The sequence below is a fragment of the Somniosus microcephalus genome, chromosome 27, assembly GCF_052327205.1.
Source record: "Somniosus microcephalus isolate GS21.2 chromosome 27, FLI_Smic_1.0, whole genome shotgun sequence".
In the NCBI taxonomy this organism is placed as follows: Eukaryota; Metazoa; Chordata; class Chondrichthyes; order Squaliformes; family Somniosidae; genus Somniosus; species Somniosus microcephalus.
The window spans coordinates 35,828,343-35,972,521 of NC_141013.1; the positions used below are offsets into that span (position 1 = coordinate 35,828,343).

General features: G+C 45.9%; 1 protein-coding gene across 1 annotated transcript; it reads right to left on the bottom strand.

Annotated features, from left to right (window-relative positions):
- Window positions 1-13,354: 13,354 nt before the first annotated feature.
- bnc1 (basonuclin zinc finger protein 1) lies at window positions 13,355-115,336 on the bottom strand. Its single transcript, XM_085968848.1, has 5 exons — window positions 114,880-115,336; window positions 58,466-58,568; window positions 55,704-55,939; window positions 23,017-24,953; window positions 13,355-15,030 (listed from the first exon to the last, which is right to left on the bottom strand). Exons 1-5 carry the CDS (start codon window positions 114,886-114,888, stop codon window positions 14,364-14,366), a joined length of 2,952 nt encoding a protein of 983 aa, XP_085824974.1. The 5' UTR covers window positions 114,889-115,336; the 3' UTR covers window positions 13,355-14,363.
- Window positions 115,337-144,179: the final 28,843 nt, after the last annotated feature.

Consider the following 144,179-nt stretch of genomic DNA (forward strand, 5'->3'; position numbering starts at 1 on the left):
GCCTCCCAGAAGCTGATATCGAGGAAATTCGTTTGGCACAGCATGCACAAGGATGTCCGCGACTGGACCAACACCTGCGTGGTCTGCCAAAAGGCCAAAGTACAGCGTCATATCAAAGCTCCGTTGGCCACCTTCACAGTGCTGGAGCGACGGTTTGACCATGTCAATGTGGACCTGGTGGGTCCACTCCCACCCTCCCATGGTTTTTCACACATCCTGACCATGGTTGACCGCACCACCAGATGGCCGGAGGCAGTTCCCCTATCATCCACTACGTCGGCGGACGTGGTCAGGGCGTTCATTTCCACCTGGGTCGCCCGTTTCGGAGTGCCCGCTGATATTTCTTCAGACAGGGGACCACAGTTTTCCTCTGAACTCTGGAATGTGGTGGCTCAAGGGCTCGGTGTCAAATTACACCGCACCACAGTCTACCACCCACAGGCGAATGGTCTCTGTGAACGTTTCCACCGGTCACTAAAAGCCTCCGAGGGCCAGCCTCCAGGACGCTGGATGGGCAGACAAGCTACCGTGGGTCCTGTTGGGCCTTCGCACGGCCCCCAAAGATGACCTCCACTCTTCATCCGCGGAACTGGTGTAAACGCGATGACGTCATGTCGCAAACCACGTGACCGCCCAGGCAGTCCTCGTGGAAGCTCCATCTTGTACAGACCCGTTTTCGTGGTTCTCCTGTCTCGATCTTAACAAACTGTTTAAACTCGTTTAGTTTTACATTAAAAGCCTGTTTGTTTGATCGCCTGAGTCGACCTCAGTTCTTAGTTAGGAATTCGTCAATTCCTACACTGTACTGTTTGAACTTAGCGAGCTGGATTTTGATACTGGGGCGGGCTGGGGTTGTGTAATCCGCATTTCGTGTTAGCCACCTGATTCTAAATCGATGTGGGAAAATGATGCCATTTTAACTTAATTGGCCAATTGAGTTCCAACGTGTGGGAACCCATGGCCAATGAGTTTTTCCAGTCTGAAAGTCGCCTCCGATGACGTCATCATTGCTGCTGCATTTAAGGTCCGCAACAAGCCTTGCTTCTTCTGCAGACTGCCAACCTTTTGGCCTTTGCAGTGAGAGGCACCTGGAGGCAGAATGACCAGCCAGAGACCTAGGTCTGCACCCCATTTCGATGATGTTGCCCTGCAGGCTTTAGTAGAGGGAGCAAGAGCACATAAAGAGGTGCTCTTCCCTTCTTCAGGGAGGAAGAAGCCTTCCCAGCAAACCAAGGCTGTGTGGATCCAGGTGGCCCAGGAGGTGAACTCGTTGTAAGTAACCCGCAGAACTTGGCTTCAGTGCAGGAAGAGGTTTCATGACCTTCTGCGCACTGGAAAAGTGAGTATGAATTTCCCATCACCCTCAATCTGATCCCCATTGCCTCTCCTCACTAGCACTCAGCTTTAGCAATCTCTTCCTCCACATCCCACTTGACACTGACATCCATGCACCCTTACCCATTCCCTCTCACTCTATGGTCACATTCACCTAACTATTCAACTATGCAGCCCTCACACTCCCTATCACTGTGATGCTATGAAAATAACTGACAACACACAGGGAGGGCCCTTGGTCTTGCCACCTCACTCCATCTTTGTCTCCTTCTAAGCATCTATGCTATGGGTCTCTACACTCACTCCTTCCTTCTCACTCAACCTCCACTTGTCTCCCTCATTGCAGGAAAAGAGAGCTCACAATAAGAGAGAAAGAGCGAGGACAGGAGGAGGGTCACCCTCAGTAGCCCACCTCATCCACTGGGAGGATGCGATCCAGGAGATCGTGGGAGTGGAGGACGATGCGCAAGTGGGGGATGGACAGACGGGTGCATCACAGCAAGCTGGTGACAGAATCGATTTCCAACTCTCTCATTGACATTGCATGAATTGCTGATAGTGATTCTGAAGCTCTAACAGATGGACTAATGATCATCTGCAATATTCAATGTGCATGTAACCTTGGCATCACATCTCTGACTCTTTCCTTTACTCCCCTACAGGACCATCGCAAGCACCCATCCCCATTAGCCAGGAGGAAGAGCCTGAGCATCCAGACTCCTCAGAGGAAGCTGCAACCTCTGAGGGCGCAGCGCCAGCAGAATTAAGTGCACCCTGCACCAGCGCAGACACTCACACCTCGGTGGGACCTTCGGAACATATAGTAGAGTTGTCACCTGGTGTATCACAGCTCACAAGTGAGCATCAGCAGATTGCGGAGACAGGGACAGCAGTGGAGAGTCCTAGTCGGAGGGCGCAGGACTCTCCCACTTCAGCTCAGCTGCATGTCGACCCTCTGCCTCTGGGTCCATCCACAAGATCAGCGGTGCTGGAACTCCAGCAACAGATGCAGGAGTCTCTGGCAGGTTTTGTCTCCAGGGTCGCTGCGAGTGTGGAGCGAATGGAGGAGTCCATTGCGAACATGAGCAGAGCCTTTGTGCAGTCATTGGCGCATGAACGCATCACCATGGAAAGGATGGCAACCTCCATGGAGGTGATAAGTCGCCAGAGTGCAGAAAACATGGTGAGTGGTCTGAATAGAATGACATCTCTGGAGGAGCGATGGTCATCTATTGAACAGAGAAACCAGACCTTCATGGAAGTCCTTCTGAGTAGGACTGCCAGTGCAGATGCGGGTCTCCATGGCCCCCCTGATGTGCAGCAAGGTGCTCTCAAGCCACTTGCAAGCGCTGAGGGGGACCTGACCCATGAGAGGGAAGTTGGTGGCAGACATCAAGGAAGTGGGGGCTCCTCTCCAAGCGCTCACACTTCCATGCCACTGCAGAGCCCTCGGTCAGAGCCCCACCAGAGTCCACACCCAACTGAGATCGGCGTCTCAATCCCTGCACAGCCGCAGGAGCAGCAGACTGTTGGCGAGCCCACACAGGTTCGCAACCCAAGAGGACGCCCGCCAAAGGTGTCGAGACAGGAGCAGCAAGAAACTGAGCAAGGGGCCTCCACATCTGCTGAAGCCACAGGGGAAGCACCACGTAGGAGCACATATAAGAGAAAGATACTGCACAAATAGTCACAAGGGTAGTCACTTGGGTGAAATTTGATGTTTTATGTTAAAAGGCCATCAGATGATTACTGTAAATACAAAATCTGATGGCTACTGCTGTAGTTGTGGCGTGTGTCATTTCGTGAATGGGACTTCCACGTTGAGGGCTTAGGATTACTTGCAATTGTCAGTATGGTGGTCAAATTGCTAGGAATTTGCTGGTTCTTGGCCATTGTCGATGCTCAGGTAAGAAGCTGTGAGGCAAAAGTGCTTGATTGGCTAGGTTAAGCACATCTGGCCAAGATGAGTGCGTTCCTTGCATCCCGGGCAGCAATGTTCTCGCGTACTGCTGCCGCTGGTTGATGGGCCTCTGCAAGATGTTCGTTTTTGCTCTCCTCCTCCTCCTCCTCATCTGAGGAGGATATGTGACGAGCCACTTGGCCCTCAGGAATCTGCAAGCCACGACGCTGTGCCATGTTGTGAAGTGCACAGCAAACCACGACGATTCTGGAGACCCTGGCTGCTGAGTACTGCAGGGCTCCACCTGATCTATCCAGGCATCTGAAGCGCATTTTCAGCAAACTGATGGTTTGCTCGATTATGGCTCTGGTGGACATGTGGCTGGAGTTATAGCTCTCCTCAGCTTCGTTGGATGTGCTCCTCAATGGCGTCATTAGCCATGTTTTCAGGGGATAGCCTTTGTCTCCATTTAGCCATCCGTTAAGTTGGTCTGGTGGACTGAATAGCGGAGGCACACTAGACTGGCGCAGTATGAAGGAGTCATGGCAACTGCCAGGGTACTTGGCGCAAACATGCAAAATTTCCTTCTTGTGGTCACACACCAGCTGAACGTTAAGTGAGTGGAAGCCCTTGCGGTTGACAAAAATATCTGGATTGCGATGGGGTGCCTTAAGGGCCACATGTGTGCAGTCAACTAAGCGCTGCACCCTTGGAAAGCCTGCCAGATTAGCTAATCCAACCGCACGCACCGTGACACTTGCTTGATCCTTGGTGAAATGGATGTGATTGTGCGCGATGGCAAAGAGGGCATCGGTTACCTGCGTGATGCAAGTGTGTGCGGCCGACTCGGAGATGCCGCTGATGTCTGCTGCTGATCCCTGGAATGAGCCTGAGGCAAAAAAGTTGAGTGCGGTGGTGACTTTGATGGCCACTGGTAAGGGTTGTCCACCTGGTCCTCTGGGCTGCAGGTATTGTTGCAGCATTGCGCAGATGTCACCCACTACCTCTCGCGAAAGTCGGAGTCGCCTTTGGCACTGCTGCTCAGACATGTTGAGGTAGCTGACCCTGTGTCTGTAGACCCTGTTTGGGGGGTATCTCCTGCGCCGACGGGCTTCCATGCGCTGGCCCCTTCTGGCCTGTGCAGCTTCAGGTGGGTGAGCAGCAGCTTGGCGCTCCTGTTGGTGCTGCTGCTGTTGGTGCTGCTGTTGTTCCTGGTTCTGCTGGTGCCGCGGCTGGTCTTCATCCTCATCTAATGTCCAGAAGGGAAGGAAATAAATGGCTCCCATGCTTCTGGTATATGCCTCAGTTGAGGAAGCGCTCAGTCAAGGTGGTGAGAGGGGTTTCCCAGGAGGTCACACTGGAGATGGGTGTCAGGCTCCAAACTTCCACAGCTGTGGTTATGCCTTCTAAAAGTTCCCCCAGACCTGAGACAACAAAGTCCTGCCACCTGCAAATGATGGCTGATCAAATATCCTATTTAATGGTTGAGTTGCAGCTGATAGTCAGCAATCCAACTGTGCTCCCGCCAGGTTTCACCGTCGTGGTTCAGAACAGGCGTGTTTCACGTGGGAAAAGGGTTAAAATCACCAAGGCCTATCAAAATGGCATTATAGAGGCAATTTAGTGCTTGTTAATAGCCTTAACGGCCTATCCCACCTCTTGGAGGCGGGACGGAGACGGGACCAGTAGACATGACTTAATGAAAATTGCTTAGAGGTGGGATGGAGGCGGGGTTGGGCCCGCCCACCAGTTTTTGCAATTTTAACCCCCCACACGCCTCCAATCCTGCCTCAACGGCCCGATGAAATTTGAGCCCAGCGAGTCTGATCTTAACTGATGCTTTACATGCTCACCTGCTGTGAAGTAACTCAACTTAATCATTTGTATCTGACCTCGCCTTACCAAGTGTTTTCTTGAATTGAGTTTGAAGGAGCGCACATGGGAAAGACACAAATATTCATTTCAGATCTCAAGGCAATACTATGGCTGCTCCCCGGGTTACATAATCATACCATTAAATGCTGGGAATTACGTGCACACCCCTCACCGCAAGCTGCTCAGACCACTTACAGGAGTAACTAGTACTGCTGTACGTGAGAGATTATTCAAGGCAAGACCCTAAACTTGTAATAGGCAGCAATACCAGAGCTTCTGAGTCAACGATGGGCTTCCCCCTCCCCCCCTATTTTGTCCAGAGATGTATCCAAGCAGAAGGTCGAATTTCCTCATTCTCATGGACAGTGTGGTTAAGTAATTGATCAGGCTTTACCTGCTTCCAATCCCAGGAACATGGTAATGTCTGCACCAGATTCCTGCTGATGGATGGCTATACACCTAGCAGCAGGGTAGAAACATAGAAACATAGAAGATAGGAACAGGAGTAGGCCATTCGGCCCCTCGAGCCTGCTCCGCCATTCAATGAAATCATGGCTGATCATCCAAACTCAGTACCCTGTCCCTGCTTTCTCCCCATATCCCTTGATCCCTTTAGCCTTAAGAAATATATCTAACTCCTTCTTGAATATATTTAATGAATTGGGTAATGTGAGGGATGTGCAACTTTGTTTCCTTGCCGTATAGGAAGACCTGTGTACCAGTTGGTTGAATTGGTATAACTCTTTATATTTATCCATACTTCAATTTTAGATTTCAAAACTGTGCCTTCCTCATCATACAATGATACAGGGGATGCATTTTTACCATGATGCTACTGAATGAACCATTCAGGTGACTTCTTTTTAAATCGTAAGGGCGTGTCCCCACCTTGGGCCTGTGTACAGTGCTGGGGCTCTGAGCCATACAGACCTGGAAATGTCCCAGGTTCAAGGCCTGGTCTGTGTTAAATGAGCTGATCTGAGCCAGGTCAGCAGTAAGGGGAAGATGTCATTCCAACTGGCCAATGCGTCTTCACCAAAAATTGAAGGACTAGATATGCCAACCACGGACGGCACTTCTGATTACTTTCGTCTGACCCTCCTACTGAACATGTACACACTGGATGCAGAGGGACGTGGGATCAGCTATGATTGGATCTACTGTTGAATTAGGCCTCCAGTATCCAGTTTCCAAGATCACTCTTGGAAAAAATGGACAGATGGGTAAGATATCAAAGTGCCCAAGGATCCATACCCCTGCACTAGGGTGGCCAACTCTGGTTGGATGTATTTCCAGAGGTTTCATCACATGACCTCCTGCCTCCAACAGTCCCGCTATTGGTCACCCAACAAGCCCAGCCTCGCAGCGCACCGCGTTCCCATGCTAATCGGGAAATGAACAGACACTTTGTTACGCGATTGCCTGAGAGTCACAAATCATCCAAACAGCCTTTTAATTAAAAAACATAATGGGCCGGATATTCCGATCCCTATGGGTGTGTACGCGCTGTGTACACACTTGTAGGGACATCGGAAATTTAGGCATTTGAAGCGCATGCACTGAAAACCGGCATTTCCGATCTGTCAAGAATGGTCTTATCCTTGCCTGACATCCATACGTATGCACTTTCATGTAATGATCATTAGATACTGTTCAGGACCAGGGACTTAGACTAATTCTTCTCCTTCCGACAAGGACACTGAAGCCAACGGTCGTACTCTGACTGCTCCCTTGGCTATGACCATTCAAACCTGGGACCTTCTGGCCTTTTATTAAACCATGGGGCACAATTGAGAAAACAGCCAGTGCACAGTTTTAATTTCCATGCAACAATGTAATGCCAACATTCAAAAATGCGACCGACCAATGACATAAATCCTATCGTAGACAGTAACGCAAGGCTGCAATGGCTGAATTGAAATGTCATTTTACACAATTCTTAGACTGGGAGAATTAAAGAATCTGCATGTTACAAGTGAAAGGTTTTTAAAAGAGCAATGACTTTGCAAACCAGTATCGCTGTTGCATGTGATCTTACTTGAATATTTTTGCCTGGAGTGTTTTTCATGCACAGTCCAAATCACGATGTTAATATTTTCGTGCAGATTACATATCTGACCTGAATTGGGGGGAGAAGGGAAACAAAGAAATCTTTGTTACTGGACAAATTATATCCTAATATATCCATCTATCTTCTGCAATCACAAGTTCTGTTAACAATATATATCTGGATGACACGCTTTGTTGAAAAAAAAGTTAATAGCTACTGTAGGTAGACAGTTCACACGAACACAGGCCACAGAAAGAGTCTCTCAACTTCCTCAGTATGGAATTCTTGCTGGGCAGGTGGTTGTAATTATAATCAGTTCTTGAAGCCACTTTAAAGGTTCATTTGGTTATTTTCATGCGTTTCATTTGCACATTTATGTGCAGTTTCTTGGCTTCAATGTAAACTGTGGAATGTTAGTTATATTTAACATGCCAGGGCATTGGTTTTTGATGTCTTCAGAGGATTTTGCAAAATTCCCCCTCTTACGATGTTTAGATGTTATAGTTTGAGGGCCCCAATGCGCGCAGAATTGAGACAAACCGCGCTGGGAGAGGAACTACATCGCAAAAATGTCAAAACTGAATGGGCATCTCATCACTCACAGGTAACGTAGCTGCAGTAAGACTGTTGCACAACTAACAGAGAGAGAAGTGAGTGTTTCTCCATTCCTCATGCAATTAACTCCAGTGGTGTATCTTGCAGCACTCTCTACTCAAGCTAATGGCTTACTGCAAAATAATAAGCAAGCTATAACTAACTCTCACCACGGCCTCTGCTAACTGGTCACCACGTTGTTAAATTAGTAAAAAAAAAATTCCTTGATGAAAGCAGATGTAGAACATTTAAGAGTAGTTTTATAGTGTACATTTAATAGCTTAGTATAACAAATAAAATACATGCGAGACAAATTCAAAATACGGCAACACTGTGCATTTATAGAGCACATTTAATGTAGTAAAACGTCCCAAGGGTCTTCACATGATCATAATCAGACAACAATTGACACCGAGCCAAAAAAGGAGACATTAGGAAAGGTAACCAAAACCTTGGTCAAAGAGGTAGGCTTAAAGGAGCATCTTAAAGGAGGAAAGAGAGGTAGAGCGGTTTGGGGAGGGAATGCCATAGAGTCGTACAGAAAGAGTGTCCGAGCCAGCCATCAAGCCCTGTCTATTCTAATCCCATTTTCCAGCACTTGGTCCGTAGCCTTGTATGCTATGGCGTCTCAAGTGCTCAACTAAATGTTTCTTGAATGTTGTGAGGGTTCCTGCCTCTACCACCCTTTCAGGCAGTGAGTTCCAGATTCCAACCACCCTCTGGGTGAAAAAGTTTTTCCTCAAATCCCCTCTAAACCTCCTGCCCCTTACCTTGAAACTATGCCCCCTGGTTGCTGACCCCTCTACCAAGGGAAAAAGTTCCTATCTACCATATCTATGCCCCTCATAATTTTGTACACCTTAATCAGGTACCCCCCCTCAGTCTTCTCTACTCTAAGGAAAACAACCCCAGCCTGTCCAGTCTCTCTTGATAGATGAAACGCTCCAGCCCAGGTAACATCCTGGTGAATCTCCTCTGCACCCTCTCCAATGCAATCACATCCTTCCTATAGTGTGGCGACCAGAACTGCACACAGTATTCCAGCTGTGGCCTATTTAGCATTTTGTACAGCTCCATCATAACCTCCCTGCTCTTATATTCTATGCCTCAGCTAATGAAGGCAAGTATCCCATATGCCTTCTTAACCACCTTATCTACCCGTCCTGCTGCCTTCAGGGATCTATGTACATGCACACCAAGGTCCCTCTGATCCTCTGTCCTTCCTAGGGTCCTACCATTCATTGTTTATTCCCTTGCCTTGTTAGTCCTCCCAAAATGCATCACCTCACACTTTTCAGGGTTAAATTGCATTTGCCACTGTTCTGCCCATCTGACCAACCCGTCCATATCGTCCTGTAGCCTGAGGCTTCCCTCCTCGCTATTTACCACTCCACCAATTTTCATTTCATCTGCGAACTTACTGATCGTACCTCCTACATTCATATCTAAATCATTAATGTACACTACAAACAGCAAGGGACCCAGCACCGATCCCTGCAGTACACCACTGGACACAGGCTTCCAGTCACAAAAACAACCTTCGACCATCACCCTCTGCCTCCTGCCACTAATCCAATTTTGGATCCAATGTGCCAAATTGCCCTGGATCCCATGATTTCTTACCTTCGTGACCAGTCTCCCATGCGGGACTTTGTCAAAAGCCTTACTGAAGTCCATGTAGACTACATCAACTGCACTACCCTCATCCACACACCTAGTCACCCCCTTGAAAAATTCAATCAAATTGGTTAGACATGATCTCCCCCTGACAAAGCTATGCTGACTATCCTTGATTAATCCTTGCCTCTCCAAGTGGAGACCAATTCCGTCCCTCAGAATTTTTTCCAATAATTTCCCTACCACTGATGTTTGGCTCATTGGCCTGTAATTCCCTGGTTTATCCCTACTACCCTTCTTGAATAATGGTACTACATTAGCTGTCCTCCAGTCCTCTGGTACCTCCCCTGTGGCCAGAGAGGTTCTGAAAATTTGTGTCAGAGCCCCTGCAATCTCCTCCCTTGCCTCACACAGCAGCCTGGGATACATCTCATCTGGGCCTGGGGATTTATCCACTTTTAAGCCTGCTAAAACCACTAGTACCTCCTCCCTCTCGATGCTAATTTGTTCAAGTATATCACAATCCCCCTGCCTGATTTCTATGCCTACATCGTCCTTCTCCATAGTGAACACAGGTGCAAAATATTCATTTAAAACCTCACCTACATCTTCTGGCTCTACACACAGATTGCCACTTTGGTCCCTAATGGGCCCCATTCTTTCTTTGGTTATCCTCTTGCCCTTAATATACTTATAAAACACCTTGGGATTTTCCTTTATTTTGCCCCCTTTGCTCTCCCAATTTCTTTTTTAATACCCCCCTGCACTTTCCATACTCCTCTAGGGCTTCCACTGTTTTTAGTCCTTTGTATCTGCCAAAAGCCTCCCTTTTTTCCTAATCCATTCTTGTATATCCCTTGACATCCAGGGTTCCTTGCTCAGGGTTTAGATGGCTGAAGGAACGTCTGCCAATAGTGGTGTGAAGGAAGTGGGGGGATGCACAAGAGGCCAGAGTTGGAATAACGTAGAGATCTCGGAGGGTTGTAGGGCTGGAGGAGGTTACAGAGATAGGGAGGGGTGAGGCCATGGAGGGATTTTTTTTATTTGTTTATGGGATGTGGGCGTCGCTGGCAAGGCCAGCATTTATTGCCCATCCCTAATTGCCCTTGAGAAGGTGAATACAAGGATGAGAATTTTAACATCAAGGTCACTGGTGGACTGGAGCCAATGTAGGTCAATGAGCACAGGGGTGATGGGTGAACGGGGTTTGGTACGAGTTAGGATATGGGCAGCAGAGTTTTGGATGAACTCAGGTTTATGGAGGCTGGTAGATGGGAGGCCGGACAGGAGAACATCGGAACAGTCAGGTCTTGAGGTAGCAAAAGCGTGGATGAGGGTTTCAGTAGCAGACGGGCTGAGGCAGGGGCAGAGACAGGTGATGTTAGAGAGGTGGGTGCAGCAGGTCTTGGTGATGGAAAGGTTATGGGGTCGGAAGCTCAGCTCAGGGTCAAATAGGAGGCGAGGTTACGAACAGTCTGGTTCAGCCTGAGACAATGACCAGGGAGGGGTATGGAGGCGGTTAAACAGAAACAGAAACCCCACAGTGCAGATAGAGGCCATTTCAGCCCATCGAGCCTGCACCGACACATATCCCACCCGATCCCCGCAACCCCCACATATCCCCGTAACCCCACGTATTTAAGGGTCAATTTATCATAGCCAATCAACCTAACCCGCACATCTTTGGACTGTGGGAGGAAACCGGAGCACCCGGAGGAAACCCACGCAAACATGGGGAGAATGTGCGAACTCCACACAGTCGCCTGAGGCTGGATTCGAACCCGGGTCCCTGGCGCTGTGAGGCAACAGTGCTAACCACTATGCCACCGTGCTGCGGATGGAGTTTGTACTGGGGTCTGAAGACATTGGCTTTGGTCTTCCCAATGTTTAATTTAAATAGTTTCCCGCTGTCGAATGTGGTCCCATTTGGGCCTCCTGAATTTTTTATTTAAATCAGCCCGATGACATCAATGTAAAGTAAGCCCTCACCTGCCTGGAGTTGACGGCCTGTTTTGAGGCAAGTTAAGATGGCAGGGCATGGGAACGTGACACAACCCCTCACCCACACTGGGGGGTTAAAAACAACCCCAATGTGCAGAAACATTCTATTATATCAATGATAAAAAAAAATACTGGATAAGTTTACATTAATTACAACTGACCAGAGAAAATGATGGGATATTTACCTGTCAGATCCGCGTATAAAAATCGGAAGTTATTAAATCTCTGGTAATGTAATATTGAACCTTATACCACCTTCAGCTTCTGATCTATTTCTGAGAAGAGTCAGGTTCTAATATATTTCAGCAAAATCTGAAACAAGTGATATTTCTTAGGTGTAATTCCAATTATGATCCTCTTAGGAAAAGCATATTTGGCGTTCATGAAGTAAGATTTACGCAAAACGCTTTGGTGTGAAAACTAATTTTAATGGATGTTCAGGTGTCCGTGTTTTAAGTAAAAGCTTAATTTGATTAATAATTAAGAAAATATAGAAACTTTTCACATGAAAAAAGTGTTTCTTGCCAATGTAATCAAATTAATGTAATCAACGTCATCTCAAGTTATGAGCATAATAATGATATAATGTGACTTTGAACAATCACAAACAGCTGGTTAGATTATTTCTTAAATTAAAAACAGCTAATTTCTGAAGAAATGCTTGTTTTTTTTTGTGTTTGAAATATCTCTTTCTCCTCTCCTTCTGCCAAGTTACATGATTGCAATCCTGAGAGGAAAAAAAACTGGGACATACTTTCAAATTAGATGTGAAACTTTAGAATCAGAACAGTGCAGTGTATACAAAGTACTGAGACACAAACGCTAGCAAGAATGGAGACTAGGCTCTCGCGCCACTGTGAAAGGAGTTTTCCACTTAAAAAAAATCTTTTATTATTGCTAGTAACAAAAAAGAGGCAGTGAGTTCTAACAGGGATGCAGGCTTAATTATAACTGGAGGTGTGATTGAGAGGTCACTTGTCAGTCTGTGGTGGCACTGTGCTGAGGGATTTCTCTTGACATGCTTATTTAGAAGGACTTGCATTTATATAGCACCTTTCACGACCACCAGACGTCTCAAAGTGCTTTACAGCCAATGAAGTACTTTTGAAGTGGAGTCAATGTTGAAATGTGGGAAACGTGGCAGCCAATTTGCGCACAGCAAGCTCCCACAAACAGCAATGTGATAATGACCAGATGATCTATTTTTGTTATGTTGATTGAGGGATAAATATTGGCCCCAGAACACCGGGGATAACTCCCCTGCTATTCTTCGAAATAGTGCCGCGGGATCTTTTACGTCCACCTGAGAGAGCAGACGGCACCTCTGACACCATTTAGCTAGAACTAAAACACTTGTTTTCTATATTGGAGGGGCCAAGCAACTTTAGAGGATGATACTTAATACAGCCAATCTCTGATGATGATTAAATTGTCACATTTGATGGAGTCCTTTTTTTAAGTGTAAAAAGAAAAAAGACTTGCAAGCTCCCACAAACAGCAATGACCAGGTAATGTATTTTTAGTGTCGTTGGTTGAGGGTTAAATATTGACCAGGACACCGGGGAAAACTCCCCTGCTTTATTTCGAATAGTACCGTGCCATCTTTCACTGCCACCCGGGGCCTCGGTTGAACCTCTCATCTGAAAGACGGCACCTCCGACAGTGCAGCACACCCTCAGTACTGCACTGGAGCGTCAGCCTAGGATTTTGTGCTCAAGTCTCTGGAGGAGGACTCGAACCTTCGACCTTCTGTCTCAGAATACTCTCGTAGATTGTGGCATTTGTATAATTTTTAGCACTGGCAATATTATAGAGCCAGAAACAAACTGTCGAGAGAAAGTGCCCTTTCAAATCAGCAGCTATAATTAAGTTTAGGGTTTCCTTTTTAAATAATCGGATGCAGCACATTTACACACGTTAAATAGAAACACAGCACATTTTTAAATCATACATCGTTTAATCCTACGAAGTAATATTTGGAATTAACAAAAAAAAGTATTTTTTATTTCAAGCAGAATTTGTTGCCAAGACTATTACTTGTCAATGTATTTATTTACAGATTATCACATTGGATACATCTTTGGCAAGCTGTGATTTTTAGGTTCCTTGTGAGCAGTAGGATGCCCCAATACCAAATATCTTTGCATATCACAAAAGCAAAAGGTTGAACATTCACAATGTTATGGAATAACTTAAAAGCACTAAGAAAACAACCAACAAATCACATTACATTCTTAATTTCAATGTACCCCACAAAGCCTTACCACAACCTGAAAAAAAATGTTCCAATTCAGTTCTCTCTGAAGCTTCATTTTGCCTAAACACAGTCTAGTCAAACTGAGGAACCATCAGCCAACAAATGGAGCTTAATTAAATGATTGGTGTGTATTGGGAGTTACATTCACAGTAACGGGATTTCAGGAAAACATCTCGACAATAGCACTATGGAACTGATTTGGAATCAGAATTGCTGCAGACTCGGGTTATTAGAAAAGTAAAATATTTGGGTTGCATCTGGCCATGTTTTTGTGCCTCGTTTGCCAATCCATACGTCATGATATTTTTTAGTCAGGAAGCTGGAATGTGAAAAAGGTGGCATAAGTGCACATGAAAAGGCATCTTTAGTCAAACAGAGCGAGAGCCAAAAGTATCAAAAGTGCCTTTTGATCCAGATAATCAAAGAATTGCAGCAAAGAGCCTTTCATGCTATATAAAAAAGTCTAATTCATAAAATGAGGTTTAGGGGACTATGAGGTCCACTTGATTCCTATCTTCATCACCTATAAAACAGGAATGTTGGAAACATTTGGCCGCATTCCATTAATCTGGAGGACCGCAGAAGGTAGCAAAACGTGTCCATATCACCACACAATACAAAACGTCTTGGCAGTTTCTTCAGTCTGAAATTCTCCCATCGATTGCTGCAACGAATGCTGGATAGACATCAATGGGAAATTTGAAATCCATTATCTTAAGAGGTGTGGGAGAAGTTCAGTGACTCTCACTGGAGCTGCAGAACATGTCTTTGTGCAAATTAGGGTTCTGACTATGCCGGTTTCGACTCCGAACAGATGAGAACATGGTGTTGCAACCAGGCACCTTGCACTTGTGCAGCTGACGAAGGTGCACCGTTTTGTAGTGAGCCCTGAAGGTCCCTTTATTACTGTACATCTTCTGGCAAATGTTGCACATGATTGGTGAGTTAGCAGAAGGGGATTGTATCAAACAGTCAATAGGCTCCTCGACCGCAGCAGCTAGCTGGTATAACTTATCTTTCACCATTAAATCAGAGCGCTCAAAACCTCCCTCACCATTCACAGGGACCCCTTCTTCACTCCCAGCGTCCGAATCCCATGAATGGATACTGCTTCCGGACTTGACACTGGATGTAGTGCTCAGATCCAGCACAGTCCCATCATAAAAGCCATCTCCTCCTTGGGCATCGCTAGACTGCTCCTCAGCGTTGTTGAGAGAAAACACAAAATGTTCGTTTTTGCTCTTTCCTTTCAATATTACTGGAGTCTGTCCCATGTGAGTTCTTACCAGAACACCTTCGCAAAGTTCCTTTGTTATAGGGGTGGTGTTGAAGAAGTTGTTTTGGGTCTCATATGAGCCTTTGGTCAGAAGTTTGTGATGAAGATTGATGTTCGCACTATGTCTAAAGATGAAGAAAAAGAGACATCAAATAAATGGGCCTATTTTTTTTTTAGTACTGGACTAAAATGCAACTGTTTCTGTTCTGTGATACACCAAAAGGTGCAAATCTACCTTTTCCGACTTTGTGCTAAACTGTCTTATTGGAGCTATACAGGCAGTATCTTTTGCATATGCATTTCACTTTCTTTTTATTACAAGGTATTATTTTAACTAGTGCATCTCCTGTGGTACTTCTCACAAGTCGGAGGGTGTGCCGTTTATAAATACATTATACCATGCAACACTGTGTGCAGCTTAGCCTGTTTCTCAAAGGGCACAAGGCGTATTCACTGTGCAATCTTCAGGACAACTGGAGGCTTAGTGGATCTTCAGGTCAATAGAGGTCAGATGGGCTTCTGTTTTTTTTAAAAAAATGTGACACAGAAATGTGACAATGCAACACATGAAGTGTAATGGAAAAAGATGAATGGCAGGTGTTTTTATACAGCAGCAGATCTCCCCTGCCACTGCTCATAGTAACTTGGATGATATGTGTTTTATAAGGACAAGGTGTTATAATGCACAATGCATTATTCCGTTAAGATGACAATGTGTCTTTAGTCTAAAGTATTGCTATGTAAACAGAGACTTAGGTCTCTGAGTTTAACCGTTGTTTTGTCAGGGAACTTTGCAGAATGGAATGTGATCATCAGTTTCAGGCTGTAGCTCAGGAGCCAAAGTCAAATATTTTTATTACCTGGTAAACGGAGATTTTTAATTGGTGTAATGGGAACCGAATTCTGTGACGGTCCATTTTCCATGGATACTGTAAATGGCCTTGATTATTGTATGTTCCTTTAGCTTTGAATTTAACTTTTATCTCTTCCTTTTTTAAAGTCCAGGATGATAGACAATGTAGCAAAGATTTATGGTAGGCAAGTGCATTTAGGAGCAGTGAAGAAAGGAAAGAAAATAACTTGTATTTATATAGCACCTTATTACATCCTCAGAATGTCCCAAAGCACTTTACAACCAAAGGATTTTACAACCAAAGGGTTACCTTTAAAGTGCAGTTACTGTTGTAAATATGCCAGCCGATGAGCAGTCAAATAGAGGTTGTGGGGTTTATTGCAATTGTGGGAGAAGGATTACTGGGTATTGCTAACAGAGGGGAATGTATCTAGGGAACGACAGTACTCCAGAAGAGGAATCTGGGGTTTGGTAGCACTAGGAGGATGGCATGTGAGATTTAATTTACTGGGTGACCCCTGGGATCTGCTGGTAGTAAGGGAGATGCCACAGTTTGGCAAGGGTGAGAGGGGAAAGGGATTCCTGGGGTATGGAAATACTATGGAGAGGGTATCTCAGCGTCTGGGAGCATTGGGGGGAGGTGCTGGGGTCTGTCAGCACTGGATGGTGTGTGGAGAGAACTACAATGTGGCAGCTGTTAGGATGGCACTAGTTCCATGAGCACCGAGAGGATCTTAGATTATCCAGGACCTAAGAGGGGGAATCCTGGGGTTTAGTGGTCCCGGGGAGGAGAGTTGTGAGACACGGTAACATTGGGCAGAGAAGACATCAGTCTGCACTGGGTGGAGGGTGGGGCGGTCTTGTATTCTGGCATCAGTGGAGTGGGTAATGGGATATGGAGCACTGGTGTCAGAAGTGAAGGGGGGGCAGTCATAGAGTCACAACGGCACAGGAGGCCATTCGGCCCATCAAGTCCATACTGGCTCTCTGTAGAGCAATCCAGTCAGTCCCATTCCCCCGCTCCATCTCCGTAGCCCTGCAAGTTTATTTCCCTCAAGTGCCTATCCAGTCTCCCCTTGAAAAAATTGAGTGTGTCCACTTCCACCACTTCCGTCGGCAGCGAGTTCCAGGTCCTCACCACTCGCTGCGTAAAAAAGTTTTCCCTCACATCCCCCCCGGTATCTCTTGCCCAAAACTTTAAATCTGTATCCCCTAGTCCTTGTACCATCAACTAGTGGGAACAGCCTTTCCCCGTCTAGCCTATCCCAACTCGTTATAATCTTGTACACTTCTATCAAATCACCCTTCAACCTCCTTTGCTCTAATGAAAACAAATCCAGCTTCTCCAACCTGTCCTTGTAGCTAAGATCCCCCATCCCCGGAACCAAGTCCTGTGATTATCTTTTGGTGGGGTTTGGTAGCATGCGGGAGGTCCCTAAGTTCAGTGAGCATTCGGGTGCGGGGTTCAGGGTGAAGAGAGGTAGCCTGACCGATCTGGCTTGTTTCCAACCACTGGTCTGGATCCCAACCTGTATCCAACTATAAGGCTCTACTGTGCCAGCGCTCTATTTGCCAACTGTGTACACAAAGAGGGTGTTCAACTGCAAATCATTCTAAAAAACCCGGCTTCCGGCCACGACCTGGGCTAATGGTCCATGACCTCATGGGCAGGAACCAGGCTGTTGGCAGATGGGAGAGGTGGGATGGGCTTGACAGGTAAATGTGAGCAGGAAACAAGTTGCAGTCGGTTAGGACGGGCCCCAGCAGAGGTCAGGCCTCAAGGGGTTGAGCTAAGACACAGCAGTTACACAGCGCTGTGCATAAAGTCTAATTGCTTTTGCAAATTTATTATGTTTTTATACATTATAAATTGTCTTTTTTTCCTGAGCGTAGTCAGCTAGCTGAGGTTTAAATAAAATGCTTTGAGTGATTTAATCCGCTTGCTTGCCTTTTATGAAGAAATTTATATGCGATTGAATTAGATGTAATTAATTTGAATTAAAATAAATAAATCTGTAGATCATCCAATCAGACGGAAGAAATTTGAACTGAGATGGAATGAATTGTAAGTGCATGAGCAGGTATAATGCCAGAGTACGACACAAGAAGTATGACGGACACAAAGTGCATGACATATACAGAATAGAAGATCCAATATTAAGTCTCTCGAGATTGCTGAGTTAACCAATCTTCAGCCTTGTTTGCTAAGGAGTGGCAGCGGGGGCACTACAACTGACCTCAGCCTCCGCCTCAGCTAAGAAAATTGGGATGGAGAGAGAAATAAATCATCCAGTTGTCCTGCTGTACTGACCCCCGACAGGATATGTGTACGTGTATGTCTTGTGTATATGAAAGAGAGAGAGAAAAAGAGACAGACGGACAGAGAGAGAGACAGACAGACTGAGACATTAGGAGGAGTAAGGCCAACTGCCCCTTCCTCCTCTTCTGCCAACGTTGCAGCCCAGAGTGCCTACTGATGACAATTCTCATCCACCTCCTTTCCATCCCGCTCACTCTGCCTTCCACTGCCTCCTCGGACTCTGCCTGATGATCAATCACAACACTTCTCTGCATTTCCCTCCAGAATGCCCATTCACTTGTGAACAAGGCCCTTCCCACCATGAGGGTTTTTCTGGATGATTGCATTGTCATCATGACTTTGACTGATGGCTCACAGGTAATGACACCTTGACCCTTACTGAAGTGTTCCTGTCTGGCTAGACTTTCCATCACCTGCCCTGCTCAAACCGTGTGGTAGCAGTGTGGCCCTTATTACCAAATCACACCCTGGTCTCTCTCCCTACTGCTCTAGAAGCTTCTCCTCCTTTGACCACCTCACATCATTCTCAGGATATGGGCTGCACTGGCAAGGCCAGGGTTTATTCTCCATCCCTAGTCACACTTGAGAAGTTGGTGGCGGTGGGCCTTCTTACTGAACCACTGATAGTGGTCTTATACAACTGAATGGCTTGCTATACCACTGTAGAAGGCAGTTAAGAGTCAACCGGATCTGGAATGCCCTGCCTGCAAGGGTGGCGGAGGCAGAGTCAATCACGGCTTTCAAAAGGGAGTTGGATAAGTATCTGAAGGAAAGAAATTTGCAGGGCTACGGGGAAAGGGCGAGAGAGTGGGACTAGCTGAAGTGCTCTTGCAGAGAGCCGGCATGGGCTCGACGGGCCGAATGGCCTCCCTCCGTGCTGTAACTATTCTATGATTCTAACCAAATTGGCGTAGGACTGGAGTCACATATAGGCCAGGTCGGGTAAGGACGGTAGGTTTCCTTCCTTAAAGGACATTAGTGAACCAATTGGGTTTTTACGACAGTCTGACAGCTTCATGGTCGCTTTTACTGATAGCAGCTTTTTATTTTCAATTAATTTTTAAACTGAATTCAAATTCAAATTCAAATTTTCAAACTACCATGGTGAGATTTCAACTCACGTTCTCTGGATTACTATTCCAGTAATGCAACCACTATGCTATCGTACCCTTATTCCACCCCTCTCGTCTCTCCTTCAAAATCTTCATTTTCAATTGACCCCCAAGCCCAATCCCAAGCTCCTCGCCGGGACATACTTCCTCTATCAGCCTCTGCACTGAGCAACTCCAGCAGCAACAATTTAAATCTCCATCATAACTCACCTTGCCCTCTCTCCTTTGAATTCACTGTCCTCCCTAAACCTTTCCCTCCATATAAACTCTCCTATCAATATTCATGGCCATCCCATTGACCTCACCCATTGCCTGTGGCCTCTGTATTCCCATGGTCCCGATCAGTGGCAAGGCTATTTCTAACCACTTCCTTGAATCTCTCGCCATCCACATTCCCTCGTGCTTTGCTCTCCTCTGTCAAAGCAGTTCACTACTCTAGTTGCTCTCCTGTTTTAAATACCTCTCAAAGTCTCTTCACTTCTCTTTTGTTCTCTCATCCCCATTTCCCAGCCCCCAAACTGGCCTTTTAATCTGCTTCATTTCCTGTGCTTTTTCAGTCCTGACGAAGGGTTTCGACCTGAAACGTTGACTCTGTTTCTCTCTCCACGGATGTTGCCTGGCTTGCTGAGTTTTTCCAGAATTTTCTGTTGTTATTTCACTACTCTGTGATCATCTTGGAATGCAGAGATAACCCCCTGGAAAAGATAACCTTCACTAACATCTCATTATCCCCTCTCCCTGCCCCTTTTATCATCAACTCCAGCAACAAACTCATGGACTTATTTGTCTAGAGGATTGAGATAATCCATTCAGCTACCTCTGCCCACCAGCTCAAACCTCCCTCCCAGGGTCCCATGCATCCTTCTCTAGTTTACCTTCCATCTATTCTTATGCCCTGTCCAAGCTTATCCTGACCACAAGATTCACCTCCTGCTCCCTTGACCCCATTCCCACTAAACTGCTGACTGTCCAACATCCCTTCCTGGCCCTCATGCTAGTTGACATTGTAATGGTTCCCTTTACCTCTCCCTTTCAAAACAGCTGTCATCAACCCCCCTCCTCAAAAACCCACCCTCGCTCTCTTTGTCTTTGCAAACTACTATCCCATTTCTAATCCCCCTTTCCACTCCAAAGGCCTTAAACATGTTGTCATCTCCCAAATCTTTGCCCATCTTTCCCACAACTGCATGTTTGAATCTCTCCAATCAGGTTTCTGCCCCTGTCACAGCACTGAAGCAACCCTAATCAAAGTCATAAATGACATTCTTTGTGATTGTGACCGTGGACCACTCTCCCTCCTCGCCCTCTCTACAACCTTCGACACGGTCGGCCACACCACTTTCTCCAACTCCTCGCCTCTGTTGTCCAGCTCAGTGGGATTGCCCTCGCTTGGTTCCAATCTTACCCATCAAATCATAGCCAGAGCAACTCCAGCAATGGTTTCTCTTCCTGCACTTGCTCAGTTTCCTCTGGAGGCCCCCAAGAATCTATCCTTGGCCCCTTCCTCCTCATCATCTGCATGCTGCCTCCCGCCAACATAATCCGAAGACATGGAGTCACATATTGCTGATGACATCCAGCCTTACCTCTACGCCATTTGTCTTAACCTCTCCACTGCCTCGATGCTGTCTGACTGCTTGTCTAACACCCATTCTTGGATAAGCCACAACTTCCTCCAGTTAAACGTTGGGGAGCTATTGTCTTCGGCCCCTGCCACAAACTCCATACCCTTGCCACTAATTCCATCCCTCTGCCCGGCCATTGTCCGAGGTTGGACCAGACTGCTAGCAGCCTCGGTGTCCTATTCGACCCCAAGTTGAACTACCGATCTCATATTGTGTCCATTGCAAAGGCCGCCAACTCCCTCCTCTGTAATATGTCTGCCTCCGCCCTTGCTGCTGAAACTCTCATCCATAACTTTCCCACCTCCGGACGCAACTATTCCAATGCTCTCCTGCCCGGCTCCCATCCTCCATGTTCTGGAAAGTTCACTTCAACCAGGATTTGGCTACACGTATTCTATCCTGCGCCAAGCCCCGCACACCCACCACTACTGTTCTTACTGACCTACACTGGCTCCCCCATCCTCCACTCATTCCAATTTAAAATTCTCATCCTCACGTTTAAATCTCTTCATGGCCTCACACTCTCTATCTCTGTAAACTCCTCTAAACAGATAACCACCCAACCCATCCCACCGACCCCCCCCCCCGCCACCCCCACCACCTCCCCGTTCCTCCGACTCTGGCCTCTTGTGCATTCCTCCTCCGTTTCGCCACTCCACGACTAGCCGTTCCTTCATCCAATGAAACATGTTCTGCATTTGGCTCCCTAAAACCCTCTGGCTCTCCACCTCCCTCTTTTCATTTAAGGCTCTTCTTAAAACCTCTATGACCTCTCCCAATATCTCCTTCTTTGGCTCGCCACACATTTTTGCCTGATTATGCCCCCATGAAGCACCTTGGGACATTTTTCTACGTTAAAGAATACGTACAAATGCAAGTTGATGTTGTTGAGTGAGTGAGTGCGTGAGTGAGAGACACGTAAAATAGATGAGGACTATATCAGGCTTGGCTGTAATGTCTTCTCACATTTGAATAGCCCACCATTAATTGCTCAGGCCTGTATATGCAGAAAGGCCACTAGGGGATATCTGACTGTGTCCACCTACAGGACAGAAAGGATATTTGGCGGGTGGGGAAGTTAAAGGGGGGGGGCATATGTTAATGTATGCCAGTGTTAATACTGCATCCAAAACAGGTATATAAAAAAAAATCATTGCGACAAAACTGACAGCAAGACACAGCCAGCCTAACCTCCTCCTTCTCGAGTGCTTAAGCAAAGTCAACACTTTCCATACAGGGAGACTGCCAAAAATGTTTAAATAACATTTCAATAGCAATTTCCACACTTGGTTCACATCCTGTGGACTGTGTAAATGAGTGACAGACACAGAGAGCATTCTAGAAACCAGTGGCCGCCACGCCGAGAATTGCCAGCTGCCCCTCCCCAGAATTCCTACACTGAAGGCACGGATTCTTGCTGGGACACAGGCACCAGGAGGCCCTCCAGTACCGCACCCAAGTGGCTATTCTTCATCCTATGAGTCAATGCGTTGAGTTTCCGTAGGCTAATCGAGCAGAAAGGGCATCAGACAACCTGTCCGCGATTGATGCACTTCCCACCAGGAGCTGTGTTTCTCCCTCCTTAGACCAGGGGCACCTATAGTGTCTTTACCACCACATGGCTAGAATTAGCCAACTCAGGGGATGGGACTGGACATCCTCCTGGTCTGCCCGGCTCAACTGCTCACTGAATAAACTCACTAGAACAGCAGGGACGCAGGTTTAAAAAAGAAATTCATTGAAAGCTGTAATTCTGTCCCAAAGCCATTATATATCTATTTTTAAAGCAGATTTTATTTTACATCTGAAAACAATTCGGTTATTTTTGTTTTTAATATAACAATTAGAAGGCAAAATTTCAGGTAAGCCACTTGAAGGGCCGCTCTCTCCACCCTCCCCCTCCTTTATTTTATTTGCTCCCCACTCCTCCGCACCGCACAGCTGCAGTTCTGGCTCCCTAGGGCCAATGCAGGTGGGCCAGCCAAAAATTCCAACAGCACCGTCTCAGACACAACTCTGTTTTCTGTACCTGCGCCAGGCGCAAGTGGTGCTTGCCAAGGAGAATCCAGGCAAAAGGTTTTCAAAACATGCAAATGCGAGGGAGGACCGTTTTGAGAACGCGAGGCGAAGTGAATCAGAACATTATTGAACCAACTGCCATCAGTTTTTATACACAAGACAAGAAGCAACTTTTCACTGACCTGTCCCTACTGCGCCTTGAAGGGAAAGCTGCGTTACAACCTCCAACTGTGCACATGTGCATCTCCTTTAGATGCACATTTTTGTAATGCAATTTAACACTGTATGAACTTTTAAACACCTTCTTGCAGACATAGCAATAGTTAGGATTAGAAGTACCCTGATTTTCCCCCTTATCTGCAACTGGATGCGGACATGAGCAGCCATTCAGCACTGGGCTGTCGAAGCATGGTGAACCGGCCCTCTGATGCAGTAATGCACTGCTGAAGCCTCCATTGATTAGCCTGTGCTGCACTTCTTTATAATTGTTCGTCAGCTGCTCCTCCTGTAACCAACCTTCTGATTTAGATACCAAGTTCTCGCCATTGTCTGGTTCAGTTTCCCTTTGCTCGTCCACAAGGGACGAAATGATTACACTTTTTGCCTTCACATAAGCATCTCCATTCTCCAAGTGCTGTGGGCCATTGTCTGATTTTCCTTCGGTATCTGTTCGGGTATCAGCAGTCATCAAGTCTTGTTGCTGCACTTTGAGGCTCTGTTCCTCTGTATCAGACAAATAACTTGTACCACTTTCAGTTCTTTCCAAATCATATTTGATATTCTTAAACTCATCGTCACTTCTAAGTTGTGCAGCCACGTCACAGTCAGAAACTCCACCTTCAGGGTCCTCTAATTCTTCCATGGTTTCTTTCTCGATTTTGACAGGCATGCTAGATTTACGAGATTTCTTTTTTGGTACAGGATCTGTTGATGGCTCTCTTACTGTAAGCTGCTCTGGGATCAATGGCGCTACAACAGGTAAAGGAGGGAGGGCATCTTGAGGGATGGCAATTTCGGCTGGTGTTACAAGACTGCGATAGAAAGGGAGAACTGGCTGCACCGTCTTCAGGTTTTGAAACACGGCACTATGCCCGGCATTAGAAATGCTAATCTGAGCATTATTCTGAAGGTTGGACTCTGCATGGGGATTATCAAATCCCGTGAGAGACCGGGTGTCTGTGCCAGGATAGTTACTGATATCAAGTCTTTTGTCATTGACCTGGATAACTGTTGTTAAAGAGCAGCTTCTTAGATCCTTGTCACGATTGTTTTTCATGGTTGGCATGTGAAGCCTGGGATTGGGGTTGGAACTGTGGCGATTGCGGCTGCGCAGAGAACTGAAGACCATATTACAACCTTCGACGGTGCATCTATGTTTAATTTTCAGATGAACAGCGTTGTAATGAATCTTTAATGTGCCTTTATCATAAAAGGTCTTCTCACATGCAGTGCAGTAAACACGCCCCTTAATCACTGGGCAACCAGGTTTCTCCATGGATTTGACTCTGGTATGAGAGGGCATGTGTGCTTGTTCAAGCTCATGGTTTGGCGTTACGCTCAGTGAAGGGGGTGCCACAGCACTGGACTCATTGCTGGAGTCATTCTTCAGATCTAGGTTAATGTCATCTTGGGAATTCTGGCTGTTTTCTTCAGCACTCTGAAATGAATCAGGACCAGTACTTAAAAGAAAACTCTTACTGACTGGATTGGGAATTTCCTGCTTGGTTTCTCGTGGTCTATCTTGAGATTGGTCAAGGAGGAAACCATTGGGAGATGCCCCCAACAGAGGCATTGGGATAGGATTAAAAAACTGGAATGGTAACATAAAAGCCAGGTTGTTGACGATGTTCTCAAAGTGATGAATACTGTTTGGGTTTACTTTTTCCAAGTGAGTGGGGAGACCAGGGTTTCGAGCTTGATTGTTGCTTTCTATAAAGGCTCTGATGTCGGAGTTACTTTTGGTAGGCGGGACCACAACAGCATGACCCTCCTTCTCCTGAATCGCCATGAGTTCTACGATGGATTTGGTCTCTCCAAAACGAAGGAATTGGTGCAGAGAGACCATTTCTTCCTCATAAGTCATTATGCTCCACCGATCAAATACTTTTCCTGAGGCATCCTGTAACATAAGAATTAGTATGGATTAAAACTCTAAATTATTGCTCAGTATGATTTGCTTCATTACTGTATTAAAGTCTCTAAATGTGGTTTCATGTTTTCCCATGTGTTAATTTTCCAAGCATATACTGGTGGTGGGGAACCTTGTCCATCGAAGAGCAAAAGAAGCCCAGGATTTTCTAATATGTGCTCGCAGTGAGGGTTGGGGAGGGTCCTGTCTTCAGCACGGACTCAGAAAATCGCGCTCATTATATCAACTGCAGCAAATGATGGACCGGTTTTTAAGCAAACACTTCCTACAGTTCTCAAGCGATTTATCAATTTGACTATTAATCCCAAGGTCTCAAATCCCCAAACAGCTGGTCAAACATTTGTGCTTTAATTGGGCGAGTTGGATCAGTTTTCACTCAAGTTGTTACATGTAGAAACAAGGTGGAGCAAGACAAAAGCAAAACCAAGTCATACTTTTATCCCACTGGAGTTGCACCTTCTTATTTCATCGTTCTATGGCACTGGGGTAAGACATGGAGACAGTTTTTATCTAGTCTCCCGCTCCCTCTCTGCTGAAGCAAGATGAATAGTTTGCGACAGCAAAAAGGGAAAAAAAGGGACAAACACACACATTTTGGATAACTTACCCTTTCAAGAGTAAAGAGGATGCTCCACCACTAGACTGAAAAGGATATTAACTCACAAGTAAGTACTCACAAGTAAATGAACATTTATAAAATGACCGGACATGAGGTAAAATGACTTAATAGAGTAACTCCACCCATATTACAATGGTTACAATTTTTCCTCTCACATACTCAAATAAACTACAAACCCAATTAGTATCTATAGCCTGTACACAGGTTTTGAGGAGATTTTTGAAGCTAGAGAGATGTAACAAGTTGGAAGGGTTTTGGAAGAGAATTTGAGAGTGCAGGGATATGACTGCTTAAGGCTGTGTCACTGATGATGGAGCTGAAGATGATGCTTGGGGACGGTGGGGGGCGGTGCCCACAGAAGACCTGCAGATATCTCCTGGGATGTCTTGGAAGGGTCAGGTAGCATAAAAATTTGTGGTAAATGTGACTTCTATGGGAAAAGCTACTCCGGATCCAGAGGTTCTCTCCAGCTCATTGTGCGGCAGATGTCACACCTCTGCGTTAGCCTGTATTGTGAAGCAAAGGCAGTGAGGATAGATCTCCTCTGATATGTCCTCCATGTGGAAGGGTCTGTAAACACAGGTCCTGAAGGAGAGATGGATGTGACTATAATGGCTCCAGAGTTGTTGCACCTGCATTTGATGGGCCCTCAAACTTCTCAATCCCAATTATGAGCTTGTTCGGAATCCCCAAAGGAACATTCATCCTCCCCTTATTGCATTGTGCGATAACAAATTGAGCAGCAATCAAGAATAAAGTATTGGTGGGGGCAGGAAATACAAAAATGGAGGACTATGAGAGGTTTTGAGTGGTGCAAAGAATCAGTGTTAATGCTGGGAATTTTCTCTTCATTGTACAGTGTCAGACTGCCTTTGTTACCTCTAGACTTGACTATTTCAACGCACTCCTGGCTGGCCTCCAACATTCCACCCTACGTAAACTTGACGTCATCCAAAGCTCGGCTGTCCGTGTCCTAACTCGCACCAAGTCCCATTCGCCCATCACCCCTGTGCTTGCTGACCTACATTGGCTCTCGGTTAAGCAGCGCCTCGATTTCAAAATTCTCATCCTTGTTTTCAAATCCCTCCATGGCCTCGCCCCTTCCTATCTCTGTAATCTGCTTCAGCCCCACAACCCCCCAAGCTATCTGCACTCCTCTAATTCTGCCCTCTTGAAGATCCCTGATTATAATCGCTCAAACTTTGGTGGCCGTGCCTCCTGTTGCCTTGGCCGTAATCTCTGGAATTCCCTGCCTAAACCTGTCCGCCTCGGTACCTCTCTTTCCTCCTTTAAGACGCTCTTTAAAACCTACCTCTTTGACCAAGCTTTTGGTCACCTGCCCTAATTTATCCTTATGTGGATCAGTGTCAAATTTTTTGTCTTAAAATACTCCTGTGCAGCGCCTTGGAACGTTTTACTATGTTAGAGACTAGGGCATCAAAGGTGAATGGAGAGTTGGGAGTGAGTTTTTTCTGGGGGCGGACACAGAGTGAAGTAGGGTTGAGGGGTGGGTGGGGGGCGGTGCGGGTGGAAGGGGGATGGAGGTGGAGAGCGATACGAGGAAGTGGTCAGAGATGGCCTTATCTGCCATTGGCATGATGAATTGAGATGGAGGTTGAAATCACCGAGGATGAGAAGTCGTTCGGTGCAGAGGCTGAGGGAGGAAAGCAGTGAAGATATCAGTAACATTTTTATAGTACAGGAAACTTTGTGCTATCCGGCACTCACGGGACCGAGCTGCTGCCGTTGCCTCAAAACTGCCGTACTCTCCAGAGTTAATGTTGAGAGATACGGAGATTCTTATCTCCGTATTTGACAACAAACACTGTTGCTTAGCAACAGCTTCTAAACACTCGGGTGTGGCCTGCAAGCTCTGTATATGAAGCTGTTGCTATAGCTACAGACCTTGCACAGCTTGACTGTTCAAACAAAGCAAAAAAAATAAACAAAAAGAATAAAAAACAGCTGCTGATTTTTGCCGGTGGCTCCAGATTGCCGGATAGCTCACCTCCAGATAGCACAAAGTTTCCTGTACTTGGGTGGGCAGGGCGATAGAGAATGAGAATTTTAAATGAGCGGTGAAAAGGGTGGAATAAGCTGAGATGCTCAAAGGAGGAGAAAGTGCTGGAGGAGTAGGGGGACAGACCAAGGTGTGATTTGGTGATGAGAGCCACACCGCCACCACGGCGGTCTGAGCGGGGCAAGTGGTGGAAAGTATAGCCAGGTGGGGAGGCCTCATTTAAGGGTAAGGTGTCATCACCCCTCAACCAAGTTTCCGTCAGGGTCATGATGTTGATGCAATCATCCACGACAAGCTCAAGGATGGCAAGTGCCTTGTTAGCAAGGGAACGGACTTCTGGAGGGAGATGCAGAGAGGGTCGGTGATGGCTGACCCACTGCCAGCGTCCACAGGGTCAGCGCTGGGGAGGGGGTGGGGCGGGCGAGTTGGATGGGGAGGAGATTCGCAAGATTAGCCCCCAGTGGGCGCGCTGGGTGGGAAGGTCGGCGAGAGAGTAGGATGGGACAGTTGGGGTTGCTGCTCGCAAGGAGGCAGCGACGAGTACCTCAATGGGCCCTTCGTAGGATGCCAAGAAAGGCACAGAGGGATGCTGTGGGCTTATCTAAGAGGGAGTCAAGCCTGGCACGGCGGCAGGAGAGTAAGAAGGTCGAAGAGTAATGAAGGGTTGGGGTAGGGATTTGGGAGGGCAGTGCATCAGAGATGTTGTGTCTGTACCTTTCTACCTAGACACAATTTAGAACTCAGAACTCAGAGATTCAAACATGAAGTGCTTTATTCAAAAAGGTGGTTCTGGGGAGAACCGAACAAAGAGAGCTAAAACTTAACCAAGAGAACAACCCCAACCATTTATCTGCTGTGACAGTGCCACCGCAGGTGGGAGGAGAACACACAATACATAACATATTCCTCCCCTCTTAAATGAAAGGTCCACATTATTCCTCAACAGGTAAGTTACTTTCAATGCACTCAACTAACCAAGGGTAGAGGTAGACTGCCTCAAACCCTAACTTTACCCTGGGGTTATTCTGCCCCAGTCTTGTGGGTAAGTCACTAAGCCTACAGATCCAAGCATCTTGGAGGCCGCCGCTCTCTGACAGGATACCGGCGGTCATCGCTGGCTTCCACAGCAGTAGGCATTGACACAGGTCTAGATAGAGAAGGTGCCTGTGTCAGTCGAAAGTCAGGAGTTTGCACAGGTGGAACAGTCTCTTTGACTTCCTGTGTTGGAGAAGAGCACTGTGGCAAAGGATGCTGGTTTGCGGTATCATCCGGAAACAGTTCAGGCCAACCAGCCGTTGGAGCCTCTGTGGCTGTCTCTGCTCCTAGCAACAGTTCATCTGTGTGTCTTCTCCAGACGACGTCCTCAGCAGTCTCAACCGTGTAAGACACAGGGCCCGTCTGCGCGATCACTGCAGCAGGAACCCATTTCGGTCCAGTGTTGTAGTTTCAAGCTAGGACATGCTCTCCAGGATGAAACCGTCTCTCCTTGGCTCTTTTCTCTCTCTTTTCAACTTGAGCTTGTTGTTGACGATGGACAACCTGCTCTGACCTTGGAGGTTTGAGCAAGTCAAAACTTGTCCGCAACTGCCTCTTCATCATGAGCGAAGCGGGGGAAGTTTTGGTTGTGGCATGCGGCTCGTTCCTGTAGGACAACAGGAAGCTGTTCAGACGTTGGTGGATTGAGCCCTGACCTTGCGATGCCTTCAAGGCGTGCTTCAAAGTTTGCACGAACCTTTCTGCCAGGCCGTTAGTAGAGGGATGATAGGGCGCAGACCTGATGTGTTGGACACCATTCACATGCAGGAAGGTTGCAAACTCCTGTGATACAAATTGTGGACCGTTGTCACTTACGAGTTGTTCCGGTGAGCCATAACGGCTGAACATCTCGCCAAGTTTCGCAATTGTTTTCTCTGCCGTGGTAGACCTCATCACAGCGACCTCCGGCCACTTGCTACGAGCGTCCACAACCACGATAAACATCATCTCTTCGAAAGGACAGGCGAAGTCCACATGTACTCGCTGCCACACTTCTTCAGGCCAATCCCAGGGGTGTAGGGTTGCCAGCTGTGGAACATTCCGGACCCTTTGACATGGGGAACATGTTTTGGCTTTCTCCTCAATATTTCCATCGAGACCTGGCCACCAGAAGTAGCTTCTTGCCATTTCCTTCATCCGAACCATCCCACTGTGGCCTGTATGAAGTTGTTGCAGTGTAGGTTCCCTCAGAGGTGGCGGAATGATGACACGGCGTCCCCAAAGACAACCTGCCTGGACGGAGAGCTCATTTCTTTTTGAAACGTAAGGTTTCAAACTAGGAGAATCTCCTATAGCTCTCCCTCGAATGACATCGTCCATTACCTCAGACAGGACTGGATCGTTGCGGGTGTACCTTCGCACCTGAACTGCACTGACAGGTGCTCCCTCCACTTGTCGAAAGTAGAAGATGTCTATCTGACGAGGCTCTGGGGGAGTAACAGGCAAGGGCAGCCTCGAGAGACCGTCTGCGTTGCCGTGCAAGTCTGATTTGCGATATTTGATGTTGTATGTGTGTCCTGACAACAGTAAAGCCCACCTTTGCATCCTGCTTGCAGCAAGAGATGGAATTCCGGTGTGGGGCCCGAAGATTGAAGTCAATGGACGGTGGTCCGTCAGGGGTGTGAACCTTCTCCCAAACAGGTACTGATGAAATTTTCGAATTCCAAAAACGATTCCCAAGGCTTCGCGCTCAATCTGCGCATAGTTACTCTCGGCCTTGTTCAAGGTGCGTGATGCGAAGGCGATAGGTTTCTCTTCCCCAGAAGGCATGATGTGGGATATGACTGCTCCTACACCATATGGTGATGCATCACATGCTAGCTGCACGGGTAGCTTTGGGTCGAAGTGTGTCAGGACCTCCGACTTCAGCAATGCTTTCTTTGCTTGGGCGAAAGCTTCATTGCACAGTTCAGTCCATTTCCATGTTTTGCCTTGACATAGCAACATTGCTGAAGCCGTTACATCAGTTGCTAAGTCTGAAATAAACTTCCCATAGTAGTTAAGTAGCCCCAGAAATGAACTAACTGGCTCACATTCTGGGGTGCTGGGGCCTCCACGATCGCCTTGACCTTTGATGGCGCCTTATGCAGGCCAGTAGCGTCAATCACATGCCCCAGGTACTCAACTGAAGACTGAAAGAATTCACATTTGTCCTTACGAACTCTGAGTCCGTACTCTTTCAGCCGCTGTAGTGTCGCATCCAAGTTCAGAAGATGATCCTCCTCATTTGTCCCAGTGACAAGGATGTCGTCCAGGTAGCACTGGACTCCTGGCAGTCCACTCAAAATCTGATCCATTGCCCTTTGGAATAGAACAGGGGCCGACGTAATTCCAAACGGAAGGCGGCAGTACCTGTATAGCCCCTTGTGTGACACAATTGTCAGCAGCTCCTTTGATTTGTAATCGACATGCATTTGTAGATAAGCCTGGCATAAGTCTATTTTGCTGAACTTTTGCCCTCCGGCCAGGCCCGTAAAAAGATCATCAATGAGGGGAAGAGGGTACTGTTCCGCAGACAGCACCGGGTTAATAGTCACTTTAAAAATCCCACAGATTCGAACAGATCCATCCTTTTTCAGGACAGGAACAATGGGTGTGGCCCATTTGCTCACGCTCACTGGCTCCAGGACTCCATTCTCGACTAAGGCCTCCAAGTTAGCCTCAACTTTTGGCCTAATTGCATAGGGTACAGGTCAGACTTTGTGAAACTTCGGCTTGCTGTCAGGTTTAATGTCCAGTCTCACGCTGATCTTTTTCATGCTCCCAAGTTCACCATTGAAGAGTTCTGCATGTTTGTTTAAAACTGCAGTCAGACCTGACTCCCCTTTTGACATCATGCGGACTGCAGGCCAGTCCAGCGTGATTTTCTCTAGCCACGCATGTCCCAGTAGAGATGGGTAATTTCCCTTTACCACATATAGTGGCAGTTTCGCAGTCTGTCCGTTCAATTTAACTGTCACCTCAATGGCGCCTCTCATGGCCACAGGTTCGCCGGTATACGTCTTTAGCACAATGTTTGTTGGCTGAAGGGTAAGATGCTTTAGCATTTTGTTGTAGACAGTGTCTGAAACAAGGGACACAGCCGCGCCTGTGTCCATCTCCATCCGCACTGATTGTCCCTCCGCCAGTGGTGACACCCAGTAGCCATTTGGACCACCTGCAACCGTCAGTATGTGCACCTCTTCCTCCTCAGAGGTGTCGCTCCCCTCTGTTTTGCTTGTTCCATCATACTGCACTGAATGAACACTCTTTTTCTTCTCTTGTCCAAATACAGACATTTTGCTTTCATGCTTCCCAGCTCTGTCTGTTCTTTTTTAACCTCTATAGGCCCGTTCAATGTGACCTTTTTTTCCACAATTTCAGCATTCCAGCTCCGTGCACCAGCAGTCATTAGCGTGATGGCCCGTTTTCCCACAACGGTAACATGTGCCGTTCCGCGCACCTTTAGGCTCAGACGACACCCTGTGAACTCTCCCTGTTGAACTCAACTGGTGAGCCTCCTTTTCCACCATCTCCATGGAGACACTAACTTCTAGAGTAAGGTTGTCCTCAGTAAGAAGGCGCTTCTGTGTGGCTGCACTTTGCAGACCACACACAAGTCTGTCTCTAATGGTGTCATTCAGCACCTCCTTGAACTCGCAGTGTTCTGACAACCTTTTTAAAGCAGCAATAAACATCGTCACTGATTCCCCGTCCTCTTGATTCAGTTTGTGAAATCTAAATCTCTCAGCAATAACCAGAGGTTTTGGTGAAAAATGTGCTCCAAGAATTTCCACTAGTTGTTTATATGTTTTAGTTCCTGGCTTATCTGGCTGTACAAGGCTGCGAAGTAAGTTGAATGTCTTTGCTCCTAGTATACTCAAAAAGGTAGGCACGACCTTATCGTTTGCCACCGCATTCGCCAAAACAATATAGTCAAAACGTTCTGTATAAACGCTCCATTGCTCAACATTTTCATCAAAATCACCGATGTTTCCGAATATAGTAGCCATCTCACATTTCAAATTTTAATTTCTGTTACTCACTGCACCTGTAACGTTAATGTGATGCTGCAATCTCTGTTCCGAGTGTTTTGTAGTCGAAAACAAGAAAGTTCCCACAACGCAGATTCATCCGATCCTCGTCGCCACTTTGTTGTGTCTGTACCTTTCTAACTAGACACAATTTGGAACTCAGAATTCAGAGATTCAAACATGAAGTGCTTTATTCAAAAAGAAGGTTCTGGGGAGAACCGAACAAAGAGAGCTAAAACTTAACCAAGAGAACAACCCCAACCATTTATCTGCTGTGACAGCGCCACCGCAGGTGGGAGGAGAACACACAATACATAACGAGAGAGAGCAGAGATGAACTCCTCCAATTCTGCCCTCTTGAGGATCCCTGATTATAATCGCTCGACCTTTGGTGGCCGTGCCTTCTGTTGCCTGGGCCCTAAGCTCTGGAATTCCCTGCTTAAACCTGTCCTCCTCGATACCTCTCTTTCCTCCTTTAAGACGCTCTTTAAAACCTACCTCTTTGACCAAGCTTTTGGTCACCTGCCCTAATTTATCCTTATCAGTGTCAAATTTTTTGTCTTAAAATACTCCTGTGCTGCGCCTTGGGATGTTTTACTACATTAGAGACTAGGGCATCAAAGGTGAATGGAGAGTTGGGAGAGAATTTTTTCCAGGGGTGGACACAGAGTGAAGTAGGGTTGAGGGGTGGGTGGGTTGGTGGGGGGCAGTGTGGGTGGAAGAGAGCGGTCAGGGAGGGATAGAGAGAAAAGAAAAAAAGAGGGTGGAAAAGTATTGAATGGCTCGGGTCCGGAGTGGCAGCCAAAGTGCGCATGCGAATGACCACACGGGGAAAAGCTCAGGTTACATAGGCCTGGTTAAATGTTGTCATTAATGGGATACATATTTTCTGGTAACAGGATTAGCATCTTCCCCAAGTGCTCAGTTGCCATTTCTTGCTGTTTTATGAACATGAAAGTGGAGCCAATTAGGTGCAAGTGTAGCATTAAACTTGCATACGAAGTGACGTAAGAAAACTGCTAGGCACTTGGCCTAAGCGTTAAACAAAGCTTTAATCAACTGTCTTACAACATGGAGGTCTAGTTGTGTCCTTCACTAGTTCCTGTTAAGAATGTCCTGCGCAAGCTGGGCCCGTGCCCGAGTATTTATACTCTCCCTGGACAGCACCACCTGCAGGCCGCTCAGTATTATTTCATAAGTCTTTCTTTCATGAATGACTGATTCATGTCACGAAGTGTAACACCAGAAGTGTGGTACAAAAAAATGTGCGCGCACACACCCACCCACATTCTCACTAGCAGATCTCCTGTATTATTGCTTATGGTGAAGCAAATAACATGTTATTTTCTAAGAACATGAGTGTCATACCACGTAATGCACAGTATTATTCTGATGCTAAGTGGTACCTCCACTTGGAAAATCACAAAGTATAATTCGTAAGCAAAGAGATCAATCAGAGCTTAATCATTTGTGGAGAGAACTATGCTGGGTGATGCTACTCAGAGTTTAATTGCATGGAAGCTTTAAATCAGAATTCAGGATTAAATGTCTGGCTTTTCTTTGTTCTAGTTTAAAAAAAAAGTGTGGTTGCTTTTTTCTTTAAGTCATATTTTCTGAATCCTGTATCAGTGAGATATTTTCTGTTGGTGGGAAGGTTTCTCTGTATCCAAGTGACTAGATTTATTTCTCTTTTGTTGCAGGTTTTGGAATAAATTTGCCCTGCGTTTGCTGATAATTAAGTAAGTGACACGATGGGCGGAAAGTTCACAAACACAGACATGCGATTTGTAAAGTCAAATTGCTGTTACAGGCTTAGGTCAAAGTTTAATTGTTGCCTGGTCAGGAACCTTTGCAAATTGGAATATTCTGGTCAGTTTCAGGCCACAGGTCAGAAGCAACCAGCAGTTTATGATTGTTTTGCATCTGTGTGACATCTGGAGTGTAGCATCAGTGAGCATTAGATGCATCAACAGCAACAACTTGCATTTATATAGTGCCTTTAACGTAGTAAAACCTCCCAAGACGCGTCACAGGAGTGTAATAAAACAAAAAATTTGACATCGAGCCACATGAGGAGTAATTAGGGCAGATGACCAAAACTTTGGTCAGAGAGGTAGGTTTTAAGGAGCGTCTTAAAGGAGGAAAGAGGTAGAGAGGCGGAGAGATTTAGGGAGGGAATTCCAGAGCTTAGGGACTAAGCACCTGAAAGCACGGCCACCAATGGTGGAGCGATTAAAATCGGGGATGCTTAAGAGGCCAGAATTAGAGGAGCACAGATAGATATCTTGCAGGTTGTGGGGCTGGAGGAGATTACAGAGATAGGGAGGGGCTAGGCCATGGAGGGATTTGAAAACCAGGATGAGAATTTTGAAATTGAGGCATTGCTTAACTGGGAGCCAATGTAGGTCAGCGTGCACATTGGTGATGGGTGAACATGACTTGGTGCCTGTTAGGAAACGGGCAGCCAAGTTTTGGATGACCTCAAGTTAACGTAGGGTAGAACATGGGAGGTCAGCCAGGAATGTGTTGGAATAGTCAAGTCTAGAGGTAACAAAGGCATCATTTATAATAAAAACAGAAAATGCTGGCAATACTCAGCAGGTCAGGCAGCATATGTGGAGAGAGAAACAGAGTTAAGGGGGGGTGATTTTGCCAATGGGGGCGCGTTGGAGGCAGGACTCCCACTTGTCGGGTTTTAGTCCGGCTTCCATTGACTTGTGGCCAACCCACGCTATTTTCCCTTGATTGACCTGCCCAGCAGGTTTAGCAGGCCAATTAAGGGAAAGCCGGTTACAGGTGACGTCAGCGAGTGACGTTTCATCTGTCAAGAGCTTTTGACAGATGAAATGTCAGCGTTTGATGGCTCTGTGAAGTTGTCAAACACTGACAATCTGTCCTCTAAGTTGAGTCCTTCCACACAGGCTCAGTTAGAGATCTCTCCTGAGCAGAAAGCAGAAGGCTGCAGCTTTTGACAGTTCAGCGGCCATTCTGCTTTCTGTGTTGGTGAAATCAGGGACTCCTGAGACCTGAAGGGATGAAGCCTGCTGGAAGAAGTAAAGATAAGTAAAACTTATTAAAACACTTTACACTCACCTCACACACTTACCTCTGCACACTTGCACCCATCACTCACCTGCACACCGGATATCTCGACCCCTCCGACCCATGCAGACTGATGGCCCGCCTTGCTGACCCTGGCGAGGTTCAGAGCTGTCGGGAAGCCCACACTTCAAGGCTGAAAATAGGGATTCTCCAAAAAACTGCCTGTTAACTTCCTGTTAAGAAGCAGTTAATTGGCACTAAACCCCTTCCCGCCTCGGGGAGACGGCTCCCAGCGTGGGTTGGGTACCCGCCTCCTGGGAAGATGGCACGGAGGTGGGTTGGGGGTGGGATGAGTACCCGCCCCCAGATTCTGCCATTTTCCTGGCAGTCCCGCCTCCAAACCCGCCTCCCCAGTGCCGGCAAAATCGCTCCCATTGTTTAAGGCCTATGGGCCTAGAAATTCGGCGGAGCCCCAAACGGGGCGCCAAGCTCGCCTGGGCGTCGGAATTACCGCTGCGAGCAGAGCCGTTGCGCCCGCCGGAAATTCAGTTTGAGCGCCCCAAGAGGGACGCGGGGCGCTGCTCGAGGCGCCCCGCGTCCCTCTTAGGGCGTTGAAACTGAATATCGCAGTGCAACGTGCCGCAGCGCCACACGCTGCGGCACGGCGCGCTGCGGCGCTGCAGGCCTTCCTCCCCTTAAGGGGGAGGGGCCTGCACCAGCGCAATGACCGATCGCGAGTGCCGGCAAAAGAGCCCGGCACCGAGGAGAAGTGCCGGGCTCTTGGGGCACAGCTGGCACTGCCCGGGGGGATCAGGAGGCCGGGGACGGAAGTGCTGGCAGGCGGCCACCGAAAAAAATGGGCGCCCCGCACCTCCACCTTAATTTGCGCTACTACCGCCACAGGTAGGCCCCGTGAACCGGGCGCGATTTGCAACCGGCGTTAGAGGTGGGTGCGACCAAATATCGTGATCGAGGCAGCAGCGGGGCGCTGCGCACACCGATGACGTCATCGGTGGCGGCGCAGCGCTACAGGCTAATGCCGCCATTAGCGCCCCGCTAAATATCGCGGGAGGCGTGGCCAGTGGCGCTAAAGCCACTGAGTGCCCTCTTTAGGCGCTAACTGGTGGCGCAGCCCACCGAATTTCTAGGCCATGATCTTTCGTCAGAATTGACAAAAGGTCATCGAGCTGAAACATTAACTCTGTTTCTCTCTTCACAGATGCTGCCTGACCTGCTGAATATTTCCAGCATTTTCTGTTTTTATTTCAGATTTCCAGCATCTGCAGTATTTTGCTTTTGTATCATTTATAATAGGTTAGCAGATCTCCTGTGGCACTGCTCATGGTGATTCAAATGATTTGATAATTACAGGAAGACAATGTATTATTCTGCTGCTACACTATAGCTGTGTTTCCCTCTTTACTGTTACCATGCACTGTGTTGATGGCTTCACTGATCTATCTGCAAGCAACACCACCCCAAGTCCCTCTCCAAGGTTGTGCCCTGCAGAATAATACCATTTAGCTTACACTGCCTCTGGTTATTATCTTTTCCCAATCTCACGGCTTTGTACCATTGAGTGACATTTACCACTCTCAGCCCAGCTCCTCAATCTATCCAGGTCCTTCTGCATTTGCTCAGCCCATTTCCTTGTAGTTTACAGTCCCTCCCATTTTGGTATCTCATACTACACAAAATCCCTTCCCAAAAACCAGTTGCCTATTGATGCAGGCAATCTGCAGTATTAACTACAGTTACACAACTAAGGGAAAGGTTGTCAAATAGTAATGTCCAAACACTTCAAATTAAAGATAGAATAATTAGAAGGAGGGGAATTATATTAATCATAAACTATAATGTGAAAAATACCAAAGTTAGGTCATTTTTTTCTCACGGCCATTATTATTGTTACCAGGTAATAACATCTGCCATGCCCCTTATAGTAAAATGGGAAAATTCTAATTTGAAACTAAACCTTGCCTTAAAGAGAGATGTGGAGAACTCGAGTTTCTTGCTTAAAATATCGTTCAGCCAATAGTAAGAATATGAAAGTTACTCAAAAGATCATCTTACTAATGGGCTTTATGTCTCTTTGGGATGTTAGCATATAAACAATAGCCAAAGTGGGATAAACTTGCACTTTACCTTATTAAACTGCCAGTTCATTACAAAAATATTAATTCCACCAATCATCTATCTATAATGTATTAGAAGTCTTGCATATAACGTGTAGTTCTTTTATATAACGTGTAGTTCTTTTATATAACGTGTAGTTCTTTTATATAATGTGTAGTTCTTTTAAGTGTCACACATGATTCCTATAACATTTCCCCCATTACATTTTTCTTGTCACACTCTTCAGGCTCATTGCGAGCAATGGGGTATGCAAGATCTGCTGGTATTGAAATATATTACTTGGTGATGAGATTATCTGAAGATCATAACCAAATAAAGTATCAACTATCTGAAAGTACACAAACTTGTAGACACAAGTTTACGCAGTGAAATCTGCATCTGATCTCCAAGGAATGTAGAGGATGCAATTGTCTCTAAATTATATCAACTAGAGCTAGTTTTGAGCCTTTGATGGAATAACCATCCCATAAAAGGATGTTTGCTGGAATGCCACAATTTACAACCATATATGGTTTAGGTTGGTACCATTCTGTTCCACTTATTATGTTGCCTTTCAAGTAGGCGATATTTTTGGATGCCATGAGTGTATTCACCACTGAAAGTAGGACATCTCCATCAAATGTTTTTTTTTCTCCAGGAGATGAATCATTCTAACTTTGGATGGTCATGGGAGCAGCTGTACCAAACTTAACTGCGAGTCTAAGATGGTGATGCCAGCTTGTGAGGAATATTTGGAGGTCCAGATGTCCAGCTTCAACAAATCAGGGAAACAAGCTTTCACTAGTGAAGGCAATATTGTCTCACTTAATTGGTGATTGTCAAGAATATTCAGGATCATTCTCTTCCTGAGAAAGACAAGATCAAAGAGCTCTTTGAAAGCTTGCCATTTTGGTTGATACAGAGGGCGAGTGAGAATCCTGAAATAGACACATTTTTTATTTAAAGATGTATCTGGGTGAGCACCTGTGTCTAATAGAACAGCACATACTGAAGCACTTTTGCAGTCTGTAAAATGCTATCCAGCAGTGGAACAATGTTAGCATTTGCAGGAATTTGGACTGTCCTGGCAACGGGTTCAGTCAGTCGTCATTTGCTGGTGGAGGAACATTACCAAGTTCATTTGATATGTACCAATCCTTATTGGTAAATGATCTTGGAAGTATGCCCTCCTGTCCCAGACATTCAAATTCTTGGGCTCCTTCTTGGAGAGGTACAGGGCTCTTCTTGGAGAGGTACAGGGCTCTTCTCGGAGAGGTACAGGGCTCTTCTTGGAGAGGTACAGGGCTCTTCTCTGTACCTCATCTGTACTTCAATTACCACCGACGAAACCAAGGTAGTGCAAATGAAGCGAACTTCCCTCTGGGATTCTGTAAAATTTGTGTTTCTGGCCACAGCTTAAAAACTTACTGAAACCATTTAAAATCAAATCTATGGTGCACTTATGGAGGAATGAAAACAGAAAATAGAAGCTTCAAGCCCAAGAATTAGTTGGGATCTTGAATGTGAGGGATAGCAGTAATGCTAGCCAAAACTTATACTATGACGATGCTAAAACCATCAAATAATTCTGCCTTGAAGACAGAAGTTGGGTGTCAAAAGACACCCTCCTCCCCAAAGGGTTATGCCAGCAACTAGAATGTGGGAAGAGTAGATGGGACTCAGCACAAAAAGTGTATGAGGGCATCTTGCTGTAGACATTCCTAATGATTCTTCTGAAATGGAGGCTGAATCCAAGGTTTTATACGTTGCTTCCTGACAGCTATCTGGAATGTTAAGTTCTTAACCAATGCCAACCCAAATCCTTGCACGATAAAGAATTTTGTGGGGAAAAGGAGAATCCTCACCAGGAGAATTTCCCAGATCTATTCGTTTTCCCTTTGCTGATTATTTGTGCTCAGAAATGGATCAGTTCATATTTTCCCTTTTCAGTTACTGGGGGCTTCGAAATTCCATCGGGACTCTGGCATAACTGCTGGGGGAGAACCACAAAATGGGGGGCAATCCAGGTTCACTAGGATCCTACCCAATGGAGAAGAGGCTGTAAAATTATGGCGGGGAGTTGGGCCTTGGGTTCTGCCTGGTCCCCACAGAACCCCATAGATTCCCAGAGGCGACTGATGATCTTACGGAGGTGGGTGGATAGCTCCTGTGGGGGGGGTTAGGACTTCTCCAACTCTTCTTCTATGGGGTCCTTTCCAGGTCCTTGCTGCTACCTTGGAGCAGTACAAAACCAGTCAAGGCAGGCGCTACTGATGTACCTGCCCAGAATGTGCTAATGACCTTGTTTCTGCGACGGGGGTAGCACTCATATCTGAAGTTGGTGGAGCAGGGACTTGGAATTTTAAGCCCCGAGTATCTGCATCAAACACTCGATGTAGAACACAATTGATGCAGCATTAAATTCCTTCTACTCTGCTCCAGTAATGTGCCTTAGTCCCCAATATCAGAAGTGAACACTAGAAGAGTGCCCCTTAATGAACCAGTGTGACACTTTGGGGGAAAAATTGAGCCGTGCCCCTTTTGGGGCGTTAACTTTGCCGGGGCGCTAAAAATTAGCAACCCCGCAGCAGAAATTCATTGGTAGCGCCCCAAGAGGGATGCGGGGCACTTCCCTCTTGGGGCGCTGCGAGGGAATATCGCGGCGCTACGTGCCGCGGTACTGCAGGCCTTCCTCCCCTTCTTAAAGGGGAGGGGCCTTGCGCAGCGTGATCCGGGGCCCAGCTGGGCCACCAGGGATCAGAGTGCCGGCAAAAGAGCCCGGCACTCAGGAGAAGTGCCGGGCTCACGGAGCGCAGCCGGCACTCCGCGGGGGGGGCTTCTCAGAAGGTCGGGGACAGCAATGGGGGCAGGCGCTGGCAGGCGGCCAGCAACAAAAATGGCCGCCCGGCACCTCGCCTTTAATTAGCGCCGCCCTGGCTGCAGGTAGGCCCCCCTGACACAGTCAGACATAGCGTCTGGCGCTACCGAAGATCGCGGCCGGGGCGTGAGCGGGGTGCTGCACACGGTGATGACGTCATCGCCGGCGGCACAACGCCGCAGGGCGCTAACGGTTACCACCGCCGCTAACCTCCCACTGAATTTCGTGGGAGGCGCTGACGGCGCTGCGCCCTACTTGCTTTGCGCCCCGTTAGCACCCTCTTAGGAAAAATTTGGTTGCCTTGCGCCTCCCTCTTAGGCGTTAACGGGAGGCGCAAGGCAACCAAATTTTCCCCCCTTTCTATTTCCCCACACTAACAATCTTGTGGCCACGCTGAGTGAGACTGCCAGTTCGTGCTGAATTATGGATAGTGTTGTGCTGTGGCTGCCAGGAACTGAGTTGAGACTGGCCAAACTCATTTCACAATTGGCCCTTACAGCTACATACAGAGGAGACTTTCATAGGAACAGTCTGATTGCATTGAACCCAAGTGCCAGAGCTTTGATCCAAATTAGTGTCCTGGAGTCAAAGGATTTAAGACCATACGGATAATCTCCAAAGATGCTTCTATTAATGACACTGATATCTGTTATCCCAGTTCATTGGCCTACCTGGAAGCACAATTACAGCCTCATGGTCAAAGGTCCTTGTGTTCCTAACACCTTCCTGACCAAAATGCTACTTGGAACTACTTTGGAGATACTTACGGCTTTGCCCCAACCAACTTTGAGGCAGATCATAGAATCATAGAATAGTACAGCACAGAAGGAGGCCATTCGGCCCATCGTGTCTGCACTGGTTCTTTTGAAGAGTAATCCAGTTAGTCCAACTCCCCTGCTCTTTCCCCATAGCCCTGCATTTTTTTCTACTTCAAGTTATCCAATTCCCTTCTGAAAGCTACTATTGAATCTGTATCCACCACCCTATCAGGCAGCGCATTCCAAATCCTAACCACTCGTTGCATAAAAAAGTTTTTCCTCCTGTCGCCTCTGGTTCTTTTGCCAATCACCTTAAATCTGGGCCCTCTGGTTATCGACCCTTCAGCCATTGTTAACAGTTTCTCTTTATTTACTCTATCTAAACCCTTCATGATTCTGAACACCTCTATCAAATCTCCTCTTAGTCTACTCTGCTCCAAGGAGAACAGTCCCAGCTTCACCAGTATATGCATGTAACTGTAATCCCTCATCCCTGCATAGTTCAGTAAGATCACAAGATAATTATGGATAAGGAAGGCCATTCAGCCCATCTTAATTTATCCATCCTAAAAGACCCTAAAGTTTCCTCATTGTAGCATCCAACAATTTCTTAAATGTTTACAGGATTTTTCCACCACTAATCTAACTAGAAGCCCATTCCATGTACTGATCACTCTGTGTGAAGAGCAACTTCCTGATATCAGTCTTAAATTTACATTTTACTAGTTTGAACCAGTGTCGCCTTGTCCTACTCTCGCAATTTAATTTGATGTCATATTCTGGATTTACATTTTTTCAGTCCCTTAACTATGTTGCATACCTCTATAAAAATCACCTCGTGAATACCTCCTTTCCAGGCTGAAAAACCCAATTTCGTCTACTCTTTCCCCATAACACAGATCCCCGACACTTGCGGCTCTCCTCTCTACTGCTTCCAGTTTTTCAATGTTTCCCTTGCTTCACGGTAACCAGAAGTGGACAAAGTATTCAGGGTGTAGTCTGAGGAGATCATGCGCAGTTTGATCATGACTTTCTCTGACCTATGTCCTACAGTTGTGTGATGAAACAACTCTGTGTTCTGGCATTTGTATTGTCTGTTGTTGTTGTACTTGCTAATGTCTGGAATGTTCTACAGATGTAACCACTAATGCTCCTCCCTAGCCTCGCCCCTCTGGATCCTCCGGATTGGTGTGAGTCTTACTCATAAGGGCTGGGTCGGTGATGAATGATGGCTGCCTTGTGTTAACTCGATGCCATGTTCTTACTTAATAAAAGCCTTTCGTTTTAAGCTTTAACCTCTTGGATTCAGGCAGTTATTTGGCACATCAATTTTATTAAGTAACAACTTTTGGAAGATGGATCGATTTTTGAAACCAGAGCGTCTGGATATCGATCCCAATTCGGCAGATGCGTCGAAGAAATTTACGCATTGGCTTCGATGTTTTGAACACTTCATCGCATCGATCGATCCGACGGTTAACAAGTTGGGTCTTCTAACCAACTTGGTAAGTCATCAAACTTACTCTATAATTGAAGATATTACTACATATGAAGAGGTCCTCGCAGCTCTTAAGGCCCAGTACCTTAAGTCGGTTAACGAAGTATACGCCAGGTATCTTTTGTCTACTCGCAGGCAATTACCCGAGGAATCCCTGGACGATTTCCTGCAGGACCTTAAGGCTTTGGCTAAGGATTGCAACTACAAGGCTGTCTCTGCCATAGTGTATCAGGAAGGAGCCATCCGCGATTCTTTCATATCTGGCCTCCGATCTAATTATATTAGACAGAGACTCCTCGAGAACGACTCGTTAGTTTTAAAAACAGTCGTCGCTACTGCTCGATCGTTAGATGTAGCCCAGAAGAATTTAGAAGTGTATGCATCAGCCTATGTGTCTCTCTCAGCCTCGTGTGTTCCGAGTATGGAGGCATCCATAACACCAATGGAGCCTCCACTTAATCCTATTGTTGCGGCTGTACCCCATGGGTCTAAGTGTTATTTTTGTGGCCAATCTAAACACCCCAGGCAAAGATGCCCAGCCAGAGAGGCTACCTGTTTTAAATGTAAGAAACAGGGACATTTTAGTAAAGTGTGTAAGGGTAATCCTGTACCCGATGTCTTCTCTGCTGCCGCCTATCGTGTTACTCTAGCCTCGGCTACGGTTGACCAGACCATACCGTGTTCCTTGTCGAAATCTATGATGGACATCAAGATTAATGGTCGTCCTACTGGGTGTTTGATAGACTGTGGCAGTACTGAAAGTTTTATACACCCCAACCTTGTTAACTCCTGTTCATTGAAGGTGTATCCTACTCGAAGTGAAATTGTAATGGCGTCCAAGTCCCTTACTTCGGAGGTAACTGGATATTGTAAAGTCACATTGACCGTTAAGGATACGGAGTATAAGGACTCTAAACTCCTCATATTACCTCAGCTGTGTGTGAACTTAATTTTAGGCTTGGGCTTCCAGTGTCAGCATGAGAGCGTTACCCTTAAGTATGGTGGATCTCAGCCTCCACTCACAGTCTGCGGCCTTTCTACTTTAAAAGTAAGTCCGCCTTCTTTGTTCGTGAACCTTGCTCCTAATTGTAGACCTATAGCGACTAAGAGTCGACGGTATAGTTCAGAAGATAAAACATTTATAAAAGAGGAAGTAGAAAGGCTTCAACGGGAGGGAATCATCGAACACAGTGGTAGCCCGTGGCGTGCCCAGGTGGTGGTGGTTAAAACTAATGAGAAGAAAAGACTTGTGGTCGATTATAGCCAGACTATAAACTTGTATACCCAATTAGACGCCTATCCTTTGCCTCATATTTCTGAGATGGTGAACCAGATAGCTCAGTACCGCGTGTTCTCCACCATTGATTTAAAGTCTGCCTACCATCAACTCCCCATCAAAATAAAAGACCGACCTTATACGGCCTTCGAAGCTAATGGGCGCCTGTACCAATTCCTTAGGGTGCCCTTTGGAGTGACGAATGGGGTATCCGTCTTCCAACGGGAGATGGATTGTATGGTGGATGAATATGCGTTGGAAGCAACATTCCCGTACCTGGACAATGTTACTATCTGTGGGCGCGACCAACGGGAGCATGATCAAAATCTCGTGAAATTCCTAGAGACTGCAAAGAGGTTAAACCTGACCTACAACAAAAACAAGTGTACCTTCAATACTACACGTTTGTGTATTCTTGGTTGCGTTGTGGAGAATGGGGTAATCGGGCCAGATCCTGAAAGATTACGCCCACTTAAGGAATTACCTTTACCTCACACTGTAAAAGCTTTAAGAAGGTGTCTGGGATTCTTCTCGTACTATGCCCAGTGGGTGGCTAACTACTCAGATAATGTCCGACCTCTTATTAAGTCGACGTCTTTTCCGCTCTCGGCGGAAGCTCAGGAGGCTTTCTTTAATATCAAACGGGACATTGAGAAGGCAGTGGTATGTGCCGTGGATGAGAAGATCCCTTTTCAAGTGGAAAGTGATGCATCTGATTTTGCGTTGGCAGCAACTCTTAACCAAGCTGGTAGACCAGTAGCTTTCTTCTCTTGTACATTGCAAGGACCAGAAGTTCGACATTCTTCAGTGGAAAAGGAGGCACAGGTGATTTTCGAAGCAGTCAGGTATTGGAGACATTATCTCGCTGGCCAACGTTTTACGCTTATTACGGACGAGCGATCTGTGGCCTTTATGTTCAATACTAAGCAGAGAGGCAAGATCAAAAATGATAAGATTTTAAGATGGCGAATAGAACTGTCAACATATGACTATGATATTCAGTACAGGCCTGGAGTATTCAATGAGCCATCGGATGATTTGTCACGAGGAGTATGTGCTAGTCTAGGTATAGATGAGCTTCAAAATCTCCACGACGCACTCTGCCACCCTGGGGTTACCAGAATGAACCACTTCATTAAGTCCTACAATCTACCCTACTCTATTGAGGAGGTCCGGACAATGACCAGAACCTGTCGTGTTTGTGCTGAATGCAAACCCCGCTTCTGTAAGTCGTCCGAGCTGGCTCATCTTATTAAAGCAACTCGACCATTTGAGCGTTTGAGTCTCGATTTTAAAGGTCCCCTTCCATCGAGCGACCGTAATGTCTATTTTCTTAATATTATAGATGATGCGCCATCAATTACTCAAAAGACTGAGGTTAAGCGAGTAACAACCAGGCTTTTATTAACTAAAGAATGAAGGTCTAGTCTGAAGTGGTCGACCCGTCCAGAATACTAAGGGACTGGGAGGTAGTCACTTATATACCTGGAATAGTGGGAGGAGTCAGCCGAGGCATGTCCAGACCTGTACCTAGTGGAATACACATACACATACAGACAGGTATAACAGTGGTTTACCACATTCACCCCTTGTTTAAAAATGAGTCCGGCGGGGTGAAGTGTATTTAAAAGTTCGTGTATTGGAGTCTCTCCGGAGGTCTTGTCTGCCGCTGTGATCGACGTGGCGACGGCAGGGGTGGTGGAGCTTCCGGCGTCGCGTCCCGTGTAGGCTGGGGCACTGGAGTGTAGTCCTCGTGGGTGACGGTCCAAGGCGAGCCGGCTGCTGGGGTTGGATATCGGGTCGTGGGGGGGGGGGGTGGTAATGGGTAGTGGGTTACAGCGGTCCCCGAGGGTGCGAGGTCTCGTATGGAGACTGTGTCCTCCCGCCCGTCCGGGTACGCAATGTAAGCGTACTGGGGGTTGGCGTGGAGGAGGTCGACCCTCTCGACCAGGGGGTCCGTTTTATTGGTCCTCACGTGTCTTCTCAGTAGTACCGGCCCTGGGGACGTCAGCCATGGCGGTAACGCTGTCCCCGATGTGGACTTCCTTGGGAAGACAAACATTTTCTCGTGAGGGGTGGCATTGGTGGCAGTGCAGAGCAGTGACCGAATCGAGTGGAGCGCATCGGGGAGCACCTCCTGCCAGCGGGAGGTCGGAAGGCCCCTAGACTTTAAGGCTAGTAGGGCGGCCTTCCAAACTGTTGCATTCTCTCTTTCCACCTGTCCGTTCCCCCGGGGGTTGTAACTGGTGGGCCTGCTTGTGGCTATACCCCTAGCGAGCAGGTACTGGCGGAGTTCGTCGCTCATAAACGATGAGCCCCGGTCGCTATGGATATAGCTGGGGAAACCGAACAGGGTGAAGAGGCTGTTCAGACATTTAATGACCGTGGCACTGGTCATGTCCGGGCAGGGGATAGCGAACGGGAAACGGGAGTACTCATCAATGATGTTGAGGAAGTACACATTGCGGTCGGAGGAGGGGAGAGGCCCTTTAAAATCGACGCTCAGGCGTTCGAAAGGGCGAGTGGCTTTTATCAGGTGGGCTCTGTCTGGTCTATAAAAGTGCGGTTTGCACTCAGCGCAGACTTGGCAGTTCTTGGTCATGGTCCTGACCTCCTCAATGGAGTAAGGCAGGTTGCGGGCCTTGATGAAGTGGAAGAACCTGGTGACCCCCGGGTGGCAGAGGTCATTGTGGAGGGCCCTCAGCCTATCGATCTGCGCGCTGGCGCAGGTGCCACGCGATAGGGCATCTGGGGGGTCATTGAGCTTCCCAGGCCGGTACAAGATCTCGTAATTGTAGGTGGAAAGTTCGATTCTCCACCTCAAGATCTTGTCATTTTTGATTTTGCCCCTCTGCTTGTTGTTGAACATAAAAGCAACTGAACGCTGGTCAGTGAGCAGGGTAAATCGTTTTCCGGCCAGGTAGTGCCTCCAATGACGCACAGCCTCCACAATAGCCTGGGCCTCCTTCTTGACCGCGGAGTGTCTGGTCTCCGGGCCCTGGAGGGTTCGTGAGAAGAATGCCACAGGTCTCCCTGCCTGATTAAGGGTGGCGGCCAGAGCGAAGTCGGACGCATCGCTTTCCACCTGGAAGGGGATGGATTCGTCCACTGCGTGCATGGTGGCTTTGGCAATGTCCTCCTTGATACGGTGGAAGGCCGAGCGGGCCTCTGCCATCAGGGGAAAAGAGGTGGATTTGATCAGCGGACGGGCTTTGTCTGCATAGTAGGGGACCCACTGGGCGTAGTAGGAAAAAAACCCTAGGCACCTCTTCAGAGCTTTTAGGCAGTGGGGGAGTGGGAGTTCCATAAGGGGACGCATCCGGTCCGGGTCGGGACCGATGACCCCGTGTTCCACAACACAGCCAAGGATGGCGAGGCGGTCTGTGCGGAATATGCACTTCTCCTTGTTATATGTCAGGTTCAGGAGTTGGGCGGTGCGGAGGAATTTCTCGAAGTTTGCGTCGTGGTCCTGCAAGTCATGGCCGCAGATGGTCACATTGTCTAGGTAAGGGAAAGAGGCCTGCAGCGCGTTTTGATCGACCATCCGGTCCATCTCCCTTTGGAAGATGGAGACCCCGTTGGTAACGCCAAAGGGAACCCTAAGGAAGTGATAGAGGCAGCCGTTTGCCTCAAAAGCAGTATACTGGCGGTCTTCGGGGCGGATGGGGAGCTGGTGGTACGCTGATTTCAGGTCAATGGTCGAAAAGACGCGGTACTGCGCGATCTGGTTGACCATGTCAGCTATGCGGGGGAGTGGGTAGGCGTCCAGCAGGGTGTAGCGGTTTATTGTTTGGCTGTAGTCGATGACCAGGCGTTGTTTCTCGCCGGTCTTAACGACCACAACCTGGGCTCACCAGGGGCTGGAGCTGCCCTCAATAATCCCCTCCTTCAGGAGCCGCTCCACTTCGGTTTTGATGAAAACCCTGTCCCCGGCACTGTATCGCCTGCTCTTTGTGGCGATGGGCTTACAGTCGGGGGTGAGGTTAGCAAACAGTGGGGGGGGTGGGACTCAGTGTGGAGAGGTTGCATCTGGTGCGCGGCGGGCAATTTGGAGGCTGCTGGCTGCGGACTGAGTGGGGGGAGGGGGCCACCGTACGCCATCGTAACGCTTTTGAGGTGGCACTGGAAATCCAACCCCAGTAGAATGGCAGCGCAAAGTTGGGGCAGGACCAGGAGTTTAAAATTATTGAACACAGTCCCGTCTACTACTAGTGTCACCACGCAGTAGCCGCCAATGTCCGCTGACTGGGACTCGGCGGCCATAGAAATCCGCTGGTGTGCAGGCAGGACTGGGAGAGAGCAACGCCGCACCGTGTCGGGGTGGATGAAGCTCTCTGTGCTCCCGGAGTCAAAAAGGCAGTTTATTGCATGGCCGTTTACCTTAACGTCCATTTTGGACCGAGCTAGTTGGTGCGGTCTCGTTTGGTCCAGCGTAACAGAGGCCAGCGTAGGGGTCGGTGTGTCGCTGCGGGTATCAGATGGGGGTGGGTTGGCGGCCTGCTGCGTCCCGGCTGGTGTCCAAGATGGCGGCGTCCATGATTCCCATGTGGCTGGAGTCGTCCAAGATGGCTGCTGCTGCGGTGGTTCGCACATGGCTGGGGAGGCCCAAGATGGCGGCCCGCACGGCCCACACGCGGCGCTGTTGGGGGCCCAAGATGGCGGCTCGCACGGCCCACATGCGGCGCTGCTGGCGTTCGGGGTGGCTTTGGCCTTGCAGACGCTAGCGTAGTGTCCCTTTTTCCCGCAGCCCGAGCAGGTCGCATTCTTTGCCGGGCAGCGCGCTCTGGGGTGTTTGGCCTGGCCACAGAAGTAGCATTTCTGGCCTTGGGATACTGCTGTCTGGCTTTGGGACACTGCTGCGGTGGTTGGGCCGTTGTTGGGCTGTGGCTGGGGTGGCACGGTGCTATGGGGCTGTCCTACCGTGTCCCAGGTTGTTGTTCCCCGCGGCGTCCACGGTGCAGAGGAGTAGGCATCCATGCCCCGGTAGGCTGCGTCCAGCGTTAGTGCGATTTTGGAGGCTTTGTCGAGGGTGAGGTCACTCTGCTCCAGCAGTCGCTGTCGGGTGTAGTTGGACCTGTGGCCCGCTATGAAGGCATCCCGGATCAGTTCCTCCGTGTACTTAGTGGGCGTTACCGCCTTACACCCACAGGCCCGGCCAAGCACGGACAGTGCTTGGAGGTATTCCTCAGTCGATTCCCCAGGTTGTTGCTTGCGACTCCCCAGGAGGTGCCTGGCGTAAACTTCGTTCACAGGACGCGTGTACTGGGTCTTGAGGAGCTGGAGGGCGGCTGTGTACGAGGTCGCGTCCCGGATGACTGAGTACACTCGGTGGTTCACCTTGGAGATCAGGACAGACAGTTTGTTCGCATCCGTTACGACCGCAGTGGAGGCAGTCAGGAATGCCTCGAAGCACATGAGCCAGTGAGCAAACTTGGTGGAAGCGTCCGCTTCCCGACTGTCCAGGTCCAGGCATGCTGGTGTGAGGATCTTCTCCATTATAAAAAATTTAGTTAATAAAATTGATGCGCCATCAATTACTCAAAAGCCTGAGGTTAAGCGAGTAACAACCAGGCTTTTATTAACTGAAGAATGAAGGTCTAGTCTCGAGTGGTCGACCCGTCCAGAATACTAAGGGACTGTGAGGTAGTCACTTATACACCTGGAATAGTGGGAGGAGTCAGCCGAGGCATGTCCAGACCTGTACCTAGTGGAATACACATACACATACAGGCAGGTATAACAGTGGTTTACCACAATAGACGAGTACTCTCGGTTCCCTTTTGTTATCCCCTGTCCGGATGTGACCAGTGCTGTTGTAATTAAATGCCTCTGCCAACTGTTTTCCTTGTTTGGCATGCCTAACTATATACATAGTGATAGGGGTTCTTCCTTTATGAGCGAAGAATTGCGACAGTTTTTGCTATCGAAAGGGATTGCAACGAGTAGAACTACCAGCTATAACCCTCGTGGTAATGGGCAGGTCGAGAAAGAAAATGCGACAGTGTGGAAGGCTATCGTACTGTCTCTGAAGTCACGAGGCCTGACGACCTCTCGCTGGCAGGATGTCCTGCCAGACGTGCTGCATTCCATAAGGTCTCTTGTGTACAGCGACGAATGCCACCCCTCATGAAAGGATGTTTAGCTTTCCAAGAAAAGCTACTAATAGAGTATCGTTACCCACATGGTTGACGACCACGGGCCCTGTGCTGCTGCGCAGACATGTGAGAGGCCACAAGACTGATCCACTGGTGGAGGAAGTACAACTCCTCCATGCTAATCCCCAGTATGCGTACATTCAATATCCCAATGGGCGAAAGGATACGGTCTCTATTAAAGATCTTGCACCTGCTGGAGCTCGAAAAGAGTTCGACTCTGAGAGTAGAGTTTTCAATCGTGGTATTGGACCTTCAGAGACACAAACCCTCAGTGTGGAAAATACTGATGAAATCCTCAGTGTGGAAAACACTGATTCTGGGAATTCGAATGAACCGGAGTTAGTACTCCGGGAGGAGCCTCAGCAAGAGTTACGTCGTTCCCAGAGGACTATCGGACCTCCTGACAGACTGAATCTATAGCAGGGGGTGAATGTGATGAAATAACTCTGTGTTCTGGCGTTTGTATTGTTTGTTGTTGTTGTACTTGCTAATGTCTGGAATGTTCTACAGGTATAACCACTAATGCTCCTCCCTAGCCCCGGCCCTCTGGATCCTCCGGATTGGTGTGAGTCTTACTCATAAGGGCTGGGTCAGTGATGAATGATGGCTGCCTTGTGTTAACTCGATGCCATGTTCTTACTTAATAAAAGCCTTTAGTTTTAAGCTTTAACCTCTTGGATTCAGGCAATTATTTGGCACATCAAGTTCTGGCTATTTAATGCAACACTACTGAGATCTGTTGCGGGAGGCGCCTCATTTCTCCACTCGGCATCTCAGGAGGCCGTCGAATGGAGAGCCAAACTAGACATCCCAATATAAGCTTTTCCCCTCATACGAAAGTAGTAGTAATCCAACACTCTATTGGTCTTGTTGATTGCGTTGGTTGGCCGTGCTTTGCCACCTGCCCACAGGCGTGCTTCATACCTCCACATTGGGTTTTCTGTCCTTTTGTTCTTGGCCATCATTTTTGTACAGACTTTGCAAAGGCTGAAAGCTTGTTTGAAGCATTTTTAAGGCTTTGTATCACCATATGCGCCCACTTACTTTTATGTGGCAGCATCACATTAATTTGGAGCAGTAGCCCGGTCTGCTTGTGATATTCTGTGAGGCCCCATTCATTTTGCTTCCTGCACAGGCAGCTAATTGAAATGGTATTCATGAGCTAACCTTGCACCTCGGGCTTTGCACATGGTCTTGGCGACTTTTCAAGAACTTTTCCAACCGAACAAATAACTGGTACGACATCACTGCTGCTGACAGAAGACAAAAGAACTGGGAAGCATTTTGTCGCCAGGGCTTTTATGCAGTATGAGTCTATGGGAAAATATATTCTCCGATATCATGGGAGACCCCAAAACTCGTGACAGGGGAACTAACCTGGTTATTTTTCTCACGTGCCTGACATGTCACCTAATGGTATGTGGAGGATAAACAAATGAAGAATATTGAGTTTAGAAGAATTTTGATATTGAGTGCCAAGTATTTAGGAAAAGTTTTTCTGTTTGGGAAGAGGGAAAGGAAAAATTAGACCATGTGTCATTTTCACTGCAGTGAGCATTTCAATATAGCTTATGGCATTAACTTTTATATTTTGGAAACATAAGCAGGAAAAGGTCTGCCACACTGCCTTTCTTGATAGTACTCCTTTAAGAATCATCCCTTGCATACAAAAATGCACACGTTTAGATTGGTTTACTTAAAATTGGTTACTCTTCCCCCACAAAGCTGTTGAGGCTGGGGGTCAATTGAAAATTTCAAAATCGAAATCAATTGATTTTCTTTTAGGCAAGGGTATAAAGGGATAATGGAACCAAGGCGGGTAAATGAAGTTAAGATACAGATCAGCCATGATCTCATTGAATGGCAGAACAGGCTCGAGGAGCTGAATGGCCTCCTCCTGTTCCCATGGTCCTAAAATATTCGGTTTACTTAAGTTTACAATGAAACACAAATCATGGAACTAGAATATCTGGCTGGTTCCTGTCCCAGCAAAGTGTCAGCGAGTTTATCGACCGAGAATCTCCCAGTTTTTAAAAATTATTATTCATTCTTGGGATGTGGCATCGCTGGCATTCCTTGCTCATCCTTAGATATTCCGAGAAGGTGGTGGTGGGCCTTCTTCATGAAGAGCAGCAGTCCTACAGGACATTAGTGAACCAGTTGGGTTTTATGACTATCTGACAGTTCCACAGTCACTTTCACTGATACCAGTTTTTTTTACTTCCAGATTTTTTAAACAGCTATGGTGGGATTTGAACTCATATTCTCGGGGTTATTAGTCCAGGCCTTTGGATTACTAGTACAGTAACAGAACCACCACACTACCGTGCCCTGTTACAGTTGAACAGTTACTCATCGTTAATTGTAACTGATTTGTGAATTGTTGTACAACATCCCAGCACCATCTTGTGTCACGGACCGTTCCACGATAGACCAATCATAGAATGGTTACAGCACGGAAGAAGGCCATTCGGCCCGTCGAGCCCGTGCCGGCTCTCTGCAAGAGCACCTCAGCTAGTCCCGCTCCCCCGCCCTTTCCCTGTAGCCCTACAAGTTTCTTTCCTTCAGGTATTTATCCGACTCCCTTTTGAAAGCTGCGATTGAATCTGCCGCCACCACCCTGTCAGGCAGTGCATTCCAGATCCTAACCACTTGCTGCATAAAAAAGTTGTTTCTTACGTCACCTTTGATTCTTTTGCCAATCACCTTAAATCTGTGTTCTCTGGTTCTCGACCCTTCTGCCAATGGGAACAGTTTCCCTCTATCTACTCTGTCCAGACCCCTCATGATTTTGAACACCTCCATCAAATCTCCTCTCAACCTTCGCTGCTCCAAGGAGAACAACCCCAGCTTCTCCAGTCTATCAATGTAACTGAAGTCCCTCATTCCTGGAATAATTCTCGGAAATCTTTTCTGCACCCTCTCTAAGGCCTTCACAACCTTCCTAAAGTGCGGTGCCCAGAATTGGACACAATACTCCAGTTGGGGCCAAAACAGTGTTTTATACAGGTTCATCATAATTTCCACACTTTTGTACTCTACACCTTTATTTAATGAAGCCCAGAATCCCGTAAGCCTTTTTAACTGCTTTCTCAACCTGCCCTGCCACTTTCAATGATTTGTGCACATATACCCCCAGGTCTCTCTGTTCGTGCACTCCCTTCAGGATTGTACCCTTTAGTTTATATTGCCTCTCCTCGTTCTTACTACCAAAATATATCACTTCACACTTTTCTGCGTTAAATTTCATCTACCACGTGTCCACCCATTCTACCAGCCTGTCTATGTCTTCCTGAAATCTATCACTCTTTTCCTCACTGTTCACTATACTTCCAAGTTTTGTGTCATCTGCAAATTTTGAAATTGTGCCCTGTACACCCACGTCCAAGTCATTAATATATATCAAGAAAAGTAGTGGTCCTAGAACCGACCCCTGGGGAACACCACTTCTCCAGTCCACCTTCCTCCAGTCCAAAAAACAACCGTTCCCCACTACTCCCTGTTTCCTGTCACTTAGCCAATTCCGTATCCATGCTGCCACTGTCCCTTTTATTCCAGGGGCTTCAACTTTGCTGGCAAGCCTATTATATGGCACTTTGTTGAAAGCCTTTTGGAAATCCATGTACACTACGTCAACTGCATTATCCTCATCAACCCTCTCTGTTACCTCATTAAAAAACTCAATCAAGTTAGGTAAACACGTTTTGCCTTTAACAAATCCATGCTGGCTTGCAGTTTTTTGTGTGAAATATGTAACGTTCCCTTTCCTCCCTCATGCACCATCCCTGCCACTGTCCACAAATGCAGTACTGTACTTTGCCTTAATTCAATCTGGCAGCCCAGCTGAACTTGTTTGCATGCGATCTCAAGTGTCAGGCACTCTCAGAACTTAACTCAAGCAGATGTTCCAAAGTAGACCAACTTTCACCCAGTGGATTAAATATTGATTTGAATTAGACACCACTAACTACCAACCCAATTAACGAATGCAATCGTTAATTTCCAAAAAAATAAAGAAAGTGTGCAATAACTGAACTCAAAGCTAAGAATCTCCACTTTTACCCCGAGATTGTTTTTGAACATAGACTTGTAGCAAATATTGGCCACTAGGTTGCGCTGTTTTTGTCGGCGCAATTCCCCCGATATCGGTGTAACCGGCGCAAAAGATTGCGGAATTTCAAGCGCAAATTACGTCCAGTGTAGTAAATCGAGTTTCCGCGATCTTTTGCGCTTGTTTAAAAAAACATCGCGCTAGAAGCTGGCCCCTCCCACAAAACTGGCCACGCCCCCAGATCGAATTAATCACCACGGTGAGTTTCCGCTAATTGCGCCCGTTTGCGGGCCTCCGAGGAGGCTCTTAAACTTAAGCTGGTTCTTTTGGGCGCAAGGACACTAATAGGCACGTTTTAAAAACTTTTGAATATTTAAAAAAAAATGTTTTCTAAGAAACTGACTACTGTACAGCAACATAACTAGAAAGTGGCTCTGTATAGTTTTTCAGTCATTTTCAGTTATTTAAAATCGGGTTACTCACAGGTGGCGGACCAGATACTCTGATTAAAAATGTTTATTTTTTGCGATAAGCCCATTTTCAGCTGTATTAATCAAACTGCACCAGATTACCACTCTTAAATATATCAAGGAATCTTGTTTAATGCAAAACCATTAAAAAACATTACTTTGTAAAACGCTGCCCGATTGCACTGGTTCGTGGCAGATTTTATGTTCAGCGATATGCAAACGAGTTTGAGCAGAAACTTGGGGGGAAAAAACACTTCTGAAAACCTGTGTCATTTGGGGTGCAATTTGCGCCCGGATCACCGATTGTGTTCAAAGCAGAAACTCTTACCACATTATTCTTATATATATATAAACAAGAATAAAAGTGTCATAATAAAGAAGGCAGTGGTTATTTGTTCTATTAATCAATCCTTCACAAATACCATAGCTTCTGAATTAAAGAACTTACTGCTGCCGCATTGAGGGTTAACGAAATCATATTAGAAGCTATTTTACGTAATAATCAAAGTCAGTGTGCAGTACAAGTGTCAAAATAATGGGTGGCGGGGTGAGGAATTTGCCTTTCAATTTGACATCTACCCTTTGTTATATTACAATGATGAAACAATAACGCATTATATTTATAATAAAAAATATTTACTGAATGCAGATTATGTAAGTGTGAAAATGTGGAAAGCAGTTGTTTCAAATTCCCAGTGTTAAACACGTGATGATTTTACTATGCCAAAGAAATATCTGAAATGGGTCCAACTCTCTGAAATATTAAGGCCAGGTGCGAGTGCTGTGTTACCTGCAGTATGTAACCACGGATGTAGTCCTGAAGCGTCCATCCCAGAGAATGCAAGATCTGGAGTACTTGTTCTTGCTTGAGTACGCTAAACAGACGATCCAGGAGGATTTTGAGGCGGATCGGAATAGCCTGGGTACCATAGAGCATTAGGCTACTAATGTCAAACACAACGTTAGACTGGACTATCTCCACCTGACTCTGCCGATATAGGTGATTCACTCGTAGTTTGTCCAGGGCTGCAAGTAGAAAACCAAATATTGGTATATTATGGGAGGAATCATTAAAAGCAAGAAAAAGTTCCATGATTTTGAAACCTGTAGTCTTGTAAACTTTTGTCATGCATCATTTTACAAAGGGACTTGCAATAAATTGAACACAATGCATGATGTCCTTGGCCTCTAACACTGTTCCAACAAAGCTCAACGTAAGCTCGAGGAACAGCACCTCATCTTTCGATTAGGCACTTTACAGCCTTCCGGACTCAACATAGAGAGTTCAACAATTTCAGATCATAACCTCGGCCCTGACTTTTTTTTCACATGGCAGCTGTTGATGATTCTGCCATTGCCATTTACACTTCATCTAGACTCATCTTTTGTTTCTTTACTTGTCCCATTACCATCTCCTTTTGCCTCGCACCATCATCCCTTTTGTCTTTTAATCTCTCCTGCCTTCCATCCTATCACAGGCCTTCTCTTTTATTCTTTCCTCCCCTCCCCACTTTCCCGGCCTCTGCACTTGCTTAAAACTCTGTTACACCTCTAACTTTTTCCAGTTCTGGCGAAGGGTCATCGACCTGAAACGTTAACTCTGTTTCTCTCTGCACAGATGCTACTTGACCTGCTGATAATTCCCAGCATTTTCTGTTTTTATTTCAGATTTCTGGCATCCGCAGTATTTTGCTTTTGTACAAGGCCTGATGTCCTGTGCTCAAAACTGTGCTTGAAGTAAATAAAATTTGGACTTCCATTTCTGTTCCCTCAGAATCTCACCAAGAAATTATACCATCTTTGTGAACAAGGCCCCGAGGATGTCTGATGATAATACTCATAATGATAATGATTAAACATCTGGCTAGGCCCCAAAAACAAAGGATCCAGTGGCAAACCTTTAATTTGATTATGGCTCTACAGGAGAATGTCGAACTTGTGGGAGTTTCTCGCACACAGTCATCTTTGGCTAGCACCATACAGGCTGGAAGGAGCTCACGCATAATCATTCCCGCCACACGCCCAGAACCTACTACAGGGGAACACTGGCTACTTAATTTCAGCCCACTCAAATATCAGTAAGCAATCGCGTTTCACTCGAACGCAGGGCGAAAGTAGATTTACAGCTATCCTGTATTACTGCATCTCTGAGATGGTGCTCCGAGTACTCTGAAGGCTAGCATCATGTTTCACTGTGACAGATCTGCCACAACATGAACGATGTGACTCTATACAGAACCCTGTTAAGTGGAGGAGGAGGCCATTCAGGCAATCGTGCCTGTGTTGAAACTTGGTAACGAGTTATTTGTATATTCTGCGTAACTACACTTATTTATCTAATTTTACATGGCTCTTTGACGACATGCTTCTTATTTAATCGCTGTAGCCTCGAGTGTCTCTTTTGTTTCCTCCATACCATTTTTCTGTTTCCATTTCATGTACAGATTAAAAACAGAACAATGTCCGTTCACATTGGTCCAGCTCTTGCTGCTTCTGGAATCGATCACATGTGGTGCTTTTCTATCCTGCGTTCTGCTTTCATTACTATTCATGTAAAGGTTTGTTTATGCCAGTTGACATAATTTAATTTTCGGCAGAGTAATCATAGAATTTAGAGCACAGAAGGGAGCCATTCAAGTGATGGGGCCTGTCCCAGTCTTCACTGAAGCCGTCTGCTCCAATTCCATTTCCTTGCCTTTTCCATGTATCCTTCCTTTTTCTTTCCTTTATCCAATTCCCCTTTAAACAAATGTCATTGTGTCTATCTCAGTAGCTATTTGTGGTAAAGCATTGCATCTTCTCACAACCCTCTGTGTAGAAAAACTTATTCCAATTCCCCTTCCATTCTTCCAATGGTCACCCCAGATCCACACTCCTTGGTTACAGATCTGCCAACCAGTGCAAATAATCTTTCACTATTTACCTTTCAGAATTTTTTAAATCTCCCATCCCCCAACCTTCTCTGAAAAATGTTCAAATTTTCTAATCCTTTCTTCATAACTATAATCTCACATAACTGGTATCATTCTAGCGAGACATTACAGTATCCTTTCTATGCCTCGAATATCCTTCCTTTAATGGGGTGCCCAGAACTATATGCAATATATCAACTGTAGCATAATCAGCATCAATACAACTTCAACATAACGTTCGTGCTTTTATCGTCAATGTGCCTCTTATCTACCTGCATCAACGATCTACATATCTGCAGCCCTAGGTTTCTGTGTCGCAGCTAGGTAAACACACATGGGAGAATGACAGTCGAAGCCTGAATTCTAACTGCAAGTTGAAAGCTTAAAATCCATTTAAAGGAGCCCAAAGCAAAAGTGCACCAAGTTTGTGCTGAGAAGCTGGGGGGAATGGGGGTGGGGAGGCCAGAATAGGGTTCTATGATGGTTCATAAAGTGAATGGGTGCCTAGTACCAGTTCTCAGGACATTAATATGCATCCCATGGGATTAATTGTCAACTGGATGGGTAGACCGCTCCATCTTTGCAAGGGTCCCCAAGAGTGCTTTAGGGTGTCAGTATTAAGATCTCCAGTAGTTCTTACCATGTACCACCCATCCATGTCTACACTGGTCACATTGACGTACGTTGATCTTCCCTGCCTGAAAGCACTCGCAGTTACAGTTCACCAGTGTGCAGCGGATGGCCTGAAAACAGAGACAGAATGAAGTATTATCCACGTTGGGTAAACTGCATCACATGTATAAGAAATGCATAAACTACATTTTAACATATTTAAGCATTAAACAATGGAAAATGTACTTATTTAACCACCTGGCCAAGTGAATCTTCATTAAAACTTACTGGATTATCCAGAGTGGCGACTGATGACCTTGAATTTAGAATTACCAATAGAAAAATAATACTGATTGATGCAGATTGTGGAACTCATCAGTCACTTTGTACTACAACATTTTCTTTAGTTATGGCACAAGGGAATAGTGAGCACACACCTAGTCTCCCATTACAAGGAAACACTCCAGGTTTTATGCAGCGAAAAAGTTGGAAATAACATTGTATTTGAACCTCACAGTGAAGTTTGTATTTTGGCAAGACACCATCCTGTAGCACTTGGTCCAATTATCTTTCAACTGCTTGTTAATGGGCTCTACATGTATGATTTAGGGATAAAATTTATGCAAACTTTCACAATACATTTTATGAAAGTGTTTCACCTTCAATGAACACGCCACAAAATATTAAAGTAAGCTTAGTGTTTAAATATGAAACTTCCTGCAGATAACCTGCAATTTTGCAACATGCTGCGACACTTCAATTCTTAATTAAAAGTGACTCCTGCTGAAGCTGTCTTACTAAAATTGTCTGATGTCAATTTTCCTACCATGGCAAGACACTGGATTTTCATTTGAAAGAATAAAGTGATGTGTAAAATTGGGTATCTAAAAGGGTGGGAGGAGGCTCCTGTGGAGCATAAAAACTCCAGCATAGACCAGTTGGGCCGAATGGCCTGTTTCTGTGCTGTAAATTCTATGTAATTCTATGTAATAAAATGAAGCTACTCCAATTAATATAATCCCATTCCGCAGAAGCGCTTCTTCGCTGTTACTTCTAAATTACATACTGATTGGTGGATTTCACGACCACTGGACGTCTCAAAGTGCTTTACAGCCAATGATGTACTTTTTGTTTGAAGTGTAGTCACTGTTGCAATGTGGGAAACGCAGCAGCCAATTTGCACACAGCAAGCTCCCACATCAGCAATGTGATAATGACCAGATAATCTGCTTTTCATTCAAAACAAACCCGCCATCTTATTGTTTGCATTAAGGCTGACACTGGACTAAGCAGTCTGTACTCATGTTGTTTCAAACAACAAGAAAGTGAATGAACCTTTTACTGATTTTTGAATAATCTTATCAATTAATGATTGTAACAAGGAGACATGTGAAATAACAACAGAAAATGCTGGAAAAACTCAGCAGGCCAGGCAACATCCGTGGAGAGAGAAATAGAGTCAACGTTTCAGGTCGAAACCCTTCGCCAGGACTGAAAAAACACAGGAAATGAAACAGATTAAAAGGCCAGTTTGGGGGCTGGGAAATGGGGATGAAAGAACAAAAGAGAAGTGAAGAGACATTGGCCTAGAAATTCACTAGCCTTAGCGCCGCTTTTGAGGCGCTAGAGGGACTAGCGCCAGAGTTATGGCCATTTGAAAAATTGAGTGGGGCCCTAAAGCGGCGTTGCACCGGTAGCACTGCGCCGGCACCGATGACGTCATCGGTGTGCGCAGCGTCCCGGTTGCCGTGGTAACCCGCCCGAACTCCAAAATTGAGTTGCGGCCGCCTCGCCCGTGGCAGCCGCAAGCAACGTTCTGTAAAAGGTGCCTTGCTGAAGTTAGCGCCGGCGCATTAAGGTCGCGCGGCGGCCGGCCGCTTCCCCGGCAGCCGCCTGCCCGCACCTCCCTCCCCGGACTCCTCCAAGACCCCCCCGCGGCACAGATGCATGTGGGCCGCGAGCCCGGCACTTCTCCGAGGTGCCGGGCTCATTTTTATTCAGCCGTCAACGGCCAGCAGTCGGGTGCAGGCAGCTCCTCCTTAACGGAAGGAGGAGGCCTGCACTTCCCCAGCCTGCCGCACCGCATCGGGCGCCGCAGCGCCGGAACAGCGCCGCAATGGGGCAGGTAGCGCCCATTGGGAGGCGCTGAAACCCTCCAGTAGCGCCGGCAGCCGTTTGGGCGCGGCGCTACTGAATTTTTGGCGCGCGCAGGGGGACTTAGCGCCGGCACTAACTTCCGGCGCTAAAGCCCTGGCTGCGCCAAAACCCAATTTCTAGGCCATTAAGAGGTATTCAAAACCAGACGTGTGCATTGAATTGCCATTTGTCCCTTGTAGGCTAATGAGGCTGCTTTTCAGCTATTTCCCCCCCCGCCAGACCCCGACCCCCTCACTAACGGTCCTTCTGTTCAGTGAAGAAAGAAAGGAGGCCAAGTGAGAACCGGCCACGAGGGACGAGTGCATTTGGTTCTAATGTGTGTTGCACACCTGTGTGCTGCCCTCTCCAAGGGCTGGAGTTTTCACTGCAGCTATATAAACAGATACTGTGCTTGGTTTTCAGCTTCATTCCCTTAATTGTTTTATTTGCTGAAAGTGCACGAGTTTTGCTCACACAATGTCAACGCAGTGGAATATGTTTCAACTGAATCGGTAAAATAGATGAGGATTTCTGGGGAGACTGGTTATTCACGTGCACACGACTGCAGATTAGAAACACAATAATCTAACTCAGAGAGAGGCTGGATAGATTGGTACACCTGCAAAAACTCGGATTTACAAATACCTACATGTTAAAACCGGTGACAAAATTGGGCAATTAACAAGTAGTTACTATCCCGCTGAATTCCTGCAATATCTCTGAAGTACAAAGTTGTACCTTTACTGGAAAAAAAAGTTTACTGCCGTTCCCGTGCTTAAATCTAATTGCAGATTTTCTGGTTACTTCGCGATGAAATTTAAAACAGGTGTGATTCTTAAGGAGAATGTCACTTCACAAAGCAGTGCACACGGCAAAACAATGTAATGTACACTAGCTGCCGAATACTAAATGTGGGCTATTTATAATTAAAAATGACCCAGTATCAGTTTTATTTATGTAGGATTCATCGGCAAACACCACTCTCAGTTGTTGTTTGTAGCTTTCGCATTACAGAAGTTCCGTTCCCTCTGGACTTCACCCACTGTTGTACAACAGGAATAATATTTCCTCAGTAAAAAGCGCATGAAGATCAATATTTATATGTTCCTTGTTCGCAGAGATGAACAAAACAGCTCTTGAACTGGGTGAGCACTCACCTTCTGGCACGATCCAGCCCAAAAAGTGACGCCAAAAATAGTTTTCTCTCTCTGACAATTATTAAGGGTCACAAGTGAAGGGGCTTCCAGCATTTTCAAGTCCAAATGCTGGACTTACAGCATTTCCACGCAGCTTTTACTGGACAAGACCACAGCGCAGAACTAAAACAAATTGATCAGCAGCTACCACCAGTTTGGCAACTCAAAGTAAAGACAAACGTAGAGATTGAAAAGTCAGACTGATGCAAGAGTAGTAGCAGTGGTCTGTGGAGGCAGGGGACAGGGTTTTCACAATAGCTGAAGTTGAGCTCCATCTTGGGTTTATAGACAGTTTATGATGCCAGGACACTGTGTACTTAAATAAAATCATGCTTTGTACTTTTAGGCAGCCAGATACATGTCATGACTGCATAAAATTGGTGGCATTACTATCCCTACAATTACCATGATACACAGCCACATGTGTGCATTCGCTTGGTATGGCTATCTTAAAACCTTGCTAATGTAGAGGAAGGCCTGCACTACAAATGACCTTGGAGTGTTTCATTTTGTTGTAAAGAAACAGGTTTACTCCTTCTGTGTCATATCCTGTAACCAATTAGTATTTTAGACCCGATGACCCAGAAGGTTCTGAAGCAGGAGCCTCTAGTTTGAATCATTTTGCTGACTAAAAATTACATCATGAGTAATTCCTATGAAGGTGGGGCTCACCTTAAGTGGGCGACAGTCTATATCTGCTGAATAGTTAGAATCATTGATGGGCTATCAATAAGATTCTGAAGAAAGAGATCTATACTCCTTTGAAAAAAAAAATAGCACTCGCACCTCTGAGTAAGAAAGTTGTGAGTTCAAACTCCACTCCAGAGACTTGAGCACATAATACAGGCTGAAAGATCAATGCCGTACTGAGGGAGCGCTGCACTGTTGAAGTGCCGTCTATCAAATGAGAGGTTAGACTGAGGCCCCGTCTGCCTCTTCCACAGCTAATGTTCCTCCTTCAACCTATATCACCAGAACAGATTAACAGGTTGATGTACCTCAATAAATCCGAGACTCGATGTTAGCGAAACAAAACAAGGCTTTTATTGACTTAGAAGGTAACACACAGAGGAGAATGTATCTTCCATCCAGAGGTCTGCCGTACTGGATGTGCTGCAGGCTGGGCCAGCTTACATAGGAGCCAGGTATGGGCGGAGCCCTACACACAGTACAATACAATGGAAATGAAACTGAAACCAACCACAGTCACAGGCAGAGAAATACTGATGAGTGATGAATGGAATATTTCATCACACAGGTTAACAGATTATTCATCTCATTTGCTGTTTAGGGAACATGCTGTGTGCAAAATGGCTGTCCTGTTTACCTATAACACATTAGCAACTGAACTTCAAAATGATACTGAGAAGTGTAGAGGAACAGAGGGACCTTGGAGTGCATGTCCACAGATCCCTGAAGGTAGCAGGATAGGGAGATAAGGCGGTTAAGAAGACATATGGGTATTTTCCTTTATTAGCTGAGGCATAGAATATAAGAGCAGGGAGGTTATGCTTGAACTGTATAAAACACTAGTTAGGCCAAAGCTAGAGTACTGTGTACAGGTCTAGTCACCATATTACAGGAAAGATGTGATTGCACTACAGAGGGTACAGAGGAGATTTACGAGGATGTTGCCAGGACAGGAACATTTTAGCTATGAGGAAAGATTGGATAGGCTGGGGTTGTTTTCTTTGGAACAGAGGAGGCTGAGGGGAGACTTACTTGAGGTGTATAAAATTATGAGGGGCCTAGATAGAGTGGAGAGAAAGGACCTATTTCCCCTAGCAGAGAGGTCCATAACAAGGGGGCATAGATTTAAAGTAATTGGTAGAAGGATTAGAGGGGAGTTGTAGAATTTTTTTTCACCCAGAGGTTGGTGGAGGTCTGGAACTCACTGCCTGAAAGGGTGGTAGAGGCAGAAACCCTCATCACATTTAAAAAGTACTTGGATATGCACTTGAGGTGCCGTAACCTACAGGGCTACAGACCAAGAGCTGGAAAGTGGGATTAGGCTGGATAGCTCTTTTTCGGCTGGCATGGACACGATGGGCCGAATGGCCCCTCTTTTGTGCCGTAAATTTATATGATTCTATGAAAAGCAATTCATTGGTTTGAAATGCATATATAGGTGCAAGATCTTTCTCTCTCAGTATATAGTACAACTTAAAGGAAAGACTTTAAGTTTTTGGCGAGCCAAGGGATAAAGCTGTCAAAAAAGCATAAGGGATCCTTAGTTTTTTAAATAAGAGGCGCAGAGAACAAAAGCAGAAGTAATGCTAAACCTATACAAACCAATGGTTCGGTTCCGATTGGAATATTGTGTCCTGTTTTGGATGCCCTCCTTTTGGAAGATGTCGAGGCAATGGAGAGAGCTGAGAAGAGATTTATTGAAGTGATACCAGGGATGAGGGGCTTTAGTTAGATGGGGAGACTGGAAACTGGGTCTCTTTTCACTGGTTAAGATGAGATGCGATAGAGGTGTTCAAAATTATGAAGAGTTTTGACGAGATAAACTGGGACAACTATTTCCACTGTTCGGTGAACCAGTAACGAAAGGGCATAAACTTAAGAGATAAATAAAAAATTATGAAAATAAGGGGGCGGTTAGGAGAATTTAAACATTTTTTTTTTATACAGAGGGTTATTGGGACATGGAGGGCTCGATTTTCCAAGCCCCGAGGAGGCGGGTTTGGAGGCGGGAGTGGTGGGAAAGTTGCAGAATCGGGGGGCAGGAACCCATCCCGCCCCCGTGCCAATGTCCCAGGAGGCGGGTACCCGACCTGTGCTGCGAGCCGCCTCCCCGAGGCGGGAAGGGGATTAGTGCCAATTAACTGCCTGTTAACAGGTAGTTAACAGGCAGATTTTTGCCTAATCCCTATTTTTAGCCCTGAAGTGTGGGCTGTCCGATGGCTCCGAACCACGCCAAGTTAGCGAGGCGGACCGTCAGTCTGCAGGGGTTGGAGGGGCAGAGATGTCTGTTGTGCAGGTGAGTGATGGGTGCATGTGTGCAGAGGTAAGTGTGTGAGGTAAGTGTAAAGTGTTTTAATAAGTTTTACTTACCTTTACTTTCTCCTGCAGGCTTCCTTCCTTCAGTTCTCGGGAGTCCCTCAGCTCACCGGCACAGAAAGCAGAATGGCCGCTGAACTGTCAAAAGCTGCAGCTTCTGCTTTCTGGTCTGGAGAGATCTCTAACTGAGTCTGAGTAGAAGGGCTCAAGTTAGAAGACAGACTGTCAGTGTTTGACAGCTTCACAGAGCTGTCAAATGCTGATTTTTCATCTGTCAAAAGCTCTTGACAGATGAAATGTCAATCGCTGACGTCACCAGTAACCAGGTGTCCCTTAATTGGCCTGCTGAGCCCGTCGGGCGGGCTTAACAAGGTCAATCAAGGGAAAGTAGCGTGGGTTGGCCACAATCAATGGAGACGGGACTAAAACCCAAAAAGTGGGAGTCCCGCCTCCAAAAGCTCCCCACTGACAAGATCGAGCCTGCAGTGTCCAACCAGAAACGGTGGGTAGCTCTTTCAGAGAGCCGGCATAGGTGTAATGGGCTGAATGGCGTCCATTGGTGCTGTACAGTTTTCTATTAGACCAAAATGTACATACCCTCAGTGTAATGTATACAACATTGAAGGAACTACTTTGTCTTGCGGATGTACATCCGTAGTTGCGAGCGTATATAACAGACGCCTATCGATTTGTACAGTCAGTGCCGAAGTTCCAGTTACCCAGTAAAGATCACTTGAAGTTACTCTCAGTCTCTGCTGCTTTATTATTTTATGTAGTTGTGTATAGCGGTACAAACACAACACTCAGAAAATATTATATAAACACACACGCTCAGGACTAGAATTTGTAATAAAGTGTAAAATTTGTGCCATCACTGATTTGCATTAAATGAAAATTACTGGCTCTCTTTTCCCAGATGGCCCTGTATAGCCATATAAAAAAAAACCAACACAACACATCTGTTTTCAAATGGTCTGGACTATTATTTTCTGCGCAGTTATTTATTTTCCCCCCAAAGCTGCCGTCCTCCTCCAGAACGGTTGAAGTTTCAGTCAGCTGTGCCTGTTCTGTTTTGCAGCTGCAGAGCAATTTCACCATTCCACTCTGATGTGATTTACTGGTAAGGAGGATTCTGTGCGATTACGAAAGTGTAATCCCTTGGTATCTCTGTTTGGCAAGATTAGCAATTGCTGTCCGGTTTTTTTTCCCCTCCTCAAGTGCGCAGTGCTGTTTTATCTCATTTATACTCCACTGAGGAGGAATGCTCAGTAACACTGCTGCCAACGACATGTACACTTGCAATGCTTGCAAAGTAAGACTTATTACGTGCGGATTCCTGCCCCAGTGGTAGTCAGTCATGGAGCACAATGAAATTGTTAGCACGTTACTTTCTATTAAGAGCGTTATTTTCCATGGCTTCGCAAGCAGCTCCTGGGTCACAGTGCGGCTTTTAAAATGAGCCAATCACTGGTAATTATACTCAGTTCTGCAGCTGGATACGCAGACCACGAGTCAAGAGTTTTCATGCAAAAATAGAGGGTGCTTTGATCAATACACTTAAAACAAAAATATCTAGGCTGAGCAGAATCAAGGAAAATGTACTATTCAGGAGGTCCAATGCCATGTAACCGTTCCTCTCCTTAACTAAACTATTTCTCCCCCAAGAAAAATAATACCCTAAACATGACTGTTCGAGAGTAACATCAAGCAGGAATGATTTTCCTTTGTAAAACAATTAAAAGTGATCTTAGTCTGTACTGCAGCTGACCAAATATACCGACAAACTGGGGTCAGAAATTGTTTTTTGTAAATTTGAACTGTTTTATTCTCAATCATTTCTGGTTGGCTTTATGGAAATTAGGGCATCTTCGAGAGAAACTATTAGTTTAGTTAATTTAGTTGTGGAGTGCAAGGCTGTGCTTAAAAAAAAACCTCAACGTCGACAAAATTGTTTAGCCAACTAGGCCCTGCAATTCTTGTCAAACACCGGTTTTTATGATTTTTATCCAGGGTTGCTCACGGCAGTGTCCTGGAGATTAATTTTTAATTCCTGGGGTCTCCAGGGCAATCCTGGAGGGTTGGCGACCCAAGCCCTCACAAATCACTGGTTAGGCCCCCGCTGGAGTACTGTGGCCAATTCTGGGCACCACACTTTAGGAAGGACGTCAAGGACTTGGAGAGGCTGCAGAGGAGGTTTACCAGGATGATACCAGGGATGAGGGACTTCAGTTAAGTGGAGAGACTGGAGAAGCTGGGGTTGTTCTCCTTAGAGCAGAGAAGGTTAAAGGGAGACCTAATAGAGGTGTTCAAAATCATGAGGGTTTTTGATAGAGCAAGTAGGGAGAAACTGTTTCTTCTGGCAAGTGGGTCGGTAACCAGAGGCCAGAGATTTAAAATAATTGGCAAAAGAACTAGAGGGGAAATGAGAAATTATTTCACACAAGGTTATGATGATCTGGAATGCATTACCTGAACGGATGGTGGAATCAGGTTCCATAGGAACTTCCAAAAGGCAATTGGTCATGTGCTTGGAAAACTAATTTGTGGAGTTATGGGGAGAAAGCTGGGTTTTGGGACTAAATTGGACAGCTCGTTCAAAGAGCCGGTACAGGCACAACAGGCCGAATGGGCCATTTTTGTGTTGAAAGATTCTACTATTCTACGATTCGACATCTGAAGGAGAACAGTTCGTGATGGCTACTGTGAGCCCTGCGTCACTCACTGACTGGAGGCAAGAGTGAAACTCCAGGATATCATGAAGAGCAAAGTGGCAAAGCATAAATATTACAGTAAAGTGGCAGTACAGGACATAAATGCACGTGCTGTACATTGTAACTGTAAATAGTGCACTTCAAAAACTGAATATTAACAAGAATGTAGCAGGTTAGGTGTTAGAAATCAAAATTGCAGGTTTATGCCGATTATAGAACCATGGAACGTTTCAGCATCAAAACAGGCCTTTCGACCCATCAAGTGTACACTGGTGTGTTTTTCTCCACCAGCTAGCTAGTTGAATCCCACGCTCATGCTTGCTTTCCAAGCCTATGGGATGTATAATTTAAGTTAAATTATGCATGCCTTCATGGCAGAAAATGTATGTACGACAGGAAGCAATTTCCATGGCCAAACTATTGTGTCCAATACCTTTAAAAGCAAAATTTACAAATAATTGGAGGGCACAGGGTGGAACAGGCAACAGCCCACAGACCGTATGTCACTGACAACGTACAAGCATACTATGGTTGATTTGTCCGATAGCGAGAGTTTGAAAGGTAGGGGGTCTGTGGAAACTAGAGAGCAGTACAGAAATTGTGGTAGGGCCCATATCATTCAGATATTTTATGATTTGCACAATGTTATTTGAGTGCATGAATGTACTTTACCCCATTCTCCAGCCAAACCCAGAACGTACTATCCACTGAAGCACTGTCTCTGGAAGCAGTCATCAGCACACACTGGTGATATGTAGATAGTGATGTTCAAGTAAATTGCCTGGATGAATCACCAAGCACTGGTGAGGAAGGAGTATCTATGGTGTTTGATAAGGGGCCAGCTGCTGCAGGGCAGAAGCCTAGCATGCCGAGTGCCCCTTCTGATTTGTAGGGGGATAGAGACTTTAATGGCCCTGCTTTTAAACAGAGGCCGATACAGCACCAGAACCACACAGAGAAATGGCTTGTCTCTGTGCAGAACAGTGGAAGGTGGTCTAGCTAGTGGGGGGGAATCCATCACCTAGACATGCGCTGCCTTCTCTCACATGGAAGAAGTCACACAACACCAGGTTATAGTCCAACAGCTTTATTTGAAATCACAAGCTTTCGGAGCGCTGCTCCTTCTTCAGGTGAAGTGGAGAAATGCATTAAGACACAGCTTATATAGTCAGAGAACCCCACCTCATTGTTCTTTGATGTAATGTTTCCCTGACTGACCTGTTTGGACACCATTCACACCTTTGACTGCTGTGATTATCTCTCTGCCGAGGTGTGATAAATGGCAGTTGGAAAGGTTACCTGTAAACATCTGACATGATTCTCTGACTATATAAGCTGTGTCTTTATGCATTTCTCCACTTCACCTGAAGAAGGAGCAGCGCTCCGAAAGCTTGTGATTTCAAATAAAGCTGTTGGACTATAACCTGGTGTTGTGTGACTTCTTACATTTGTCCACCCCAGTCCAACTCCGGCATCTCCACACCATGGCTACTATCGACACCACAAACTGCCGGCTCAAAGTGGAGAGGATCTCCAAGAAGATCGCGCATATCGACACAGACATCAAGTTTCTACAGAGTTGCAAGAAAGCAGACAAGGTCCCGAATGGACTACAGATCACTAACCCACTCAAGTCGACCTACAACACAGACTACGCTGAGAGACTTTGCCGTCGTACCTCTCGCACACTCCTCAACCATCTCGTACACCAGCTCTACAGCAGACGCCGCAACCTCGAAACCGAGATGGAGTCCATGTTCTCAGCCTGTGCTCAGGACGCAGCAGACCAGCTACGAGACACCGCCAAACAAACAAGGCAACGGAACTACGCTACCTACATGCACACCAAGAACAGGAAGCTTGAGAAACTTGGCATCACCAGCAGCAGCAACCAAGCCTCCCCCGGTACCACGGTTGAAACCACAGGGAAATCCATCGTCAACCTGTCCGACCACACCCTTCAACCAGACGAAATTGAAGTTCTCAGCCGAGGGCTCAATTTCTGCCCCACCACCAAAATGGACCCCATCGGTCTCGCAGCAGACACAGGGGAATTCATCAGGAGAATGAGGCTCCGGGAATTCTTCCACAAATCCCAAGATGTCAGCAGCGAACCCAATGAGACAATCAATGATCTGGAACAGCAGACAGAGGGATCCGCAGTGCAGCGACCGAAGAAGAAAGAGTCAAATTGGACCCCTCCGGAGGGTCGCTGCCCTAAGCTTGACATGTATGCTCAAGCGGTCAGGAGATGCATCAACGCCAGATTCATCAGCCGCACTCACAAGACAGTCCAGAATGTCACCCGAGCACAACGCAACGCCATCCACGCTCTCAAGACCAATCGCAACATCGTCATCAAACCAGCAGACAAAGGAGGTGCCATCGTCATACAGAACAGAACGGACTATTGCAAAGAAGTATACCGACAACTGGACAACCAGGAACACTACAGACAGTTACCCGCAGATCCGACCAAAGAACACACCCGCCAACTCAACAGACTGATCAAAACCTTCGATCCAGACCTTCAAAGCATCCTACATGCTCTCATCCCACGTACTCCCCGCGTGGGAGACTTCTACTGCCTCCCAAAGATACACAAAGCCAACACACCTGGACGTCCTATCGCATCAGGCAACGGAACCCTGTGTGAGAACCTCTCTGGATATGTCGAGGGCATCCTGAAACCCATCGTACAGGGAACCCCCAGCTTCTGTCGCGACACTACAGACTTCTTACAGAAGCTCAGCACCCACGGACCAGTTGAACCAGGAACACTCCTCGCCACGATGGACATCTCGGCACTCTACACCAGTATCCCCCACGATGACGGCATCGCTGCGACAGCCTCAGTACTCAACACCAACAGCCAATCTCCAGACGCCATCCTACAACTCATCCGCTTCATCCTTGACCACAATGTCTTCACCTTCGACAACCAGTTCTTTACCCAAACACACGGAACAGCCATGGGGACCAAATTCACACCCCAATACGCAAACATCTTCATGCACAAGTTCGAGCAAGACTTCTTCGCTGCACAGGATCTCCAACCAACGCTATACACCAGATACATCGACGACATTTTCTTCCTATGGACCCACGGCGAAGAATCACTGAAAAGACTACACGATAACATCAACAAGTTCCATCCCACCATCAAACTCACCATGGACTACTCCTCAGAATCAGTCTCATTCCTGGACACACGAATCTCCATCAAAGACGGACACCTCAGCACTTCACTCTACCACAAGCCCACGGACAACCTCACGATGCTTCACTTCTCCAGCTTCCACCCTAACCACGTTAAAGAAGCCATCCCCTATGGACAAGCCCTGCGAATACACAGGATCTGCTCAGACGAGGAGGAACGCGATGGACACCTACAGACACTGAAAGACGCCCTTGTAAGAACGGGATATGACGCTCGACTCGTCGATCGACAGTTCCGACGGGCCACAGCGAAAAATCGCATAGACCTCCTCAGAAGACAAACACGGGACACAACCAACAGAGTACCCTTCGTCGTCCAGTACTTCCCCGGAGCGGAGAAACTACGCCATGTTCTTCGCAGCCTTCAACATGTCATCGATGACGACGAACACCTCGCTAAGGCCAACCCCACGCCTCCACTACTCGCTTTCAAACAGCCGCCTAACCTCAAACAGACCATCGTTCGCAGCAAATTACCCAGCTTCCAGGAGAACAGCGACCACGACACCACACAACCCTGCCACAGCAACCTCTGCAAGACATGCCAGATCATCAACACAGATACCATCATCACACGTGAGGACACCACCCACCAGGTACATGGTACATACTCATGTGACTCGGCCAACATTGTCTACCTCATACGTTGCAGGAAAGGATGCCCCGGAGCATGGTACATCGGCGAGACCATGCAGACACTGCGACAACGGATGAACGGACACCGCGCAACAATCACCAGGCAGGAGTGTTCCCTCCCAGTCGGGGAACACTTCAGCAGTCAAGGACATTCAGCCTCCGATCTTCGGGTAAGCATTCTCCAAGGTGGCCTTCGAGACACACGACAACGCAAAATCGTCGAGCAGAAACTGATAGCCAAGTTCCGCACCCATGAGGACGGCCTCAACCGAGATCTTGGGTTCATGTCACGCTACATGTAACCCCACCTGATGCAGGGTCATCCAGACTCGAGTCGGCATTGGCTTGTTCTCTCCACACAGATGCGGCCGGACCTGCTGTGATTTCCAGCCAAAAAAAATGTTTTTTGTCTGTTTTTTTGTTTTTCATACAGACCCCAGCATCTGCAATATTTGACCCCTTGTGACCCCACCTCATTGTTCTTTGATGTAATGTTTCCCTGACTGACCTGTTTGGACACCATTCACACCTTTGACTGCTGTGATTATCTCTCTGCCGAGGTGTGATAAATGGCAGTTGGAAAGGTTACCTGTAAACATCTGACATGATTCTCTGACTATATAAGCTGTGTCTTTACGCATTTCTCCACTTCACCTGAAGAAGGAGCAGCGCTCCGAAAGCTTGTGATTTCAAATAAAGCTGTTGGACTATAACCTGGTGTTGTGTGACTTCTTACATTTGTCCACCCCAGTCTAACTCCGGCATCTCCACACCATGGCTTCTCTCACATGGAGCACTGCTGTTGTCTGTCATTGAACATATGGCAAACCCATGGTACCTGCGGTGGTGATCTCGGCTATTCTCCAGTCCAATGGACCCATTTGCATAATTAAGGAGGAGTGAAAAATTGTGGCCAGAGCCTCTGCTATCTTCTCTCTGACATCTTTCAACAGCCCAAGGTGCAGCTATCAGATCCTGGTGACTTATCTACCTTGGGTTCTGTTCATTTTTTGAGAACTAATTCCTTTTCTACATTTATCTTTACCAATTCTTCCATATCCTTCTCTAGTTCTTCTAGTTACGTTCTCGCTTCCACCATCATTGTAAAAACCGATGTAAAATATTTAATACCTACGTCATACCGTTATCCTTTACAATTCAACTCCCTCCTTCACCCCTGAGTGGTCCCATCCTTACTATTTCCTTTTATAAAAGGCAAAACACAGTGGGGGAGAAATTCGGTATCGCCCCATTTATCGGCTGGGCGCAAAGTTTAGCGCCTGGCACTAATTATTGCCTCCGACAGCAAACTTGGCTTTTATCGCCCCTGGAGGTGATTGGAGCACTAAATCAGGCGCTACACACCTCTCTTAAGGCGCTAAGGCTGAGGAGCAATGCGCTACCTCAGAGGGCAGGCGCAGCGCAGGTGCTGTCAGTTAGCGATTGAACACAGACACACTGGCACCAGTCAGTTCTTAAAGGGGAGGGTCGATCTTGCTCTGCAGCCACACCCTGCTCACTGGAGCCTTGAATCTCGGCCTGGGCAGACCTGTGGCTAAATCTAGCAGCCAGACACTATGGAAAGGGCCAGGGAGCGAGCGCAGCACTTCTGCGAGCGGGCTTTGGAGGCTCTGGTTCGCGGGGTGGAGCGCAGAAGATCCATTCTGTACCCAGAGAGTGGCAGGAGGCCTTTGCCACGCGAGTACAGAAGAGCGTGGAGGGAAGTGGCTCAGAGAGTGTCCTCAAGCAGCATGGTGCCTAGGACCCATCTGCAATGTAGGAAAGAGTTCAACGACCTCACTCAAGTCGTCAGGGTGAGTGCCTTTTTTTCAAAACCTCTTCATCCCTCCATCTCAACCTCACTTTATGGCCAGAGGGTCTTGAAAGCCCCAATGCCCAACACTCATCCAACACCTATGGCCCTTTCATCAAACACACACGCACATTCCACACTTTGCATACAGTAAGGGCTATGCAACCATGGGAGGCATTTCAGGCAAGATCATGGCTGCATACAGTAAGGGCTATTCAACCATGGGAGGCATTTCAGGCAAGATCATGGCTGCATATTTACTCAGACGCCGTCCTTTCTCTTGCAGGCCAAGCTGTCTCATAATAGGAGACAGCAGCAACGGACCGGTGGAGGGCGGCCTCAGCTGCAACCCCTCAGCGATCTTGAGGAGCGCGTCCACAGGGTTGTGGCAAGCCGGGTGATAGGTCCCGTCGCCACTGGAGACGCCGACCCCGTTCTGGATAGCAATGGTAAGGTCATCACCTTTTTGTCCTCTCTCCTTCCACTTGTTCCTCACAACAGCAGCCTTTGACACTTTCAATCCAAATCACTAAATCGCTGCACTCATGCCTCCCTTGCTGCCACCCTGTCCTCACGCTAAAGCCACTCTTGTACCTCCCTGCTTTTAGATGGTGATTCACCAGGTGAGGAGACGGGCCCTCAAGCTGCCAGTGAGAGTGAAGCTGAAGGCGAGGAGGAAGAGGAAGCCGGACCATCAGCGCCACCCTCTACCGAGGCAGCCCATGCCCACACTGGGGACACGCCTTCCCTGGAGGGGAGCAGGGGGGAATGGTCTGATGAGGTTGAAGCTCCAGGACCCAGCGGGCTGCAGCAACGCGATGGGGGTAGGGAAGCTCGGGGGCCTTCTCCCCGGAGGGAGAGTATGGCTTCGAGTCCTGCTGCACTGGACGCAGACGAGGAGCGGGTCCTCGCTGAAATGAGTGCCCAGGCGGAGCAAAGGCACACTGAGCTCATGGCTGCAGTGGCAAGGTTGCCCGAATCCATTGAATCAGTGGCAAGGAGTGTGGAGCACTTCGCTGTAGCACAGGTGTCTGCCACGCAAATGCTTAGTGCTGCACTGCAGTCAGTGGCTGGTCTCATGCAGACGCAGATTGAGGCCACGCGAGCACTGACTGCTGCCACCCTCGCTGGATCGGGCAGATTTCCCCGGAGCTTTCACCGCGCCGCAGCAGGCCAGCAATCTGTGCTCCATCAGATTGCTCCGGATGCTGAAGTGCTGCCCCGTGGGAGTGCCAGTGTGTCGGTCGAGCAGGGAGTTGCTGTCCTCTCTCAAGATGACAGCATTCCTGCTGCCACCACTGGCACTTCTCCACTGCAGTTGCCACCACCTGAAGGACAGACTGCTGCCACCCATGCAGAGTTGGTGCAGTCAGCAGCCGGGCCCTCCAGGCCCAGAGCTGGTCCAGGCCGTCCCTCAAAGGCATCTGCAGTCTCAGTTTCTGACACTCAGCAGCCTTCCCCCAGCCTTGCTCCAGCCACTGGGGTCCCATTACGGAGGAGCTGCAGGGTGGGAAGGGGGGAATTTCGCAAGGGAAGCAGATCACCCTCGAAGGGCAAAAAGTAGGAGGTGTGGCAAAATGTTTTTCATTGTTTTATTGAAGGCTGAGGTTCGGTCACATTTTTGTTACTGTTTTGGACATTGTCTCCAGGTTGTGAGAGCCAGTTATGTGAATGACTGCTTTTTTTTGTGTTTCTTTCTATTACTTTGTCATGCGGAAATGAGACACACAGAGTTTGTGAAATAAAGAAGTGTCTGTATTCAAAATGTACATGTTTGGTCTTTGCACTCATTGTTGCCTTGACCGGCTTAGGGGTTGCGGGATGGTTTCATTCAGGTTGTTTGCATGGCAGAAGCCATTCCCTCAGAGGGGGCCTAGAAGCGACTTGCTATGAGCCTTTGACGGACGGCCCTTCCACTTTGTGCCTCCCTCCCGCCTTGGTGCTGCTGATGATCATCCTCCTCATCATCCTCCTCCTCCTCTGCTGGTGCTCCAATGCCTGGTGGCATTGGCTGGGTCCTGAGGATTGCAAGGTTATGCAGCATGCAGCACACAACAATGAAGTGGGTACTGCAGGGCTCCTCCAGAATGGTCCAGACAGCAGAACCGTTGCTTGAGCACGCCGATTGTGTGCTCAACGATGTTCCTGGTAGCTTGATGGCTCTCATTGTATCGTAGTTCAGCAGGGGTGCTGGGCGAACGGAGCAGTGTCATCAGCCAGGTGCACAGAGGATATCCCTTGTCCCCGAGAAGCCAACCGCCTGGGTGATGCGGTGCCTGGAAAAGGTCTGCCACAGAAGTCTGGCGCAGGATGAAGGCATCGTGGCTGCTGCCAGGAAAGTGGGCATTGACGGCGAGTATCAGCTGTCTGTGGTCACAGGCCAACTGGACGTTTAAGGAATGGAAGCCCTTTCGGTTGCGGAAATCCTCGGCATTCTCTTGCAGCGCCCGCAAAGCCACATGCGTACAGTCAATGGCGCCCTGCACCATGGGGAAGCCCACTATCATCGCAAAGCCTGTTGTGCATTCTTGCTGCTTGTCCGGGGTCATGGGGAAAGAGATGTATTCTCGTCTCCTTTTAAAGAGGGCATTTGTTACCTGACGGATGCAACAATGCACCACGAACTGGGAGATATTGGCGATGTCCCCAGTAGCTGATTGAAATGAGCCGGTGGCATAAAAGTTGAGAACCACTGTTATCTTCACTGCCACTGACAGGGACGTCCTGCTCCTCAGTTGAGGCTGCAGATCTGGCTGAAGCAGGCGGCAGAGCTCAGTGACCATCTCCTTGCTGAATCGCAGCCTTCGCAAACAGTGCTCCTCAGACATATTAATGTCGGAGAACTGATGGCGAAAAACCCTGGGAGGGTAAGGTCTCCTGTACCGAGGCCTGTTGGCCCTCCTCCGTCTGGCCATGATTGACACTCTCTGCGTCTCTGTGCCCTCCGAATGTGATGGAGAAGGACGACGTTCTCATTCATTGCAGCCCCCATAGTATCTGGGCAATCAAAGTTATGAAGGTCAAAGAGCAAAGTACCTGCAAAGTTATGGTCAGAAGCCAAAACTACCTCAGACAGCGTTGACTCAATGCAGAAGTCTCTCTTTCTCTCTTTGTGTCTCTCCAAATCTCTCTCTCTCTCTCAGAACGAGTGGTGCAAAAATGGCTGCCACACAAAAGCCAGGAAGAGGCCCCCTTTAAATAGTGCCCCCCCAGCCCCACAGCGACTGGGAAGCGTTCCAGTGAACCTGTCGTTGGTAGCGCCAGGTGGAAAGGAGGGGGTCGCCACTGAATTTCTGGTCTGGGGCGCCTCAAGGGCGTTGCACTCTCGAATGATGCCAAGATCTGTGTGCGCAGGAGATCGGGCGGTATTGTTTGGCGCCGCCGCAAAATGTCCAGTCAATTTTGCGAGAGGCGCAGATATCGCCGCGCCCGGGCGCTAGTTGCTTTGCACCCCACCTAGCGCCCTCATAAGGCGCTAATGGGTGGCGCTACCAACTGAATTTTTCCCCCATTAAAAATACATAGCACCAGAACTTTATGATAACTGCCAAAAAGAGGAAAGGTAGCAAGGTACAGAGGTTTAGCGAAGGAATTCCAGAGCTTAGGGCCTAGACTGCTGAAGGCACGGCCGCCAATGATGGGAGTGAAGGAATGGGGATGCACAAGAGGCCAGAATTGGAGGAGTGCAGAGATCTCGGGAGGGATATTGCGCAGCAAGTAGCATATGGCTACAATTTTACAGATCTTCCCTGGGTCATAACCTAAGACCTCTTCATCTGCCCAATCTGAGCACCTAAAGTGTTGCTCTAGCACCTCACATCGGTTCAGTAAGGGCCCTAACTCACCCAAGTGCCTGACTGCACTTTTCCTGGGACGTTGGGATATAAGGGTTGTTCTGAGGCATCAGCGGCGATGGTTGCAGCATATTTCCCAAGGGTCAGCTGTGCACCGTGCACCTTAAATGCACTGTGCCATGTTTGATTTCCTCAGAACAAAGGTGTCACTCCTCCCCTGAGAGAACCATAGACTGAGGTGTGTACCATGTTTAATTTCCCCTGAGAACCATATACTGTACTGAGGCGTGTACCATGTTTAATTTCCCCTGTGAGAACTGTGTTGTTTTGCACACTTTGTACAAAAATAATAAATTGCAGGACAATGGAGTATTACAGTTTAAACTCTTTTATGAAGCATCAGGTCTGTGATCTCAATCATACAGCACCGTGTGGACAAGATGGAGTTCGGACCCCTAGCCTGGGTCTTCAAGAACAATAGCAGTCCTTACAGATGCCTGCAGGCCAATGACAACTCAGCATGTGATCACATGTGAATATAATAGGTATTCCTTACAGATGCCTGCGGGCCAATGATAATTCAATATGCAAATGTTATATCCCCTTTCTTTTAAAAGAAAAATGTTATGCATTACTTTTAAAGCTTTCTTCTACCTAATGTTCTCGGGAGCATAAACATATAAGTAAACTCAGCATTTAGCTAGCACTGAAAACATCTCAAGGTTTCAATAACGATGTACAGTTTTTTTTTTTAGGGGCAACGATCCGCCTACACCCTTTGACAGTTCACAAGTCAAGGATAACTCTAGGCTTGACCTCTCGTCCCGACCTTGTGTGGTATGGAACTGAGCATGCTCCTGAATCGGTCAACAAATCAGGTTCAGGTTTAGGTTCAGGTAAGTGTTTTGTGTATTGCTCTGTTCATCACACTCTGTTGAACTGATCCTCTCGTCGGAATGATGGTGTTGTTCCTTGGTGTTCAGGAGGTGCCTGTGATTGCAGCGGTACACCTGTCCTTCTGGGGTGCGGACGTGACACGATCGCTCAGTGTCAACTGGCTGGATGACGACTGCTGGCTTCCAGTAGTCATGCTCCTGGATTCTGACGGATTCTCCATTGTGCAGCGGCGGCAGTAGTCTAGCTGACCTGTCATAGTATCTCTTTTGGTGTTGCTGTCTCTGTACACGTTTTGCATGCACTTGCTTGCAGCCGATGACCTCTGGCTGCAGCTGCTGGTTGGTGATTGGAAGGATTGAGCGAAGTCTGCGGCTCATCAACAGTTGTGCTGGTGACTTGAAGTTGTCAACCGGAGTGTTGCGGTACTCAAGGAGACTGATGTAGGGGTCTCTTTTGTCCGCTTTGGCTTTGTCCATGAGTGTTTTTGCAATCTGGACAGTTTTTTCAGCAAGGCCATTACTTTGAGGGTAATGTGAGCTTGATGTGACATGTGTGAAATCCCATGCCTTGGCAAACGACTCGAACTCTTTTGATTTGTATTGGGGGCCATTGTCTGAGACTAAAGTCTCTACCATGCTATGCCTGGCAAAGGCCGCCTTTAGCTTGTGGATCACAGCTGCAGATGTGGTGCTGTGAAGATTGTCCAATTCAAAAAATCTGCTGTAGTAATCAACAGTCACTATGTAGTCCTCGTTGTTCCATGTGAACAGATCCGTTGCCGCGACCTGCCAGGGCCTGTCTGGGATACGGTGAGGTATCATGGGCTCTTTGACATTTGATGGGCGGCGTTCTAGACAAATGGAACATTTTCCGACAATGTCCTCAACGTGTTTGCACATTCCGGGCCAAAACATAATGTCATGTGCTCTTTGTTTGCATTTTTCCATGCCCATATGTCCAGCATGAATTTTTGTCAACATCTCTTCTCTGAGACTGGTAGGAATGATGATTTTCTCCCCTTTGAAGATGATTCTGTTGATTTGTGACAGTTCGTCTCTGTGGTTCCAGAATTCAGATATGCTCTGAGGGCATTTCCTCCTTTCCTCAGGCCATCCTTCATGTATGACTTTGCTCAGCAGTGTGAGTTGTGCATCTTTCTCTGTTCCTGCTCGGATCTCCTTCAGTTTTGAGTCACTCACAGGTAAGCTGTTGTACACCATGTGCACCTGCACATCCATGCCTTCACTGAGGCTGCTGTCCTGGTAGCTAAGAGACTTTCTGGAGAGCGTGTCTACGACAGGAATGTCTTTGCCTGGACGGTGAATGATTGTGAAGTCGTACTTCTGTAGCTGAAGTATCATTCTCTGTAGCCTTGGTGGGGCTGCGGCTAGTGGTTTCCTCATGATTGACTCGAGGGGCTTGTGGTCGGATTCCACAATGACTTGTCGGCCATAGACGTACTGGCGGAAACGCTTACATCCAAACAGAATTGCATATAGCTCTTTCTCGATTTGAGCATAGTTGATTTCACTGTCTGGGAGAGATCTGGAAGCGTAGCCGATGGGCTTTCCTTCTTGCAGTAATACCATGCCTAGTCCGTACTTTGACGCGTCCACTTGTAGTCTGAGCTCTTTGTTGGGGTCGAAGTAGGCAAGAACTGGTCCTGGTTCTCTGGTGATTAGGTCTTTCATTTTCTGAAATGCTGTGTCATGTTGTTTGTCCCACAGGAACTCATTGGATTGTTTGAGCAACTGACGCATGGGTGCGTTGGTTTCAGAGAGGCTCGGGGCAAACTTGGCTAAGTAGTTAACCATGCCTAGTACTGTCTCTAGCTCTGCGCGGTTCTTCGGCGGCTCCATCTTCTTGATGGCGGAGATTTTCTCTGGATCCGGCTTAATGCCATCAGTTGAGAGGCGATGCTCGAAATAACTGATCTTGGTGGATCCGATTATGCTTTTCTCGGGGTTGAGCCGGATACCTTTCTCCCGTGATCTTTGTAGCATCGCACGGAGGTTCCTGTCATGTTCCTCTCTATTCCTGCCATAGATGAGGATGTCATCTACGATTGCGACTACTCCGTCGAGGCCTTCATAGGTTTCGTCGATCTTCCACTGGAATTCATCCTGAGCTGAGATAAGACCAAATAGTAAGCGCAGAAATCAGTAGCGTCCAAATGGTGTGTTGAACGTTGTTAGCTTAGATGACTCTTCTGTGAGCTTGATAGTCCAGTATCCTGATCATGCGTCCATTACACTGAAGTAACGTGCTTCCACTAGCTTGGGTGTGATGTCATCTAGCGTTGGTAGAGGGTAGTGAGGGCGTTTGATAGCCTTGTTCAAATCTCTGGGTTCGAGACAGACTCTGAGCTTGCCTGTACGTAGTTTCTCAACCACTACTAACGCGTTGACCCACTCTGTCGATTCTGTTTCCCGGACGATGATTTCTGTATTCTCCATAACATAAGAAGTAGGAGCAGTAGTAGGCCATACGGCCCCTCGGGCCTGCTCCGCCAAGCAATAGGATCATGGCTGATCTGAATCCAGACTCACGTCCACTTCCCTGCCCTCTCCCCGTAACCCCTAATTCCCTTATCTGCTAGGAAACTGTCTATCTCCATTTTAAATTTATTTAATGTTGCAGCTTCCACAGCTCTCTGGGGTAGCAAATTCCACAGATTCACCACCCTCTGAGTGAAGAAGTTTCTCCTCATCTCAGTTTTGAAAGGGCAGCCCCTTATTCTAAGTTTATGCCCCCTAGTTCTAGTCTCACCCATCAGTGGAAACATCCTCACTGCATCCACCCGATCAAGCCCCCTCACAATCTTATATGTTTCGATAAGATCGCCTCTCATTCTTCTGAACTCCAATGAGTAGAATCCCAACCTACTCAATCTTTCCTCATATGTCAATCCCCTCATCTCCGGAATCAACCGAGTGAACCTTCTCTGAGCCGCCTCGAGAGCAAGTATATCTTTTCTTAAATATGGAAACCAAAACTGCACGCAGTATTCCAGGTGTGGCCTCACCAATACCCTGTATAACTGAAGCAAGACTTCCCTGTTTTTATACTCCATCCCCCTTGCAATAAAAGCCAAGATTCCATTGGCCTTCCTGATCACCTGCTGCACCTGCATACTAACTTTTTGTGTTTCATGCACCAGGACCCCCAGATCCCTTTGTACTGTAGCACTTTCTCTCCATTTAGATAATAACTTGCTCTTTGATTTTTTCTGCCAAAGTGCATAACCTCACACTTTCCAACATTATATTGCATCTGCCAAATCTCTGCCCACTCACTTAGCCTGTCTATGTCCTTTTGCAGGTTTTTTATGTCCTCCTCACTCACTGCTTTCCCTCCCATCTTTGTATCGTCGGCAAACTTGGATATGTTGCACTCAGTCCCTTCCTCCAAATCGTTAATAAAGATTGTAAAGAGTTGGGGTCCCAGCACTGAACCCTGCGGAACACCACTAGTTACTGATTGCCAGCCCGAGAACGAACCATTTATCCCAACTCTTTGTTTTCTGTTAGATAGCCAATCTTCCACCCATGCCAGTATATTACCCCCAATCCCGTGATTTTTTATCTTGATCAGTAATCTTTTGTGTGGAACCTTGTCAAATGCCTTTTGGAAGTCCAAATACACTACATCCACTGGTTCCCCTTTATCCACCCTGTATGTTACGTCCTCAAAGAATTCGAGCAAATTTGTCAAACATGACTTCCCCTTCATAAAACCATGCTGACTCTGTCCTATTAAATTATGTTTATCCAAATGCTCTGTTACTGTTTCCTTAATAATGGACTCCAACATTTTGCCAACCACAGATGTTAGGCTAACTGGTCTATAGTTTCCAGCTTTTTGTCTACTTCCCTTCTTAAATAAGGGTGTTACATTAGCAGTTTTCCAATCTGCCGGGGCCTTTCCTGAGTCCAGGGAGTTTTGGAAAATAATCACCAATGCATCCACAATCCCTACCGCCACTTCTCTCAAGACCCTAGGATGTAGGCCATCAGTTCTGGGGGATTTATCCGCCTTAAGTCCCATTATTTTTCTGCAGCTCCTCCTTCAGACGACTACGTAGAGCAAGGGGTATCCTTCTCGGTGGGCAAGCCACAGGGGTTGCTGCTGGGTCAAGGTGAATAGTGCATTCACCTGGGAATAGTCCGATTCCTTTGAAAACATCAGCAAACTCCTCCATGACTGTCTGCTTCTCAACTGGTGCTGTCAATGATAGCACTAGCTAGACGAGGTCCATGTCTAAACATGCCTTTAGACCTAGCACTGGAGGTGCTCGAGTGTCAACAATGTAAAAGTCCAACATCATGTCGCTTTCTTTGTACTTGCATTTCATCACGCATGTGCCTTTTACAATGAGCTGCTCACTCCCATAGCTGGTCAGTCTGCGTGAGGTGGGCTGTAGCTCACACTCATCCTTCAAGCTGTGATACTCACTCAGAGGAATTACATTAACCTGAGCTCCAGTGTCTAGTTTAAACTTAAGCTCTTTGCCCTGTTTTCCTATCTCAACATCGGCAAAGGCTTGCTCAGTCTCTGAAATCTGTTTTTTCTGTGACACCGAATCAATAAACAGTTCCTCTGCATTTGGCTCTCTATCTGGCATTTGGCTGTCACTCACTGTGTATACTGCTTTTCCGAAAACAGTCCTGCAAACTTTAGCAAAGTGGTTCCGTTTACCACATTTAGCACATTGCCTTCCTTTGGCAGGGCAATGCTCCTTTTCTCCATGCATCTTGTTTCCACAATATCCACAGTTTTTGAAGCATTTTATGTCTGTGTCGCTCATTTTTAGAACTCTGAAACACGCTCTCTGGGCGGTGTTCTTTGGTGTGTGTCTATTAACTGCGTGCACTGTCTGTTGACATGAGCTGCTCATGGCGCCGGTTATGGTTTTCAACTGTGCTTGGGCTATCTCGTGCGATCTGGCTATGTCCATAGCTTTGTCCAGCATTAGCCCGGACCCGACATTCAAAAGTTTCTCTGTCACTTTAGCTGAATGTATTCCAAACACGATGCGGTCTCTGACCATCTCATCTTTATCTACATATTCACAGTCATTTACCAGCAGTTTTAACTCAGTCACGAACTGTTCAAACGACTCACTAGCTCCTTGTACTTTCTCCTGAAACTTGTACCTAGCGAATATCGTATTTGTCTTGGGCATCACATATGCTTCAAAACGGTCAAAATAACTTTTCAGTACCTTTGCTTCATCCGTGGTGAGAGACCATGTGTTAAAAAGTCTCTCCCTTTTTCTCCGATCCACAGGAGTAGGTAGCTGCATCTTTCTTCCTCCCCTTTGCTTTTCAACGGACCCGAGAATATCAACTCCATGTGTTGCATGAAGTTGCGCCATTCTCTATGTAAATTCAAAGATTCCCAATTCATTCGAGGTAAGGGAGCTCCAACGATGTCCATTTCAAATCCCATTTCTGACACCATGTCTTGTTTTGCACACTTTGTACAAAAATAATAAATTGCAGGACAACGGAGTATTACAGTTTAAACTCTTTTATGAAGCATCAGGTCTGTGATCTCAATCATACAGCAGAGTGGGGACAAGATGGTGTCTGGACCCCTAGCCTGGGTCTTCAAGAACAATAGCAGTCCTTACAGATGCCTGCAGGCCAATGACAACTCAGCATGTGATCACATGTGAATATAATAGGTATTCCTTACAGATGCCTGTGGGCCAATGATAATTCAATATGCAAATGTTACAAGAACCATATTCTGAGGTGTGTACCATGACTGGTTTCCCCTGAGAACCATATACTGAGATGTGTACCATGATTGATTTCCCCGGAGAACCATGTACTGAGGTGTGTACCATTGACATATTAATGGAACAATAGACTCTTCCTATTTAGATATGTGATGGGATGGATGGGAACATGACTGCATGACTGTCTATATCTATCTATCTCAGCTTTGAATATGCTGAATCGTTGAATATATTCAAAGTTGAGATAAGATAGATTTTTGGATGCTAGGGAAATCAAGGGATATGGAGATCGGGTGGGAAAGTGGAGTTGAGGTTGAAGATCAGCCATGATCTTGTTGAATGGCAAAGCAGGCTCGAGGGGCTGCATGGCCTACTCCTGCTCCTATTTCTTATGTTCTTATATACATAGTCAATAATGCCCTGGGGCTTTGGGAGAGCCAACAATTTGGAAGAACTGTTGCTGCTGAAATGTATATAGCAAGGCGAGTAGCACTACAGAGCTTCCGTTCCCTCCTTAGTGAAGCAGCTCACAGCAAAACTGTTGCACCCTTAGGCGTCCTTTGTGGGTGCCTGAAAGGTCCCACCGTGTAAAATCTGTGAGCAGAGTTGGCCTTCACTGCCACTGGCTGCCTGCCTCTTCCGAGTTCTCTCAGAATACAGATCTTCATAGCTCTGTAGGCGCTACAGCCGGGCGTTCGCTAAATTTTGCACCCGGCGCAACTTAGCGCCACCTTCGTCGACATTCAGTTGCATCGCCCCAAGAGGTTGCTGCTGCGCTAAAGCAGGCAATGCACGACTATCATAAGGCGTGCCGAGGTGCTAACACCGAGGGCGGGCGCAGCGCAGGTGCGGCGAGTTTCTGAATGAAGGCAGACATGCTGGCGCCGGTCAGCTCTTAAAGGGGAAGGGTTGACTTGTTTGGCTGCCATGCCCTGCACACTGCAGCCCTGAAGCAAGGCCTGACCATTGCTGGTTCATCAGTTCTACGCCCTGGACGATGGGGAAGCCCGCTATTCTTCCAAATCCCATTGCACGCTCTTGCTGCTTGTCCAGGGTCATGGGGAAGGAGATGTACTGACGTCTCCTTCTGAAAAGGGCATTGTTCACCTGGCGGATGCAGCAATGTACCGCGAGCTGGGAGATGCTGGCAATGTCCCCAGTAGCGGATTGGAAGGAGCCGGTGGCATAGAAGTTGAGAGCCACCGTCACCTTCACTGCCACCGACAGAGACGTCCTGCTCCTCAGCTGTGGCTGCAGATCTCTGTGAAGCAGGTGGCAGATCTCAGTGACCACCTCCCTTCTGAATCGCAGCCTCCGAACACACTGCTCCTCAGACATGTTCAGATGTGAGAACTGCTGGCGGTATACCCTGGGTGGGTAAGGCCTCCTGTGCCGACGCCTGTTGGCCCTTCTCCATCTGGCCATGACTGGCACTCTCTCACAGCGTCTCTGATCCCTTTGAATGCAATGCAGAAAGCCAACGTTTCCACCCATTGCAGCCCCCATTACATGTGGCGACTCAAGGCTATGGCACTGAAAGTGAAATCCAAGTGCAAAGCTCTGGCCTGAAGCCAGAAGTACCTGTGCGAGTGCTGAGTCAAAGCAGAAAGCTCTCTGCCTTTGTCTCTCTCCAAATATCCGTCTCTCACACAGGATTGGCACAAAATGGCTGCCACTTATAATGCAGGAGGAGTCCCCTTTAAATAGCGCCCCCCGCGCCCCGCAGCGACTGGGAACCATTCCCCTCTACCAGTCACTGGGGGCGCCAGGCGCAAAGAAGGGCGGCGCCAGTGAAGTTCCGGTTTGGGGCGCACCAAGGGCGTTGCACCATGAAATGACGTCAGGATCTGCGCGCGCAGCTGAGCGGGCGCTGCGGTTTTGTGCTGCCGCTAAATCTTAAGTGAAGTTCGCGAGAGGCGCAGATCGCGCTGCGCCCGGGCGCTAGCCGCTTAGTGCCCCACTTCTCCTCCTCCTAAGGCGCTAGCGGCTGGCGCTAACAACTAAATTTCTAGGCCATGGACCCTACTGTTCAGTCACTTTCCTCTATACACACATAGTTGGGTGAAGTAGTCATGGACAGCTTCAATGCGCATAGCACTACATAATTGACTGCCTCTGAAAGCAATGAGCATTAGGGACTTAAATAAATAAATGTCAGCAGTGGCTCAGTTGGTCGCACTGCCTCGGAGTCAGAAGGTTGTGGGTTCAAGTCCCACTCCAGAGGCTTGAGCATAAAATCAGTTAGGACGTTAAACCAAGGCCCCGTCTGCCCTCTCAGATGGACGTAATAGATCCTATGTCACTATTTCAAAGAAGAGCAAATAAGTTTTCCCTGTTGTCCTGGCCAACATTGCTATAAAAAACAGATGATCTGGTCATTATCACATTGCTGTTTGTGGGACCTTGCTGTGCGCAAATTGACTGTCACGTCAGTGACTACACTTCAAAACTATTTCATTGGTTGTGAAATGTTTTGGGACATCCTGAGGTTGTGAAAGGCGCTATATAAATTTAAGTCTTTCTTTCTTCAAAAGGAAACTCCAAATACTGTGCAGGTACAACAGGGTCAGATGCAGATACAGGTAGCAGGTCTACTGAACATCCCTGCAGCTTGCCACTGATGCTTCCTCAGCTGGGGAATCACAAAGGAACTGGGCATCTGGAGAAGTTCATGACTGAAGAGGGGTAAACGCACCCGTTGAGCATATACACTACATGCACTCAAACAAATTATAACTTCTTTCGCTTTTAATACATTTTGTCTTGTGCAGTCAGCTGCCCAAAGGTAAAGCACGCTTAATAGATTCAATCCATGTTTAGTGCTTCTCCGATGATTAACAAACTTCCTCCAGAAGGGAGGAGAAAAGCCATTATGTGCTGGTTTAGGGTATAAAACCATTCTGCTGTTGCACAGTCAAATGGAAGAATACTTTCTTCCAGCTCGTAACTAGCATTCCTGAGCTGGACAAATAGGAACATTTCAAAGTGCAGACTACTCCTAATAATCCAAGGTCATTCTTTGCAATAAAAAAAGTGAATGATCCAATAATTTGAATGAAACCACATACATAACACAGCAATGTGGGGATTTGGTGTTTAAAAAAATTGAATTCTCAAATAATTTGAATTAAGGGGAGTCGGCTGTATGGATGCAGGTATGGCCAGGGGTATAAGAACAGCTCATAGATCCATTGGGCGCGATTTTGCCAGCCCTGGGGAGGCAGGACTGCCAGAAAAATGGCAGAATCTGGGGGCGGGTACCCATCCTGCCCCCAACCCGCCTCCGTGGCATCTTCCCAGGAGGCGGGTAGCCGACCCGCGCCGGGTCCCGTCTCCTGGAGACGGGAAGGGGATTACAGCCACTTAACTGCCTGTTAACGGGTAGTTAACAGGCAGTTACGAGGATTATCCCCATTTTTCCAGCAGAGGCGCAGGCTTCCCGACATCGGGAAACCCCGCCAGGGTCACCAAGGTGAGCAGGGGGTCTGCGGGGGTCAAAAGTGCGCTGTGGAGGTAAGTGATTGGTGCAAGTGTGGAGAGCTGTCAAACGATGACAATTTTGACAGATGAAACGTCATACGCTGACGTTCTCTGTAACTGGCTTCCCCGTAACTAAAAAAAGGTCAATCAAGGGAAAATTGGCCACAAGTCAATGGAGGCGGGACTAAAGCCCGACAAGCAGCAGTCCCGCCTCCAATGCATTCCCACTGACAACATTGCCCCCATTGTGTTGGTCTTAAATCGGTACCCCCATATTCTGAGGGAGGTGGAGGAGAAAAATCAAAACAAACAAAAATAGAAAAAGAACGATTAAATAATCCAGTTAGTAAATTCATGGCTCTTCTATTCAACTTTGAACCAGCAGTGGTGGATTTCTTCATGTCTGAAGGGGCATGGGAGCCCTGCTGGAGAGATGTTTTTCTGGAGTGAGGAAACAGAGGAGATAGCCTGATGGAATAATCCTTCAAAAGCTTTGATCGTTGAGGTTTTGCAGCACTTTAGAGGGCCAGTCAACTACATTGTCTCACTCGACATTCTGAGCTCAACCTTCCAGTCCACAGCTGCTCCACTACTCTGCGCTGTGCCTTTAAAAAATGACAGGCCACACACCATTTAAGACAGTTTTTAAAACTCCTGGATATGCTTTTCTGACAATAACTGTTCAGTGGGAGAATAAAAGATTAATTCAGTCCACCAGCTTTCTCAATTTGTTGCACCTCACTCAGTCTATTGATTAAATTTGTGATGATGAGTCCCTGGTATACCTAAAACTTCAAACTCTGAATGCTTAAAACTGAATGGAACTTATTCACATTAAGAGTCAGGGTCCTTATTGTGACACACATATACAATAATGATCGCATTCGCGAGCAAAGTGACAAATTTATCAAACTTGTCTCTTTGGCTGGTCATTGATGCTGCCATTGTCCAATCATGTTGTTTAATAAATGTGTTCAAACAGTCCCTGAAATTTCATCCATTGAAAAAGCTACCCTGATACTACGGGGTAAAAACTGGGTGGCGCCCCCTTTGGGGCGTTACCTTTGCCGGGGCGCTAATTTTCAGTTAGTGCCCCAGCGGCTGATTTTCCGAGGTAGTGCCCCGAGAGGGAAGAGGGGCGCTACTGGAAGTGCCCCGCGTCCCTCTTGGGGAGCTGCGAGCCATGCGCTGTGGCACGTCGCGCCGCGGTACTGCAGGCCTTCCTCCCCTTATTAAAGGGGAGGGGCCTGGTGCAGCGCGTCCCGGCGCCCAGCTGGGCCACCAGGGATCGGGAGTGCTGGCAAACGAGCTCGGCACTCAAGAGGAGTGCTGGGCTCACGGAGAGTAGCCGGCACCCCGCGCGGGGGGGGGGGGGGGCTTCACGGGGGCCGGGGACAGCAACAGGGGCAGGTGCTGGCAGGCGGCCAGCAACAAAAATGGCTGCCCACCACCTCCCCTTTAACTAGCGCCGCCCCAGCCGCAGGAAGGCTCCCCTGACCCCGGCGGACATGTCATCGCCGGAGGCGCAGCACTGCGTGGCGCTAACGGTTAGTGTCGCCGCTAACCTCCTGCTGAATTTCGCGGGAGGCATTAGTGGCGCGCGCCCAGGCACTAATTGATTGGCGCTAACGGGAAGTGCAAATCAACTGAATTTAACCCCCCAAATACATAATCCGAAGTATGGTGAGCCAATATACGATGTTAATTAGGTGGAGTAAATTCATATTGAGAACTTAGAGGTAAAGGAAACCAGTTAGACTTTGCAATTTTTCACTGCATTAGGATTTTTAAAAAATACTTTACCGCCAAGGAAAAACGAATCATAATTTCGAGTACCTCAGCCAAGCAACATTCGGCTTCACGCAAATCCAATCACAGAACTCCGGACAATTTGAAGATCGTCAATTCTTTATTGTCTAATCTCCCCATTATGACACCTTCTACACAAGTATTGGGAGGTTTCGGCAGAGCAGGTGAGTCAGCAGTGAGGTCAACCAGTTCAAGTAGGACAACAGCAGCTTAGAAAGTTCCCAAGATACAATTCATCATCAAGCATTCGGAGTTTTGAAAGCCATTTGTCTCTTAGTCCATAATTGTGCCATTATCCTAAAGTAACCGCCACTGAGTATGTAAAACACAGTACAGTACCGTACTGGGCTAGAAGTTCGTCTCGGGTGGTGGCGAAAAGCAGGCGCTATCGGACCGGCCGCCCGTTATACGCAGCGCCTGACCTTCAGTTCCGTTGCAGTCAATGGGACTGAATACCAGGCGCTGCGTATAACGGGCGGCCGGTCCGATAACGCCCACTTTTCGCCACCGCCCGAGACAAATTTCTAGGCCAGTAGATTTTCGTTTGATTTTCATTCCATCAGTTCCAATGGAATGATAATCGGGCGGGTTCCATGAAAGGCAGGCGATCCGCTCCGCCGGATTACAACCCAGGCGGTGAACTGGAAAATCTACCCCATGGAATTTTACACCACAATGAATTAATTATGCAACTTAAAATACTAAAATTCAATCAATAACGTAGATCAAAACAGGTTAATCGCGAATGTGATCATTATTGTATATGTGTGTTAAAAATTGCTGTATTTTTCAAAGCATTCTAGAGGAGGAGTAAAGAGTTCTGCCAATAGGGGCCTAATGCAGTGCCTTGTGGGTAAATCGGGATTTTTACTACTGGCGTTCCGCCTTGTCTGTACACAATTATGCACTTCACAGCTGGATGAATAAACTTTTTGACACTTCTAATAGTTAAGTGGCTTGTTAACTGTAAGTGCGAGAGGGTCATTACTGCAGATGCCTCATGATTAGCTGCTAATTCTTCATTATCGCTAACAAAACCTTTTTCATAGGAATCACATATTACAAAGTCACACCTTCTGCATTTTTGCCAGTGGATCAGGGATACTGAAGGGGGGAAAAAAGGAATTTTGTTCCACGCCCCAAGTGCTACAGTCAAACAAAGTTGAAAGCTGTATCAATAAATCAGAGAAGTGCAGCCAACTTAGATATAAACGGAGAACGTGAGTTCAAATCCCACCATGGTAGTCTGAGAATTTGAATTCAGTTTAAAAAAAACCTGGAAATGAAAAAGCTGGTACCAGTAAAAGTGACGCTGTTGGGACTGTTGTAAAAACCCACTGGGTTCACTAATGGAAGGAAAGAAACCTGCCATCCTTACTCAGTCTGGTCTATATGTCCCACACCAAGGTTAACTGCCCTCTGAAGTGTCCTAGCAAGCCACTCAATTACCACCTTACCTTCTCAGGGCAACTAGAGATGGGCAATACAGGAAACTCTCTTTTAACCAGCACCTAAACAACCGGAAATCTCTGTTAACCGGCAAAATTCAGGAGTAGGTTCAGGTAAGTTTTACTTCATATTAGTGGCCGTTCCAGGATCTGTGGCTGTGTAACTGGGGTTCGTGCACTTGTTGCTAAGCAACAGGGATGCTTGGTCTGTGGCCCGGGTTCCTGCACATGTTGCTAAGCAACAGGGAAGCCTGGATTTGTTGCTGTGTACGGAGCTCTCGTACCTTTTAAACTATACCTCTCTGTAATCCGGACTTTTTGATAAACCGGCACCACGCCGGTCCCATTGGTGCCGGATAATAAAGAGTTTCCTGTAAATACAACTTAAGAAATCACTCAATGATTGTCAAAGAATACAAATGTTACCATGACTGTGGATTGTACTACAGGAAACTCTTTCGTATCCGGCACCAATGGGACCAGGATGGTGCCGGTTGATTAAAAATTCCGGATAACGGAGAGGTATATCTACCGAGGCTATTTTTAACAAACAAAGATAAAAAGGTCAAGAAATGTGCAGTATAATTGGGTACTCACCTACAGAATGTTGTGTTAAATGGATGGTGGAAGATGCTTGATTAAGTACAGTACTGCCAGTTGAGGGTAATCCATAACTCTTTAATTATGCGTGGGAGAGTCAGACCCCTGTTACTGAGGTGTTCGGATCGGAAGAGACTTCCGACAGCGCCAAGAAGCCGAGTAGTGGCAGTTTGGAGAACTACCCCCACTGACTAACTCGGCCACCGCGGGAGACTCGGACTCGGACACATTTCCGGTTACTGAGCTGTTGTTTTCGGAGTATGAATTTTGCCGGTTATTAGAGAATTCCGGATATTTAGGTGCCGTTTAAACACGAGTTTCCTGTATATTCCTTGTCATGGGCACCTAGTTCCAATGATGACAAAAATAACTGGGTATTTACAGAATTGTATCAATAGCAGTGCTAAGGACTCAACTGCATCAATAGTTTTGGTGTGTGATTTTAAAGTTAAGTGTGACTTGCGTGACTTTAGTTTGAGATACATTCTTCATAATGGTTATTGCAGCATTTATAAAGTTGCCAGTGTGATCTGGTTCCTTGTTGGACAATCAGAGCCGCTCTGTAGTAAAAGCAGGACACTGAAACAGGGCCGTGCAGTGAAGACTGTAATGAAGTCTTCCTGTTTTAAGTCTCTAAAGCAACACATTGCCCAGATTTTTTCCAGTATTCTCAGAATCCCTGCAGTTGGCCTGGTGCTTTATGATCCCACAAGTACTCCAATTTCTCCAAAGATTGTTGACTACCACATCCTTCTCCCTCTGTACGCCCATGAAAACACTACCAACATGCTCTGTGGTGATGAAACAATTTAAACACTGTGCCTTACTTCTGGCCTCCACCAACTCATCAAACTCTTTGCCGGTGTTGGAGCAACTGCCGTTAATGTCGTCTGAGTTACATCAATGGCCATTACGGTCATGTTTTAGCAGGTATTACATGTTTTTCAATCCCCCTCCCTCACAGTTCCAATAAACATTTTGATAGCTCCTTTTTAACCCTTCAGATCACTACTATTTTCTATGCGATACTGATATTCCTTTACACCCCCGTCCTGTATACCATTCGTTTCCCAGCACATCTGTTGATGTCATGACTTGACCATCAGGTGCTTGAGTCTCAGTGTCGACTTCTGCAAAATATTTCCCCACAGAACCAAAAATGACAAGACACCAAGGCCCTGCTCTATCACATAAGCCATCTCAGGAGAAGCCAGAAGAAATTGCAAATAAGTCCTTAAAAAAGAAAACGGCAGCCAGAAGTCGTCGTTCCCCACCCTCACCCTCCCAGGCAGATCACACAGCAATTAGAGGAAAACTGTCTACCTGCCGTCCAGAATGTGAACGAGGAAATCGGCAAATTGGGAATTGCAATTATCCAGGCACACCAGAATCAAAAGCAATTACAAGCACTTGGTAAAATAGGATTGGAAGATGACTGCTAAAATGGAAGACCTAGACAAAAGGAGAAGCCACAAGTAATTTGAATATTTTTGGAGTCTTGACAAAGGGTTTTGACCCGAAATGTTGACTCTATTTCTCTCTCCACGGATGTTGCCTGGCCTGCTGAGTTTTTCCAGCATTTTCTGTTGTTACTTCAAAAGTACTTCATTGGCTGTAAAGCGCTCTGGGATGCCCTGAGGTCGTGAAAGGCGCTATATAAATGCAAGTCCTTTCTTTCGCTTTCTATGTGCACACCTTCCAGCCAGAGATGATACTGTTCCCAGTAAGAGCCAAGGAAGAAGTCCTGCATCTTTGGGATCCTATCTCCAATTACAGCCAATGAAGTACTTTTGATGTGTAGTTGCTGTTGTAATGTAGGAAACTTACACTACAAAGGCTCTGGAGTTATTGGGGTCTGTGGACATAGGGGCTATCTCCTGTGTCAACTGTGGCTCAGTAGGTAGCACTCTCGCCTCTGAGTCAGAATGTTGTAGGTTCAAGTCCCACTCCAGGGAGTTGCGCACATAAAGCTAGGCTGACACTCCCAGTGCAATGCTGAGGGAGTGCTGCACTGTTGGAGGTGCGGTCTTTCAGATGAGACGTTAAACCGAGGCCCCGTCTGCTCTCTCAGGTGGACGTAAAAGATCCCATGGCACTATTTCAAAGAGTATGGGAGTTATCCCTGGTGTCCTGGCCAATATTTCTCCCTCAACCAACATAACAAAAACAGATTATCTGGTAATTTTCACATTGCTGTTTGTGGGAGCTTGCTGTGCGCAAATTGGCTGTAACGTTTCCCACATTACAACAGTGACTCCACTTCAAAAGTACTTCATTGGCTGTAAAGCGCTTTGAGACGTCGGGTGGTCATGAAAGGTACTATATAAATGCAAGTCTTTCTTTCTTTCCATGGACTTTCTCATTGGCAAAGAACCAACTCAAGCAATAAAGGAAACTAACACGACTGACTGACCGACACGGAAATCCAAAAGGTAGGAGGGAAAGTGGGTGAGGAGCCAGCTATTCATGTAGGAGTAGTAAATTAATGGGTGGAACAAAGCACTTTGCTCAGATCTCGCGATCAAACCCCCAAAACAGGTAAACTAAACTGAACCCACTGAACTTGATTGGCACCCCATCCACCACCTTAAACATTCACTCCCTCCACCACCAGCGCACCGTGGCTGCAGTGTGTACCATCTACAAGATGCACTGCAGCAACTCGCCAAGGCTTCTTCGGCAGCACCTCCCAAACCCGCGACCTCTTCCACCTAGAATGACAAGGGCAGCAGGTGCATGGGAACACCACCACCTCCAAGTCACACACCATCCTGATTTGGAAATATATCGCCAATCCTTCATTGTCACTGGGTCAAAATCCTGGAACTACCTCCCTAACAGCACTGTGGGAGCACCTTCACCACACGGACTGTAGCGGTTCAAGAAGAAGGCTCACCACCACCTTCTCAAGGGCAATTAGGGATGGGAATTAAATGCTGGCCTTGCCAGCGACACCCACATCCCATAAACGAATTAAAAACTCACTCTACGAGTATCATATTTCAGTGGAAACCAGCTATATGATGTAACAAACCATCGCCATGACTGGACCAAACACATGTTGGATATGATGGGGGAGAGAGTTGTCACACCCTGAGTGAACACAAAGAAACAGAGACCTTGACATGTGCAGGCATTGACAATGTGTACCCCTCAGACCTATAAGACACCCTAGCAAAGCAGCCAGCCAGCCAAAACTGGAACAGGCAAAGGCGACAGGGGTGACCAAAGGCCAATTCCACCTCACTTCCCAGCAGAAAACCAGAAGGAAGCCTGGAAATGAGGTCCAGGCCATCAGTTAATGAAGGACAAATTGTGAAGGGTATGGAGACAACCCTAAACACCACCACCTCCAGTAAACTGCATGAGTACCAACTCACGATCATACACTTTATGTATTGCACCCCACACAGTTCCATAAATTTCACCTTCAAATGTTGGAGCAGATGAAGAGAAGGGCATCTTCCTACATATATTTTGGGTGAATGCAGACAGTCAGCCATTCTGCACGCTGCTCCAGGATCCCACAAGGACTATGACCAGCCTTATAATTCAAGAAGACTCAGTACAAAGCTTCCTGAGCCCACTCACGGAGAGTGAAGGCCTCTGCATTGAGCAGGCTAGCACGGCTTTCAACGCTGTGTGTCACTGTCCTCCATGACGACCATGTTTTTCCACACAAAGGGTAGTGGAAATCTGGAACTCTCCCCCCCACAAAAGGATGTGGATGCTGGGAGTCAATTGGAACTTTCAAGTTTGAGAGTTATAGATTTTTGGTAGGTAAGGGTATCAAGGGATATGGGTTAAAGGCGGGTAAATAATATTGAGGTACAGTTCCGCCATGGTCTAACTGAATGGCAGATCAGGCTCGAGGGGCTGAATGGCCTCCTCCTTTTCCTATGTTCCAGGAGAAAGCAAATCAGCAACAGTGACTCACCTGGAGTCAGGCAAGGACCATATTCCCAAGCAATGCGACAACTAATATGCAAGACCAGCTCTTGTTCCAACTCAACCGAATCCCAGTGACCAAGACCAAATTGCTTCAATCCAGACACCTTTGTTGCTCCCAATTCAAGCACAACCAAGCCAAGAAATCTAAATGTATTACTTCACTCCTCCCACAAGTGTGTAATCAAAATGTACAGCTGCTTCATAAAATAGAGTGCCAATTTTTTAAAAATTCATTCTCGTGATGTGGGCATCGCTGGCATGGCCAGCGTTTATTGCCCATCCCCAGTTTTCCTTCAGAAGGTGGCGGTGAGCCGCCTTCTCCTGGAACCGCTGCAGTCCATGTGGTGAAGGTGCTCCCACAGTGCTGTTAGGGAGGGAGTTCCAGGATTTTGACCCAGCGACGATGAAGGATCGGCGATATATGTCCAAGTTGGGATGGTGTGCGACTTGGAGGGGAACTCGGAGGTGGTGGTGTTCCCACGCACCTGCTGCCCTTGTCCTTCTAGGTGGTGGAGGTTGTGGGTTTGGGACTGCCGCCATCTGCTTTTGAATATTCAATAAATAGGAGATTTTCCCTCATCCATTTTGTTCTAAAAATGGCTGTTAACTTTTTTATTCAAAGTGAAGAATGGCAACATGAAAGAATGAACCATTTTCTACTCTTTGAAATGATACTTTAACCACAGTGTTCAGCCTTGTAACTGCATGACCTATGAACTTCCCAAAGCAGCAAGAGACGGGGAACTCCTAGCTCAATGTGACTATGGAAGAAATAGGTGTCGCTATCTAGACCAGCCCTTATCACTAGAACAAGGAAGCCTAAGAGAACTGATGGAGGTGTTCGCAATTATGAAGATTTTTGATAAGTAGAGAAAAACTATTTCCACTGGTCATATGTAACAAGATGGCAATAATTTAAAGATTTTTAGCAAAAGAACAAAGGGAGAGATTAGGAGAATTGTTGCTTGTTACACAGATCTGTTAGACCATGGAATGCCCTACCAGGTACAGTGGTGGAAACTGATTCCATAATTCCTTTTGAAAGGGAAGTCAGTCTATTTTTGAAAAATAAAATTTCAAAAGGGGACAGGACAGGGGAATGGGACTAAGCTGATAATTCTTTTAAAGAGCCAGCAATGGTGTGATGGACCAAATTGCCTCCTACTGTGTTGTAAAATTCTATCACTCCATACACATTGAACTACAGAAACAATTACAAGAACAATTGGTTGGGGCAGGACACCTTCAGACACAATGCCTGAAGTGTAACTGGGTCCGAAGAGCCCCACAACTCGAATAGGCTTCTCAGCTCTAAACTCGACACACACAGCTCAACAGTATAGAGTTCTTGACAATTACCAAGTATTAAAGAAGAAAAAACAAATCATCCGATATCTGGACTAAAAAAAATTGAACATTGTTGCACTCATCCAAAGTTCAGTGGGTAATGAGAGTTGGGTGTGATGTGGTATTGAGCCACATTGACCAGGAAGGTTCCAGGCTCAATCCCCGGACTGTGCTGCGCTACCTGGCCTTTGTCAGGGTGGCACCACAATTAGCCTGTGTCTCGAGACTTAGAAAGGGGGACAAATTCTCTCTGGATCACTATCCCTGCTGGAAGTGCACATACATGGACATCTAGTTCATCATGAGAGAATAACAATGGAAGCTGAGCATAGGATTGGCGTCGGTTGATGTGCCCTCCTGGTTCAACAGTCTGTTAATACTATCTAAGCTCACCAATGAGAAATTACCACTTGGTTTGAGGTACAGCTTGAGGAACTCTAAGCCAGCGTGAGTCATCACCTTCAGGTAAGGAGGGGGGAGGGAAATTACCTATCTCCATAATGTAAAGAAAATAACTAATTTTAGAACTTTGTCTACTATTAAAATTCTTTTCAGTTTTGGGAGGAATCTAAAGCTGCGAGGTGCTTCTTGGCAAGCAGTCCTTTTACTCTGACTTTAGAGATTTGGCACACTTTTAAATTGGGTTTTACTTGGTGTCTGCAGACATGGACTGGTTCCTGATTGCACAATCAATGGGAAGGAACCCATAGCAACATTTGGCATCTCAGTATAAATGACAGTGAAATTTCCATTAACATGGCAGCTCCTTACATACTTCAGCAATCGTCAGCCAAGTCTAGAACACCTTAGGCACAGCCTCTCGCTCCAACAGGGGTTTCATGGGAGCCTTGTAAATTAGTTTTACTTCTCCTGGGAAGATCATCCTGCTCTTCCTACACTGCAAATACTGCTGGGTAAGTGATTTCCACAAGTTATGTTTCTGTGACTTTTATACCTATTCTATTTGCCAGCAACCACCGACTAGCAAAAGTAGCTGGAAGGCATAAATAATCTCGACGTTGCAGTCTGTAAAGTCTCTAAAATATAAATATTCATAAAGTCCTTTGTTCTCAGTCCACTGATGCACATCACCAGCATATATTCATTTATGGTGGATGCAGTCATTACAGTCTACAAGCTTCAACCCTCAGTAGTCCAGTTGCCCCCCCACTGTTTGAAAGCATAGTGGCCTGGATATGTCCTGGCAGAAAGCGTGCATGCCCAATTTGCTTTATTAAGACTGCGTACAACCTACTTCCAATTTTGGGTTCCAACTGTTCTGCCTAATGGCTGGGGACGACAATCTGGGAGACAAACAAGAGGTTCGCCCAGCTTCTGTCCCCATTGCTTTTCTCTCGAGTCCGTGTACCAGCTCCTGGTGTGCTCTATGTTTTCAACCTTTTCCAACAAAAGTACTGCTCATTACAAAACTAAGATAAGTTTAAAATATCCTAAAGGAAAATGTGTACAGCCATTTTGGAGACGAAGAAAACCAAATTTAGCAGGAAGAACAGAGCAGAGACAGTGTAGTAAAATAAGCATGTGCGCTAGGAATATTCAAAAAACAAATTACAGCAAGATAAAAATGAAGGCCAAGAAAGATTGGCCAAAGGGAATGTGGAGTTGTAACCAGTTTGGGCAGCTTGCATGAGGTGATTTCCTCTGGGCTGGGAGGTCCACCATGATGCTTTACTAAAATCCTGGAGATTATTCTGCAGACTTTAAGCAAGTTACTGCTTAGGATTGTGCTCCCTGATCAAAGCTTGGTGAGTCTATGCCCGCATGGCATCTGTAGTAGTTGCTCTCTACTTCTAATGCAAAGTAAGTCACCGAGCAGGACTTACGATTTCAGATGCATGCACCGTATAATTGTTCAGAAGGTGCTGTGGTGCCGACTGGAGCTGATGCCCCAAAAGTGGTTTTATTAATATCATCCATCCATCAGCATAAGAGATTTACCACATTAGACCTGTCCCAGAAAATGCAAATCGCTATGCATTTCACCCAAATATGCTTACACCCTAAATAGCCATTATGTGGTGTCAGCTGTGGCTCAGTTGGTAACACTCATGCCTCCAGGTCAGAAGGTTGTGGGTTCAAGCCCCACTCCAGAGACTTGAACGCAAAATTTACATTAACACTGCAGTACTGAGGGAGCGCTGCACTGTGTCAGAGGTGCCGTCTTTCGGATGAGATGGTAAACCGAGGTCCCGTCTACCCTCTCAGGGGGACATAAAAGATCCCAGGGCACTATTTAGAAGAAGAGCAGGGGAGTTCTCCCAGGTGTCCTGGCCAACATTTATTCCTCAATCAACATCACTAACACAGATTATCTGGTCATTATCACATTGTGGGACCCTGCTGTGTGCAAATTGGCTGCTGTGTTTCCTGCATTACAACAGTGACTACACTTCAAGTACTTAATTGGCTGTAAAGTGCTTTGGGATGTCCTGAGGCCAATTTGAGGTCGTGAAAAGCGTTATATAAATGCACAAGTCTCTCTTTATTTCTTACCACTGCCATTCTGGTCTCCATATTACAAAAAGGATATAGAGGCACTGGAGAAGGTGCAAAAAAGATTTACTACGAGGACACCAGAACTAAGAGGGTATACCTATCAGGAAAGATTGAACAGGCTGGGTCTCTTTTCTCTAAAGAGACTAAGGGGTGATCTGTTAGAGGTCTTTAAGATTATGAAAACGTTTGATAAGTTAGACGTAGAGAATATTTTTCCACTTGCGGGGGAGACCAGAGCTAGGGGCATCTCTCTCCACAGATGCTGCCTGACCTGCTGAGTAATTCCAGCAGTTTCTGTTTTTATTTTAGGCCATAAATATAAGATGGTCTCTAATAAATCCAATCAGGAGAAACTTCTTTACACAGTGAGTGGTTAGAATGTGGAACTCGCTACCACAGGGAGTAGTTGAGGCGACCAGCATAGATGCATTTAAGGGGAAGATAGATAAACACATGAGGAAGAAAGGAATAGAAGGATATGCTGATAGGGTGAGATGAAGAGAGGTGGAAGGAGGCTCATGTAGAGCATAAACACCGGGATGGACCTGTTGGGCCAGATGGCCTGTTTCTGCGCTGTAAGTACTGTGTAATACAGGAAACTTTCGATTAACCAGCCTCTAAATAACCGGAACGCTCTATCCACCGGCAAAATTCAGGAGTCGGTTCAGGTAACTTTTATTACTTTTTTTACTCCATTTGTTGCTGTGCAAGGGTGTGGCTGAAGATGTTGCTAAGCTACAGAGATGCTTGCAACTTGTGCCGATTGTTTTGAAGCTGTTGGGTTTGTTGCTTTATACGGAGCTCTGAGCTCCGTATCTTTTACTATAGCGTTCGGTTGTCCGGCATTGTTGATGAACCGGCACCACGTCGGTCCCGTCCGTGCCGGATACCAGAAAGTTTCCTGTACTATGCAATTGCTTTGGCACGTTAGTTTTTACAGTATGACAAAGGATTCAAAATGAGAAGGGTGGAATGTCGTCGAGTTTACTATGTCTATGACACGATCGATTTTGGCATCAGTTTCTGCATTATTGACAACGTACATGCATCACAAGAAAAAAGTCTAATAATTCATGGGAGGCATAAACCACTGGATCAAAGGCTTCAATATAAAGTTTCAATTCATGAATGTTAGTGAAGCTATGCAAAACATGGGAAACAGGTGGTTTTAGTGTTTTATGAGGCAGTGATACCATACCTCCCCACATCATCCAAACAACACTATCCATTCTTTTGCTGATGATTGTACTCAGCATTCATCAACTTCCTTCAAACTTCCACACATTCCAACCTGCAAATTCTGGGCCAATAAGCTGTGGGTATACGCAACATTTATAACACTTGAAAAAAACTAAAGTTTGCAGCAGTGGTGAATTTGGACATTATTGAAGATGATGGCAGTGCTGAAGGTATGAGATTTATTTTCTATAATGAGCTGGGGTCCTGCATCTCCCCTCCCCCTCTGCTCCACAAAACACTTTGAATTTGACACTTCATTTGATGCATTTTCTGACATTTTGGAAACAACTGTAATTTTACCTTTCAAGTCAAAAATAATTTCTTCTGGAAGAGTTACAGATATTTTAAGTAAGAAAATAGAGAAAGTTGTACAGACTTCAATACAGTACAACTTCACAGGGTAAAGTTAAAATCAAAGTGTTAACACTTGCTGGAGAATTGTCAAATGAACATCAGCATTCACAGTCATTTTTTGCCTTTTTGAAACAGTTACAAAGGTTTAAGTTCTTGTAACAGAAATAGAAATACAGTTTCATCAATGAAAAAGTGACAGAAATGCAGGACCAGGCACTGGGAACTGATTTTTTGTGCTTTCAGGTTGACCTGACTGCCTCCAATTTGGGGTTTACGATCTATTATGGTGGGGGAGTCCAGAACCAGGGGTCACAGTCTAAGGATAAGGGGTAAGCCATTTAGGACAGAGATGAGGAGGAATTTCTTCACCCAGAGAGTGGTGAACCTGTGGAATTCTCTACCACACGAGGCAGTTGAGGCCAATTCATTAAATATATTCAAGAAGGAGTTAGATATATTTCTTAAGGCTAAAGGGATCAAGGGATATGGGGAGAAAGCAGGGACAGGGTACTGAGTTTGGATGATCAGCCATGATCTCATTGAATGGCGGAGCAGGCTCGAGGGGCCGAATGGCCTACTCCTGCTCCTATCTTCTATGTTTCTATATTGATTATTAATATCACTCCTTACAGGGGTGTTGGCTGCTCTAAAGTGGACAGGACAGTGTAGGCTCTCTCTTCGTTTAATGCACAATGACAATTGGACGTCCACCAAGCACATGTAAGCAGCTTGGAATATTACAGATCATAACCAGCTCCAGGAAACTTTTTTTTATTTATCCGGCACCGACGGGACCGACGTGGTGCCAGTTCATCAAAAATTCCGGATAACCGAAAGCTATAGTAAAAGATAGGGAGAGCTGAGAGCTCCGTATAAAGCAACAAACCCTGTTGCTTAGCAACAGGTTCAGAACAATGGCCACAAGTTCCAAGCGTCTCTGTAGCTTAGCAACAGCTGCAGCCACACCCTTGCACAGCAACAGATGGAGGAAGGCAAGTAGAATATGAAGTAAAACTTACCTGAACCTACTACTGAATTTTGCCGGTTAACCAAGATTTCCGGTTATTTAGGTGCCGGTAAATCAAGAGTTTCCTGTACTGTGGCTCTCACACACACACACACACACACCCCTAGGGTCTGCATCACACTGTCAGCTAAATCACATTGATAATTGCCATGCCCAGATTTCACACCCTCAGTGACTACAACTACATTCATTCATTCATTTTGCAGTGCAATGGCTGAATTACTGCATCTTGATCTTCTCCAAGCCCTCCAATAGGACCAAACAATTTTGTGTCTTTCAATTCCTCAAGGTCTCTTCGTGCCTTAAAAGCAACTGCTACCAGCTCTTGCCATTGCTATTCCATCTTTACCACCCCCCTTCTTCTACCAGGATTCTTGGGGGAGCAGGGGGGGAATTTAACACCTCCTCCCCCTAGGACGGGCAGGACACTGGTGGGTGTGGAGTTAAATTGTTAAAAATGGGAAACCTGCCCCCCAACCCGCCGTGAACGTGCCTACTTCCAGTTTAACCGGGGCGGGTTGGGGGGGCAGGTGAGTCACCTGCTCTCAAGAGGTGGGTCAGTAATTATAATATGCTAATGATGCTCCATGCCTCTGACCTTGTCGGCCATTTGGATTTAACGCCTCCAGCACGGGTTACCGGGGCTCGGGAAACCCGGCAGCTAAAGGGAGGCGAGAACTGCCGGATCCAGCTGGTAATTACTTTCCCAGCACTACCTGTGGGCCAGGAAAAGCAGGAGCGCTTTCCCCGCCCAGCCCTCCAAGCAAACCTGCCGTGATTTTCATAACCGCCCCCCCCCCCCGCAATCCGATGTGTTTCCCCGCACCCCCCACCCTTCCCGCGATCTTCAACCCCCTCTCAATATGGCTGGCTGCCGGGTGGGAGAGTAAAAACATCTGAATGAGGTCCTGCCATTAAATTCAGCAGGAACCCCCGCCTTCCCTGTATTTCTGGGTTCCCCGGTTGCTGAGAGGCGCCCCCGCTCCCTCCCCGTCTCCTAGTAAATATCCGGTCCGTGGTCTCACTATTTTCTGTGACCTCAATTGGAACTCCAATATCTCCTCCATTCCTGAAGATGCTTCTAAGGAATTTGGTTGCCACTTTCATGCCAAACACTTTCTCCTTGACAGCTTCTGACTCTCTATAAAGCCCAAATCCATCGAAGGCTTGAACACAGCGTCCATATTTGGGAGGGCCCTTTTAACACCACCTTCTGCCCTCCTGAAGAGAAGACATGAAAGAGCTACTTATCCTGTTCTCACCTCGAGCCTACAACCTCTCTCATTCTGCTACTACTTTTCTTGACTTTATTTTAATTGTTATTGCTGTGGTCAGTGCTCTTCTCTTTAGCTCCTAATGTGGCTGAGTACACATCATTTCTCTTTACATCTCCACTGTGCGGAGATCAAGACTCATCACTCACGACCTATCTCCCTCACTCTCATCACAATCTTCAGGCTTTCCAAATCCAACCTTGGTGTTACTTAGTCATTATTTCCTGATTAACTTGTCCTTTTTGCTCTATTCAGTGTGGTGCTCTGGACCCTAGCACGAAGGGCCTTCACCCTTCGCCATGTTGAACTTTCCTGGCAGTCAATATGGCAGCAGGGGGGAGAATTTTTAGAGTAGGAACCAAGCCTGTCAAAAGATGTGACAATACATCTTTAATAAGACATTAACTTTTATTGTTGCTCTCTTTTGGATTAAACAATTTTGCAGTTTGGATTAATAATTGCGATCCTAGCATGTTTCTGACAGTATTCACATTTCTATGATTAATCTCACCGGAAGATTAATTCAATCTCAGGTTCCTTTTAATGCTTTAAAACCATTTGGTGAATATCAGAGCTCGAATCAACTAAATTGCATTCACCAGGTTATGGGTTTTTGGTCTTTGGGATAATTTATCAAAGATGGCAGAATTCCATATTAACAACATTTAATTGATAAGACTTTAAACAAATTAAGTACCAGCTGGTGGTGTTCTTTTGCAAGCTATGCTTTAAAGAAGGAAAGACTTGCATTTATATAGTGTGTTTCACAACCTCAGGACACCCCAAAGTGCTTTACAGCCAATGAAGTACTTTTGAAGTGTGGTTACTGTTGTAATGTAGGAAACACGGCAGGCAATTTACGCACAGCAAGGTCCCACAAAAGCAATGAGATAATGACCAGGTAATCGGTTTTAATGATGTTGGTTGAGGGATAATTATTGACCAGGACTCCTTGCTCTGGTTCAAAATATGCCATGGGATCTTTTACACCCACCTGAGACAGTTTAACGTCTCATCCTAAACAATCTACTGATAAAGTTAATTAAACCAATTATAAATTGTACTGAAAGACCACAGCTTCAATTAAATGGGACGTTTCTTCATTTTTGCATAAGGACTGTAGTTTACAGTATAGATGGAGCCTTCGTGAAACAGGAAAATTATTTGTATTGTACAACCATTCCTGGAAGTTTGGGAACACAAAACTCTTTTAGGAACAGAAAAGGGACAATCTGCAGATATAGAGACTCTGAAAAACTTCACTGAAACTACATTTTTTTCTCTGGGCGGTCAGTTAACCTGCAAATTCCGAGCAGCGAGTCTTAATCTGCAATAACAGCAGAATTAACGGTGCGTTTACTGCACTGAACTGATACCTTCCAATGTGCTCTGGATGTCAGAGAAATATGCCTACAACACAGTAGAAGGATGGGTTAAGGATGGGAGTGTTAACGAGGAGGGTACATACCACAGAAGCCAGAAAGTTAGGATACTGTGGGTTGACAATCTGCAGCAAGCACTTATTGTACTGTGGCCATTAATTAGGATTCCTCACAAAATAAACAGAATACCCTGCAGCATTTAAAGAACTGTTAACCATATGTAGGTACTTGCAGCTTTAATGTTTAATGATTTTCCCAAAAGTGTTGTAAATACAGTACGAGGCTATTTTGATCAAACCTATTCCCAATAGGCTCTATATTGAAGTACTGTATAGGCATGCAGAGCAGTTAACGTGAACTTATGGCAAAGTTGTACTTTCTGTAGCTCACAGTATCCTAACTTTCTGGCTTCTGTGGTATGTACCCTCCTCGTTGACACCCCCATCCTTAACACGTCCTTCTACTGTGTTGTAGGAGTATTTTTCTGTCATCCAGAGCACATTGGGCTGCTGCAAGACGTACTATCGCCTGCAGAAAATCAAATGCAGAAGTGTGGACGCAAGGATCGGTGATCTAAGGGAACCCCTGCTTTGAGCATCGCATCCCAGCCCAGCAGAGATTCTTCTAAAAACAATTTCCAAATCTGGAAGACCAACACGTTGATTCTATTCTGGTGTGGAAGTCTCCAGAAATAAAATGAGTGCAGCAGTGTAAAAATCAACTCCGAACATGTGGTAACACTTTTAATGCCTACTGTATTTGTCAAGCCAACTTCAATCATGACAACCTAAAACACGACTAAAAAAAAACCCATAAGTTGTGGTTCCAACTTTCAAAACAAATCTTGTACAAGTTATTTTTAAATGCATGAGGTAAAATGCAGTGACTCAAATATAAGCTTGTATCAAACTACAAATAAGTTTTGACCACTTCTGCTCTGTGATGATTCAACTAAACTCCTATAAGGTTAACAGATAGCTTGTAAGGTTAGTAAATACATCATAATTAACAATAACATGTGTACTTATTTTATGAAAAAATGGCATCAGCTTGGTATCATTTCTCATTGCTTTTCCTTTCGTTTCATTTTCAAGACGACATTTGCTATCGGTTACAGTTGTACAGACACAAGGAGCAAAGGAAAGAATTTTGCAAGCAAGGGAATTGGAAGGTCCGTGACAAAACATCCACTGCTAAAATACTGAGCAAGATTTATAAAGGGGTGACGGAGATTCATTGTCACATAGGCCAGAAATACCGAATCCCACGCTGCTTCAGATGACAGTCGCACCTTTAGTGAGTGGGAAAGAGCGGTCTGCCAGTGAGCCCACTCAGCACGGCGGGGCTGATTGCAGTGGAAGATAGGACACAGGCCAGACTGGTATTTTCCTCTCTCGTCTATTTATTTACATTCAGTTCCTACTCACTTCCTTTCTCACTGCAAATTTGACGCTTCATTTTATTGTACTCACTGTCTCTTTTCATAGAAATTTTAATCAAATAGGTCAGCTTTGCTCAGCTGATTGCAGTTTGTCCCCGAAACCCAAACTATATTTTTCTTTGCACACTTGGGAGAAAGGGAGGAGGGGGGGGTTAAAAAGTTCGCAACTGTGTTAGTGGATTGTTAAGAATATTTTATTAAAAATATGCTGCTGGATAAAATTGGACGGTCTGGATGTGGGATTCGATCCTGATGACTGGACTCTAAGATCTGGGATGGGTTTGATGTTTTGCACATTGGGGGATGGCAATCAGTGGTTTTACACACCAGCTGTGGGACAGTGGAACTAGCTGCAGTTATCTATGGGGGCGGGGGGAAAATAAAGGGAAAGAATCGAGACTTTTCCCTTCATTGATCTGACGGAAATTTAATATCAGTTTTTCTTAACATGGAGAAAAACATTGCTTTTTTCTTTAAAGTCCCATTTTTGATAATGCAGTGCAAGATCATAATTTAAGCAACTTAAAAGTAACCATTGCACAAACCGTATTTTAGCATGGATTGCCTGCACATTCTACGAGCGCCTTGGAGTGGGTTTTTTCCCCCTATATTAAAGGCGTCATATAAATGCAAGTAGTTGTTGTTCATAATGAATAATTTGAATAACATTATTAATGAAAATGTTACCACTTTACTGCTCTCTGAACTTTAAACAGTGAAATGTTTTTGCTGTATTCAGGAATCCAGAATGATCTACAGTCCCAGTTAATTCTGTAATTTGCACAGTTTTCAGCATCAATGATTTAAGAGGAAAAAATGCACCAGTGGTCGTCATATCTTGAAGTAATTTAGGCACTTGAAGGATCGGTTGCTGATATTTTTCAAACCACTTACAAGACACAGTTGAGTCTATTAAAAGGCAATAGCATGGTGTATGAATAAAAATTCCTTGTGGCCATTTAGAGTGAAAATTTAAAACCTTTAGAATGATGGATTACCTAAATTGTTCATATTAATAAGTGTCGGCACATGAGAAGTCTTAATTTACAGTACACTTAAGTATTTACAATATACAGTTTTCACCATGCATACAACCATAAGAACACCATCAAAGGCACACTTCTGAAGCATTCCTAACAATATTCGCCCCACACCCATAAGTAATAATCCTGACAATTTGTTTCCAAAACAAAAGATCATTCCCAATAACCTACGGGAATTTAGAAAGTGCTTTGTGTGAAGTTCAATCAAAAAGCTATACTGGCAAACCAAACTGTGAGAGTGGAAGGGACAAGAGGAGTTTGATTTAGAACATTTTCAATATAAAAAAAATCAAATAATTTCACTGTTTCATACCTTGCTACTGAACATAGTATTCAGCAGTATCAACAATCTGTCACAATGATTCTTCTTCTTACTAAAGGCAATGACCAACTAGTGACTATTTTCCTTGAAGGGGGGTGGAGGCAGGTTTAATGAAAACAACATATCATCCATGTGTATATGAATATTTTGTATGTATGTACATCATATAGATATATACACATGTACACTTTAAAACTGGCAATTCCCCAGTTCTAAAATGGACTCTAAGAATTTCATTGAAAACTGAAATGGTTACACTGAGACACTTGGTCTGACTTAAGATCTGGAGAGTGTACTTTGATCGAAGGGACTTGTTACTTCTACTCCTTTATGTATGACAGAGTAGAGGAAATTTAACTTTCAATTGTTCTTAGTAGTTAAAATAGGAGGAATGTTACGGAAAATGGAAACGCGACTGAAACAAGCCATTAACTCATTGTGTTCTAAGGTGTTAAGACTGTTAACATTTTGGTTGCTGGTTTATTTGAAAGAAATTGCTCAAGTTTAAAAAATGAGAAAATGTTCTAATTTGGATTCAGGCACACTCCAGATACATTTCCTCAGATGCAATGCAAAGGGATACGACCACAGACAAGCCCACACTCCCTGTGAGCCAAAAAGGTGACCATGTACACAATGTAATCTGGGACAGCAGGCTACTGGGTAATTGCGAGGAACACACTGGAAATAATATGGACCTCCACCATAATCTCCTAAAGGCTACCTGATAGCCCTCGATCTTATGAATTGCCTGATCGATTAGACATCTGCAGCCAGTGGTAGCAACTTGTGAGCAATAACCTGCACCATATCCACCTCCATATCTACTCTGTGGCCATGGATAATTTCTTCAAATATAACTAAAGACATCAGAGATGAAAAGGAACCCAAAGACGCCCAATTTCCATAACAATGAGCCATAGAATGTGGGAGCCCCAGTTCAGGTAATGTCTGGATGCCATCTGGACTGGTTGCTCCTGACCATGTTGTAACAATTTTAAAGTAATCACCATACAGGCCAGACACAAAGTCCCATATAGAAATATTAAAAATCTAGTCTTTTACAAGACAGACCTCCAATCTATCACAATCCATATAACTCAAGAATCTTTTAGTGCTCGTGAGTTTCTGTTCATCACTGCGGTGTTATTTATGGAGGGTGAATAGAGCTCCATAAGCAACGCCTACCTACATAACACAGAGACCTCGGAAGAGGGGCTGGACAAACTCAAACAGCCAACTCTTTTAAACAACCAACAGTTATATGTAACGTAAATCACTGATTGTACTGTACAGCATCTTGCCTACGCTTTGGTTTCTGTGACTCAATTTTATTTGTAAGTAACTCTTCGTAGTTGTTTGACCTGGTACTGATCTGGCTTTGTGAATATTTCCCATCACAGTTGGCAGGAGACACAGAGGGGATCCTACGTACTTCCATGAAGCAATTTACCATGAGCAATCTTAGCAGCTAGACCTGGGCTGTTCTATCTCAGTATGGAAGACAGTAATTGACTTGTGTTTCAGTTCATAAGAGACGCAGCCTACTTACACAAACGTTTAAGCCATACACACGGGTAACAGTCCAAACGGTAACAGTAAGTGGGGCCTTTTTAGGATTGAGTTGACTCCATGATGCTATAACCGGAGAATGCGCGATTGAAATCAAATCCATCTTCTGTCCCAGACTCAGTAATCAGATACCTGACCCAGGCAGCTCGGAGGTACCCCAGGGAACTCTTGATGGTCGGACGGTCAGTCTAACTCACTGATGGATCCTTGGAGGGGTAACCCTGTCACTGGGGGGGCTAGGATTCTTCAAACCCAGCTGCAGATAACTCCAAAAACTAATTTTCTACTGGGTACGGTGCTTCTGGCTAGACAAAAACAATGGGAAGCGCAATGTTCTCTGCTGGTAAGATGCATGACTAACTGGTTAAACTCCAGCACATTTGGGAGTCACTGCCTTGGATCTTGCCAAGCCATTCCTAAAGTTCTCTGGGATAAGGTAAATGGGGTGTGTCCCTACAAGGGAGTGTGTGCATTTTGTATCAGGCAAACTACTTGCTGTTGATTCCACAGCAGTGTGATGTAGAGATTAATCGATTTCCACATGTCAGACACCCAGCTAGATACAAACTAACTAGATTTTAACAATGCTAGCAATTGATCTTAGCGAGGAAGTGATAGTTAACACAATGGAGCAGTTTTCCTTTTATAGGCGCCTGCTCATAATGGAGAATCATGTGATTTTTCCAGCTCTGGGCCATTTTCATCGCCTGGGCAAGTTCCCGATGCAGACCCACCTCCTGGCGGGGCCTTGCGTAGGGTTACCAACTCTGCCTGGACATATTCCTGGAACTTTCATCACATGACCTCCTCCACTCCAACCACCCGTCATACAACCTTTTCCCCTATCTCCAATATTTTTTATAACTAATAAATGAAAGTGTTCACAAAAAAAATGGGGAAAAAAATGTTTTACGTCCCTATGATTTTTTTCCTGGATTGCTCACAGCAGTGTCCAGGAGATTAATCTTCATTCCTGGAGACTCCAGGGCAATACTGCAGGGTTGGCGATACTGGCCGTGCATCAGTAAATCAGCAGGAAACAGGGCCTACTGGCTTTGGCTGACGAACAGCCCGAAGATTGAGAATTTAACAAAGATGGAACAGCTGCCTGGAAGATCTCCAGCCTGGCCCCTGGTCTGCAGGTGTCCCGACACAGGCCCTTGCACCAAAATTCTTCAACTGCCCTCGTGCAGGTGCCACACCAACGGACGCACGAGCAGCAGAACGAGGTGGGCCCCCCCCCCGGAATGCCCATTCATGGTCACGCTGGCCGTGTGCCTACTCCCGGGGCAGACCCATCGACTTCAAAATAGGGGAGCCCCAGGAAATGCAGGGTACACAGTGGGGGGGGGGGGGGGGGGGTGAGACCTGGTGTAATCTTTCCACTGAGTCTGAGGAATGCCACAGTAAAAGGGAGCCCCTCCCTCCCTCCCCGCTGATATATCTACAGAGCCAACGCAAAGGAAACGTCTAAATATTTATCCTGCAGATGTCAAACCAGCGGATGAGTAACATTATAACAAATGTCATTATTGGAAGTGCAGCCACATCCCAGCCAATATTACAAACACATTTTACACCAATTAAAGCATCACATCCCATAATATTGATTAATGTATTTATGTGCTTTCAGAACAAGACAGTTCTCATGAGAAAAACTTAAGTGCATGTAATGGGTTTCAACTACTTACATAGTAAACATTTATTCAATTTGGCATTTAAATATGCTCTAAAATCAAAAATTCTGATTACAGCTTGTAATACCAATGGTTTTTAGTGAAATCAGCCAATAATTTATTAATTCCGGTTGATTTTTTCAGCATTCATGGTACCATAAATAAGCCTGGAACTCGTCCGCACAAATAATATTAACGAAAGATCGGTGCTGGGATGTGAAACATACTGTCGCAAATATACAAATGCAGTGACTGCTAAATAGTGCGCAATACTGTCAAGTCAGTCAGTGGTGTATTTTTAAAAAAAATCTAGCTTTATAAATATATGATAACAACTTGAATAAACCTTTGCCTTGGCTGGCAAACTATTTAAAGGATACTTTAGCAACTTGACATCGAAGCCACTCCATTGTGTAAGAGTGCGGTTGTTCACTTTTAGCCAGTATTGCCTCACAGCACAAACAAGGATGGTTAGAGAGCTTAAAATGGGCAATTAATTTTCTGCAATAGGTTTTCAAGTTAAAGAAACTGGGCTATGGAAACAACTCACCTGTTAGAATTCTAGGAGCAGAGGACTTAAAAATATCATCAGTTCTGCACGAATTATGGACGATTTTGATGCCAACCTCGAATATCAGGTCGTGCAGCGATGACCTCACATAAGACAGAAGCAGCATTGGGGGGAGGCAGGAAGAACTGGATTTGAGGACTGCATCAAAAGATAATGGAGCCTGCTCCAATTAAAATGAGCTTTTCTTGTATGTAAATGTCACTACTAAGATGGATCACTCATTTATATTAACGATAAATGTCGTTGCTCAATTGTTGTTTAAACCCTTTACTTTGTATTGCCACAGCCTCGGAATATACACCTCCATAAAGAGTTGTGCAATGGCAGAAAACAAAGTAGTCAAGGTAAACTCACAAACACTGAAGCTTTAATTCCACAGCTAAGACAAAAATTATACAAAAAGCAGAAGCCACAAACTTGGCATTACTTAACACTAATGTACATGTAATGATTTTTGTTAAAACAGAGACTGCATATATTCTGTGTTTGTTTCCAATGTAGTCAAACCACAATATAAGGTGTATTAAAAACGAGGCTAGGGATTGGGTGGTGCAGTGGGCTAGATACGTGCCTTACCCCTCTGCGATCTAGCTTAAACCCCAGCCCAGACCGATGGGGCGAATGTCTTCTGTCTAGAAGGCTACAAAAGTCCTATGTGACGTGAGCTTGGGTGGTCTCGGTCATCGTGGGTCCCAGCCCCAATACTGGTAGTTAGCGGAGGCGCTGAATCAGAGTGCTGCTGGTGAGTGAAATGGATAAAAACGTCACACGGACACAGTAAGGAGTGCACTTCTGAGCACTGTGGCTCAGCCACATTCATGGAGCAGACTGGTGGGAGCTTCACTTTGTAGCTGGCCCTGCTAGGTCTACACATGATGCTAACGCTGCAGTCAAATGGCGTTCTATTCTGCAGACAACCTCTCCTTAAGTGCAAAGTCATGGAAAAAAAGCATGATGGAACCAGTATGGGTACTTGAAGAATTAGGAAGGGAGGGAACATTCCACCCAAGGTACACTAAAAAATGTCCACAGCCATCACAACAACAGCTACTACATGTATTTCTGTAGACCACTGTACATTGTTTGAGGGTGAAGACCTGTACAATATTTAATTACAATCCGATCTAGGCCAATCTAGGCCATATTCTTCAATGTAAAATGTAATCCAATTATTGGACCACTCTCAAAAGTCTTGGCCCCAGATGTAAGGAAGAAGATTTCACATGGATATGTTTGACAACTATTGCAGCTGGTTATACTGGAGCAGTCCCCCCGCTTAATAAAAGTTAACGCAGCAATTTGTAAAACAAAGAAACGTAACCTTCCCTCAAACATATACATCAAATATTATCTTGCAAGATGTTTTAAACCACAGTAAGTAGTGGCTGGGGGAACACTGCCAAGTTACTGTAGGTCATAGGCAAGAACAGTTAGTAAGGCTATTTCACACAGAAAGACCATTGTATGTAACAGAAACAGGAGCAGTCAAACAGACAGGGCAAAGATACCTGTAAATGTAAATTTTGAAACAATGTTTAGGAGTCGCGATCAGACTGCAAATTAAACTTGTAAAGGAAATTCTGTCTCTAACCATAATAAATACTGTACCGACAGATTTGGGACACATGTTTGGCCATATAAATTATGTTCCTATATATAAAATGACTCTACCTTTTTTATTGCATTGACTAAAAAAATATAGAAACTAAAATGTAGATGGCTGTTCAGGGAAGAGGGCCGAAAGTACTGACCCTGAATCTTAGATTTAAAAATAACTAAAAATCATAGTATGTGCCTTCGCATCTCAAGACATTGCATCCCCTCACCGAGACTACCTGCGAGTGAGTCGGTGTCTGAATGGTTTCTCACACATTTTACAAATTGCAAATGGTACAGTTTACACCTGAAAGTTAAACTGGCAGAGATATTCCACTGACTCCAAATGATATGCAGCATGCTTTGCGAGTTTTTTTTAATACTTTTTATATTTACTCAAGATTTCTTTATTTTACAGTTTTGTGTGTCTGCATATCAATTTTAACAATGCAACTGTGAAAATTTCACTATCGCAGGCTATTCATTCACAGATAATTATTAAAACTACACAAAATATTTGATTCTTTTGTAAACCCGACAGTCTATTTTAAAGTAACTTTGATCATGGTTCAGACTGCAGTCTATGGTCTGCCTCAATCATCAGCTTGTGCGTTAGTCTTTTGATATTCAGCTATTTAGCAGCTAACACATTTGATAAATCAGAGGGGCGAAAAAAATCAAATACATTTTAGGAAACATTTTGATTTGTGCACCCTTTGATTATAACATATTATCAAGGATGCATTTTTATATTATAATTTGAACAAAAAACAAAAGAATCAGGATTTCACTTCTATTTCTTCCCTTTAATCTTGAACCTGGCATTAATATTTTGAGATATTTAAGCAAGTTACCTGTCTATGTAAAGTTGTATCCAGGTGGCAATGACCAGTTTTTGTTTTATGGCTTATAGGTCGATCTTGGGGTTTAATGTGCTTTAAATCCCCATACTTGCAATCTCTTGCTATTCAATGCACTTTAGTGCAGCCTATGCACAGCACAGTATTCAAATCGACTGCTCCGGCTTCAGCATTTTCTAACATGCTAATTGCCAAGCTTGCAGTGGTGAGATACCAGTATGGAAGCCTACAGAAATACAGTGTACAACCTATCAAAGGGGATTAAGTAAGAGCAACTCTAACCATCAATTTTTTTGCAAAAATGCCTGGGCATAAATTGGACAATATCATCTAATAACATACAGCCACAGGGCTTCTTACAGCTAAACTTACAGAAGCAAATTCACATCAGTAATAGCACATTTTAGCATAGCTAAGATCCATTTATTTAAGTAGGCTGTAAAACTATGCATATTAAACTAAATTAGACCTGCAGGTAGAACAGATGCATCTGTTTTGACTGAACAGATGGCGATTCATCGTTGTGCATAAAAAAGTTTCACTCTTTTAGCTCAGCTTAGCAAAGTTTTACAACAAAAAAATAAGCAAGGAGACAATTAAGAGCTTTCAAACCTAACTAAAACTTCAGCTGCCAGCCAAGAGCGAGTTAATCTCTCCGGATCCAATAATTGAGGTGTGCAATGGCAGTTAAGTAGGGACCCGATGTCTAGTTAATCTCGCGTATTTTACTGGCAATGCAGAGTTTATGGTTGCGATTCTGATGTGAAACCTTAGCCCAGGATCATTAGAGGTAAAAAAAAAATTAAAAGATGAAAACTATCACAGACAGCGAATAAAATGTTCAAAGCACCTAATAGAAAACTGAAATAACTTCACACTTGTCAAACCATTGTGCTTCTTGTGAAGTCACTGCAGGAGAGGCAATGTGCAAAAAAACCCCAGCAAGTTGTCACCTGCATCTTGCTCCTGCCACGATTGAGCTGTAAGAGTAAACACTCGGGAACAGGCAATCACACTGTGGCAGTGTTGTGGTCACAAAGAGGACTAAATGAGAAAAACATGTTACTACACAGCACATCAGAAAGTTTAGCTAGGAGCTATGGGCTGATTAATATCAGATCCCCCACTCCTCCCCTTCCCAGCCTCTCTTGATGATCTTGTCACATCTGGCTGACAAATCCTTACAAGCTCATCCAGAAGTAGAAGAGCGCAGACTGCGCTGCAGGACAAGCTCAGGGAGTTTAGCAGCAGCAAAGCACATTCTGTTGCCTTACCATGAAGCTGACTGGCTCCGGCAAACGGCGAGAAAAACACACACATACACACAAAGAAAGAAACGCATCTCGCCCCAAGGGCCTGCTGCACAATTTGCAAAAATAAAGACACAACACACAGTCGAGTCGCTTCACTGGGAAGACAGATAGTTACAGGCCAAAGAACCGCCTCGAATGAGTGCGAAAATACCAACGGAGATATCGCGCTTCGGAATAGGTCAGTTATTATCGATGACATTTTTCCACTGCATTTCAATTGAAGTATTGTTCCCTTGTAAGCAATTTTCTCCAACACGCGAACGCACAGCAGCGAATTCGAGCCAGAGAGTTAATATTAAAGAATCAACTAGATCAGGAAAGAAAGATCTTGTAACAAGTTGTCCTCTGCAAGAATCAACTCGTTCACATTTACACGAAGTTCTTTCGAAAGATAAAGAGCACCTCACACATCGAAACTTTCACCCCTCCCAGATAGGCAGAAAAAGAGTTAAAGCAAACGACTTACTTCGGACATTGTCAGCAGTGGTCAATCTCCACAGCTACCACGCAGTTTGCCATTCCTCGCCGATTTAACGAGATTTGCATCCGTCCTGCCTGCCTGTACAAGTCGCCAGCAACGTGTCTTTCTGGTGTCTGAACCTCAGCCTTGGTTCCTGCTCCGACACCGCACAGGGGAGTGGAATGAGATCCACCCACTTGGTGTTCTCCGGAGTTCAGGGGAGGGGAGTGGATCTCCCGCTCACCTCCAGAGAAAACTCTCAGCTCCCTGCCCCAGCCGGGTGTGTTCTGAGCATGCCCCCTTCAGTCACAGGGCAGCTGCTCCAAGCAGGGAACGACAATGATCGTTCACACACATCTGATCAAATAGAACTGCAAGGGGCTCTTTGGCTGCTTCGACGTCCCACGAAATGCAGTCAGAGCAGATTGTACCTCAGCCCTGTCTGCTGGAATGACATATCAATGCAGCTATTTTCCGCTTTCAGAAGAAAAAAACCCTGCTCACTGTAACAGACACTGGCTCCCTTTTGGTTCACATCCACATTAACCCACACTGCCTGTTTTAAAATAACTTTTTTTAAATGTTGCATTTTCATTTATTAGATTAATCTTTTAGAAGAAAAGCATCGCGATAAGTTTTAACCTTTGGACTTTTTTTATTCTAGGAATGCAAGAGGAAAAACTATGCCTTTTAAAAAAAAAATTAATAATCTTAATTTATCATGCAATCACTGACGTGTGAGCCAGGGATAGAGTGATGTATCCCACAGACTGACGCGTCTTTCCTTTGCTGTTCGGGTACAGTAAAATATTTACAGACCATACATTAGCACATATGTAATGTCAAGCCAAATGCATGTACACGCAACAATAGTTCCACACAGGTAGAAAGCCTGCCTAACACCGTCCTAAACAACTGCAGCCTATCAGACCTGTTTGTAAGTGCCAGAGAAGATCTGACAGCACTGTGCAAATACTTGCAGGTTAAGGCTAATGTATCGAATAGCAGAGCAGTCACTTACTATGGGGTGTGTTAGCATAGCCATGCTTTGAGAAGATGGTGTGCTAACAGTGAGGAGAGCACACACTAAGCAGGAGACTGCCCTACACGTTTTGTTTGCAGTCTGTCGCCCTTTATGGGTCTAATCTCTTAGCAGAACGGGTGAAACGTCAATGGAAAGGCTGTAGTGTTTACTCACCCCTTCATTTGAAGTTTCGGAAAGGCAGCACTTTCCTATTGTCTGCTGAGTTAATCTCCCGCATTTAAAGGCAGTCATTAGGAGCGCCCTGGCAGTCACCTCACGGCTGTTCTGGGTGGGTGGATGGCCCTCACTCAAAACAGCTTTTTAAATTCAACTGTAGCACCAAGAATGGAAAGGACTTTGCATTTACATAGCACCTTTCACAACCTCAGAACGTCCCAAAGCACTTTACAGCTAATGAAGTACTTTTGAAGTGTATTCACTTTTGTAATGTAGGAAACGCGGCAGCCAATTTGCACACAGCAAGCCCCCACAAACAGCAATGTGATAATGATTGGATAATGTGTTTTTTTTTAGTGAAGTTGGTTGAGGGATAAATATTGGTCAGGACACCGGGGCGAACTCCCCTGCTCTTCTTCAATAGTGCCGTGGGATCTTTTACATCCACCTGAGAGGGTCGATGGGGCCTCGGTTTAACGTCTCATCCAAAAGGCAGCACCTCCGACAGGGCAGCACTCCCTCAGCACTGCACTGGAGTGTCAGCTGGATTATGTGCTCAAGGGTCTGGAGTGGGACTTGAACCCACAACCTGCTGATGCAGAGGCGAGAGTGCTGCCCACTGAGCCATGGCTGACACCTAAGTTAATGCACATTAGCATCAACTGCGTGCTTGCCACACTTCAAGTGCCAGACATATATATAAATATATAAAAAGGGCAAGCCAGTCATTTCCTGTTTTCTTTTCTCATCTTGATAACCTGGCCTCTCCTCAAGGGCAGAAGCCAGGAATTTACACGCAGCTGCCATCCTACAGGCACATCCATAAGCAAATAAGCTCTAACTTGCTGCTAGATGTACATGTTCTGACTATTCCCCCACAAGGAGCAGCCATGTCCTTAAAGGGACAGGCCAGGTTAAATACAGCTCTGCCTTAGCAGCCAAACATCACAACCATAGACTACCCACAAGCAACGCCAAAGGAGATCAGCTAGCAATTTAAATTTATGCCAAGTTATATAGACTAGAAAGATGTGATTTGAAGCACTGTCTGGGATCAGTTATCCAGTCTCAGCAAATGCAGTGGTAAGAAAGACTTGCATTTATATAGCGCCTTTCATGACCTCAGGATGTCCCAAAGCACTTTACAGCCAATGAAGTACTTTTGAAGTGTTGGAATGTAGGAAACACAGCAGCCAATTTGTGCTCAGCAAGCTCCCACAAACAGCAACGTGATAATGATCAGATAATCAGTTTTATTTATTGATGTTGGTTGAGGTATTAATACAGGCCAGGACACCGGAGAGAACTCCCCTGCTGTTCTTCAAAGCAGTGCCATGGGATCTTTTATGCCCACTTGAGGGGGCAGACAGTGCCTCGGTTTAACGTCTCCATCCAACTGTGCAGCGCTCCCTCAAGTCTGTGGTGTGGGACTTGAACCCACGACATTCTGACTCAGAGGTGAGGGGGGCTACCAACTGAGCCATGGCTGACATCTTAAGAGGTAACTGTAGAGGACTCCAATTGGCCTGAGTGTCCCTGGGTTTAAGGTGGTATGAACCGTCCAGGGTTGCTGCCCCTGACTGTTGTCTAGCGACCCGTGCTGGACATGTGGATAGCTGGCGAGGACAGAATTGGGCTTGGCTGCGATGGACCCACAGTCAAAAGCCTGCTGGTCTCAATTTCAGGGGACACGTGGCCACTTGGTGCAAGTAGCTGCTCCCTGCATGTTCCTGACGATTTAAACATTAGCCACTGGGACGGGAGCTCGGAGCAGAACTGAACTTCCAGCCAGGCAGTGTGACTGGGCCCTGCTGACTGGCTAATGGCTAAAACTCAAACTCAAGCGGGTAGCTGCGGGCTAAGTGCTTCCTAATGCCTGGCATTTATTAGAGAACCCATTCTTCATGTGGATTTCCATGGGTTGCAGATCTGCCAAGTTTTTCCTTAAAACATTGAACAAACCAATGCAAATATTCTCAGGAACCAAAAAAAAACCTCACAAAAAGCATAGCTCTGACTTAATACAAAAATCAGTGCACTCAAAAAAAGAAATATTATGGCAATATCTAGCTTTACAGAACTCTACTGAATTAGTATTCATCAGTTACAAACAAGCCTGCCCCATTAGTATAGGAGAATCCGGCCTAGAAGGTCGTCTCGGACTGTGGCACAAAACGGCTGATATTCAGTTCTATAGCAAAATACTGCAGATGCTGGAAATCCGAAATAACAACAGAAAATGCTGGAAAAACTCAGCAGGTCAGGCAACATCCGTGGAGAGAAATTTGAGTTGACGTTTCGGGTCGAACACTTCTTCAAAACAGTTCCATTGTAGTCAAAGCAACGGACGATCAGGCGCTGGGTATAATGGGCGGCTGATCCGATACCGTCCGTTTTGCACCATCGCCCGAGGCGAATTTCTAGGCCTCCGTTTCCATTGATCCCACTCTCTACACATTTAAAACTGACTTGGAATGCAGCCTGCTCTTTGCATTCAAAAAACTCGCTGCTGAATAATGTGCCATGGTTTGCAGTTATCTGCTGGGCTTGTTTCCATCTTTCCTAGTTTGGGAGTAAGAGAGTTAAAAGGCAGTGAGGTTGGGCTGCATGCCTCTCTCCGCTGCACCGACAGGCTCTAGGAAAGCCCAGCTGTGATGAAGTCAATATAATTAACTGCATGCTGGGCAACAGATCAATTTCTAGTTGAGCCAAAGGATAGCAACAGGAGGAAGGAATCAGCAGCATTATTATCAGTGGGACGGGAATCTGCTGAAACACAGACCGAGATAGCACATGGTCTCTGTAACCAGCAGAGTACCTCGGGTTTTGGAGGTCACTATATCCAGGCCACGAGCGGTATTGACTGAATTGCTCTTTGCAGTGTTTTTAAAGGCAAGGAACAGAACACGAGCTGAACATGCTGATTCAAAGAAGTGCATCTAAGGTACAGCAGCTAGTTCATTTGGTCATGAAGTTGTCTGCAAAATAAAAATCAAAAAAAAATCAATGCCTTTCATTTTGACAGCACCTCAAGGGGCAAGTGCTAGTCAAGGGTAATGAGTACAGCCGAATCAGCCTTAAAAACAGAAAGACTCCAAGGTACACGGGGTTTAAGTTTAATAATTCTGATCATGTTCTGTTTTTTTGGCGAGAGAGGTTCTGGACCCATATTATATTCTCCAAGTAGAACGAGTGAGCGGCACGCAAAAGGACAGCTAACTCACCTGCTGTGGGACAATACAGGAAATCATAAACTATGCTGCAATAATAAACTGCGCTGTAATAATAATAAGGCCCCTAACACAAAACAAAAGGATTTCACCGGAGCTTATATTATAGGAGAGAGAAAACATTCGATTCAGAAAGCTGGTGCGGTGTTTGTTATTTCTTGTCAAAAATGTCAGAAATCATGGGGCCAACTTCCACTCAGATGCAAAGCTCAAGTTATGTTTGCGCTAGGTGCAAATATAAAAACAGGTCCGCTTTCACCAAGAAGATCAGAATCAAGGGGACGGGACGGGAAGGGAGAAGGAAGCAAGGCAAATGAAATTGGTTAGCTGCTGATATCATAGGTCCAAATCTGCCACCTTCTCCTTCCTGGCAAGGGGCAGAAGATGCACTGTGCCCTTCTAGGTGTCAATCAGAAACTAAATCATTTGGACTTGGAGTTCAATCAATGCTGGCAAGGATGTCCCTTCATACCTTGTTCCCAATGCAGCTTTTTTTTTGTATTTCTCCATAAGGCACAGAAAATGAAACAAAACAGGAGGACAGGCCGCAGCGCTGTGCATTCCCCAGTCAATCCTTCTAGTGCAAAACCCAAACATCTGAAGAACTGAGGTCAAGGGTGCATCGCTGATATGTGTAAAGGGGAGGGGGATGGGGGGATGAGGGATTAGATACTCATACAGCGCACACACTCTAGCTACAGAAACCCACTCATATAGGCATTGCTTTTTACAAAGGACCACAAATGCCAGCCTAAGAAACACAAGATCAATAAACGCCACTATTTTAACTGTTTCTGCGCATTGTAAATGCATGTTACTGATGGATTGTAATAAGAGCTTAATGATAGTTTGTTCTGTTTTTGCATTCTCTAGCGATCCTCTCATCGTTGATGTAAGGTGGATATCTCTGTTGTCATGCTTGGAGAATAATGGAGTGGGTTAAGATCACACGTCCATATGCAAGTCCGCCTGGCTGTCTATCCGTTAATTTAAATGGACGGAAGATTGGGCTGATCCCTTAATGCCGCGTGATCCTCCGCACCCCACTTTGCTCTTTGTGCTGCACCCACACAGCCGGTGCAGAAACAGGACCATCTCCCTCAACTAATGTAAAGCCATAGAAAATAGAAAGCAAAGCCTAAGTGTTTGATAAATTCAGACAGGGCAAGTTTCCAAGTGTTGCTAATTTTGATGATGGCCTACTCTCAGAAGGAAAAGCAATGAAACTGTCTTTCAGTTTCAACATGGGTTTAAGCAGTGTCTAAGTGTTGTTGAAACAGCAATTCAGGTCATTACCGAGTGGCAGATTCAATTAATCTTAACTACTCTGTAATTTCAATTCAAGATCAGCATGGTCATTAATGAGCTGCATAATTCAGCAATCCCCAAAAAAGGATAGCACAGGCATTTTGCCCTAGTGTGCCTTCCATCATACATGGAGAGAGGAATGGGATGAACTGGAAGTTAGCGAAGAATCCAGTAAATTCACTTAACTGGAACTGGCGCCAAAGACAACAAGGAGAGAAATGTCATTTGTTTGTCTGGCTGATACCAAGTCGCACATACTGACCCACTACACCAACCTTCCACCCACTGAAATCATTACATGTAGATCTATCTAATGATTGCCACGCTAACTAATCTGCCATTTGTTATACCAGAACCATTGCCGTTAACTAAGCATGCCGTTTTTGCCATGCCTCGTCAAAGGTACAAGCAACAGAGGGGAAAATGGCGGAGTAAACAATTTAACGTGTGCAGAAGGTGGCTGCTCTGTACAGTATGTGGTCTTCTCCATGACAGTCAGATACTTTGCACTCTGGTATTAACTTGGTGTGATATTGCATAGGGCAACAGCAATCTCTGCCTTAGCTCCACTCTCAGCTGTCCGTTGTTCATGTAGAAAGGATCTGTATTGGAGCTCATCTGAGCTTGTGCACTTCAAATACTTCTGGCACTCTCCAACTTCAACACAACCTGACATCCTGTCCCCCTGTCTCCATACTATGACCAAAAGAACACAAACCAGCGAGATACATACCAAACTGGGCAAGCAATACAGAGGCTCCACCTGGGTCAGAGCGGGAAAAAAAAAAAATCACCCAAATGTGTAGACTGCCTTCCAGTGGGCTCACTCCATTCAACACCATCATGAGAGTATCATCAGTACAAGGGCTACAGTGCTTCAAGAAGATGACCTACCACCACCTTCTCAAGGCAACCAGGGATGGGTAATAAATGCTGGCCTCACCAACTTCACCCACATCCTGAGAACAAATAAAAATAACTATCCCGGCCCCACAGCCCCCTTCCAACCCCGACTTAGAAAGGCTGCGACTGATAGATACTGACAGGAACATCGGCCCCGATTTTAAGGATGGTTGAGAGGGCGGGGGGAGGGGCGGGTATGGTGCGAGCGAGCCCCGAAGCAGGCGGCACCTCCCAGGGAGTCTGGGGGTGTGGAAAACTGCCCAGGTATTTCCTGTCCACAAAAAGCTAGACAAATCCAATTCGGCCAATTACCGCCCCATCAGTCTACCCTCAATCATCCGCAAAGTGATGCAAGGTGTCGTCGACAGTGCTATTAAGCGGCACTTACTCACCGATAACCTGCTCACTGATGCTCAGTTTGGGTTCCGCCAGGACTACTCAGCTCCAGATCTCATTACAGCCTTGGTCCAAACATGGACAAAAGAGCTGAATTCCAGAGGTGAGGTGAGAGTGATTGCCCTAGACATCAAGGCAGCATTTGACCGAGTGTGGCATCAAGGAGCCCTAGTAAAATTGAAGTCAATGGGAATCAGGGGGAAAACTCTCCACTGGCTGGAGTCATACCTAGCACAAAGGAAGATGGTTGTAGTTGTTGGAAGTCAATCATCTCAGCCCCAGGACATCACTGCAGGAGTTCCTCAGGGCAGTGTCCTAGGCCCAACCATTTTCAGCTGTTTCATCAATGACTTTTCCTCCATCATAAGGTCAGAAGTGGGGATGTTTGCTGATGATTGCACAGTGTTCAGTTGCATTCGCAACTCCTCAGCTAATGAAGCAGTCCATGCCCGAATGCAGCAAGACCTGAATGACATTCAGGTTTGGGCTGATAAGCGGCAAGTAACATTGGCGCCACAAAAGTGCCAGGCAATGACTATCTCCAACATGCGAGAGTCTAACCACCTCGCCTTGACGTTCAACGGCATTACCGTCGCCGAATCCCCCCACCATCAACATTCTGGGGGTCACCATTGACCAGAAACTTAACTGGACCAGCCACATAAATACTGTGGCTACAAGAGCAGGCCAGAGGCTGGTTATTCTGCAGCGAGTATCCAACGTCCTGACTCCCCAAAGCCTTTCCACCATCTCCAATGCACAAGTCATGAGTGTGATGGAATACTCTCCACTTGCCTAGATGAGTGCAGGTCCAACAACACTCAAGAAGCTCGACACCATCCAGGACAAAGCAGCCCGCTTGACTGGCATGCCATCCACCAGAATCTCCTCACGGCTGGAGTAGAACTTGGAGTGGGAGGGGGAGGATCCAGTTGTCGTGGTCAATGACATAGGTAGAACTAGGAATGAGGTTCTGCTGAGGGAGTTTGAGGAGCTAGGATCCAAATTAAAAAGCAGAACCTCAAAGGTAATAATCTCTGGATTGTTACCTGAGCCACGTGCAAATTGGCATAGGGACAAACAAATTAGAGGTATAAATGCGTGGCTCAAAGAGTGGTGTGGGAGGAAGGGGTTTCAGTTCATGGGGCACTGGCACCAGTACTGGGGAAAGAGGGAGATGTTCTGTTGGGACGGGGTCCACTTAAACTGGGTTGGGACCAGTGTCCTGGCGAACTGAATAACTAGGGCAGTAGACAGGGCTTTAAACTAATGAAGGGGGGGGGGGTGGTGGTGGTGGGAGGATTCAGGAAAGAGTAAATTTAAAAACAGCAAGAAAAATGTCAAGGCTCTAGAGTAGAGCTTTGGGTAAAAATGAGCAGAGTGGGTCAGGAAGGGACAGAGAGAGTATCAAAGGTAATAAGGCATCAGTGACTAAGGTGACATCAAGGAAAAATAGAAATACTGTAAGTCAAAGCTAAAGGCACTATATCTGAATGCGTGAAACATTCACAACAAAATAGATGAATTATTAGCACAGATAGAAATGAATAGGTTTGATCGAATAGCCATTACGGAGATGTGGTTGCAATGTGGCCAAGGTTGGGAACTAAATATTCCAGGATACTTAACTTTTAGAAGAGAAAGGCAAAATGGAAAAGGAGGAGGGGTAGCCCTGATAATAAAGGATGGGATAAAGACAGTAGAGAGAAAGGATCTTAGCTCCGAAAATCAAGAAGTAGAATCAGTTTGGGTGGAGCTAAGAAACAGCAAGGGGCAGAAAACATTGGTGGGAGTTGTTTATAGGCCCCCAAACAGTAGTTGTAATGTAGGGCAGAGTATAAATCAGGAAATTAGAGTAGCATGTAACAAGGGTAATACAGTGATCATGGGGGACTTTAATCTACATATAGACTGGGCAAACCAAATTTGCAGTAATAGTGTGGAGGACGAATTCATGGAATGTATGCAAGATAGTTTTCTAGATCAGTATGTTGAGGAACCAACTAGGGAACAGGCTATTTTAGATCTAGTATTGTGCAACGAGAAAGGGTTAATTAATAACCTTGTAGTAAAGGGGCCTTTAGGGAAGAGTGACCATAATATGACAGAATTTTACGTTGAGTTTGAAAGTGATTTAGTTAAATCCGAAACTAGGGTCTTAAATCTAAACAAAGCAAACTACGCAGGTTATGAGGAGCGAGTTGGCTAAGGTAGATTGGGAAACTACATTAAAAGGTATGACGGTAGAGAAGCAATGGCTAGCATTTAAAGAATTAATACAAAATTTATAACAAATATACATTCCTTTAAGGCATAAAAACCCCACAGGAAAAGTGGTCCAACCGTGGCTAACAAGAGAAGTTAAAGATAGTATTAGATCAAAGGAAGAGGCTTATAATGTTGCCAAAAAGAGTAGCAAGACTGAGGATTGGGAGGATTTTAGAATTCAGCAAAGGAGGACAAGGGAAGATAAAGAAAGGGAAAATAGAATATGAGAGTAAACTAGTGAGAGACATAAAAACAGAGTGTAAAAGCTTCTATAGGTATGTAAAAAGGAAAAGATTAGCGAAAGTAAATGTGGGTCCCTTACAGGCTGAGACAGGAGAAATTATAATGGTGAATAAGGAAATGGCGGAGAAATTAAACAAATACTTTGGGCTGGATTTTGTGAATGGAGGCGAGTTGGAGGCGGGACTGCTGCTTGTCGGGTCTCAGTCCCGCCTCCATCATCTTCTGGCCAACCAGCGGGATTTTCCCCTGATTTACCGTGTTAAGCCCGCACTGCGGGCTCAGCAGGCCAATTTGGGGGAAGTCACTGACAGAGCACGTCTGTCAAGACTTCTTGAAAGGAGAAATGTCAGCGTTTGACAGCTCTGTGAAACTGTCAAACACTGACTTTCTGTGTAATTTGACGAGCCCTTGTGGTCAGGACTCATCAAATCTTTCAACTTTGTAGATTTCAGATGGCTGTTGGTTCGGAGGATCCAACAGCCAGTCTGTGAAATCTACAAGGAAGATGTCGGGACTCCTGATCCAGAGCGGATGAAGGCTGTCGGCAGAAATCAAGGTAAGTGAACATTTTTTAACACTTAACACTCACCTTACATACTTACCACTCCACACTTGCACCCATCACTCACCTCTACATCTTACTTTCAGGCCCCTCCGACCCCCGCAGACCTCCTACTCGACTCCTCTAACCCAGCGGGGTTCTCCACGGTCGGGAAGCCTTCACCTGAAAAGGTAAAATGGGACTAATCCTTTTTTCTGCCTGTTAACTACCTGTTAACAGGCAGTTAAAAGGATTTAGTCCCTTTCCCGCCTCCAGGAGACGGGACCCGAAGCAGCACATCTTCCCGCCTCCTGGCAAAAGGGCACGAAGGCGGGTTTGCCAGCCGCCCCCACTTTCTGCAACTTTACCGGCAGTCCCGCCTCCAGACCCGCCTCCTCGGGGCTGAGAAAATCCAGCCCTTTGTGTCTTTCTTCACAGAAGAAGACGCAAAAAACTTCCCGGAAATAGTGGAGAACCAAGGGTCTAGCAAGAAAGGGGAACTGAAAGAAATTTGTATTAGTAAAAAAATAGTATTGGGGAAATTAATGGGACCGAAAGCCGATAAATCCCCTGGACCTGATGGCCTACATCCTAGGGTTTCGAAAGAGGTGGCTATAGAGATAGTGGATGCATTGATTGTCATTTTCCAAAATTCCATAGATTCTAGAACGGTTCCCACGGATTGGAAGGTAGCAAATGTAACCCCACTATTTAAGAAAGGAGGGAGAGAGAAAACGGGGAACTACAGACCAGCTACCCTGACATCAGTAGTAGGGAAAATGCTAGAATCTATTAAGGACATGGTAACAGGGCACTTAGAAAAGAATAGTAATAGGATTGGGCAGAGTCAACGCAGATTTATGAAAGGGAAATCATGTTTGACGAAATAGATAAAGGGGAACCAGTGGATGTAGTGTATTTGGATTTTCAGAAGGCATTCGATAAGGTGCCACAGAAGATGTTATTAAACAAAATTAGGGCTCATGGGATTGGGGGTAATATACTAGCATGGATTGAGGATTGGTTAACGGACAGAAAACAGGGAGTAGGAATAAACAGGTCATTTTCGGGTTGGCAGGCTCTAAGTAGTGGGGTACCACAAGGATTAGTGCTTGGGTCTCAGCTATTCACAATCTATATCAATGATTTCGATGAGGGGACCAAATGTAATGTATCCAAGTTTGCTGATGATACAAAGCTGGGTGAGAATGTGAGTTTTGAGGCGGATGCAAAGAGGCTTCAAGGGGATATAGACAAGTTAAGTGAGTGGGCAAGAACATGGCAAATGGAATATAATGTGGAGAAATGTGAAGTTATCCACTTTGGTAGGAAAAATAGAAAAACAGAGTATTTTTTAAATGATGAGAGATTGGGAAATGTTGATGTTCAGAGGAACCTGGGTGTCCTTGTACACAAATCACTGAAAGTTAACATGCAGGTACAGCAAGCAATTAGGATTGACAGGGTAGATGCAGGGAGAAAGTTTCTCCTGGCTGGGGAGTCTAGAACCAGGGGTCACAGTCTCAGAGTAAGGGGTCGGCCATTTAGGACTGAGCTGAGGAGAAATTTCTTCACTCAGAGGGTGGTGAATCTTTGGAATTCTCTACCCCAGAGGGCTGTGGAGGCTCAGTCATTGAGTATATTCAAGACAGAGATCGATAGATTGATTTTTCGATATTAAGGGAATCAAGGGATATGGGGATAGTGCAGGAAACTGGACTTGAGGTAGAATATCAGCCATGATCTTATTGAATGGCAGAGCAGGCTCAAGGGGCCATATGGCCTACTCCTGCTCCTATTTCTTATGTTCTTAAACATTCACTCCCTCCACCACCGGTGAACCATGGCTGCAGTGTGTACCATCTACAAGATGCACTGCAGCAACTCACCAAGGCTTCTTCGAGAGCACCTCCCAAACCCGCGACCTCTACCACCTAGAAGGACAAGGGCAGCAGGCGCATGGGAACACCACCACCTCCAAGTATCCCTCCAAGTCACACACCATCCTGACTTGGAAATATATCGCCGTTTCCTTCATCGTCTCTGGGTCAAAATCCTGGAACTGCCCCCCTAACAGCACTGTGGGAGTAGCTTCACCATACGGACTGCAGCGGTTCAAGAAGGCGGCTCACCACCACCTTCTCAAGGGCAATTAGGGCTGGGCAATAAATGCTGGCATTGCTAGCGACACCCACATCCCAAGAACGAATAAACTTCCCGGCTGGTCTGGCCTGACGTCACTGCTCCCCCCGCTCAGGCTTCCAACTAAAATTGCACAATGACAGTGCGAGGACCCGATCTGCATATTTAAAGAAGGACCCCGCTTCATTCCTGCGGGTGTCTCATTTGCAACGCTCCTTTATCCACTCCCATTCATCCTCTGGCCACCTATGAAATATTGACACCTCCTCTGCCTTTGTGTGTTACCCAACCCACATCCAACTGTCTCTCTACTTTGAAATAATCCGAGAGTCTCGTGGAACATTAAATGCACCACAATCAATCTGAATGTGTAAACTTTGTAGATGACAAAAGTAGTGCCTCGATTTGGAAAATTTAGTTTGCAAACAAATCTAAAGACTGGATTTTTTTTTTAAATCAGGAAAAGTGTTTTATCTATGGGAGATGTGCGTTTCAATTTATTTTCTGCGACCAGTGTTCCCCCAGATCATAGGTCAAGTTGGTGACTGATCTGACCCATCGGTACGGAAATACCAGCTCACGATGCTTTTACCTTATTACTAACAGAATTACGATATTGATTAGTACATTAGTAAATTATAATGCTTTTAGTACAATCTGATAACACACGTAATAATGGGCACATTTGCACCAGCTTTACTTACAGCTGTCAAATGAATTATGAGGCACGGAGGTAGGTTCAGACATTAATTTTTAAAAACATTTTGTCATTTTTAAAATTGTTGAAAACTTATTTCCCCAAGAAACACTATACTTCATTTCTTTTCCACCAGGGTAGATTTGTATTGGTCGATTGCATAGTTAAACAATAGATTCTTTAGGAATTGCACGGCGTGAAATACACTGGACTTGACCACAACAGAGCGAGGCTCGCTGGACACGATGAAAACTTCACGGACTGGTGACCAAGCCCATGTATAAAGCCTGTGAGCTCATCATCCAAAACGCCTGCTCTTACTCTCCCCCATCCACATACTTGTTTCAGTGGAGGGATGGAGTTGATTTAAGAATTTTATTAAAGTCTGAATCAAAACGAGCACACTCAAAAAACTGAACATAAAAACTAAAACCCCCCATGGTAACATTGTGTGTACACCTACATCTCGAACAGAATGATATGCATAATCCTATTTTAAAATGAGAAGCAATTTTACAACTACTAGTTTGGCGATTTGCTTTTTTTTTTAAAAAGCCTTTTTATATACAAACCATAGATTCATAACAGCTGTGAACACCCATCCTGGAACATCACAATTCATTAGGTCGGACTGTAAGTGAGAGCACAGAGTTTTGAAAAGCATACCTTTTCCTGGAGTCAAAAAGCCATCTCTCTGATAGTTCTGTCACATCAGTCCAGCACTTGGAGATACAACAGATGCATCTGACATACCATTCCATGTCTGGAGAGATAGCCTCTTAATAATTAGGCCTGGGCACATTAATCTGCTGCTTTCAGATATGATATTCATCAGGAAGCAACTTAACACTGCTACCCGGAGACTGTTGGTGACACGATAATCAAGAAGGGATCTTCTATCTCAATTCCTGTGGCCATTTTCTATTAAATATTCCCAATATTGGCACAGAAGGCTATAAAAAGGCACCAACATCCCTTTCCCATCTCCAGCACTTGGTAGAAGTGCGAATGCCAAACAGAACCATCTGGTGATGATTATATATTCTAGCGAGGACCTTGAATGCAATAGTCTGTGGTACAGATTAGATATAATCCTTTATTCAGAGCGGTCCAAGCATATCTCCGAATTTCAGAGGCTAACCTGCTCTTCTAACCTTTTTGCTGAGAGTTTTCATTTCGTGATTTAAACATTTCCCTTAAAGCTGGATCTTTCAACGTGCTCAAGTCCCAAGTAATTTTGGATTATTGAGCCTGGCTGTTCCACATCAACTTTCAACTGCACCTAGTCCCATGCGAATGAACAAAAATATTAAATTGCTAGTTTTAAAAAGAACAAGTCAGAGAGATAGAACAGGTGGACATAACATTGGATGATGAGATTAGTAATGAGATAAGTGCATTTAAAATAAAAAGAGGGGATATATTAAACAAACTAATCAAACTCAAAGAGGGTAAAACCCCTGGTCTGGATGGATTGCATCCATGCATTTTAAATTAATCTAAGAAAGAGATAGCAGAGGCATTACTACACATATTTAATAATTTGTTAGAAAAAAGTGTAGTGCCAAAGGACTGGCGGTTAGATAACATAATACTCAAGAAGGGGGAATAGAACATGTCCAGGGAAATATAGACCAATCAGCTTAACATCAGTGGTAGGAAAAATAATGGAATCCCTACTAAAGGAGAAAGTAGAAGAACATCTAGAATCCAAAAATATAATAAGGAATAGTCAGCATAGATTTCAAAACGGAAAGTCTTGCTTGACCAACCTCATTGAATTTTTTGAAGAGGTAATAGAGAGAGTAGACAAGGGTAATGCATTAGATGTAATTTATCTAGATTTTCAAAAGGCCTTCGATAAGGTACCCCATAATAGACTGATGAACAAGGTCAGAGAATGCGGAGTCAGGGGACAAGTAGCAGAATGGAGAGCTTGCTGGCAGAGAGCAGAGAGTAGGGGTAAAGGGTAGCTATTCACAGTGGCAGAAGGTGGGTAGTGGTGTTCCACAAGGATCAGTGCTGGGACCACTGTTGTTCACAATTTACATTAACGATTTAGATTTTGGAATCAAAAACACAATTTCTAAATTTGCGGATGACACCAAATTGGGGGGGGATAGTCAATACTGAGGAGGACTGCAACAAATTACAGGAGGACATTAATTAACTTTCAGAATGGGCATATAATGGGCAAATGAAGTTCAACACAGATAAATGTGAGGTATTACATTATGGTAGGAAGAACAGGGAGGTCACTTATCACTTGGAGGGTGCGAGTCGAGGTGGGGTAGAGGAACAAAGGGATCTCGGAGTACAAATACACAAATCACTAAAAGTAGAAACACAGGTTAACAAGACCATAAAAAAAGCAAACCAAGCACTGGGGTTTATTTCTAGAGGGATAGATTTGAAAAGTAGTGAAGTTATGCTAAACTTGTATCGAACCTGGGTTAGAGCACACTTGGAGTACTGCGTGCAATTCTGGTCGCCATATTATCAAAGTGATATAGAGGCACCGGAGAGGGTGCAGAGAAGATTTACAAGGATGATACCAGAAATGCGAGGGTATACATATCAGGAAAGGATGAACAGGCTGGGTCTCTTATCTCTTGAAATAAGAAGGCTGAGGGGTGACCTAATAGAGGTCTTTAAAATGATGAAAGATTTTAATAGAGTGGATACAGAGAGAATGTTTCCACTTGTGGGGAAGAGCATAACTAGAGGCCATCAATATAAGATAGTCCCCAAAAAATCCAATAGGGAATTCAGAAGAAACTTCTTTATCCAAAGAGTGGTGAGAATGTGGAACTCGCTCCCACAGGGAGTGGTTGAAGCGAATAGTATAGATGCATTTAAGGGGAAGCTAGATAAGCACATGAGGGAGAAGGGAATAGAGGGTTATGCTGATAGATTTAGATGTGGAGAGACGGGAGGAGGCTCGAGTGGAGCATAAACGCCGGCATGGACTGGTTGGGCCGAATGGCCTGTTTCTGTGCCGTATAGCCTATGTAGAGTATGCGACGCTTAGACACTTCAAATGTATACCTTCTGATGCAGTTTGAACTGTTTTCTAAAGCAGGATCCAGTAAATATGATGTTTTTCCTGAATTTTTAATTTTGAGAGGACAAGTATAGGAGGACATAGGCCCTCTTGTCCCACACACGCCTTGAACCTCCTCAAAAGACAACTGGTTCCCATGGTGCCACGAAGGGTGAGTGAGTGCAGCCCAGAGCAAACTCCCTGTTTGGTTTTTTTCCCCTCCTTCTTTCAGGGAAATAATTGGCCCCTCCCAGCGCACTGCAGCAGAGCTTGGGAGCCCAGCGACTGACGATCAAAATCTCCAGTACCTTGGCGTGCCCCATAAAGTTCCAATTTGACTAAAACTTTCCAAACTCGATTTCTCACCAAAACTAACATATTGTACCGCCCAATCTCTTCAGCATACACAGTCTGATATTTTAATGCACAATCAGAAGTGTTTTTTTCTTGAAATAACTATCCAAAATTTGAAAAGAACAGGGCTCTCAGGTGGACGTAAAAGATCCTACGGCACTATTTTGAAAAAGACCAGGGGAGTTATCCCCGGTGTCCTGGGCCAATATTTATCCCTCAACCAACATAACAAAAACAGATTATCCGGTCATTATCACATTGCTGTTTGTGGGGCCTTGCTGTGCGCAAATTGGCTGCTGCGTTTCCCACATTACAACAATGACTACACTTCAAAAATAGTTCATTGGCTGTAAAGCGCTTTGGGACGTCCGGTGGTCGTGAAAGGCGCTATATAAATGCAAGTCTTTCTTTCTTCAGCTCGTAATTTATTTGCGTTGCAAGGTGCTGGAAGTATGCGTCGATAACGGTGTGGTGTGATAGTGGCGAGGACAACGGGGTATCTGGGACATTGGTGAACGACAGGTCTGTCTCCATAACCAATGAGATTTAAGGATAGAGACAGAAACAGAGGAACGACGGAGAAGGAAATCGGGTGAATTATAGTCAAATTAGATAGAGAGAAATAAAAAGAGGGAATGAATGAATAGATTAAGGGGTAAAAATTGGGTAGCGCCTTTGGGGCGCTACCTTCACCCGGCGCCCTGAAAAAGTTAACGCCCCCGTGGCCGATTTTCCCAGGTAGCGCCACGAGGGGGAAGCGGGGCGCTACTGGAAGCGCTCCCCCTCCTTCTTGGGGCGCTGCGAGCCAATATCGTGGCATGTCACGCTGCGGTACTGCAGGCCTTCCTCCCCTTATTAAAGGGGTGGTGCCTGACGCAGCACGTCCCAGCGCCCAGCTGGGCCACCAGGGATCGGGAGTGCCGGCAAACGAGCCCGGCACTCAAGAGGGGTGCCGGGCTCACGGGGGGGGGGGGGCCTTCATGGGGGCCAGGGACAGCAAACGGGGGGCAGGTGCTGTCAGACGTACAGCAACAAAAATGGCCGCCTGCCACCTTCCCTTTAACGAGCACCGCCCCAGCCGCAGGAAGGCCCCCCTGACCACGGCAGACATAGCGTTCGGCGGTAAGTTGGGGGGCGCCACCCAATAATATAGCCGGGGCGCGAATGCGGCGCTGCACACGGAAATGACGTCAATCGCTGGTGGCGCAGCGCCGCGCCAATGGTGAATTTCGCGGGAGGTGTTAACGGCGCCGCGCCCAGGTGCTACTTGATTTGCGCCCTATTAGGGTGCTAACGGGAGGTGCAAATCAACTGAATTTAGCCACCCAAAAATTTAAAAAAAGACAAAATGAAGGAAAATTAAAAATTTTAAAAAAATTATAATTTACTACCTACGGGAATGAGATTCCACGGTTTCCCTTTCTGGGCTGGAGAGGCTGAATGGCATTGCAGGAACAAATCTTGTCAATAAAGGGTCTTTACGTCATTAAGTACGAGCCCTAAATTCCTGCGGCGCGTTTAGTTCATTTTACCAATGTAAATGCAGCAATTTCTTCAATCTCACGGAGAAGTTGAGGGCGAGCTGCTGATTTTGCGAGACTAACAGCGGAGCAGTGCAAATCATCCAGCAATTTGTGACGAATTGCAACTCACAGCGAATCTCTTCCTCGCCCCGAATTGCTGGTTATTTGCGCACTAATATCGGCGTCTGCCATTTATTTTGCCAGCAAATTCTGGGCCAATATTTTCATGGCACAATGCAATTCAAATCACTGCTCTGTTTGCCACTTTGTGGGTTAAAGACATTTATTTAAAATGCTTTGGAAATAGGTTTTTCAAACCACGTGCCCCAAAAGAATCGGATACTCAAACCTTAATGAAGCACATAATGTAGCAAAAAAATCCAGTCGGTGACAATTGGAGAAGATAAAAAAAATCAAGCAACTTTGGTCTGCTTGGCGGAGAAAGAGTCTTGTCCGACTGACGAGTTCAGAGCAGACGTGAGTTGGTGATATTTCAATACAGTCTGCTCCTGATGATTCAGTCATAGTTTGCACTAAAAATTCAAATTAATCTGTGCATAATACAGCAAAGTGGTAATTTAGTGCTAAAAATGAATTATCATATAATTTGAATTAAACGACTTTGTAGACTGTATCCACAAGGGAGAGAGGCCATACCCAGTCGCAAGGTCAAAAGGAGTTGAGTAATTTTATATGTGAAAATATGCTACCAGTTAACCTATAGTGCAGTGATTTGTGGAACTTCATACTGAGATCAGACATACACAGATTCAATCACTCTTTAAAAAGGTTGTTTTTAAGAGTCTGACTTGTACTGGCCATTTGGTTCTTCTTTCTGGAAAGTAATAACTGCCCAATACAGGAGGAGGGGAGGTTCTGTGGTAGGTCATCAATACTCAATACAGGAGTCCATTATAAAAGATGTAATAACAGAGCACTTGGAAAACAGTGACAGGATCGGACAAAGTCAACATGGATTTACGAAAGGTAAATCATGCTTGACTAATCTACTGGAATTTTTTGAGGATGTAACTGGTAGAATAGATAGGGGAGAACCAGTGGATGTGGTGTATTTGGACTTTCAGAAGGCTTTCGATAAGGTCTCGCATAAGAGACTAGCGTGCAAAGTTAAAGCACATGGGATTGGGGGCAAGGTACTGACTTGGATAGAAAACTGGTTGGCAGACAGGAAGCAAAGAGTTGGAATAAACGGCTCTTTTTCCGAGTGGCAGGCAGTGACTAGTGGGGTACCGCAGGGATCGGTGCTAGGACCCCAGTTATTCACAATATATATTAATGATCTGGACAAGGGAACTAGATGTAATATCTCCAAGTTTGCAGACGACACAAAGTTGGGTGGGCATGTGTGCTGTGAGGAAGATGCAGAGAAACTCCAGTATGATTTGGACAGGTTGGGCAATTGGGCAGATGCATGGCAGATGCTGTATAATGTGGATAAATGCGAGGTTATCCACTTTGGTGACAAAAACAGGAAGGCAGATTATCTGAATGGCAATAGATTGGGAAAAGGGGAAGTGCAACGAGACCTGGGTGTCCTTGTACACCAGTCGCTGAAGGTAAGCATGCAGGTGCAGCAGGCGGTTAAGAAGGCAAATGGTATGCTGGCCTTCATAGCGAGAGGATTCGCGTACAGGAACAAGGATGTCTTGCTGCAGTTGTACAGGGCCTTGGTGAGACCACACCTTGAGTATTGTGTGCAGTTTTGGTCGCCTTATCTGAGGAAGGATGTTCTTGCCATGGAGGGAGTGCAGCGAAGATTTACCAGACTGATACCTGGGATGGCAGGAATGACGTATGAAGAGAGATTGGGTCGATTAGGCTTATATTCGCTAGAGTTTAGAAGAATGAGAAACTTTGAAACTTATAAAATTCTAACAGGACTAGACAGACTAGATGCAGGAAGGATGTTCGCGATGGCGGGGGAGTCCAGAACCAGGGGTCACAGTCTCAGGATAAGGGGTAAGCCATTTAGGACAGAGATGAGGAGGAATTTCTTCACCCAGAGAGTGGTGAACCTGTGGAATTCTCTACCACAGAAGACAGTTGAAGCCAATTCATTAAATATATTCAAGAAGGAGTTAGATATATTTCTTAAGGCTAAAGGGATCAAGGGATATGGGGAGAAAGCAGGGACAGGGTACTGAATTTGAATGATCAGCCATGATTGCATTGAATGGCGGAGCAAGCTTGAGTGGCCGAATGGCCTACTCCTGCTCCTATCTTCTATGTTTCTATGTAAGGGAGGTTCTGTGGTAGGTCAGCAAGAGTGAATGTCTCATTGTACTAAACTGAGAAAAAGGGCCTCACTTCAGAGCAAGACATTGAGGTGAAGACAATGTTCTTTCTTTTCTAATTTTATGCCTGGATAGGGATTTTTACATTGTAACGTTCTCCGAGACTGCGTTTAAACTGCACACTTTGAGACCTCAAACTGGTGTGAGACAGCCTCCTGGACCTTGAGTGTACTTGGCAGTCTTGAGTTACACTTCGATTTCTGCGTGGATATGAATCTAAAACTACTTTGTGACGAGACAGAAGTACCAGAATAAATGCAGCCTAATGGAGAGCTATTGAGCATTATTAACTCAAAAAAGATGAAAATTGATCAGCAATTCATATTGGCACGTGCATGGCCACTTCACATTGAAGCCAATACCCCGCACCATTAAAAGATCAGATGATCCATACCAGAGGATTCAATATAAAATATTTAAAAAAAACAATTGGTGGGAAGGACGTAGGTTACTATTGTGAAGTACCACTCCCCAACACAAAACAATGAAGCTAATGCTGCCTAAAACACATCTGGTGGGGGATATCGATGGTTTGGAGCCACCTTCCATTGCAACTAAGGAGTAAACAGCCAATACTGACTAAGGAAACATTTCAATAACTTTCTTGGAAAGCAACATTTCCAACAGCAGCAAATATCAAGACAGTCTGAACCCCTTTCCTGGAGCCCTGTCCAACAGGACCTCTCCCATAAACCCCACAACACACCCCTGCAGAGGGAGAGATGGGTTGATGCCATATTATCACACCATCCTTCTCCAACGCCTCTCCACTGTGATCCAGCTGGGTGGGACTGCACTCACCTGGCTCCATACTTATCTATCTAATCGTAGCCAGAGAATCACCTGCAATGGCTTCTCTTCCTGCTCCCACAGCGTTACCTCTGGTGTTCCCCCAAGGATCGATCCTTGGCTCCTTCCTATTTCTCATCTACATGCTGCCCTTAGGTGACATCATCTGAAAACACAGCATCAGTTTCCAAATGTGCGTTGATGACACTCAACTCTACCTCACTACCACCTCTCTCAACCCCTCCACTGTCTCTAAATTGTCAGACTGCTTGTCTGACATCTGGTACTGGATGAGCAGAAATTTCCTTCAACTAAATATTGGGAAGACCAAAACCATTGTCTTCATTCCCCACCACAAACTCCATTCCGTAGCCACTGACTCATCCCTCTCCCTGGCAGCTGTTCGAGGCTGAACCACTATTTGCCACCTTGGTGTCATATTTGACCCGAGATGAGCTTCCGACCACATATCCGCACTAAGACCGCTTATTTCCGCCTTCGTAACATCGCCTGACTGCACATTTGCCTCAGCTTATCTGCTGAAACCCTCATCCATGCCTTTGTTACCTCTAGACTTGACTATTCCAACGCACTCCTGGCCGGCCTCCCACGTTGTACCCTACATAAACTTGAGGTCATCCAACAAAATGCTGCTCGTGTCCTAACTCGCACCGAGTCCTGTTCACCCATCACCCCTGTGCTCGCTGACCTACATTGGCTTCCGGTTAAGCAACGCTTCGATTTTAAAATTCTCATCCTTGTTTTCAAATCGCTCCATGGCCTCGCCCCTCCCTATCTCTGTAATCTCCGCCAGCCCCACAACCCTCCGAGATATCTGCGCTCCTCTAATTCTGGCCTCGAGCATCCCTGATTATAATCGCTCAACCATTGGTGGCCATACCTTCAGCTGCCAAGGCCCTAAGCTCTGGAATTCCCTGCCTAAACCTCTCCACCTCGCTACCTCTTTCCTCCTTAAAGTAGCACCTTAAAACCTACCTCTTTGACCAAGCTTTTGGTCACCTGCTCTAATATCTCCTTATGTGGCTCGGTGTCAAATTTTGTTTTAGAACGCCCTCATGAAGTACCTTGGGACATTTTACTATATTAAAGGCGCTATATAAATACAAGTTGTTGCTAACGTTTCCAGCGTGGGTTTCCTGGGGCTCGGGAAACCCGGCAGCTAAAGGGAGGCAAGAAGGGACGGATCCAGCAGGTAAGTGCCTTTCAGCACTGCATGTGTGCCAGGAGGAGCAGGAGTACTTTTCCCCGGCCCCTCAACCTACCCTGCTTCCCTCCTCGCGAATGGCCTCCCACTCCCCTGACCTTCCATCCGCAATCTCCCCCTCGACCTTCCACCTGCGATCTCCCCCCGACCTTCCACCCGCGATCTCCCCCCGACCTTCCACCCGCGATCTCCCCCCGACCTTCCATCCTCGACCTCCCCCCGACCTTCCACCTGCGATCTCCCCCCGACCTTCCACCTGCGATCTCCCCCCGACCTTCCATCCTCGACCTCCCCCGACCTTCCACCCGCGACCTCCCCCCGACCTTCCACCCGCCACCTCCCCCCGACCTTCCACCCACCATCTCCCCCCGACCTTCCACCTGCGATCCCCCCGACCTTCCACCCGCGACCTCCCCGACCTTCCACCCGCGACCTCCCCCCGACCTTCTACCCGCGACCTCCCCCCCGGCGATCTCCCCCCGACCTTCCACCCGCGACCTCCCCCCGACCTTCCATCCTCGATCTCCCCTCGACCTCCCCCCCCCCCCCCCGACTTTCCACCTGCGATCTCCCCCCCGGCCTTCCACCTGCGATCTGCCCCCGACCTTCCACCTATGACCTCCCCCCAACCTTCCATCTTCGATCTCCCCCCCAACCTTCCACCTTCGATCTCCCCCCGACCTTCCACCTGCGATCTCCCCCCCCGACCTTCCATTCTCGATCTCCCCCTCGACTTTCCACCCACGATCTCCCCCCACAGCCCCCGACCTTGCATCCAGGATATCCCATCCCTCCTCTCCGCTCCCCGGCTGCAGCGCACCAACGCAGACCTTCCTGCTCGACAGCTAGCCAGCCTCTCAATCTGCACGGACTGCTGGCCGGGAAACAGTGGAAAAATAAATAAATGAGATCTTGCCATTAAATTCGGCCTCCCCGTAAATATCAGGACCTATGTCTGTACCACAGTTCCTTTCTGATACAGCAAATTTACAATGGGTGTTATTTCGTCTTAATTACAATGTAATATTTTAACCATCAATTTGTCAACATCTACATCTTTTAATAGGAATTGACACCTTACAGGCTAAAAGAGTGAATACATTTTTCTTCAATCCCCTCCTAGAGCTGGGCAAAAGCCTTTCTCAGTTTTCAGACTTAACCGCCTGTCTTGTTTATCTTTCTGACCTATTGTAAACATTTTTTTAAAAAGTGTAATTTCATATTTTAAAAAAGGCACCCAAAACCAAAGCATTACAAATGCACCTATCTGTCAAAATGAGAAACATATAATTTCAAAAGATTTATGTTTCTTTAAAGGGGATAATTTTTTAGCGGATCTTCATAATATTTGTTCCTAATTTATTGCACAATATAAATTTTAGGAAAGAAATATAGAGTGGGAAACACTCTTTTTTTGTTTCCTAATTGGGGGCTGGGGGGGAAGCCTTCAGAGAATCACTGCTAGTACGTCTGCGAGTCTCATAATAAGAGCACACATAACTGTGCGTAGCAGTACCAAGGCACTACACAGTTAGGTCAGGGGTCAGACATAGCTGGTCAATAACACAGCACTGAAAAGAAGCCACCTGGATGCCATCAGTCTCCTGCAGCATAAACAGCACTGACATATACCCTGGCAAGCCAACCAGCTCAGGTTAGAGGTCGGGACATTAGGACTGGCTGAGCAGCCCTAGAGGTAGAGATGGTTCTGGAATCTTTCACCGAGAGATGACACTCCCAACTTCAGAGGAATAAAAATGAAGTATGACATCTCAGTATGTTACACTGGTCCGTCAAGGGCTGAATGGGAATCGTAGAACTAATCATTAGTGTTTTGTTCACTGTGTAACTTTTGCTGGCATATGTAGGCTTTTTATCATTCCATACGGTTAGCTTCGATCATTCCATATACAGGAAACTCTTTTTTATCCGGCACCGACGGGACCGGCGTGGTGCCAGTTGATCAAAAAGTCCGGATTACAGAGAGGTATACTTACCAAGGTACGAGAGCCCCGTACACGGCCACAGGTGCAGGAGCCCCGGTTACACGGCACTTGTGCAGGAGTCCCGGTTACACGGCCACAGATCCAGAAGACCCTGTTGCACGGCAACAGGTGCAGGAACCCCAGTTACACGGCCACAGATCCAGGAACCCCGGTTACACGGCTACTAATATATAGTAAAACTTACCTGAACCTACTCCTGAATTTTGCCGGTTAAAAGAGAGTTTCCTGTATATGCTATCATTCCATACGTATGTTTCTGCCATTCTATATGTATACTTCGATCATTCCATACGTATGCTGTCAGTTAAGTTAAAATCGAAAAGCGCCTCGAAAAGTGATTTGCATTGTTATTACAATTAAATTCCTTCATACTTATAAGCAATGACCAATTACAGAACAAAATAAAATGGTTTTAATATTTGCACCGTAATGTCCGCCATTAATTCCTCCAATAACAACTGAAAAAACAATAAATGTTCTACATGAGACATGCAGACACATTCTAGTCCGGTCTCCTGTGCAGACCTGCTGGGTGGTCAGTGACAGATAGGCCTAGAAATTCGTCTCGGGCGGCAACGCAGAACGGGCGGTATTGGCTCAGCCGTCCGTTATACGTAGCGCCTGATCGTCAGTTCTGTTGCCGTCAGTAGAACTGAACGTCAGACGCTGCGTGTAACGGGCGGCCGATCCGATACAGCCCGTTCTGCACCACTGCCAGAGATTAATTTCTAGGCCTTATAGTTTTCGGATGGAACAGTGTCCGCTGTGGCTCAGTGGGTAGCACGCTCGCCTCTGAGTCAGAAGGTTGTGGGTTCATAGTCCCACTCCAGCGACTTGAGCACAATAATCCAGGCCGACACTCCCAGTGCAGTACTGAGGGAGCACTGCACTGTCGGAGGTGCCATCTTTTGGACGAGACGTTAAACCGAGGTCCCGTCTGCTCTCTCAGGTGGATGTAAAAGATCCCATGGCCACTATTTCGAAGAAGAGCAGGGGAGTTCTCCCCGGTGTCCTGGGCCAATATTGATCCCTCAATCAACATAACAAAAACAGATTATCTGGTCATTATCACATTGCTGTTTGTGGGAGCTTGCTGTGTGCAAATTGGCTACCGCGTTTCCCACATTACAACAGTGACTATGCTTCAAAAGTACTTAATTGGCTGTAAAGCACTTTGAGATGTCCAGTGGTCGTGAAAGGCGCTGTATAAATGTAAATCTTTTGAAATGCATAATTTTCTAATTCTCAATGAGGATAGGTCAATATTGGCTCATTTTTAAGAAATCACAGAACAAGATCCTTATATGCTCTACCATTGCTCTGGCCTCCTATTCACAATGATACTTGCATCCATATTGCACTCTGCAGAAATACAACTTCTATCACCTGCACTCAGGAAAGTCAATGAAGGAATGGGGAAGAACGTTATATTCGCCAAATGTGTACAATTTCATTTTTTCTTGTAATTTTTCCACTCCTTTCCCCCCCCCCCTTTCCTTTTGTTTCTCTCTCACACCTGGCAGCTATCTCTTGCCCTGCCAGTACACTTTACACCTAATCTCAGCCTATTACCATCTCGTCTAGCTTCTAATACCTTTTATTGTCTCTTTTACTTCTTTTGTTTATTTTATTCTTTTGTCCAATCGCAGCCCTGCCTCCGATCTATCTTCTTTTCTTTCCAGTTTTGAAGAAGGGTTCGACCCGAAACGTCAACTCAAATTTCTCTCCACGGATGTTGCCTGACCTGCTGAGTTTTTCCAGCATTTTCTGTTATTTTGTGTACAATTTACAAATTGTACTCTCCTCATTTCCCAGGATTGAACTGATATAGGTATATTTTAAAAGTTAAGTTCACAGTCACTGAATAGGAGACACATCTAGAGAAAAACCTTAACCTTTATGTACATTATATAAAAGCTTTAGAAGATTTCCACATGATTTGTACCACTATTCAACTATGAAATGAGTTTCACTGATTTTTGTTGCATAATATGGCATAATAGAACATAGTCACTGTATAATAGTCCCTTCACCTGACCGAATAAACAAATTGTACACTAAACAAATGTTCCGCTAGCTACCAGACTGAAGGAATGAGACCTGAAGTAACCAATTAAAAGCAGCCCTTGCACCAAAGCCATTTTGTTGAGACATCACAGAGTAGATGTTTCTCTTCACCGCGACAGGGAAGTCAGCATTGCCCCGGCGCAATGAAGAGAAAATGGGCGGAGACTCATTACATCAGGTCTCCAGCCGTCCCCCCACCAATCCCGCGCTACTCCAGGCTTTCCCAGGTGATGAAATTGGGTCTATGCCTGTGGTATGCACAGGCCCAACTTTCCTATTATAAGGAGGTGGAAGGGTATTCCTGGCCTCCTGCCTCATATTGATGGAGTCATGATCTTTGGGTTTAGGGGCAACTGAAGAAAGCAGAGGCAAGGGTCTGCTGCAGGACTCGTGCAGACTGGCCGAGGACTTTGCAGGGAAGTAACAGATCTTCTTTAAACCCCGCCTCTTTCTGTGGACAACCTTAAGACCTCGGGTCTTTGTGGCTGGGGCTCTCCAGAGGGCCCAGTGTTGGTGGCCAGGGGCATTGCGGCAGCTGTCTCAAATTTCCTCACAAACCTTTAGGCACACAAAGCCCAGCCAAGGGGCAGCCCTGTCCTGGAGGGCACCTGCTCCTTGCAAAAAAAAACCGAGGCAAGAAAATCTACCCTCACATCTTCTGTGTCTTGGAGTGAACACACTGAAGCCACTCTTTCCAAAGGTCCATTGAAAGGCCCTAAATCTATAACAGTTAGTAATAGGTTTCTAAATGTAATTGGAGCCATTTGAGTTTGTCATCCATTTTCTTGTGTGTAATTTTTATTATAATTCCATCAAAGTATTAATAACCCAAGGTCCACCTGAACCGCTCCCTGTCTCACCTGCCAACGACCTCTGGGCCAGAGATCAGGAGATGCAAGATGCAGCCCAGGCAGGGCATCTCCACCTGATATTCACGCACTGGATCATCTGAGCCATAAAAGCTGTTATTCCCATTTCATAAGAACATAAGAAATAGGAGCAGGAAAGGGCCACTTGGCCCCTCGAGCCTGCTCCGCCATTCAATAAGATCGTGGCTGATCTTGGACTCAAAGCCACTTCGCCGCCCACTCCCCATAACCTTTCACTCCCTTATCTTGCAAAAATCTGTCTATCTCCACCTTAAATGTATTTAATGACCCAGCCTCCACGGCTCTCTGGGGCAGAGAATTCCACAGATTTACGAACCTCAGAGGAGAAATTCCTCCTCATCTCAGTTCTAAAAGGGCGACCCTTTATTCTAAAACTGTGCCCGAGTTCTAGATTTCACCACGAGGGGAAACATCCTCTCTGCATCTACCTTGTCGAGCCCCCTCAGTATCTTATATCTCATTCTTCTAAATTCCAATGAGTATAGGCCCAGCCCATTTCCTAATCCATTCTTAGTTTAAAAAGTTTATTTATATCCAATACCATGAATATAAACAGAAAGTACATCAGGTACATCTTTGAAACAATGTAGGCTGCTAACCATGCATAATTTATGCCACTATTTATTATGTTTTTCCAACTTATTTTATTCCTTTTTTCACGGCTGCTCAACCTCACGGCTTGCAGTGATTTAGACAGATTGAAGAAACATAGATACAACTTCACAGGCCAAAACAGCAACCCTACCGAGAACAAGCGGAACTCAAATGTCCTATATTTACTAAGATTCAAAACCCAAAGATCTCAAGGGTAAAGTGAGCAACTTAAACATGATGGTACTGCAGAACAATCTGTCTTTGATATTAAAAAGAAAAGTTGTTGCCAGAAACAATTAGTTGATGAAATACGGATATATTATACAATGCTGTCACAAGTACGGCAATTGGCAACAGAAATCTAGCCAGTACAGATTGACCGCAGAACAAAATTTAATGTATTTTCGTTGTGGTATAAAAGAAAAAAAACTAAATAGGGGCACTTCTGATCTATTCCGTTAGGCATTAAATTGTATGTCATTCCTCAGGAATGTGGCCAGTCATATGTGACAGCTAGTAGGAGGTATTATTCGAGAGCAGTCCTGCCAATATGACACAGCTAAAGAACAAAGTCTGTCTCAGTTTCTGTCTGTGTTGGTCACAATTCTCTTCAGAGGCTGCATGTTTCACCCCGGGGAAAAATAGCTCATCAATATCACCTTAACAGTCGCCTGCTGTCATCTTAAAAGGAATGCTAACACGTCGTGCTATGTATTATTGAAGGGAGGCTGCCTCCAAGCATTTCTCTCCTATACTTTCAAACATAATACTCTTAAATTGCTCATCAGACAGTAGCGGAGTGAGACTGTGGCACTTTGCATACCACAGTTCCTTGAATCAAGCAGCACCCAGTCCCAGCTGGGTTGTCTGGGGTTAGATGAACTGAAGCAAAGCATTTTCCCCAGAGGGAGAGGAGGAAAATTGCAGAGTGAAACCGGCCAAGCTAAAAATTACGAGATGCAATCGGTTCAAAAGTGGCACATGTGGAGGGATGGAATTAGGTCATCTGTTCTTAATGTCAGCCAGAGAATTATGAAAGTTCAAAACAAAAAGGGACAGAAAATAATTTATGTAAAACTTGAAGGGAAGGGGAAAAGGGAGAAAATAAGAGTCAGAAATTTGAATCAGTTTAATGTCATACATTGAGAACAGAAATGTTTTCATTGAACTAGAGCCCATTTGGAATCCTATCATAGAATCATACAACACCAAAGGAGGCTATTCAGCCCTTCATGCCTGTGCCGGCTCTTTGAAAGACCTATCCAATTAGTCCCACTCCCCCGCTCGTTGCCCATAGCACTGTAAATTTTTCCTTTTTAAAGTATATATCCAATTCCCTTTTGAAAATTACTATTAAATCTGCTTCAACCACCTTTTCAGGCAGCACATTCCAGATCATAACAACACAGTGTGATTTGCAAGCAGCGTTATACATGTGATATATTCGTGTTGAACCTGGAGTGTCCAATCTTTTGTGGGCCACTTTACAGCTTACCATGGATCCTTGGGAACCACATATAAAGTTAAAAGCAACAACGCTTTTAGGCAGCAGCACCTTGAACGTCCCTTTA

What these genes read in the sequence shown, in the direction of transcription:
- bnc1 (XM_085968848.1), bottom strand. An exon ending in ACATGGATGGGTGGTACATG is followed by an intron (nt 55,940 to 58,465) that starts GTAAGAACTACT and finishes TTCTACTTGCAG; the next exon opens with CCCTGGACAAACTACGAGTG. An exon ending in TCAAGGCGCAGTAGGGACAG is followed by an intron (nt 15,031 to 23,016) that starts GTCAGTGAAAAG and finishes CTTCATCTTTAG; the next exon opens with ACATAGTGCGAACATCAATC.